The 144179-nt window shown below is 34.0% G+C and overlaps 1 protein-coding gene across 1 annotated transcript; it reads right to left on the reverse strand.

Annotated features, from left to right (window-relative positions):
• Window positions 1–49877: 49877 nt before the first annotated feature.
• On the reverse strand, window positions 49878–96264 carry LOC126749172 (uncharacterized). Its single transcript, XM_050458852.1, has 3 exons — window positions 96104–96264; window positions 50547–50722; window positions 49878–50212 (listed from the first exon to the last, which is right to left on the reverse strand). The coding sequence occupies exons 1-3, from the start codon at window positions 96262–96264 to the stop codon at window positions 49950–49952; spliced, it is 600 nt and encodes a 199-aa protein (XP_050314809.1). The 3' UTR covers window positions 49878–49949.
• Window positions 96265–144179: the final 47915 nt, after the last annotated feature.

Here is a 144179-nt window from a genome sequence, read left to right on the forward strand (position 1 = left end):
AATCAATAAGACCCTTGGCAATCCTAGCGTAACATCACCCTATTATTCCCTATATAAATTACTCTTAACCAGAACAAATAACTTATTCGATCAAATAAAATCGATTGAATTATTTATTGAACATTATACCACACCACAAACGAGATTTAAAAGAGGATTATTTAATAATATTGGTAAAGCTCAAAAGTTCTTGTTTGGAACTCTAGAAGATGATGATGCAGAACGTTATAATAAATATATTAAAACCCTGCAAGACAATCAAAATATCTTACACCATGATATTTCTTTAACCCAGACCATTGTTAAAAATTTAACCAAAGATATAGACTTACAGCTGAGTAATATTAAAAACAATCAACAAAAGTTAATGACCCAGGTCAATGATTTGAAACAGTTAACACAATCCGCTACCATAACATCTTATTTTATTCTCTCACTCGACAATGTAGAAAATAATATTCGCATATTATATGAGACGTACAACAATGTACAAACCGCGATAACCTTCGCTGAAATTAACATCATGCACCATAGCATTTTTAAATATCAGCAGTTAAATGACATCATTATGAAACTTGACCCAAAAACCAGAATTCCTTTTGATAATATTATCAAATACTATGAAGTCGCACATGCGGATGTAACCATAAAAAACGACCTAATTATATTTTACGTAGGGATCCCTTTAATATCTAATAATCCCTATATGTTTTATCACATTTATTCAATCCCCATTAATAGGCAAATAGTAAAAATTAACAACCCCTATCTATTAAGATCAAGTAATGATTTTTACAACGTGAAAGAAAGTTGTTATAAAATAGAAGACATGTTTTTATGCCAAAACTACCTATTGAGCCAGAATGAACCTTGTATCATTCAAACTATTAACTTGACAAGCCATTGCCCTATGATACCTGTTAAGTACACAGATACATCTGCTAACAATTAAGTGATAATTCTATCATAGTAATTCCAGCTCTAGAACAAAACATTTACCTTACATGTCCAAATCAACACAGCATTGAAACACTTAGTAAACCATCCCTTATTATTCCTTCGGAATGCAATGTAAAAATTAAAGACAAAGTTTATGATTCACAAGAACCAGAAACTATTAGTCTAAGACTTAAATTGCCTTCAATAACTATTAACGATCAATTAGTACAAAATATTGAACCTCTAGAACTTACAGAAATCAATCTTGAAAACATAAAAGAAGATTTAGAGAACGCTCAGCGATTATCTGTACACCCTCTGAGAAATTTCGATATTGTAAATTCAGGACTATCAATCACACTATTGATAATTATAATTATTATAATTATTCTTGTAGCATGTATGTATTATTACTATTGTAGGAAACATAGGAATAATGTAAAAATGGACATAGAATTGACATCCCTCGAAAACCAACCCCGGTTTTCTGAGACCTAAAGAGGGGAGGAGTCATATGGCCATTTATGCCTATGTATATTTTTATTCATTTTCTTTTGCTTCATCCAGCTTGTTCAGCATTTATTTTATATAAATACCAGTTGCTTCGCAGGCGCAAATTAGTCATTAAACGGTAGTCTTTAAGCAAACTTCATGTTAGTTTATAAGTTGCTTTAATTGTATTCTTCTTTTTAATTAAACAAATTGTTTTTAAAAAAGGAAGTTTTAATTAATAAAATAAAAGTCAATCAAAACAATATGACATAACCTTAAAATGTATAAAATGTATGTATTTTCATAAATTTCAGGATTATTCACTAAAAATTGGTCATTATGAAACTAAATAAAAAAAAAACTTTTGTATGTGTGTAAATTGTTATACTTTTAACTATTAGTAACTGTTATACATTTTATTTTCATATAGAAAAGTAAGAAAGATGTGGACACTTAAAAATAACTTCCAACATTTGTTTGGATTTTGGGCACTCCCGTTGCCGGTGGCGTTTATGCTTGTGGACCGGAAAGTGACATTGAAATGACAAGTGAAAGTGAGCCGTCTTCTTCTTTTTTTCTTCGATTTTTATGGCTTAAGCCCGATAGTAACCAACGTGAGCCAGAATTATGCAAAAACATGTTAAGGTGGCTTTACATAGAGAAATTAAGCTGTTTACCTTCCAAACAATACTGTTGTCAATTCGTTTTTATAGGCATAATTAACAATTAAATTGTAAATAATGGCTGAGAGTTAAACGGTACACTTAGTCATTTAAAGTAATATTTAAATGAAATTTATTTCTAATTATAATATATAATAAGACCTTGCCTTTTTTCTCTGTATTTACTATAGATGTTTATTTTTTCGAAGGACTTAAAAAAAGAAAAAAATGGGTAAAGCACCATGCCGAGGCTAAGGTTTGAACTCAGAGTCTTACGAGGATAAGGCAGGTCTCTTCGCGTCTATTTTATTATGTTATTTGAACTTAAAAACTATTGTCGGATAAATAAATATTGTCTGATAATATCTGCAAAAGTTGAAAGAATATTGTCTTTAAAACTTTTTGGATCACCAAATACTGGACAAAAAGATTCCAAACGCGTTCGAGGCATTTTACCAATAACCGTCACAACACGAAAATAACACAAATGAAATAAACGTATTGCAACACAGTTACAAGTAAACTGAAGCGAGCACCACAGAGCCAATATTCATCGCCGCACGCAATTTTTGGGGGATCGGAGTTGGTCCTACTCGGAATTTGTCCTACGTTTCCGAATCCGGCCGAACGGTTAAAAACAGTGTCGTCAGAACTCTAAAATATTCTTAGCAATGTGATCGAAATTCAGTATTCAGTTCAGGGAGGGGGATACTGTGTGAAATTGAATGTTATACCAACCATACAACAACTACAACGAATAAGGCCGTTCAACCTAGAACTTATTGTTGTGTGTGTGTGTGTTGCAAAGATGGAAGGATTTGGTAATCAAAGATTTTTTGATCAAGAATTTATTAATGAAGCCAGAAGGTATGAAACTCTTAATAACATTTAAATTTAAAATTAAATCAGTTTTATACTTATTCAAATTATTATAAAATAGACAATATAATTAATAAAGTTTTATGACCAATATGCTCTATTTTTTTTAAAATATACGAAACCTGATCCAACCTTGGGCCAACCTAACTCGCCCTAACTTTGTCTAATCAAATGATAACGACTGGACATCAATTTAAGCATTATTAAAATTAAATTAATTAGTGTAACATATACACTATACAGAATACCCCATATTTCCATATAACTTAATAATACAGTTGCCGCCCGCGTGCGCCATCTAGCTATTAACAGTTGCGACACAGACAATCCATCGCATCGGTCGCTATTTAGCTGCCGAAATTCGTAAATACGGCGTTGTCAAATATAAATACCTCCTATCCTTGCTTCTATATCGAAATACAAACCCAGGATTTTCGAGGAAAAGCCGAACCGTTCCGATCGACCGTAGGACAAAATCTGAGTAGGACTAATTCCGCCTTCTCCAATTTTTGGCTTCGGCGAATTTAGCCGAGTGCGTCCGATGTATCCGAATGATTTGTTTCGACAGTTTATTATAGTGCGGGGTCAAAAGGAAAAATGTAATTTTTTGTCAAAATTTGTTCTAAAATTAAAAATGCAAGGTCGTTTGGGCAGCGAAACGGCAACTACGATTTTAAATAAAATTTTGCACAAATAATACATTTGACCTAATGCAGCTATTCCATATATAGGCTACGTGAATTTAAAAAAAAGTTTTTTCACTCCACCCTAGCAGCCAAAGATGAAGTGTCAGGTAAAAAAAAAATTACCGCCTAATTCGTATCTATAGTGTGCAACTATTCCACACATAGGCACATATATTATTAAAAAAAAATATATTTATTGCATTTTCACTCCACCCTAATGGACATCCCGGTCAAACGACAGTTTTTTTAGTGCCACTGCACATTACATTGTAAAAGAAGAGAAGAAAACCTATCTGACTTCTAATTTATTAGGATGGGTACCCTATACAGAAAGACACACTGCTGAAAATATGAAAACGTTTCTTCAAGAAATAATAGCCATTGACATTTCTTGACTAAAATAGCGAATATGAAAGCAGCTGTACGCCTTGGTGGCTGGAGGCACTGGGGTTGTTTGGCTCATTCCTTGAACTTGGTTGCCCAATCAGGTTTAAGTGAAATTAAAGAGGTTGTGAATAAAAATAATTAAACATAAAATTTATTTGAGACGAAGTAGCCATGCATGTACTCAACCTAAACGTTAAAATTAAAAAACGATGTCGTGACGCGCTGGAATAGCACATATGATATGATGGAGAGATTTTTTAAGATGAAAAATGCAATTATATCTACACTAGCTACTTTAAATATTTATTCTCATCGAACTCAAAATAATGAATTTGAAACTATTACACTTTGGAAATCATGGATTAATTGGAAAATCATGAATGGAATTTAGCAGAACAAGCCGTAGCAGTATTTGAAATATTTAATTTAGTTACAATCGCTATAAGTGCAAAAAGAAATATTAGTGCATCTATTATAATATTTTATTACAAGCAGATATTAAAACATTTAAATAGCATTAAAATAAAAGCCACCCTACCTGCGATTGAAAACACAATTAAAAAATGCCAGCAAGAACTTAAAAAATCGGTTTCAAGATATAGAAGGTAATCATTTAATAGCTCAAGCCACCATTCTGGATCCCCGATTTAAGAAATTTGGGTTTATAAAGGAGATTAAGTATAGACAAGCAGTAGATATTTGATATGCTAAGGAAGCTAATACCAATTCATATGAAATTCCAGAAAATACAAGTGATACCAATAATATTACTGAAAATATAAGAAAACAAGGGACACATTTTGCATCTGGCAAGCAAAACGTTCTTGAAGGTTTGTGGCAGGATTTTGATATGGAAATACAACAACATCTAAAACCTAGTAACCCAAAAAGCATCTGCTATTATTGAAGTAGATAAGTACTTGGATCAACCCATTTTACCCCAAAAGGATAACACTATTAATACTACTTCTCGCCATTTTCGCACATTTTTATGTATCTTGTTTTTTGTTTATTGAGTTCCTATTTCTTACCAAATATTTTATGTTTTTTAAATAACATGTTTAAATTGAAACTGTAGTAATTACTAGTTTGAAACTGTCCTAATTATAAATTAGGAAATAAAATGGGAAAATAAACTTTGTTAATCCTTTTAAGTTTTTTTGTTTGATTTTTTACCTATTTTATACCAACATTTTCTATATCGCGTAATTGGTAGTTTGCAAATAGCAAAAGAGATTTTGACCAATAAAATTTTTACCAATCACGTACGTAGGTAATAGTAAAAATATGCACTCACAAAAACAAATCACGAATTACGGCAACGTCTCGCTACTTTGCTGCTCACGACTCGTCTTGGCATGTAGAAAGCCTACGACCCCCTATATTGCCACCGAAACCGGCGTTTCGACGCAGCACTGAACGCTTTACCATCTGACATGTTTTATAGCGACGCGTGTTTCCATCTCTGCCTTAAAACAGCTATAGGGTGTCGGTGTTGTCTGTTGTATCCTAATATTCAGGCACGGTATTTTAACACTTATGACACACAGAAAAGTGTCAACGCGAAAGTGCCATTCAGCGCAGTGTTACACACGACTACTTTCATAATGTTGGTCCCGTCTCTCGTTCTTATTTTTTATTCTTACTGAAATCGGTTGACTTTCGATCTCCGTTATTTCCTTAAATATCTAGTATTAATATAATTAGTAAACATTTTAAGTGAAAAAGTGTTTTATTGGTCCTTCATTGGGAAAAAATAAGATTTGACAGTTTGGGGCATTTGTATAAGGAAAAACTTAATAGTAACCAGATCCATCAATATATCGAAGGTGGATGCGCTGACAGCGACCATTCAAAATGTAAAAATCATTATTATAAAGTAAAAATTGACGAATCTAAATACAACATGGGTAAAATATATAAAGTAATAAATAAAGCAACAAATCAGCTTAATAACAGGCGTTCAAAAATACATTACATAAAAGACAAAAATCAACATTTCAATAATAATAAAGATCTCGCAAATTATTGCAATAACTATTTTACAAACGTTGGAATAAATATGCTAAAAAATCTAAAAAAAAACCCGAAAACAAATATAAAATAACGCAACAAAACGTATCATCAATGTTCCTAGACCCAACATGTAAAAATGAAATAAAACACATTTTCTCTCTAAAAAATAACTTTGCCCCAGGTATTGATAGCATTAGTTCTAGATTTGTAAAAACATTTTACAATCGTCTTATAAGTCCTTTAATCCATATTTTTAATTTAATATTTAGAACAGGCATAGTTCCTGGCTAGTCAAAACCTCTATAATATTACCCATTTACAAGGCGGGTAATAAAGCTGATATAGGTAATTATCGCCCTCATAAGTGTTGTCAATAGTTTTGCCAAGATATTTGAAAAGTGCTTAAAGGACAGACTCGTAAATTTCTTACAAACAAATAATTTACTATCGCAGCAACAATTCGTCTTTATTGGTTGTCTTAGTACTTCAGATGCTCTATATGAGTTGACTAGGGGTAGTAAAAATTTGGACAAACATGAAAAAATGCCTGGCAGTATTTTTAGATTTAGCAAAGGCTTTTGACACTGTACTACATGATCAGCTGTTGGAAATATTGAATTCCTGCGAAATTAGGGGTCCAGTGTTAAAGGTCTTTGAGTTATTTGCGCGACAGGACATACTTTAAAAGTTAATAATGCATTTAGTGATCCTGCTATTATAAAAATTGGAATTCCTCAAGGGACAGTAATTGGGCCAATTCTATTTATCATTTATATTAATTCACTAACATGAGTATGAGTGATGGTTCACTAGTATTATACACTGAGAACGTCGTTAAGCAAAAATAAAAGATTGGTTGGATTCTTGTAAGTTGGGTCTGAACAGCTAAAAAACTAATTATATAGCCTTCACCGCAACATCAGTTGATCGACCTCGATTTGACCATATTCATATGGTCCACATTCGTAAAAATTTAGGGCATAGATTTATAAGATTTTTAGCTCCAAAGTTCTATAATATTCTCCCAAATGACATACGACAAGTTCAGAATGTGGAAAAGTTTAGTAAGAGGTGTAGGAAGTATATATTCTTACATTTAGATAAATTTGGGTTTTTTAAGTGAATTGGTCATGTATAGCTTCAGTTACCAACTTCTTTTTATTTTATTTTTAAAAATGTATTAATATATTAATTTGATATTTAACTTGCTAATTGGACTTCTTTTATATTGCTAGTAATCCTATTTATTACGAATTATTAGTTTCACCGATGACATTATTATTATTGTAACTATTATTACTTTGTTTTTGTTTATATAATTCATTTTTCATAGTCTTAGGTATTACCTGCACAAACCGATGTTTATCCATCTAGGTGCATGTTCTAAATAATTTTGTTAAATTCATAATTCTTAATCAACATGAACCTTATAATATGAAATACTGTAAATGTTTGTCATAAATAAATAAATAAATACATTACAACAAATTGTATAACCTTGTGAGCATGTATAAAAATGAAATGTAATATATTATTATTATTTCATCAAGGCATGTAAGGATGATGTGAAGGTTTAAATAGCATACTATCGGGACGAAATGGAACGAGTAGATGTATGAAAATTAGGGATGTAGGCAACATCAGAGTAGATTAGACAATCTCTCGTAGGAAATGTAAAACACTTTATACTGTTAACAAGCAAAATTGTGCAAGTGTGCCAAAAAACCTTATGTGATATTTTCCGAATTACCCCCTGTCATCTTCAAGTTTTGCAAGATCACCTCAAATTTCAGAGAGCGTTGAAAGACGAATTGGAAACGAAATGAAATAAAGAGCCTCGTTAAAAACCATATTACCTCCTTACAAGAAAACCACCGTTTTCGAAACGTTAGCCTACCAAAAACTATGTTTGGATTCTAGCCTTAATATTAAAAAAATGTGGCAACTTTTCCGTGAATAATATCCTGAAATTAAATGCGAATTAAGTTTCTATCGAGACGTATTGAACGCTGATTTCAATATCAGGCTTGGCCTTCCGAGATCTGACTCTCCGTATTGTAATAGATTATTTATACAAATGCATTCAGCCACTAATGAAGCTGAGTTAAAATTATTAGAAGTTGGAAACCAAATGCACCATATGGGGGCAGATCTTGCTTACAAAACGCTGTAGTCACCAGATATACAGTGCATCCGCAAGTAGTGGATTAATTCAACAAAAATGAAATGGACTGTTTCTGATAAAAATACTCGCGTCTATATCCCAACACTAATGCGAGACATTGCGCATGCCTCTGGTCGTTCAATGTTAAATGTCACATTCTTTCCATCCCATCAGCTGTTGTTGTGTGGACTGATGCGGAGTGTGGTTTATTTGTTATTTTGCAAAGGCAAATCTGGCAAAGTTATTATGTGATTATCACTTGTTACTTGTTTTATATCACAATTGTGTTTTTGTGCTTCATTTCAAAAAATGGAGGAGCAGGTTAATGCCCAGTAAGTTATTATCATTATTGAGATTGTAAGAATATTAATTCCCATTTTTTGTAGAAAAATTGTGTATGTTTGCACGGAGTGTGGGACGAAATGTAGTACAAAATCAAATATTAACGTTCACATGAAAAGGAAACACAAAGATTTCGTGAAACCATCCACTGTGTTAAAGACCTTAAAATGCCCTTTATGCAGCACTTTGTTTTCTTTAATGACTGAACTGGATCAGCATTTTTCCAATGTGCATGACTTACCATTGAAGCAAGAAAACCTGGAATTTAATTCATTTGATGAGTTTAAGGAGTGGAAGCTTGAAATAGAGACAAATAATCAGTCATCATATGTTCTTTTAAATTCCAGAAGTCTCAATGATAAATCAAAAATAATAAAATATATTTGTCACCGATCTGGAAACTACACAGAAAATGTAAAAAATACAAAAAGAGAGCGGCAACCAAAAGTTAAGGGTTCAAATAAAATTGGGTCTATTTGTCCAGCAAGGATAACAACAAATATAAATTACAAAGGTAGGTACTATATTTTTAAGATTACTTTTATAGGAATAGTAGAAACATTTCTACTGAAATTGGCATGTTTCCTAATTTTGTCATTATTTTTTAAGGGAACATTATGGTCAAGTATATATCCACCCACATAGGACATAAGCTGGAAGTAGGAAGGCTGCGAATGACACAGTTTGAACGTGAACAATTAGCAGGAAAAATGTTTCAAGGAATTCCCCATTACAAAATTTTGAATGATTTGAGTAAAAATGTTAACCCTTCAGCCAGAATTAGCTATACAATAAAACATGACTTACATAATGTAAGTAAATTCTTTAAAATAAATTCAGACATGATTTTTGATGAAGACGACACTAAAAGTGTAACTATTTTAATTGAAAAATTGAAAAAGATGTCTAACTTGGATAATCCTATATTAATGTATAAACCTTATGGTGTAGAACATAGTACCATAGGAAAAAATAATTTTCTTTTAATTTTTATAAATGCAGCTCAAACAGAAATGCTTGCAAAATATGGGCATAACATTTTAATGATTGATTCAACCCATGGGACCAATCCGTACAAAATACAGCTTACAACAATTATGGTAGTCGATGAAGACTACGAAGGGTTTCCAGTAGCTTTTTTATGGTCAATTACCCAGACAGAAGTAATATATAAGATTTTTTTTTCTTGTCTAAAAGAAAAATTTCCAGAACTTAAGCCCAGAATTTTTATGTCGGACGATTGTAACATATTTTATAATGCCTTTGTGAAAGTTTATGAACATTCACCTAACAAAGTTTTATGTGACTGGCATGTAAAAAGAAATCTTAATGATAATCTCTCTAAAATAAATTCGGTTGAAAAACGCAAAGAAGTTGAAAGAACAGAAATGGCTTATTGCTTCATCTAAGAACACGAATAGTACTCCAGGTTTAGAATACTATACTGTTGAATGTATTAAAGATACTCATGAAGTATGCCAATGCAATTTTAATTGCAATGAATGTAAATGTTGCCTTCATACATATTCATGTACTTGCCACGATTATGCTATACAGTATAACATGTGTAAACATATACATATGGTTTGTACAAGGTACCCTCCTACTCCACGAGAAAATATTTTCTCCATGAATAATGAAGATTCTTCATTATATATTGATGAAAATAATATTGATGATGAACATCAGCTTATATCCTGCCAACTTAATCAAAACACTAGAGATACCGTTCAGTTAGAAAAAAAGTCAACTCTGGAAGAACTAAGCATTCTGACAAGCTTGATATCAAATAGCAATAATTTAGAAGAAATTACTTATGCAAAGAAAAACATCAAAACTATAATTTCTGCTATTAGTGCAATGAAAACAACTACAATAAGCCCTCTAGTTTCTAGTGAGTACTACCCTCATAACAAGAAATCTGAATTACAAAATCGTAGACAGCCATTACCAGTAACTACATCTTTGAAATCCCTAAAAAGGAAAAGAAAGAGAAAAGTTGAGGATGAAGAGTTTGATGATTATACTACTTTAATAAACTTTGTTTGTGATAATTAATTGATAGTGAAGTGATAATACACGATATTTTTTTATATTAAACGAAAAGAATAACATTATTTTTGTTTATTTCTTAAATACAATAATTTAAAACAAAATAAAAAAAAAATACAAATAAAATTTTGTACTATTTTTTGTACTATTTTTACGAGCAGAAAAAAATATGTCCTACTCAAAAAAAAATACAAAATGCTCTTAGATACATGGTTTTCCCATCTTCCAAATTTAAATGCGATATTATATTTTGCCTGACAAGCGCATTCTCCGCAATAGTGTTGGGATATAGACGCGAGCGATAAAAATGGCCGAACCCGTGGATTCTAATATTGGGTTAAGTGTTTTTCTACGTGGAAATTAAAGATACACGGTGACTCAAAAAAACATATGACGGCATCAATATGTTTTTAAATGGAAACCATTATTTTTTAATGCAGAATCAAAAAGAACGCATTTTTTTACAAATGATATGGTACAAATGAATAGTAGTTACATAAGCAATTTTGAACGAAAAATGATGATAAAATCTAAAATTAAAGATATACCCTCTAAATTTAATGTTGGTATTTTGGTTTTTTAATTATTGTCAGTGTCAAAAAGTGAATGTATTTTGGTGCAACTATTTGAAGTATTTTTACATTTGCAGGTGGTATTTATTCTTTTTGAGAGCCGAAAGTAGTGTCATCCTGCGTTTTATTAGTAATTACACTTTATTACGTACTCTTATTGAAAAAATTAATACGAAATATGAAAAAATTAACCAAACATGAAAAATCGAAATCTTGTGCATGATTGGTTTCGAAGATATGTCGCGTACTCAAAAGGACACTCAGGTGGTTCTGTTGTTTAATGAAACTCGTCCTGATCGGTCGCCTATTCGCCAAAGCATGGAAAGCAGTGTTGAAGCAAAGTCTCGTGAATTCGGGCATGTTCGGCATACTCAAAAAGCGGGTCGGGGTTCATTAACTGAAGAAGATGAGCTTAATGTTCTGTTAACGGTCCAAGATGATTCCAAAGCCACAATCATAGGCACGGCTTCTTCGCAGCTATCGCGATTTACTGTGCATAAAATATTGAAAAAAGGAAAGTTCCACCATTATAAAATATTCTTACTTCAAGAGCTATCGGAAGATGATTTCGATCGCCGAAATGAATTTTGAGGTCAAATGCAGCAATGTAATGATAACAATAATTTTGTAAAACGGATAATATTTTCTGACGAAGCAACGTTTACTCTAAACGGCCATGTGATATCTATCCGCGCTCTGATAACTTTGTATCCGGATTTAGAAGAACCCGACATGCACCAACGTGATCTTTTTGTTCAGCAAGATGGAGCCACACTATGCTTTTATTGCGGGTGTAATTATCTAGATGAAGTTTTTCCAAATCGTTGGATAGGTAGACGAGGGTTCATTGAATGGCCACCCAGATCGCCAGATAACTCCCCTCGATTACTTTTTATGGGGATACTTAAAAAGTAAAGTGTATGGCACTAAACCAGAAAGTTTAGAAGATTAAAAAAACAAATACGCCAGCAAATTAGAAATATTACTTCAGATGTTATTGACAATGTTCAAAAAGAATTTTTAAATCGCCTTGGTTATTGTCAGGTTGTTAACGGTGTTCGATTCGAACATTTAATTTAGATAGGTTTTTCTTTAATTTTACATTTTATCATAATTTTTCGTTCAAAAATGTAACCACTATTCATTTGTACCATATCCTTTGTAAAAAAATGCTTTCTTTCTGATTCTGCATTAAAAAATGGTGGTTTCCATTTAAAAAACACATTGATGACGTCAAATCTTTTTTTTTTTGAGTCACCCTGTATATTTAATTTCAACGTAGAAAAAACCGTAAACCAAATATTAAAATCGACGGGTTCGGCCATTTTTTTCAGAAATGGTCTATTTCATTTTTATTGAATTAATCCGCTACTTGACGGGCTTACTCGGCCACAATAACGTTTTCTGCCAAACGCAATTATCAATAGGGCTACTATGTTTTCCTAGGACGAAAGTATTGATAGGAGGGATTTTCTATTAGATAGGGGGCTACTATTGGTACTCTCACACTGTATTACAATGTATGATGGGAATCACAAACTTAGCGTATTCTTCATCTGGTACAGATGAAGAATGGACATTCTACATCAGCAACGCCGGTCTAGATAAGTCACCGCCTGGGAGACACGTTCTCCCGATGTCAGCATTTAATTTTAATATACACAGATTTATGTTTCCAATATATGTATAAACACTGTTGTAATTAATTCGTAATTGTAAGACGTCACTATGTCAGTTTGAAAATTGAATTTACGTGATAATAATTCTGTTTTAGAAAAGTAAAGTTAATGAATTGTGAGACAACATATATTAATGTGAATGCTGCCCGGGGCATCAGCATCACGCCTAAACTGTGCTTCGGAATAATGAGAAATGTTGTAGGCATAGTCTGAATATATGGATTCGTCGTCGATTTTGCAATAACATTACGCGAATAGAATCATATGATCGTTCTTCGCAGGGGCCTGTACTTTGCGGCTTCATTCGGTAATACTTCGATAATTCATTCCACTTTACCACGAGCGAAGCCGCTGGTTTTGGCTAGTTGACTATGAGGAGCTTATGCTCGGTGTATTGACTTTCAACCAAATTTCGTTCTATGATGATTATTTACAATTTAACTTTCATACGTCTTGCATTTTATTCTCGCCTTTGTAAAATATTATCCACACGAACACACTGTTTGGAACTTTAATACTAAGGTTTTGCAATTCGGAAGAAGTTACGTATATTCTTAAAATGGCAACGAACTTCAATTTTTAACGGCGTCAAAAATTTAAAATTATCTGGCGACAGAACGCAGGACGGCGTCCTAATAAGCATATCAGCCAATGTTATTTGGATCCCTACAGTCAGATATTATAGAATAAAATATACGGTAGTGTCATATATGCGCCAATTATCCCCTCCCAATCGCCCTAACCACCTGTTCTCAGTGGACGCCACTAAAAAGCACTTGATTTCCGCCGGTGATCGTGTATGTTCGGAGAAAAATTCGGTCATTTGACGTCATTGACGTGAATGACAAGAATAACGACACGAATTTTCCCGCCGGCTTGGACGGCCCTACTCAAAACCATCAGAATCAGGACCAAACGATCAACAAAAATATGTGCCACTTATGCAGTCAAATGTTTTCTTCCATTTTATCCAAAATCACACATTTTTTGTCCCTTATGCAAAAAAACTAAGTATTCTTGTGAGACTTCAAATCAAAAACTTGAAGCTCATTTACAGGTAAGTCATGATATCAAAATAGTCCTCAACTTTCCACTTTTCCAGCGAAGAAAGATTTGAGGAATGGTTAAGAGAGCATAAAATAAACACAAACTATGCACTTGTTCGCACTAGGTAAATTGAAGACATGATTGAAAAAGTATATTGTTGCAATCGAAGCGATTTTAGAGGTAAATTTGTAGCAATTTCAATTCTAGGAAAGTATTTATTACATACTGTACATATTCATTGTACTATTTAGTCAAAGATTGTTAAACATGTACTTAATATGTAGCTGTTTCTAGGATTTGAAAGCAAATGTATTAAGAGAACGATAAAATGTAGTGGTTCCATTAAAATGAATGGTGTATGTCCTTCTCGTTTAAATGTCAAGATTTATGTATTTATTTAAGATTTATTAATTTTGGTGCAGGTATTATTATATAGTCCTTTAGGGTATCCACACAACGGGCCTGGATGATCACCTTATTTTTGTATTGTCTTTATGGTGTGTGGCCTATTAGACTAAGTCAGCTATGCACCATAAAAACAATACAAAATAAAGCTTACAGCGTTGTTATTGGCGACCATCCAGGCCCATTATGTGGATACCATTAGCTCTGTTTAACTTTTATGGTATTGGTTATGGAAAAAAATATGTATTTGAAATTTATTTGATCAGTTTATTCTTAAATTATACTAAATAATTTCCTCTAACTATTTGAAATCGTGCGTTTTTGATACAATATACATATACATAAAAAAATAGTTGACTTATGCCTGTGTTCTTCCCTTGGGGTTCGTCCATGATCCTGTATACACTGTAGTCTAAAAGGCTTATTTTTGTGCACTAATATATGTTTTACATGTTTTTGTTATTGAAATTTGTTATTATAAGTATGAAAATCACAACATTTTTAAAGCTTTGCCACCAGTCCAATGCTGATGTAGGTATGTCTAATCGGTAAAGCATTATTAATCTTACTATTTTCTATAGGAAATGTTGCTTTGATATTTTACAAGTCACATGTTGGTCACAAAGAAGATGTGAAAACCCTGCACTTGTCACATGATGAAAAATCCCTGATTGTTGAAAAATTGCTTAGCGGAGTCAGTGCAGATCGAGTTCTTTTGGATGCCCGAAAAGTCTCTTCTAATAAACTGGAAAGGATTCATTTACTCAACGGAAAGGATATTAATAATTTGGCAAGAAAACACAACATTAATTGGAGGAAACATAACAATACTATGGTGGCGATAAAACTGAAAGTAGAGAAATGGAATTCTAATAACAAAAATTATTGTTTTTTCGTTAAACAACATGGTATGTAACTTAACACTTGAAATAATATTTCATAATAACTTGTTTCTACCTAGTAATTATTACCTCTTTATTTATTATTTAGTCTAATATTTAAAGTGTTCAATAGAAATAAGTAATTGTAATTCCCAAAAAATTAAAACTTGGTTAATATTTTTAAAAGATGTTCTATAGGCTCAATTTCAATTTGAGTAGAGTAATACATTATTTTTGCCAATATGCTTCTTTTAAGAAAACAAATTGCATACTTATAATTTTTTTTATCTCCCTAATTAAAATTTGGCACTTAGCAAAAGTTTTTCTTTAAAGTTTTCATTTGGTTTAATAATAATATATGTACATATAGTATTTAAATAATAGTAAAACAGCATTTGGTAAAAATAAACCAGTCAAATAAAAACATATGGAGAATATTGCAACATTCAAACCTAAATTAATATTCTAGGTAGATTCATCCTATCCTTCGAGTAGAAGATTTTTGTTTAGGTTTTATGAATGACATTATGGAGTCTAAATTAAAACAGTATTGAAGGATAATATGTATGGATGGGACTCACTGCACTAACCAAAAGGGAAGGGATTTGACAATTATGCTCGTTAAGGATGACAGAAATTGTGGTTTTCCAGCTGCGTTTTTTTTTTAAGTAATAGGTTAGATTAGGAGGTACAGGAATTATTTTTAGATACACTTTATGATAAAGTTGGATTAATCGAGCCACAATATTTTATGACCGATGATGCCGATTAAATATTATAATGCATGGGTAAAGGTGATGGGATCTGTACCAAGAAAACTTTTGTGTAGTTGGCACATTATGAAAAACTGGGTTATACAAGGAAGATCTAAGAGAGTTTTAGCAAAGTACCAAGCAAATATTCGACTGCCATAAAGTGTTATTTTTTACATTATAGATACAAAATGATACGCAACGCAATATTTTCCAAGAAATTCATCGGCGAGGCGATTCGGCTTGGATTTCCCCGTTGTTACGGGGAGAAGCACCCCTATAGAATTTAAGTAAAGGGCCACACAATACTTACTATAAAAACTACTGCATAAAATAAAGACTCAAGTATCTACGAATTATAAGTCCTGTAAAAGCTCTGCCTCTGGAAATTAGGGTCAAATAAAAGCTTTAAAATTTATTTTCAAATGACAGGTAAATTTAATTCAAATTTAGGTTGTTAATTATATAACTTTAATTGGGGGAAGAACCGTAAGGTTATGAAAATATCAACACTACTAAAAAAACGAGCTATTATACCATGGTATCACTTAATAAAGCTTATAAAAAAAATACAACGAAGATAAACCCACCTTATTGTGATCACAATTTGGTTTACACTTCTGCCAATATAAAAAATATAAAAAACTGTGTTATCACACCTTTTGTGTTGATAAGTAATATTTTAAGCACTACTTTTGAATAAAATAAATACTTGCAAAAATTACACTTTGGACACGGTAAGTAAAAATAGGTAAGTTTTCAATTTAGCCTTAATTTAAATTACAAAAAAATATATATTAATCTTTTGTTTTCAGCATTCAAACTGCACCAAATTTACAAAAAACGACTTATCTGGGAGCCTGGGACACCACAACAGACTCAAGGAATCGAGGATACCATCAAACAACTGGAAATATCTAGAACTTCATCATACCAAACTAACTTTCATCCAATCTGGAAACCGGAGACCAACGAGGAAGAATAGAACTGCTTTGGGTCTTTCTTTTCACCCTATCCTTCAACCCTAAAATACCCCAGTACCCATGTAACTTTTGTCATAAATTTAAGAATAAATATTTAATTTAGTACTTATTCAATTATTTAATTTGTTGTAATAAAATTTTAGAAGTAAGCTATTATGTAATAAAATTATTCTTTAGTGTCAATAAAATGTACAGTTTATATCAAAACTTCAAGATGAATAAAGAACTTATTTTAAATATTTTTGGCTTATTATTTATGGCTTAATATTAATAAAATTATTACAAAAAAAAGGTTTATCTTTTACTTACACAATGGAGGATTTTTGTGGCTTTTATATACTTTTTCTTTTTACACTTTCAAAGCAACAGAATTAATAAAATTGTTCTAGCTTTCGAGTTCTCCAATATAAATTGATTTATTTAAGCTAAAAATAAATTTAAACCTATTATAGTCACCCAAAAAAATCAATTAAGCTGGAATAATGTCTCAGAAACTTACCGAAAGATTTTCTATGCTACTATAAGACCAAAACCATTTATCCTGACCAAAGTCAGCAAATGAATTTCAAAAGAACTCCTACAGAGATATAATTCATTTAATTTGCTAATTTTGTAGCTATTGATCCACAAAGGAACGCAAAAATTACTAAAGCCAAATTATTAAATTACTAAATTACTAATTGCCACAAAACAGCGATTTTAGTCTGTACTAGTTGAACAGAAGTGGATCTTGGCAGAAAAATGACCGATGCTCGGCGGTTTACCGTGAGCGAAAAACCCAAAAAAAACGAAGAACGCGTACAAAGAATGCCAGACCAGGATTCTTTTCAAACGACTATTATTTATACAGGATGGCTGTAAATTAAATAGTAATATACAGTTCGATAATTTTTAATTGTTTGATTAAATAGTTAAGAAACTTTGTTTTTAAAGATTTAGATTAATATATAAAATGGTTTAAACAAAAATCAACCGTTACAAAATTCACTGAAGGTTAGAAAACAGAAGAAAATCACAGACTTTTTCAAAAAATAATTACATATTAAACTTACATACATATGTATATTTGTTGATGTAGCACCTCCATGTATGTAAATATGAAATTCATAACTATATAAAGAATATTTCTCCATTATTTTGTATTTATTATGTTCATATATATGTGTAATACTCTCTTCAATACATATACATATGTGCATAACATAGATAATGAACATAATATAATATGTATTATGTACACATATATAAGTACACTTCGGATTAACCGGCCCAAACGGCAACCGGTCAGGTATGCAGTCCCGAGGTGACCGGTTAAGAGGAACTCTACTGTATATAAAATGTATTTTCAGTATGTCAACAAGTATAAATTATCATTTAATGTTATCAAACAACAAACAGACTATATCAAAACTTTTAGGTCGTTTACTTATTTTGGACCAATTTCGTCACAACTATCCCGCTTTTTTTCTCCCTTTGGCATAACCCCAGCTTTAAAAACCAATAATACATTAAAAAGACATCTAATTAAAACTAAAGATAAACTACCCCCGCTATCTTCTCCCGGAGTTTATGCGATTAGGTGTAAAGAGTGCCCTGCAGTGTAAGGCGGCCGCAAACGTTCGATTTCCGAATTCGACAAACCGAATGCGCGAAATACCTTAAAAATAGTTCGTTTAACGCACCCGTTCGGTTCGTTTCCGAACGGAATATATTGGTAACGTTCGTTCCGAATGCCAATCTTTGCGTTCGGAATTCCGAATCTTCAAAAAATGGAATTCGGTTTTTCGAACGCAAGATTTCTATACGATTTGTACTTATCGGAGCACACGTTGCAAATTTTCCGTTCGATTTTTATAGTTTTCAGTCAAGTGCGAACTGTGTAGTAGAAAAAAACAACAATAACACAGACAATAATTATTTATTTTATATCTGGTTGCGTGATGGGCGACACTGAAGTACTCATATTTGCGGCAGAGAAAGTTCCCTGTCTGTGGGACATAAAAAGTGAGGAATATCATAATAGGGATGTAAAGGACTTAGCTTGGGAACAAGTATGTAAAGAAGTTATTGCAGATTGGGACAATACTAATGCCACGGAAAAACTAAACAAATGTAAGAGATTATGTATATTTATTACCAAAACATTTTTTATTTGTTAAGAATTCTTTCGTTATATTGAAAGGTTACTTCTCCTGCTGGTGTAATGAAGTACTCAGCAAAATTATCTCTAATATTTCTGCCTTGGTTGGTGGATCTATGTTGCGGGCTTCGAAACGGTAGATCCTCGAAGTAATGTGTTAATGTATCTTCAAATCTATAGCCATCTCTTCTTCGTACGACATTATGTAATACACACGCTGCCTTTGTCGCCAGTATTGCAAAATCTGGTGGAATGGTTATACTAGTATGGACAATTCGCCATTTACTTGCAAGAATGCCGAATGTACATTCTACTACTCGTCTGACTCTGCTAAGCCTGTAGTTAAATATTCTACGTTTATGGTCGTGATTGCTTCTTGGATATGGTTTTAAAAAATTGTTAGTCATAGGAAAGGCTTCATCGCCTAAAAATACGTATGGAAGCGGTGGGCCGATACTACCTGGTAGTGCCTTGCTTTCAGGTAAATGTAGATGATTTTGAGCAGGTTTTTTTCCAAAGGCCTAGTTATCGAAAATGGTACTCTCTCATTCCCTCTACCATATGAACCCACATCTATGGCTACAAACCGATAATCAGAATCAACTACTGCCAATAACACAATTGAAAAATAATGTTTGTAGTTGTAATAGTTCGAGCCACTGTGCAAAGGTGAAACCAATCGAATGTGTTTCCCATCAACAGCACCCACCGTATTTGGCAAATTTGTTCTTTGATAGAAGTTTTCAGCAATTTCCAGCCAGCGTTCGATGAGGGTGGTCTCATTTCTAAAGGTTGTAAAGTCTTCCATATAGCTTGACAAGTTTCTTTAACTATAGATGACACTGTTCTACTTCCCATGAGATAATCGAATTTTAGCGTTTCAAAATTTTTTCCAGTTGCAAGGAATCTGAAACAAATTTTCAAATTTATATTATGCATTTCAGGTGCTGATTTGAAAAAAAAATGGACCCATATAAGAGACTATTACCGAAAAGATCTTCAAAAATATAAAAACAATCCAACTGGATCTGCCGCAAAGAAGATTATCAAATAGTGGTGTTTGATCGAAGAAGGTAGACATTAAAAAATGTACCACAGATTTTAATATTTTTGATGTTTTTCTCAGTCAAACATAATAAATAACTTAGATCAGTTATATTTTATTTATCAGTTTATTTTCTGATAAGCAAAGTAGTATATACATTTTTTTTTTAGTTCACAAGGAAACTATGAAACGGAGGATTTAGGAGAACAATTGGAAACACAAGAACACTCTAATGAAGCAAAAAGCTACAAATGGAGTCACAAATGTAATAGAATCATCCATGACACCTCGAATGACACCTAGCGTTCCTACCAAAAAGACCAATAAAGACGTGCCCAGCCAAATTATAACTATCCTGCAAAAACGAGAACAAAAACAAATAGTTACTGTACCGAAAGATGAAGATAATGATACAAAATTTTTGCTTAGTCTTCGTGGTGAGATGAACAAAATGAACGATACTCAAAAACTTGATTTTAAAATAGGTATGCTTTAATTAGTAAAAAAAGTAACCCAATGTCGTAATGCACCTTCTTCCTGATCATCAACTTGCGATAAGTATAACTATTCGTCGATGTCAGGAACAGCTTTTAATTCCCCCACTGCCTGAATCGCAATATTCATATTATAATTCTCAAGCAATATTCCGACAGAATGCCCCTTCTTTCACCCCCCTTTCGTTACAAAGTCCATCTGGAATAAGCGATTACAGCTCGTCAAATTCTAGAATTATCGTGCAGTCAGTTAACCGATTGGCAGCTCTACAATCTACTGCTACAAAATATACAGAACAGTATGCTGAAGACAGTGCCGACGAACCAATTGAAACATACCTTAGATTAAAATAAAGATTACTGTTACTTATGTACCTATCTAAATATACAATAAAAAATGTTCTTACCTCAAAGTTACGGCCAATTTTTCTTCCACATCAATAGCTAGCCATGTATTCTGCTTCTTTATCTTGTGTTGGAAACAACTTTTTCTTATAAACTTTTTTTACATCATGCCTAGAAATACTACTTTACCTAGTGATAAAATTTTAAAAATGCTACGTACCAAAGCTTGATTTTTTAAAAATAAAAATATGCAAAATTTCCTTTTTTTAATCAAGCAGGGCTGGATGCCAAACGGTCAAATTTCAACTACAAATTTTTTCGTCATTTTTACGTATAAATTCGCTCATCTTGGGACACACTGTACAGCGTCTGTCCAATTAATTTATTATAATTTTTAAAGAAAGCTAATTTTCATTAAAAATTCTGTTTTTTTAGAATATACGTTTTACACAAGTTTTTTTATAAAATTCTTCGGGAACATGACGTTTGGACCCATTTTACAGGCGACCGTATTATATTTTAAAAAAAGCTGCTTACAAAGCAAAGTTGTACGGTAAAATAATTTAATATAAGTAGGCAATAATTTAAAATTCTCCTCGTCTAAATCTGCCAAGGTTGCATCGATGGGCGGGCCTATATTTCGCGCACATCATTTACTCCATCTGTTTGGTAATCCGACTATAGCAGCAAACATTGTTGTTTTGTTGGTTGACCGCCAATCCCGCCTTCACATAATATTTAATTATATTTCAGCCTCGTCTCGTAAATAAGCATAGATGTAGTATCTCCATTTGCCGTCAGTACTCACACATTTTTAAAGAAACAAAGAAACCACGCAGCCCCCGCCCAGATCCCCGATCCCTTCGCGCCATCCGATCATTCTTTATTTGTGTGTCGGTAAACTCACAGCTCGTGCTCTTAAATTTGTGTTTGTGTGGAAATTATACGGTTTTTTTTGTTATTACGCGGCTACAAAACAGGTGTAGAAATGCCTAAAAGGAACAGAGATGATAGACATCGCTCTTGTGATAGAGGTGATAAAAAACTTAGGAAAATAATTGTCAGTCTAGACAATAGGCTGAAAAATATTGAAAATAATAACCGACGTGCTAAAGTACGCCGGTTATCGAGTTCATCTTCGTCATCCACGTCACAAAGCAGCGATAACGTATCGATTTCTTCGCAATCTTCGTACGACGGTCCCAGTACGAGTAAAGCGAGAGGGAGAGAGAAAAGAAATAATATAAATATTCGGGCGGCAAGTGGTCGAATATCAACATCGCCTTTATCAGGCGGTGGCGACGAGTTTGAATTCTTAGAATCAGCAGGTAGGTTATTTTTATGTTATTTATTTTTTATAGCAATGAGACTATATTAAATGACATATTTATATTCTTTGTTTTTGTTCCTGGCTTGAATGCTAGCGAGATGTAATAAAACAAATAGTTGTGAATGCTCACGACTAAAGTCTATTTTTCTATTTTGGGCATATGCAAATTCCGGCCGGAATTTAAAATTGGCCCCTATTTTATTGGCGATGGTGCCAATTTTAATAGAGATTTAAATAAAATAACTCTTGAGTCTATACCATATGCAATGTCATATATTGGCTTGATTCCAGGCTTTAATGCTAGCCTGATGTGGGAAATTAGGAATTATTTTAACGGAATTACTAAAATGCTTTATTGATATTAATGAGAATATCTTTAATGTAGTGTTTCTCTTGTTGCAGAGAATATTATTGGGACAGGACTTTCCGAGGTAAATTTACCCGACCCATCATCTCTTAGTGAGGACATTATTCATATATTGGGTGAGAAAGAAAAATCTCCCGAGCCATGTGGTCCTAAAATACATAAAGATTTGGCTTCTCGTTGGGGCAAAATTTTAAAATCTGGTTTGGCTGATGAAGACAGAAAGAATCTTTTGTCTAAACTGGCCCCACCCGAGAATTTTAAAGTGGTGTCCCCCCCTGCACTCAATGCAGCAGTGCAAAAGGCGATTTCGCTCAGTAATTTGTTGAGGGATAAACGTCTTGCAAAATTATAAACGCAAGTGGCTGCAGGTCTTTCCGGCGTTGCCCAGGTATGCAGTTAAATTTTGTCAGAAGAGGGGGGAGGTAACAGGCAATATATTGAATTGCTGAGTACTACAGGGCGGTTATTAGCAGATTTATGGCACTCTCAGAATATGACAAGAAGGGAATTAATCTCGATGAATCTGTCAAAGGAATTTCAGGAGGCGAATAAAGAAATCCCTTTAGATACTTGCCTCTTCGGAGAAAACTTGGATGAAAGGATGAAGGCGACTAAATCGTCTGAGGAATATGGCAAGATTTTGAGAGCAAAACCTCCCAAAAATACGTCTTGAGCGCCTACTTATCAAGCTCCATCTTCAATCCGACGGACCCAACCCAACCCAAACCGTTCTTTAAACTATCAAGCTCCATCTCGTCATCAACAAGTGGGAACAATACGAGAGAGGAGCCAATCTTACAGACCAGTTCATGTTCCTCCACAACAACAGCAGTACAGGTACAAGCAACAGCTGAGGCAACGGGGGCGAGGGAGGACGTATCGTTAGGCCATGCACAGGTCAGGTAGATTAAAATATTTTCACAATGAGTGGGAAACGCTTTTTAGAGACAGTATTACATTGCGTTGGATTAAAGGTTTTAAAATACCATTTATTTCCAAACCGCGTCAACGGGCAATTAATAAAGTGCGTTGGTCAGTCAGTGACAAAGGTTTAATTAAAACATGTATCGACAAACTGCTTGCATCTGGGGCTGTCAAATTAGTGAAACCTTGTAAAAATCAATTTATTTCAAAAATTTTTATAAGACCGAAAAATGATGGGTCTAACAGGCTTATTTTAAATCTAAAGGATTTAAATAAATTTGTAAACTGTAAACACTTTAAACTGGAAGATCATTGCACTGTTACCAAACTAATTTCCAAAAATTGTTTTATGTGTACAATAGATATAAAAGATGCATATTTTCTTATACCTATATTTGAAGAACATAAGAAATTTTTAAGGTTTGAATTTGATGACCACATTTATGAATACACTTGTATGCCTTTTGGACTAAATGTAGCTCCCTGGGTATTTACCAAACTAATGAGGCCTATTATGACTCATCTTAGAGAGAGGCGGTTTTTCTCTGTAATCTTTTTAGATGATATTTTGCTCTTTGGTAATACATATCAAGAATGTTATGAAAATGGTTATTACACAAGCAAACTTCTAACTACACTTGGGTTCATTTTAAATCTTGAAAAAAGCAAATTAATTCCTGTTCAAAAAATTCAATACCTGGGTTTTCTTTATGATTCAGTTGACATGTGTGTTTCACTCCCAGAGGAAAAAATATTAAATATGATGAAGTTGGTTAAAAAGTTTTCTGCTATTGGCACCTGTTCTATTAGAGATTTTGCTATGTTTGTGGGTAAACTTGTTTCTCTATGTCCTGGGTTTAAATATGCCTGGTTATACACAAAATTGTTCGAAAGGCAAAAATTTTTAGCACTACGCTCTTCTGGGGGTAATTATGATGCAAGGATGCAAATCTCGTCCGAGTTAGCTACAGATTTTCAGTAATGGCTTAATAATTTACCAAAAGCCAAGAATGATATTAGGTCTGATGACTTTCATTTAGAAATTTTTTCGGACGCCTCAAAAACAGGATGGGGGGTTAACTGCAAAGACAAAAATACTCATGGGTTTTGGTCGGACCATGAAAAAGAGCAGCACATTAATTATCTTGAGCTTTTAGCGGCTTTCTTTGGTTTAAAGTGTTTTGCAAATTCCTTATCAAATTGTAATATTTTGTGCCGAATAGACAACACAACGGCTATTGCTTATATAAATAAAATGGGAAGTGTTCAACACCCAAAACTTAATAATCTTGCACGTTATATTTGGCAATGGTGCGAAGAAAGAAATTTATTTTTATATGCTTCCTATATAAGCTCTAGCGAAAATAAAGAGGCTGATAGAGAATCTCGTAATTTGCAAATGGAAACCGAGTGGTCTTTAAGCAAAACTGTTTTTGTCAAGATAGTTAGTCAATTTGGTAGACCTAATATAGACCTATTTGCATCTCGAAACAACAGAAAGTGTTTAAAATTTGTTTCATGGCTGAGAGATCCTGAGAGTTTCACAACTGATGCATTCACGATAAATTGGAACCAGTATTTTTTTTACGCATTCCCTCCTTTTTCATTGATTTTAAGAGTGTTACAAAAAATTATTTTAGATAAGGCCAGGGGTATTCTTGTGGTACCTCTCTGGAGCTCTCAGCCATGATATCCTGTTTTTGTTTCATTAATTGTAGGTAAACCGATAATTTTTCATCCTAACGAGAAATTACTATCATTCAACAGATCGACTCATCCACTATGGAAGAGCATTACCCTGGTGGCCGCAACTGTATCATCAAGGCCCTAAAACTTGGTTCCGTTCCAGAGGAATCGCTAAATGTTTGTTTGGCATCCATAACAGAATCAACTCTTGCACAATACAATGTTGGCTTGCGCTTGTGGTGGCAGTATTGTAAGGAGAAGAATATTAATATGTATACAGCTTCAATATCTTCGGTCTTAAGTTTCTTTACTTTTCAGTTCAATCCAGGTCGCTCTTTTAGTACTTTAAATTCATATAGGGCCGCAATTTGTCAAATTTTGGGTCCAAGCCTTTCGGAGGATTTTAGAGTAAAAAGGTTTTTTAAGGGCCTAAGCTCGTTGCGCCCACCTTTACCAAAGTATAATACTACTTGGGATCCTCAAGTGGTTTTAAATTATATAAAACAATTATCTCAAAATCCTATTAATTTGGAAAACTTAACTTATAAAACTGCCATGCTTTTAGCGCTGGCCACGGGTCAACGAATTCAGACGTTAGCAAGTATCAATATTAAGGACATTAATTATTTTCCAGATAAGCTGGAACTTACAATAAAAAAGAAGCTCAAGACTTCAAATATAAATAAAGTATTACCGGTTTTGATTATACCTTTTTATAGTGACATTAGCATCTGCCCAGCCAAATCTTTATTATTTTATTTGAAAAAGACTAAAACGATAAGGGGCCAAAATACCGAATTATTTATAACTTTTAAAAAACCACATAAACCGGCCTCTACACAGTCTATTGGTAGGTGGTTAAAAGTGGTTTTAAAAAGAAGTGGGATAGATATTAGCAAATTTGGTGCTCATAGTACACGGCACGCGTCTACGTCTGCTGCTGACAGAAAAGGGGTCAGTTATGTCAGTTATAAGGTCAGTTATACGGGCAGCAGCAGGCTGGACGGAGAAGTCGAGAACTTTTGCTGTATTTTATAAGAGGCCAGTATTATCTAATGAAGTAGGTTTTGCTAACGCGGTATTGAGTTCGTAGGAATGTCACTAACCTTTTATTTAAGGTACTAGACAGTTATACATAATTATAATTATTGTTACATTAGTTATTAAGTGAAATTATATTTACAATATTAATATAAGTAATCGTTAATTACACATAGGTTTACGTGGTGTTACAGGTTCATGTTTAGGCCTATTAAGAAATATTAAATATCGATATGTATGTCATAATACACCCATGATATTTTTTGTTGAATTAAATTTATTATTAAGGCAAATTTTCATATTAAACGGTTTTCTATGAAAATTATGTTATTATTTTTATTGTTGCAACTGGCTTTAAACAACTACATCTATGCTTATTTACGAGACGAGGCTGAAATATAATTTAACGATTAAACGAACTTACCTAAGTGAAGTTTAATCCTAATTATATGAAGCCTCGTCGAAGTAAATAAGCTCCCTACCCTATATTATGTTATACAAGGTTATAATATGCCCTTCCCAAATAAGTTGCAACAATGCTTTAAACTAGAATGATCGGATGGCGCGAAGGGATCGGGGATCTGGGCGGGGGCTGCGTGGTTTCTTTGTTTCTTTAAAAATGTGTGAGTACTGACGGCAAATGGAGATACTACATCTATGCTTATTTACTTCGACGAGGCTTCATATAATTAGGATTAAACTTCACTTAGGTAAGTTCGTTTAATCGTTAAAATATCCGATTGGGACAGTCGGAGATAGCCGAATGGTGACGGGAATCGGGAGCTTTTTAGTGGCGTCTGTTCTCAGTAAGCTTGGCCTTTGGCGCGCAGTACGCAGTACGGTGTCTCAGTGCCATTTGAAAAGCATTGCTAATCAGAGTAGTGTCTGTTTATAAAGAGAGTTTGTTTACAAAAAGTTTTTTTTGTCAGCGCAACAGAAAAAGTAAGTACCTACATAATATTATTCGTGATCTATTATGATTATGAATTCAATTCAATGTTCTTTAATTCATTTCTTTGCAAAATTCACAATAAATATGTTTTTGAGGCTGTGAAATAAACTTGTATTAGGCAATACAAAGCAAATGAGTACATGGGTGGCTTTTTTCAGGTTAGAATTTTGTGACATTTGTGTTTGGTGAAAAATTGCTATTTTTTTGTTGTTTGTATATGAAGATGGCGTCGGATGAAGATCCAACGTCCGACATAGCGAGTGTAAATAGCGATAATAGCGAAATGAATGTAGAGAAAAAATATAAGTGTTGTGTTAAAAAGGTTTGCAAAGTGTTCTTTTCTATAAACTATGATGAAATTTACCATGGAAGCTGTGCAAAGCGAAAAAACTCAAGTATATTAACAATTACTGTCAACAATGACGTATACAAAGATAAAATTGTTAAATTGATTACCGACAGGAATGATAAAAATGAAGTTCTAAAGGAAAATAATCGGTTATTAATTGAACGAATTTCGAAACAAAACAAATGACAAGAGAAGATGGAGTAGCACAAGGCATACATCAGACCATAAATCCCAAAGAAATGAACCAGGTGGTCACTTAAGTGGGTGAAGATTTCGCCGGCGAAGACAGACGTTTATGGATATATATCAATAGGGTAAAAAGGAGCGCCGATGCTGCGATGGTTGCCAAATACATAGGAAAGAAGACAGGGGGTAACTCAGAAACTATTGTAGTAAAAGAGACTCCATCACATTCTAACCAACTAAAAAGATCAATTAAAAGATTATATGTAACAACTGAAGAAGTTGTTACATATAATGATCACATGTCCAGGATAGATAGATGCGATCAAATGACTTTAACAAACATTTCTCCACGCAAGACGCTTAGATGGTACAAAAAAAATCTGTTCCATCTATTGGACCAGTCAAGTTGGAATGCCTCCTATCTTTACAGAAAGTATTTCAAAGGCGCTAATAGAAAATACTCTTATCTTTAATTCAGGGATAATTTGATCAAGTGCCTTCCCCAAAAACCTTCCCGAAAACATCAAGACAAAGAGCTTAGTAAGAAAAAACACACACAGTAACAGAAGATTTCAAAATTCTGTACCACAGGAAAACGTAGGTCACTGGTCCGAGAAAATTCCTGGTGTCCCAGGACCTAAATCTGGAAAGGAGTCGGTTTTTCTGAAGTGCAAACTATGTACTATGAAAAACACGCGTCGCGAAACCAGTTTCCGATGCAAGGGATGTGTTGGGAAGCCACCTTTGTGCCCTTCCTGTTTTGAGGAGTGGCATAACCAATAGATGTAACAATTTTGTTACAATAGTTTTTTTATTATGATTAAAAGCGCTTTTATTTTTTAATAAAGTTTTTCTTCAGGCTTTTTATTTGTTTTTAGTTATAACGCCGTTCAGCGTCATGCGAAGACAAATGCTGATATACTTCGACAGTGAGACAGGACGCTGATCGGCGTATATTGACTGTCAATAACGATATACGATGGTCTAGACATATTTTATCTTATATTTTTATTTATGTTAGTGTGAGTCAGTGTGTATTTAGATAGGTCTGATGATGCCCTAATGCGGCGAAACGCGTAACCTTTTAATAGACACTTGATTGCGTTGATGACGTTATGAGACTTTGAGTTTACTTTCTCTCTCCCACTTTGGTCATATATTTAAGTCTCCTTGAGAATAATGGATGATTATTTTGAATAACAAATAAACCAACCCTAATTTTGAATTATAACAGGACAAAGAGTGGCGTTGATATTGACCAAAAACGTGCCTCATATACAACCCACTTTACCCTATTTGACGGTACATCTCAAGAACCATAACTTCGATCCTATTTTAGATACCAAATATTTACATTTCTGCCATAAAAGTAATAAACTAGATTTACTAGAAATTTTAGATATAAATAGAGCCATAGAGAATAATGGTATTACATGTGTCAATGATCAAATAAATCATTCATCCACACACTTTTTTAATTCATAAAATTTTATTGCTAATTTGTAACGCCTTTTCATTCTCTCATATTAAAGAGTCAAAAACATTTATTTTATTTATAAGAATCATTTCCAGTACCGCCATCTGTAGCCAACATATTAAAATCTATTTTTGCAAATTACAGGTACCATACTTTTAAGTGAGGCACATGCTGTTTGAAAATATTTATGCTTCTTTTGTTCTTAGTTCTTGTTTACAAAACAATTATCATATTGTCGTAATGATGTAATTTTAAAGTTTTTGTAAAACCATATTTGGTCCCATTCTCATGTATCTTACTGTAATTTTTATGTCTTCAACGTCCAATTGAGGAGCGTTTTTTCAAAACTCAACAGAAGCAAAAATGGCCAAATATGAGTTACACATATTTATATATGGTCTTTGGGGTCGGCTATTGATTGGTGCACTGAAAATACAGCAAAACGCAACAAACACCGCGCTAAACTCAACATAAACCTATAGGTTTTACAAAACTCAACAAGATCAGACCTGCCTTCCCACAGTCGCATAAATAGATCGTTTAACGGCCTAATTTGTTAGTTCTTTAAGATCGATTATGGAGACCACACGTACTGAAAATGAAAACGCGGAATACGACAAACATGTCATAGTTACTGCAGGTGGGCGGAAGCATCGCAATAGTGATAAAAAACAGAAGAAAGAAACAAGATATTTTGTTGGACGAAATCACTTACCTATGTCCTAATATAAGTTTAGATAATAAAGGAAAAAAGAAATGTTTAGCAAAATCTATAAGTGCTGGAGATGTAGAACGTATGTATTTTGCATTTTTTCCCATTAATTTTTCAATCTATTGTTGCATTTGTTTTAGTTTTCCGTCATCATTCACAAGCTAATAAAATTGACCAGGATCGTTTTCTATTGAAATTCATGAATATGTCTATGCCTCGAAAAAGAACGGAATGCAGTAACCTGAAGCCAAAATCAGTAGTGACAAAATACACTGTACGATAAGAAAATTGTGAAATAGTTCCGGTCTGTGCAAAATATTTTATGAATATCACTGGTAAGTTTTTGTTTCACTACCACTATAAAATGTTTTTTAAACAAAATACGTATTTAGGTGTAACATCTAATCGATTAGCGATTGTGGCCCGATATTTTTTACATACTGGTGAAACGCCAAAAGAGCGACGAGGAGGGGATCGGTCAACAACACGAGATAGAGAAATTTGTGAGTTAATTAAAGCACACATAAAAGCATATAAATTTCGCGAAAGTCACTACTCTAGAAAAAAAAACGTGTAGGTCATATTTGCCACCAAATTTAAATATTAGTTTAATGTGGAAGCAGTATAGTGATACACACCCTAAGACACAATCATGTTCGCTTGCAAAATTTAAAAAAATATTTTATAATGATTTTAATTTGGGATTTGGCAATCCGCACACGGATACATGTTCCACTTGTAAAAAATTTAAAGTACTTATTAAACAAACCAAAGACCTCGACAAAAGGGGAGAATTAAGAACACAGTTAAAACTGCACAAACTGAGGGCCAAAAAGTTTTATCAACTTATGAAAGAAGAATCACCGAACGTCATCAAAATCGTATTTGATATGCAGCAGAATCAACCACTTCCTAAACTTTCTGTGGGTGAAGTGTTTTTTACTCGTCAAGTATGGCTGTACAATCTCACTGTGATGATTCATACATCAAAACAATAAAAAATATATATATCACACTATGTGCGGCTCGAAACTGAAAGCGGCAGAGGAGCTAATTTGATCGCAAGCTGTGTACAACATTTCTTAAAACGGATGACCGAAGTATCTTTAGTTACCCAATTCATCTTGAGTTTTATATATGATTAATAACACATCTTACAAAGTGCTTCTGAACAGAGACCTTACTCAATTCAGGTTCTTGCACTTTGAAAGCTGGTGTTTTGGCATTATATAAACTAATAAACAAAATATTACCTCTTTAGACACGAGACCTTATTCTATACTTTGAGGCTGATGTTCCTGGTTATTTTATATGATCCTGAAAAATATAAAATAATGTAAAATGGTTAATGACTGGTATTCATTTTACGAACAGTTTTCAATTTAGTTTTTTACACCGATAATGACCAAAAAAGAAAGTCATTTACATTGAGTTTTAGATATGAGCAATAACACATCTTCTTCTTCTTCTTCCTCAGATACAATGGACTCGCGTCGTATTTCGACGGCCGCACAATATTGTTGTTTATGGACCTACAGTTTAACGTGGGTTCCGAACCACAATGTTTTGTTTTTATAAGACAAACACAAACAACCGTACCCATGCCGGGATTCGAACCCGAGACCACACGATTGCATCGTGAACGCTTTGCCTACGGTGCTACCGGGGTCGGCAATACATCTTACGAAGTCCTTCTGAACAGAGACCTTACTCAATTCAGGTACTTGCACTTTGGAAGCTGGCGTTTTGGCATTGTCTAAACTAATAAACATAATATTACCTCTTTAGATACCAGACCTTATATATATTCTATACTTTCAAGGCTGATGCTCCTGGTTATTTTATATGATCTTGAAAAATATGAAATGGTTGATTAATGGTATTCAATTTACGAACAGTTTTCAATTTAGTTTTTTACACCGATAATGATCCAAAAAGAAAGTCATTTACATTGAGTTTTAGATATGAGTAATAATACATCTTACAAAGTCCATTTTGAACAGACACCTTACTCAGGTACTTGCACTTTGGAAGCTGGTGTTTTGGCATTGTATAAACTAATAAACATAATATTACCTCTTTAGACAGCAGACTCTTATTCAACACTTTTAAGCAGGTGTTCCGGGTTATTTTATACCTGGTGGATTATTTTATATTGTAGTTTTTTACACCGATAATGACCAAACAAGAAAGTCATTTATATTGTTTTAGATATGTTTAATAACACATCTTACAAAGTGCTTCTGAACAGAGACCTTACTCAATTCAGGTTCTTGCACTTGGGAAGCTGGTGTTTTGGCATTTTTAAAACTAATAAGCATAATGTTGTCCCTTAAACAGCAGACCTCATTGATAATCAGACTCATAATTTCGAGTTCGTTTGAATTTTAAAGGGTTCCATTTTAGATAGACAATCATTATTTTTTTTTTAAAACGCTCTTTTTATATTTGATATATTGATTATCCCCAAATACACCGGCTAAGCATTATACGAGGGTCCTTTGAAAAGTGTCCGTCCTTTCTAAGAAAAACACATAAGTCAAGCCGAACCTAAATGTATTTCTCGGCATTGTCTCCACACAAATTAATGCATTTGATCAAACGCTTTTCCCAACCGTTCAGGTCATCACAAAAATAATCTTTAGGTTAACCTGCAAAACATACAGGTTTACTTCGTCTTCTATCTCAGTATTTGACCCATACTTTCTTGGAAACAATTTTTGAAGCATTTGTTGTCCTGATACTTGCCCCTGACCCGCAGTACACCTACCCCAAAAATTTTTCATGGTCTTTATTTCTTTTATCATTTTTGTGTTCCTTATAAAATTCTACAAAAACTGCATTTTTTTCAAAATCGTGACTTAACCTCAAAAATGTGAAATGTAATTTAATATCTAATTTTAAAACGGATTGCATTCATCGCCTCATAGCACTTCGTTTAAAAATGTTTGCACCTCCTACAAATACTATACATTCCAAATTCTCCTCTATTTACATTTTCGTCTTCGATATCGGCACTACAAAACATAAATCAATTTAATTTTTTTGCCATTTTCGACAAAGCAATTTTTCGTTTTGCTTATGCCTGCTATTAAATGGTATCAATAAGTAGGTACTTAATCTTTATTTTCAGACACCTAGTGTTCATTATTTATTTCATGTTTTTCTATAATCAGTGAAAAAATCTGTGAAAGTTCATAAACAATTTTAATAGTTTTCAATTATTAGTATCGTTTCTTAAAATGGTTTACACTACTGTCGAACGCGTAGAAATGATTTTCATTTATGCAGTTCAAAATCATATTCAACAAAAGACATCGTAAAAGAAAACTTGGACACAAGTTCATCCGTGAGTTAGTAGCTAAATTTGAAGAAACAGATTCTGTTGAAAATAAGAAAAGGAATAAGCCAGGACTGCTCAATTAGAGGTTCTTGGTGAAGTTGCTATGACTCTGACTACGTCTCTTCGGAAAGTTGCTGATCAAACTGGACTGTGGCGTGAGTCAGTCAGGAAAGTATTGGAGCTTCACAAATTTCATCCATACAGGTTCCTAATTACTCAATAATTTGGGGATGATGACCCAGACTGACTGGACAAACCACTGCGTCGATGCCTTGGAGACAACGTGCCTATACAAACTGTGAGCAAACGTAATCCATCTTACAAAAATGTCCTTGAGAGTTTGGGTGCATTAGCTTTATAATAATTGGCTGTGGGTCCAATGATCTTGGCGCTGGCAATTACCTTAGTATACATCTGATTAATAGTTTTTTAAACAATGTTTAGATACCAATCTAATATTTTTATCTTGTTCCGTTTTAGCTCATAGGTTTTCAGATAGAGTAGCGTTTTTTAATTATAAGTTTAGTGGGTTTATAAATTATGTAGATATACTTATAAAAAGCCATATTGTACTAGTAGATATCTGTCATATAAAGAGCGCCAAGCTGTAAACTTTCAAAATTTCCCAATCCTTGTTGAGCATAATGAATAACTCAAAAATTAAAAAATCAAACTTGATTCACATAAATTGCATATATCTAAATAACAAAGAAAATGAATTTCTTCGTTATCACTTCGTTTCGTCTCACCAGGAAGTGAATTCGTCACTTGAACATTGAACAAAAGGTGACAAAGTGTCACAACTTATCCTTAGCTTCCCAAGTGATCTTGACATCTTAAGTAGTCAATAGTTATAATTAGTAGTCAGTAGTAATAATTCTTTTTTAGAGTAAACACCAATATGAAAATTCTCTTATTAAATATACAATCAATAAGATATAAAACAGCTGATCTAGAGCTTGTTTTGGGCCATCTTGTGTATCCAACATTATTATTAATTACAGAACATTGGTCAAAAGCTAATGAACCAATACATCTGTTAAATTATACTGAGTCCACTAAGTACTGTAGAAATAATTCTTCACATGGCGGTACCATGATATTTGCTGTGATATATGTAAGCAACAAATGGAAAATAGCATTATGTTGCAAATAGAAATCACCATCATAAAACCTATGTATTGCGCAGGTTAAGAAACGCGGAATTCTCAGATAAATGTCATCAATTTATTCATTACTCTCGACTGTAACGTTGAACCTAATAAATCATGTCAGTTAAATAAATCTAAATAGTTTCATTACTTGCCGAAGCCATCCAACCGTGCAATGCTTACAAGTATCTTGTAAAAGGACATTAAAAATGATTTACCAAAAAAACTAAGTTTCATGAAAGTAAATAAGTATAAGTATCTTTGTGAGGTGCTAAATTTTGAATGTTCTGTGATAGCTTGTGAATTATTGAACTTATTTGTTATTTGTATATATCGTTCTCAGAATTCTTGTTGTACTTCATTTCTTTTAAAATTAAAAACAGTCTTAAATTCTTTACCACCTCATTGAACTGTAATTATAGGAGGTGATTTTAATGTTAATTACGCATATAGGAGCAACAGATTAATGAAGTCACTTGAATATTTGAGAGATTCACATGGTTTGAGGAAGCATGTTAATGAATTTACCCGTGTCACAGAGAATTCAGCGTTTTAGAACATAACCTAACCTCACTGAGTTTGTTTATTTTTTGGCCTCTGATAATTTTTGTGAACTTTTAACTCTAAATCGTATATTAATTGTTAGTTTTGGTTTAGTGGTGTATGTTTTCGTCCCCTATTTCCGAGATCCTATTTTTGCGATTTATAAACCCTTGTCTTCTATTTATTAATTTAATTTACCAACGCGCCCTCGTATATACCATATTTTCCTATACTCTCTTCGCGATTCTTAAAATTCTATTTTTAGAATAGTTTTGTTTTCGTTTTGATGCCGCAATACGGAAGACGATCACTCTGATTAGTGCGATATAACGACACAACAGCCTTTCATCCCGATTGTACGTTGATACAAATCTAAACATTTAGGTAGTAATTAATGGCAATAAGTTAAAATTGTGTTTTTAAATCTAACCTCAAAATGAGTGGCACATGCACCAGATATCTTCATTCATGTATTTTTAAGGAACCAGCTAACAGTTCCACCGATATGTTTGGATATCCATGTGATTTGTGCAAGAATGTCTTGTGTAAATCTTGCTCCAGAATAAGTACTACGGAAATCAGAACACTTATTCTCTCCAGTCGAGGTATCACCCTGCATTGGATATTATCCCATTATTCCCAACCTAACAGCATTGCCATCTTCTACCTACATAATTAAGACCGCGTCTACCGAGATTTTAAACAGAGTTGGCCAAGGTTACGAGCGACCGCATTTATTTTCCATACTAGACCGCTTAATAATCCTGTGGGTGACTTACCGCTTACCATTCCGATTAATACCGACCGTTTCATGCTTTATTTTCCCTAGGCTGTATCTGATCCGTTTATTCACTGCCATAAATTACCGTACAGCTTTTACATCTTCCTTACCGAGATGGGTTCTCTTCATTGCACCCCTCCTCTTCCCGCACCTTACCGTATTGAATTTGGCCGTATGTAATGCTTATTGAGAAGTGTTGAATAAATGTGATTTTGTTATAATGTTGCCTATTGTTTTACTCACACAGAAGACCTGGATTACTTTCTCCACTGTCTAAATGCTACCCGATAGGCCGTGGTCCCTCATCCACATTAAACTTGAGGGTGGCGCCCGAAATAATGGTTGGATAACCAACTACAAACTTTATAAATAACCCAGAAGATCGAGAGGGGATAGAAAAAACTAGTAAGCGCCAGTAAATACCATTACAAGACTGGCGCCCGAACAGGAACATTCTCTTTTTTTCGAATACTGAAATGTGTACCTGCTTTTCATCCCTACCCAAACTAACATTGTCAGATCTTAATAGATACCGTTTACCAAGTGTGCACAGTAATATTGCTAAGAAAAGCAGAAGATCCGTTACCATCTTCAGAGATTAGTCAAGTTGAGTTAACGCGCCTGGAGACTGGACCGTTTTTTTCCGTCAACATGACCGTTTACATTGTTGAGGACCGTTTTTAACCCAGTTTGGCAGTTAACCTGAATGACCATTTCCGATCTAAGAGTACTGCGCATGTGCCGTAACAAAGTTTCAGACAGTCCGCCCCTGTAGTACCGTTTATGCACCGAAAGCATATGTTTAGAGTTGAAACTCCATATACAGGAAACATACTGTTTGGCTTACCGTCCTTAATATCTGCGCAGTTCAAACTCATTATTTTCTGCAAAAGCAATAATTTGATGTAGCCAAATCCGATGGATCGCCGTACGCACCTTTCAATAAGTCAATGATGAAGAGGAGAACATGCGCAAGAACGAATACTCCCCACCCGATTATTTTCCAAATTTTATCCTGTTGAAGAGAGCAAAGTGGGGAAGTCGCCTACAGACCTCGACACCGTTCACATCGAGGAAAGTCGACTACAGACCGTCGAATCGCTCACATCGGGAAAAGTCGACTACAGACCTTGGTACCGTTTACATCGGAAAGTCGACTACAGACCGTCGAACCGTTCACATCGAGAAGGAAGAGTCGCCTACAGACCTCGACACCGTTCACACCAAAAGAAGAGTCTATTACCGACATCGGTACTGTTTGCATCAAAAGCAGGATACCGCCGGCTTTGAGACCGCACGCACTGGAAAGAAGTATACGACCGACCTCAAGACCATTCAGATAAGAGGGTGTCTACTATCGAACTTTCTACCGTCCGCCTGAAAGACATCCTGCTATCTCGACAGATTAACCGAAGGCAGTTTTTACCGAACGGAATCCGTTCTTCGACTACCTAGCGACAACATGGAACCGACTACGTCCCAGAACACGACTTCAGCGACTACCGTATCGACCGGGAACATGACCACATCCGCAGCCGGCTCATCCGAATCTACCGACATACGCGTCAGCTGGGTATACCTCCTGAAGAAGGACGACTTAGTGAGTGAGCTAAGCAAATTCGGACTGGACACTTCTGGTACCGTAGACCTGCTAAGAAAACGATTGACTACTTTCATAAAATCTGGGAAAACTACTCCAGATCCGAACCATCAGGCTTTTATATTTCCGACCGTATATCCACCGACCTCCGTATTACCGCCACCGGTCACGGCAGCTACGACTGTTGGCCCCCTACCGTCCATAACGATGCATCCAGCAAGTCCGTTATCAGGCCCGATGCAACCACTTAAGGTTCACAAATGGAATGTATACTTCGACGGTCACACCGACCCTGTCACTTTCATAGAGAGACTACAAGAAATATGTGTATCTCAAGGGATCTTGATTGACCGGTTGCTTCCACATATGCCAGAGTTATTTAAGGGTGAAGTGGTGGCAGGAATCGAGCACCGTCCGTCGCAGCTGGGACCAGGATGAATCCGAACACGTCGCTTTATATTCAGAGGTCTACAAGGAACAACGGGATCAATACTATGCCCAACCGCCACCCAAATTCCAACCGTACGATAAACAACCATGACCAGCAGTGCTGGCGATGTGGGGAAGGCGGACATTTTAGAGTAGACTGCCGCGGACCTGCCCGGTTGTTTTGTTCCAGATGCGGAAAGACTGGAATAATGTCACGCCATTGCACTTGCTCCCGTCCATATTCGGGAAACTAGATCGGTGCTGTCCTAGAACGAGGTCATCACAGCGCCGCTATCGTAAAAGAACCTCGACTCAACCCACACAATCCCGAATACCTCCGCCAGACAATCCACCACTAATTTTAACCGACACCAGACCGCATATACGGATTTTTATAGACGACGCACCGTACCTGGCTTTGATAGATACTGGAGCCGCCCACTCGTTTATAGGAGACCGTGCTGTAGCAACCTGCCGCCTCAATAATTACCCAAAAATACTACCTATAGTTTCAACAGCGAAGGTTGCCAATGGAAAGATAGTTGCTGTTACCGAAGCATATAAGATTCCGATCATCGTTGGAGACCTGCCGTTCACTAAAACCTTCAGTTATTTTCCAAACCTGACTTCCAATATTGTCTTGGGAATGGACTTTCTAAACAGACATGACGTCAAATTACACCTCAGCACAGGCCAAACATATGTAGGAGACCGTTTGTTACCACCTTCAACCCCATGTAGCCCTATAGGCTCAGTGGATAGTGTTCAGCGCTTGAGCTTGACGTCTATGGAGCAGCAAGAGCTAGACCGATTCCTGGAAAATGAACTGAACAAATTCAAAACCATAAAGGGTACCACACCGTTAGTAGAACACGTCATTCGCCTACGGGATCCAGAACCGATAAAGCAAAGATATCGACCGCAGAACCCTAAGATGCAAGATATTATAAATACCGAAATTCGACAGATGCTAGAAGATGGAATCATTGAGCCTTCAGGTAGTCCATGGAGTTCACCAATCGTCATGGTGCGTAAAAAGGACGGCAAGTATCGTTTTTGTATTGACTTCCAAAAGGTCAACTCTGTTAGCCAAAAAGATGCATACCCATTGCTTTTTATTAATTCGATTTTGGACAAACTACGTAGGGCTCGATATATATCCAGTATTGATCTGAAACAGGGTTACTGGCAAATCCCACTTTCCGAAAGTAGCAAACCAATAACCGCATTTACCGTGCCTGGGATGGGGCTGTACCAGTTCAAAGTCATGCCATTTGGGTTACATATCTTGATGATATCATCATCCTTGGAGAGACCTGTGAAGAGCACCTTAACAACTTAAAAGAAGTATTCCACCGACTAAGGAAAGCTAATTTGCGAATAAATCCAGATAAGTGTGAATTTGGAAAGAAATCGTTGCGATATTTAGGCCATCTGGTAACGTCCGAGGGGATTCGAACCGACCCGGAAAAAGTAGCCGCCATCAAGGAATTACCACCCCCTACCAATTTACGGAGCCTCTGACGGTTTCTGGGAATAGCTTCCTGGTACCGACGCTTCGTACCGAATTTTTCACAGATAGCCAGCCCTCTTAACCGTCTACTCAAAAAGGGAAACCGTTGGGGCTGGACCGAAAGCGAACAAACGGCGTTCAATGAATTAAAAACTCGCTTAACCGAAGCACCTGTCTTGACATGTCCGGACTTCTCAAGGCCTTTTGTACTTCAAACCGACGCATCCGACCATGGGTTGGGAGCAGCCCTGATCCAGCACAGCTCCGATGGTGACCATGTTATTGCCTACGCCAGCCGCAGTCTTACTGCAGCCGAACAGAAGTACTCTGTTACAGAGAAGGAATGCCTGGCAATAGTATGGGGAGTTGAAAAATTGCGACCGTACCTAGAAGGATATCATTTTACCGTTGTGACCGATCATCAGAGTCTTAAATGGCTGCACTCCATGAAGAACCCGTCCGGCCGACTCGCTCGCTGGAGCGTATATCTCCAACAGTTTGATTTCGAGATCAAATACCGTAAGGGGGTACTGAATAAGGTTGCCGATGCCCTATCAAGGGACCCGCTTGAAGGTGCCATAGATAACTCCGAACCTGAACCGCTGTTAAGTCTGGGTGACTTTAATCCCTGTTCCTGGAAAAAAAAACCTGCAGTAGAAAGTAATCCCGCAGCTTTCCCCGATTTTTGCATCAAAAATGGACAGTTATACCGACATTTTTGGGATCTTTCCGACTTAACCGAGAGCGAAATGGCAGATCCATGGAAGCTTTGCATGCCGCAAGAAACTCGTGAGGCGGTACTCAAGGAGAACCATGATTCTCATGTGGCAGGACACCGTGGCATTGCCAAGCCTACTTCCCGAATATGTAGGAAATATTATTGGCCGGGAATGATGCGAGACATCGCTCGTTATGTCAGGAGTTGTCAGTCATGTCAAAGGTACAAGCCATCGCAGCAGAAAACACCAGGACTGATGCAGCCATCACGAAACGAACAACCGTGGGAGGTAGTCATGAGTGATTTAGTTGGACCGTTACCGAGATCTTTCAAAGGTAACAATTACCTGCTAGTATTTCAAGACCGTTTCACAAAATGGGTAGAGTGCCGACCGATTCAAAAAGCCACGTCCCGAGCTGTGGCCCAGGCCCTTTACGAGCGAATTGTCACGAAGTTTGGATGTCCAAAGACCGTACTAACCGATAATGGAACCCAATACATTGGTCGACCATTTAAGGAGCTCCTACAGGAAATGGGTATCACTCAGCGTTTTACCCCCGTCTATACCCCACAGGCCAATCCAGTAGAGCGCACCAACAAAACGATCAAGACAATGATTGCTCAATATTGCGAAGAAGATCACCGAAAATGGGACGTACACTTACCAGAGTTAGTATTTGCCCTAAACAGCTCCCGACAAGATGCTACCGGATTTTCTCAAGCATTTTTAAATTTTGGCAGAGAGATTGATCCTCCCAATGCCTTATACCGACAGCCCGAAGAGGAGACCGCTGACACAGGGGAAACCGGCAATGTTAGCTATCACACAGACCGTTTACAAAGATTAAGAGAAACTTTTGAACTGGTGAGAATTCATCTGAGCCGAGCTTTTACCAATCAGAGTCACCACTACAATCTGCGACGCCGTGCTTAGCGTTGTCACATAGGCGACAAAGTAATGAAAAAAGAAAATCCATTGTCTTCCGCCATAAGAGGTTTTGCTGCCAAGTTAGCACCGAAATATTCCGGACCGTATACTGTAACTAAAGTTATCTCTCCGGTAGTTTATGATCTAAAGAATGGTATCGGTAAAACACTCCACCGGATTCATATTAAAGACCTTAAACCGGCTTATATATAACCTTCAACTTCGTTCTTATAGTCCAATTAATAAGAAGAAATGGCCAAACGAACCCGACCGCTGCATCTACACACCCCTTACGAGGATGGCTTACAACGAAAACAGGCAGCAGCGGCCAGACAGGCCATGATTGTAGAAATGGTACAGGCCAACCGGAAAATCTGCCAGAGCCGCCCATCTACATCTCGCCGCCGTTCTGCCACAAACATCTCCGCAGTTACGGGACAAATTTCAACGCCGCCCGTCGCTACTACCACACCCATTGATACTGCCACACTCATACTCCTGTTGACAGAACAAGTCACCCGCCTGGATAACCAGGAGTATGTGAAACAGACGGAGTATTTAAACCTTCATTCAACCTTACACCGATGGTGGAAAGAGAAGGGGGTGATGAAGAACCGAGAGGAACGGATCGAATTGGAGTTACCAGTACCTCAGTTCAACCAAATTCCGCCGCCTGCCAGTCCTTCAGTACCTACCGCACCCACGTCCATTTTCGACCCCTTGTTGACCGAAAACGAACTGGCGGAGTGGGCCGAAAATAATAGAACTTGTACCGAGTGGCCACCTCTCTACAAAGAAGCGCTCCGGAAGCATCTACCTCTTAGACTCCGAAATGGAGCGAAATTCCGGAAATATCGACTGTGCTTAAAGCGAGACAATGGCCAGTGAGTTCATATCGCTATCCCCAAAGACTTTTAGGGCGACGATCCAGGTTATAATCATCAAAAAGATCATTCTCTTGGTTGTGAAAGAAGTTGGGTTAATTTTTTTTTGGATATCGATTTTTTTTTATTATTATTTTTCGATTTACGATATTACTGACTGACTCCCGATCCGTGTAAGGTAAAAGAAAAGGATTATAGTAATAAATGAGTAGACCATGTGATTTTTCTCTCCCTCTTCCCCCTCCGTACCCTTTGTCTCCTGCTACTCATGGATTTTATTAATTTCTTTTTGGTGTCTACACTCTTCGGTAGGGAATAAGCTCGAACATGCAAAGAAAGACCGACCATGATGACTCCAACCCGAGGTTGACACCGATCTTGGAACTGCATGAGTGTGACCTGGAAAAGGAGCTGGCTGATGCCTCCTCCGAAGTGCCAGCCCCAAAACTCGCAATGTTAACGTCCTCATCCACACAAACGGAACCGATCCCAGTGCCCAGGTCTCCTTTAAAACGACGTCCGAATGATGATATCTACCTGCCAGTGGGGAAAGACTTGTGCGGTTATCCGGAACACCGCCGGGATGTCTGCTCCGACCGACCGCTGCTTTTTTGTTCCCGCTGCGGACGAGTAGGATGGATGACAGTGGAATGTTGTGGGTCACAGGTATCGCCATCAAAGGGACACCCACCGACAACCTCAAGGGTTGTTCAAAAGCCGCCTTGCCGCTTATGTGGATGTCCTGGACATTATTAATGTCCTAATATAAGACCGTTCATACCGTTTCCTGGGGTGACAAACCCTTTGTAAATACGTTGGTGAGGATGCCAGCATCAAGACCGGCTAAGGTACCAACTTAGCAGGTTAAGAACAAACCGACCGACGACCAGACCTGAGGTCAGGTCTTCATGCCAGGAAGAGACCATTGCTCAATTGGACTTTTTCGACCCGATCCACGCCGCCTTCCAAGGGGCTACCGCTGAGGGACTTAGTGTATAAGTTAGGTTAGGTAGTTAAGTTCCGTGATATTTTGTATCTTGTATCGGACGAGTAGGATGGATGACAGTGGAATGTTGTGGGTCACAGGTATCGCCATCAAAGGGACACCCACCGACAACCTCAAGGGTTGTTCAAAAGCCGCCTTGCCGCTTATGTGGATGTCCTGGACATTATTAATGTCCTAATATAAGACCGTTCATACCGTTTCCTGGGGTGACAAACCCTTTGTAAATACGTTGGTGAGGATGCCAGCATCAAGACCGGCTGAGGTACCAACTTAGCAGGTTAAGAACAAACCGACCGACGACCAGACCTGAGGTCAGGTCTTCATGCCAGGAAGAGACCATTGCTCAATTGGACTTTTCCGACCCGATCCACGCCGCCTTCCAAGGGGCTACCGCTGAGGGACTTAGTGTATAAGTTAGGTTAGGTAGTTAAGTTCCGTGATATTTTGTATCTGTATCTTTTTAAGATTTAGAAAAAAAATGTAATTCCATTTTTTTTTACCGAAGAGAAGGGGGTGTGTAACGAAGTTACTAAATTTTCTGTAATTCTCTTATTTATCTATAAAATTACTCGGTTCTTTTTCCAACTGAAATTAATAATTTTCAAGATTCATATTGACTACTAAGATTTGCCCAGTAAAGTTAGGAAAGTTTCTATTTTGTTAATAACCGCGCGACGGCGTTAATTATTAATTTATCTCCCCGTTAATACCTCAGTACCGTTCGTGTCCGTATCACCACTACTGTTACCGCGTTTACTAAGTACCGCGCATGTCCATGCTCTATATAACGCGATGCACTGACCGGCAGTCTGTTGAGTCCGCTGAGCCCGCTGAGTCCCAGAGTAGCAGTCCGACTGAGAAGACCGACCGCAGCAACCGACCGAGGTAAGCCCCACAGTACCGTACATCGCTCCGCCGCCTCCAGCTCCTTCACTCCGCCGCTGTTGTCAGCATGTAAGTATAATAGGTAAGAAGGTAGGCAAATCCCTTTTCCTGTTCCTAGTGTCCACGGGGTTGCGTGCCGGACCGTTACGGGGTAACACTGTATATTCCTTTAAAAGTGCTAGGGGATTACGTGTCGGACCGTTACGAGGTATCACCCTGCATTGGATATTATCCCATTATTTCTAGTGTCTACAGGATACACGGGGTTGCGTGCCGGACCGTTACGGGGTAACACTGTGTATTCCTTAAAAAGTGCTAGGGGGCTACGTGTCGGACCGTTACGAGGTATCACCCTGCATTGGATATTATCCCATTATTACGAACCTAACAGCAATGCCATCTTCTACCTACATAATTAAGACCGCGTCTACCGACATTTTAAATCGAGTTGGCCAAGGTTACGAGCGACCGCATTTATTTTCCATACTAGACCGCTTAATAATCCTGTGGGTGACTTACCGCTTACCATTCCGATTAATACCGACCGTTTCATGCTTTATTTTCCCTGGGCTGTATCTGATCCGTTTATTCACTGCCATAAATTACCGTACAGCTTTTACATCTTGCTTACCGAGATGGGTTCTCTTCATTGCACCCCTCCTCTTCCCGCACCGTAGCGTATTGAATTTGGCCGTATGTAAGGCTTATTGAGAAGTGTTAGCAAAGAGATGACATGTTGGGTTTTAGGATGCATAAATGTGATTTTGTTATAATGTTGCCTATTGTTTTACTCACACAGAAGACCTGGATTACTTTCTCCACTGTCTAAAGGCTACCCGATAGGCCGTGGTCCCTCATCTACATTAAACTTGAGGGTGGCGCCCGAGATAATGGTTGGATAACCAACTACAAACTTTATAAATAACCCAGAAGATCGAGAGGGGATAGAAAAAATTAGTAAGCGCCAGTAAATACCATTACAGGATATCAAAAACAAAACAGATAAGTATTTAGAATTTGGCTCCATGATCAATGAAATTAAAGAAGAGGTAAAACTCTTAAATGTTGCTTTCTTATCATCGTTGAATGGCATCAGGAACGATATTAAATTATTACAACAGCTCAACCAACCAGCATGCCTAGTACTCCATCGGTAAGTGATAAATTCATACAGGAAATGTCCGAATGACAAAAAAAGCAAACAAACATCATGCTTTATAATTTTTCTGAAGATAATGATAATAGCACCAGCGCCAAAAAGTTACTGGATGGTATCACTGGATGTCCAACACAGATTCGTAGCGTGACCAGAGTTGGCCAGAAAAATAAGAATGGACATAGGTCTTTTAGAGTCAAATTAAGTAGCAACGAGGAAGTAAAAACTGAATGTGCCGCTTCCTCAGTGTCAATTGATGGTCTATTACCAAAACATGAGAGGTTTACGAACCAAGCTTGACCTGTTGCACCAGAATGTGTCGTGAATATATAAAAGGTGGAAAAAGGAAAAGATGTAAGGCAAATTATGTAAAGTAAAATAAGTTATTAGCAAAACGCGTATTTTTGAATGCATAAATATTAAATACAAGTAAAGAATTAAATTAAAGTTAAAGTATCACTAAGTATTGATTAAGAGAAAATTAAAGTTAATAATTATAATTACTACAAGCATGTGATGACGAAACACAGAGATTTCATGGATAGACTGCACTCTGCTAATAACTAACAGAAGGAAACATGGCGAATTGTTAAATCTCGATGAGACGTTAAGAAATCTAAAATGCATGAATCTAAGTTGGAAGCCAATAAAATAAACTCATTTTATTGCTCAGTTGCCTCTCAACTCGCTCTCGCATGGAAACGCTAAGAGAGGTTAAATCTAAATGTTCTTCAGGTTAAGACGGAATTTTAATAAAAGTTCTAGCAAATTTGCCTCCATCAGCACTATTATTATTGGCTAAATGCATTAATGCCTCTCTTTTCGATGGTGACTTTCCGGCTCTGTTAAAGCAAGCTATAGTTATTCCTATTTTCAAGCAAGGAAAGGATACCCCTGCTAACTTCAGACCTATATATCTACTTCCTTCACCCTCTAAAATTGCGCAAAAGCTGCTTAAAAATAGGATGAATGCATTCTTAGAAAAAAATTCTCTTAAATAAAGCTCAATTTGGTTTTCAGTGTTCCAAGAATATAAGTAATGCAGTTTTTCATATGTTGGAGAAACTTTATCTGCACCTCAATGATAGGGATGCAGCCGCAGTAATGTTCTGCGATCCCGCAAAGGTCTTTGACTGTGTGTCACATAACATACTGTTGCAAAAATTAGAAATGTATGGCTTTAGAGGTCCGATTTTGAAATGGTTAAAATCATTTTTATCTGACAGGTGTCAAAGGTTCGTTTTGCTGGTTCTGAATCAGAAAAGTTAAACATCACAGCAGGTGTGCCGCAGGGCTCTGTTATTGGTTCCCTACTATTTGATCTATATAAATGACTTACCATCTGCAGTAAAGCATGGCCAATGCACATCTTTTGCTGGTGATACTACTAATCTTGGGCATAATAAAGATTTAACTACCCTCCAAGGAATTGTGAACGAAAATCTAGCTGGTATTAAAAGATAGTGTGACAGCAACTTATTATCATTTAATGTTTCAAAAACCAATATTTTAAATTTTAAACGTATTTTAGATGTTTTTTTTTTTGGGTTCGCAAATCGTCACTATTAAGCTGAGCGTCCACTGGGTCGGGAACGCGGCGCGGCGCGGAGTAGGTCGGTGCCGAGCGGTTGAGGTTATATTCGTCCATTAGTTGCGAAAACGTGGAGCGGTGCATTTCGATTTTAGGTTACAATTTTTTAAACAGTAAATATGGCTGATAGTTCTGATGAGGAAATGTTTTTCTTGGCTACCGTGTTGGAAGCAGAGGAAGAAGAAATAAACGTAAAGCGTAAATGAAAAATGTGGGTACATGAAATAAATACGAAAAGACTTACCTTTGGAGAACACCATCACCTTTTCCCGGACCTATTGCAGGACAGAAAAAAGTTTTTGAAGTACTTTAGAATGTCTCAGGAAAAATTTTACGAGCTTCTAAACTCATAAGGCCAGATTTGCAAGTGTAGGGCTTTCTCACTTTAATTATACAAATCAAGGTGAGCATCGTAATCATAATTTTAACTATTTACTAATTTCGACCTTGCGAACTTATAGCAAACGTGAGCTTAAAATCCATCGCAAACACCTTGACCGGCTAATATAAACAATTTTATATAAATATGTATGAATATTTAAAACTACCAAAAAATGTAAAATATTTAAAAAATGTCGTTTAGACACTTAAAATAAATGTGTAATCAATACTTAAAGTTTGAACATCTACTCATTAATTTCAAACGAGCTTATGCGCGCGAGAACTGTTGTGACGTCACACCGTGTGTCGAGAACCAGATGAAGCGGCTGCAGCCAACGACTTACCCATCGCTGCTGTTGATTACGTTTAGATTGAGTTATAGCGCGTTCCCGAAGATAAGGATAAAAATCCCCGAAGAGAATGGCTAAAAGCTTGCCGAAGAGACATCAAAGACATTTCGGACAAAAATACCGCTCTTCACGTATGTGAAGATCATTTTAATGTAAGTACCTATTCCTATTACAAACAAAAAACATCATAGTAACTCTTTTCGTCTAAATAATGATAATTTTTAAAGGTAAAGATTAAGGATATACCTACCCACTACATACATTTTTTTGTAAATATGCTATTTTAATACTTGTTTTATTTCAGCTTGAAGAAGATATGGAAAACTATGTCAAGTTTAAACTGATGGGTGGAAAAAAGAAAATGAAACCAAATGTAGTTCCCTATATATTTAATTGCCAGCCCGACAGAAAAAGGTCATTTTTACACCCCCCTAGAGAAGCAGCTGTTAAAAGGGCTAAGCGAAGGCTTCTTGATGAAGCAGTATCTTATTTGGACAATCAACAAACAGTTGCTACTGCTAACCAAACCCAGGATCAGGCTTCAGATGTAACATATACAGAAACAACTAACTTTTCATTACCATGTAATGTGTTAAAAAAGGATCTTTCTGTACAAGTTCACCCGAAGGTTAGAAGCAAGTCGGTACAGTGTAACATGCATTCTGGTATTACAGTTGCATTATCACCTATAAAACTGAATAATCCAACAATACTTCTACCTAATATAGGCCTCTCATCTAGTGTTAGTGAATTCGCAGAAAATTATTCGAGTAGTACCTTGAGTTCCAGTGAAGAAAACTACAGTGAAAGTTCAAGCGAGTATTCTTTAAGAGGTAGTGAAGTAGAAGAACTTAATGAAGAACAACAAAAAGAATTTAAAAGTCTTTATTTAAAGTGCACCCTTAATAAATTGGAAAATAGACCTAGATTGTACATGGGATTGCCTAAATATTCATATTATGTGCTCCAGTTATTACTTTATACTGTTTATTTATTATGTATAATAATACCAGACACTTATTTAGTTAAATCGAATTTACTATTAGCTTTCAGGGCTCGTTACAGCAATATTTACTGTAATATAGACTGCTTAGAAATAGAAATAGAAAAACCATCAGATGCAATCAAACAATCCCTTACATGGTCGGAGTATAAAAAATGTAATACTCTTAAATATTTTATATATTGTACTCCTGACGGTATTATTAATTTTATTTCAAATGCCTTTGGAGGTCGAATATCTGATGCTGTTATTGTTGAAAATAGTGGTTTTTTAAATAGTTTACCTCAAAATGTATCAATTATGGCCGATAGAGGATTCAAGCACATTGAACATTTGCTGGTAAATAAAGGATATGTATTAGTTAGGCCACCTAGCGTGTCGGCAGATACAAAAGATGAAGTTTTTGAAACAAAAAAAATAGCTAGTTTAAGGATTCATGTCGAGAGGGTTATTCGTCGGATAAGAGAATTTGCATTTTTAGCTCCACATGCTTGTATCGACAATAAGTTATTACTTCATACAGATAATGTCATCAAAATAGTATGTGGCCTCATTAATTTGCAATCTGGAATAATTTCAGGGCATTAAATTATAATTACTGTTTTGTTTAGGGTTAATTGAAGATGATAAATAAATAAAAATGGTTTGTGTAACTGGTAAAATCCATTATATTTATAGAATTTGGTTTGAATTTTATACCTTTAAATTAAGGCACAGTTATGTATGTTTATAAAAGTGTTGTACAGCTATTTCAGGTTTTAATCTATATCAGTTTCAATTAGTGATATGAAAACGAGAATATACTTGTTCTCACTAATTTTAATCAATATATTTGTTATGTCTCTTAACATTCACCTGAATATGTTTTTTTATGTATAAGATACGAGTGGTTATAACATAATAAATGAAACACTAATGCTGTATTAAATCGCAGTTTTATTTATGCAGTACTGAATGCAGATTTATATACGTATGGGAATATATTATGGCGCCAAAAACAATCTGCTGCCTCCATTATCATTTCAACATATTAAAGACTCCACCCATATTAAAGAATATTTAAATTTTTATTCAAAATTTGGATCGGCCACACAGAATAAAGATTTTTTTTTTGTTATACAAGAACATCTGCAGTGGCACTTGGGCTTTATATTTTGAAGTTAATTCATTATACTTGGTTAAATAATTGTGCACAGTTTTTTCATAATAACGACACTTAATTTCAACCACATATTCTTCATATATGGCATCAGGTGATGCTCCAAATATAGGGTGTTTAGGACCCAATTGTAGACCGATGTGATTAAATTTAATTTTTAATTTTTTTTTAAAGAGTTTTACTACACTTTTTTCTAGTTTTTTTCCTCTAGACATTGCTTCTGTAGCATGAATTTTTGTTACGCCAAGAACTTGATTTTCAAAAGAACCATCACACTTCTTACAATGGGCTGCATCGTATATTTTGGAAGCGGTAATCCTTGCATATCGCAGATCAAACCACAAAGCAGAGTTGGACTGTGTTTCCGTCATTACTGCAGCCTGGGAACATAAATCTGTGGTTATTTCTGGTTTGCAAAATTCTAGAAAGCTTGTAACATCTGGTTGTTCACTAGATTTTCCCTTTGAAAACCTCAAAATAAGCTGATGCAACCCAAGATGATCTGTTATTTTGTCAGACGTAAAATATTTTAAAATCTGACTTTAGCTGTTATTTTCCAATCCTGTAGCTGTTAATTCGTTTAAGAAGTGTGCACTTTCTTCATCAGAACTTAACTCCTGTGTTTGGCCAAAGTCTTTTAGAGTCAAATATTTAACTGATGAGCCTACTCGTGAAAGCTTGCTTCTTGACCAGTAACAAGCCACGTCAGTGGGAGAAGGTTCTTCGCTTCTTCTATGAAGCCACACTAAAAAAGCAATGGCATGCTTACATCCACCTCGAATTACAAAAAGTACATTTACGTTATCAATATATTGTTTTTATATTTATTATTACTAATTCAAAATGCCCAGATAAAATGATACAAATAAATATCTTATACCAACCCGAAGAAGCAGCACAATCATGACATCCAACAGTTAAAATATTTTCCAATTCTTCTGTCGAGTGCGGCCCTGTAGCCCAAATCACCTCACGCGAGAGCGCTAGCAACGCCATCAACGGCGAGTGCCACTCCAAGTTGCGACGCAGCCAAGCAACACGTCAACCAATTCTTTTGATTAAAATTATATAAAATTAAGGCAATAAAAGTTTATTTAATTCTTTTAATATACATATTTGTATTAATACGAGTCAAGTGCATCTTTCCAACCAGTGATACAGTCCAACATCTTCATCCACAGTACAGGTAACGGCATATTGCTTTTTTCTCACACTATGCTCAGGTGTTATTTTAGCTTTAACTGTGCATATTTTATCACACCTTTTGACTTGGACCCATCCTATAGCGGAATCTCCGTAAGATTTTCTTCCAGATCTACAATAATTTTAATTTTAACAAACATTCATAAAAACTAAAATTTATTAGGTAACATTAAAAAAAAGTTGATGATAATAATTTATATACAAAATACCTATTGCTCCTTATAACGTTCATATTCACATTAAGTTGTACATTTGCATTATTTTCCGAGTTACTTTCTTATTTTGTTAGAAAATTTTTTACTTAGTTAAAAAACTTAGTTAGAATAATGTGAAATACAAGGTGTTCGGCACATAAACCATCATATTTTTTCAGATATTGTAGGCGTTATTTGCTACCTTTTCACTTTTAGAACCTAAGAGTCACCATTAACGAGATATGATTTTTAATTTCTTTTCTCAAATTACCCAAAATCTCGCCTTTATACCGTCACATTTTTTAAAATAAAGTGTAGCATACTTTAAAAAGGCCATAATCTAGAGAAATTCTTAAAACAAAATGAAGCTCGCAGTCTTCAGAAACTTAAAATTTACAGAATATAACAAAATGGCGCTATTACAAACATTATTACAAAATTTATAAGTATTTAAAGGCGGTATTTTGGGTAATTTGAGGAAAAGAAATTAACAAATCATATTTCGTTAACCGTGACTATTAAACGGACGCAAACGACCCCTACAATATCCTAAAAAATTTTGACAGTTCATGTGCCGAACACCCTGTATAAAAGTAATACTAATAGTTTTATAGTTAATGAATAATATATAAGTACTTGCTAGATTTGACACCGCGAACCTCTCCAAGAGAAAAATCCTTCTGCATTTTGTATGAAAGTTGCAACCATAAACATATCCACGGTGGGTAAATTGTCCAATTGTCCTTCATCAGTCATTTTCAATTAAAAAATTTAAAATTAACCCAAAAAACAAGAATTTAAAACACTCAGGAATACTGCGTAAGTACGCAACGAAGAAAAACTCAAATAAACAAAATGATATTCCTTTATTTACGGATGCCTTGGGTATCGTAAATCCTGGCGCCAAGTCCGACGCCCAGTGTGACGTCACAACCAATGGGAGAGCGTTTCGAGTCGAATTTGAATTACGCCGACTTTATAGGCCTGTATTTATTACTCCGCAGGTAGAATTGGCAGTTTTTCGGGTTTAGATGTATTTTTAAAATATTATCTAACGGTTTATAGTATTTTTATCCATATTTAATTTGTATGCAAGTTCCCTATTTGAGAGGACTTTAAGATTGTTAAACTCGGGTGAAATATCCACATTTTAGCATTACCTTGTCTCAGTTTAGGCATCAAACTAGAGAAATTATTAAATTTTTTTCAATTTCAATGTTTTTTAATATTTGTGATATTAGCTTTTAGTTTTTTAGTAGTTTAAAAATGTTATAGCGTAAGAAGATCTTGATTAATTTAATTAACGAAATGAAAAATGAAGTATCAAAACTTAAAATTAAAGTAAATGAACTCAGAAAGGAAATTAAGGAAAGTAAAACACTAAAATAGCTACATATTGTAACATTGTTAAAAGAGGCAAAAGCATCGAAAATAAACCTTCATCAAAAAAACAGCTTAGAGTCAAAGAACACCTGGCAATTATTGCAACAAAAAATTAACCCTAATGGTTTACAAATTGGCATTAAAAACATAAATAATACGAAAAATGGAAATGTTATTATTAAATGTGCCTCAAAAAGGAAATTAGTACACTACAAACAGCGGTAGAGACCGCATTAGGAAATTCGATTGACGCTGATATACCAAAAAAGAAAATGCCTCGCATAAACGTAGTGGGATATACAGGAGAGGGGACGATGGAAAGTATAGAAATAAAGATCAGACAACAAAATAATTGGATCAAAGAAGAAGGCGAACCTAAAGTGACTAAAGTGCTATAAATGTAGTTTTGCGAATCAACTATATAATTTAAAAATATTACGTCGAGCATACAGCCGTAGATAACAACTGTCTGTCAGCCAAATATTTCTTTGAAACTGTTAAGAAAAAAATAGATTATGGTGAATAAAAAAGATGACATAGTAACTAAGACCGTGAACCGTGATACATTACATAACAATATAAATGTAAAAAATAATATTTTTAACCTAATACAAATAACTTTAACTTAATAAAAATTTCGACAATATAATTCTAGGCCAAGATCAGGTACAATAAAAATGACGGTATTATTGTTCTTGTAAAATCAGAATTAGAACTTACCTTTTAAACAACAATACTTCCAAATTCACATACAAATTTAACTAGAATTTTATGCCATGTTAGGGATATTCATTTCGGTATAACTGCAGTGTATAAGCCACCTCCAATTTCAAAGGACGTTTTTATTCAGGACTTAGAGAGCTTTCTAGGTACAACTAACAACCAGCAAATAGAAATATTTGTTAAAGATGTTAACATAGACTTGTTGGATACCTTGGACGTTGATGTTATTAAGTATTGCACTATCATGTCTCAAATGGGCTATTTATCTTATATTAATGCAGTTACCAGACCAGATACTAACCCCAACATAGATCACATATTTTTAAAATGTAGAACTTGGAACTAAAATCATTTGATTTGGACAGCTATGTCACAGATTATTTTCCGGTACTGTTAAATATTAGCTTAAAATGCAGCCACAGAAATAACGCACACATACAACGTAGTACTGAAAAAAATATTATAAATAAAATATCGATTAATTATCAAAAACTAAAAAAACTATTACTGAGCAAGACTGGACAATGATTAAGAGCATTAATGACCCTGAAACAGCAATGACAACTTTCCCGGAAATTTTCACTAAACATGTGAACTGTTCAGAAAATAGTTCAAAAAGCACAAAAAAAAAATTGGATAACGAATGATATTATCTCTTCAATTAGACATAGGGACAAACTTATAATAAAACTGATCAATAATTACAATATAGAACTTGAAAATTAGTTTAAAAGATAAAGAAATCAATTAACTAAAGTAATAGAAAAACAAAAAAAGAAACTTTTATAAAACCGAAATTAAAAAATGTATGAAATTATTATGTAAAACCCATGTAGAAATTCTTGAACCCCTACTACACATATTAAACAAAATTTATGAAATAGGGAAAATACCATCTAGTTTTAAAACATCAGTTGTTATCCCTATTCACAAATCAGGACCTAAAAATGTTATAGGCAATTATCGTCCAATTAGTCAAATCACATGTTTTGCTAAAATTTTCGAGAAGAGTTTAAAAGATCGATTATTAGACTTCCTAAATAGGCATAAAATTATATCAGATAAACAATATGGGTTTTTACCAGGTTGTAGTACTACAGATGCTTTATGCGAACTTACTTCTGATATCACTATCATGACATATTTATAGTATAGAGGATTAGTTTTGGGTTTTCGGATTACTACTTATGATGCTTATCATGGATAACTTTAAGTTAGCTTGTAGAATGCTGTTATTATATTGTTAACTTATGTAATGGGGTATCCCGTCATTAATAAATAAATAAATGTTTTGCATAGTAGATTATAAATAACTGTTTCGTACACATACAATAGAAACGGTGTTCGGTAAATCAAACCTTAGCCACCGCACACACTTAGACACTGCACATGAAAGAGAGAGAGGGGAAGCGACCGTCATCTCCGAGAGGGGAATGTGCGGGTCTAAGCGGACATCATCAAGAACATATTACATCATCATCAAGAACAAGAACGTGAACGAACATAATTATATATCGAGTTCTAAATCATTTCTTTAATTTGTAAAAGTAATTAGTTTAAATAAAACAATATATATAAAAATTGAATGTGTTTCATAGCTGGATAAGTGGTTCTTCGAGAAAACAACTCAATATTATTAAATAACTATGTTAAGAGTCCTGAGGGCCTGGCCACTTTTAGAAATACACCGGCTCGCCACACTCAAAATCAAATGTTCTTGCATGTTTCGCACTGTAGAACATCTTTGCTCAGTCAGAATAGAATCTTGTCCACTGTTAACAAGTATAGTGCAGAGATTAATTTTTTAAATTCTATGGCACTGAATAAATTTAAATTAGCAGCTAAAAAAATTGTTCTTTCCTAGATTTAAATTTATTATTAATATAACTTAGATCTAAGCTTAACTTAGTAACATTTATCTTACGTTAATAATTAATAAAATAAATAAATTATTTTATTGTGATGCATCTAGATTTAATGAGTAAATTTTAATAATTTTTAAGTAATTTTTTTTATTGATCTATGTAAAATGTAAAACTGATGACATAAATAGATTATCTTGTATCAACCAAAATCCATATGTGTGAAGCTAGCGTCCGATCGATGTCCAGCAACATTATATTCAATCAATATAATGCCCGTGTCTCCTGAGATTCCCAAGGGATTTTAATAATTTTTTGTCCAGATATTAACAATGAATACCTAAATCAACTTACTTACGGTGATCTCAAACCTCTACAAACTAAGGTTGCATTGTGAAAATTAATTAAAAAGTCAATGTTAGAGAAATGAAAAAGTCAGTAGCTCGCAAAATTCCCAAAGCATTAGGATAAAAAATTTTTCTTTAAAAGATAATAAATATCGAAACCGATTTTAAATGGTTGCAAATCTCTAAAAACGAAAAGATTTTTGATAAAAAATTATTGAATTGATAGATCTACAAAAATATAAACGGCTTTAACTTCCAAAACTCCCAAAGGATTCGAATGAAACTTTTTTATGTAATTATCAATAAATATCTAAAGCGATTTTAGATGGTTGCAGACTTCTATAAACGAAAGTTATTTCGTAAACAATTATTGAATTGTTAGATGTACAAAAATATAAATGGCTATAACTTCCAAAACTGCCAAAGGATTATAATGAAACATTTTTATGTAACTAGTAATAAATATCTTAATCGATTTCAGATAGATGCAAATCTCTACAAACGAAAGTTTTTTCGTAAAAAATTATTGAATTGATGTACCAAAAATAATAATTATTTATTATTTAGCAGGTTGGGAAGGGCGGGAAGACTTTTCTCCACAAACGAAAATGCCAGTCTTTTGTCAAGAGTTATGCATTTCGATGAGTCCACTCATCATCATCAGACTCTAATACTACATAGCTGTGATGTTTACATGAAAAACAACTTTTATTATTATATTATACTATTTATTGTTTTACAAACATTTATCTTTTACGCTGCAAAAAAATCAAATCTACACCCCTTTTCTCTATATATAATTATACTATTTCTCTTAACTTTATTGTAGAAGTTTAAAAACAGATTTAATCCTTAAATATGGAAAAAATATATCGAGGGCAGAACTTCAATGTAAAAATTTGATTTTCGTTTCTGACTCTGTTGTTAACTTCCTTAACGTAAAAAAAACATACCTCACTCTTCACTGATATGGCTTTCGATTATATTAATAAATTAATTTAATCTAGGAAAAACGACATTGAATATAATCAGTTCTGGTTGCTCCTCAGTGAACAAAAAAACTGACACAAGAACAACATCAAAGAATGTAGGGCAAACATTTTTAATTTCTTAGAAGCTGGATATAGTTAGTGCCCACTCTGTCTGAGCGGATTTTAAAATGAGTAGAGGCTAGCTGCATCATTCAGGTAAATTGATTTTAACCAAAAATGCGGATTTATTTCTAGAGCGAAGTTTGGCGTATCCACTCTGAACAAGAATTGCGGTCAAGTCGGTAGTTGCGTCGACCAGCGAATAAACAGCGGCTATCTATTTCACTTAATAAGTAAAGCACGATTTTTCCAAAAATCAAAATATATACACATATGGGGTTATAAATACGCGGCAATTATGCATTTTACGGAATCTCAAAAACCTGGCATTGCCCAAAATCGCTTGCGGCCAAGAATTTTAAAATAATAAGATGCATGATCGCCTATATTTATACGAATTGCACCACCCAAATAACCAGATGTGCATAAAACTAGTTTAGCTTCTAGGAGTTAATAATTTAAACTAGGAGATGGGTAAATATCCGCGCCTATCTGAGATATTGTAGCGCGTATTCGGGCACACGTGGCCGGGAAAGAACACGGAGGGGTTTTGGCGAGTGGGTAGTGGTTCTACGGAGCCCCACACTGTCCTGGATTGCCTTGTGCGGCCCAGTTCGTGCGTAAATGCATTCCCCGTCGTGTAATAAAAGAAAATTTAAAAAAGGTACACCTAAGAGCGCAAAGAATTGTATTGCTGGGCAGTTCAGTGGGTAAAAACTTAACTGCTTCTAACAACATACACAAATTCCTGGGTGAAATTTTCCAAAAGGATCTTAACTGAGACCACGCACTGTTACGAACGAGGGCTATGTAAGTTCTCCTTAAATAAAATGAATGAAATCTCCTCGGATATACTCTTTAGGCATCCTGATAACAATCCAGCCAGTCGTAATAACGTAATTTCTGATTGGACCTTCCTGAAGAATATTGACTATTGTCTCCTGGAAGAGAGCGTGTTATAACTTTTTTTTTTCTAAATGAAATGAAAGGGGGAATCGATCAATGCCCAAGTTAATCAAAAGAAAAGAAGTACTAAAAATAGTGAATGGTTTATGGCCTTAAGAGTGTCGCCAAAAGTTGTTTGATGCCCGGAGGAACCTAACCCCTCTTACCTGAAACACCCAGAGAAGGAATCCTTCACAATGCTGCTAGCTCAAGCCGATGTGGGTTCTAGCTTCTTTCTCAACCAAATGAACCAAAATTTCTTAGGTAGTAACTACCCAAGAGTTACCCAAATAAATGTCAAAGTCAGTATGGCGCCACCAAGTTTTGGATTTTATATAATCCCAATGGACGCCCAATATTTAACAAAATTTATTTAGGCAAGTTCAAAACAAAACTTGGAAAACAAAATCAAGGTCAAGTCGGTATACACTATTGTTTCCAAATTAACTATGATATTCTAACCTACTCAACTCAAGTGAAACAAAATAACAACAGAAAATAACAATTTATTTAAGTCTTGATTATCACAGCGAATTATGTTATGTTATTTTATTTATCTTTAAGAGGAATAATTATTTAAGTTGGTAATAAGGAACCACAACGTTTAAGTTTCTAATTACAAGAAAAACAGAGTTGTCAACAGGTAACGTGCCATAAAATTAAATTTTCCAAAATGGCGCACATAACATTTTCCAAAATGTCATTCGTGACCATGCTTATAAGAAATATATCTATAAGAAAATACGCAATCAAAAGTGTGGTTGTCAAAATAAAATAAATTATGTTACACCCGAACCTTTTCGGCAATGAAGCTTCAATTCGAATTAAACTAACAATTTACGTGGCCCGGTATATCCCGCCACGGACATTGACCTAAGCAAAAAAAAAAAAAGAAAACCCTAACTGTTAAAGCTTCCCCAATCAAAATTACCCTTTTATTATTTTACTCTAATATTTACTAGCTAATCTAAGAAAATTTGACATCTTAGGAGTAGTCTGAAAATAAGTAATATAACCCAAGTATATACTCGTAGTACTACGAAGCCGGCTGCGTCTGACCTCACAGGAGTCACTTGTTACATATATGTGTACTCTTATCAGTAATATTCAATAATAAAATAGAATCGATTAAATAATGTCAATAAAATTTTAAATAAACTTTTGAGACAAAGTACAGTCGAACCTGGTGGGCCTTGGAATATCAAAATAATATAAATATATCCAGCCTTTGAATGAGAAAAATAATTACATCCCCTAACCACCACAATTCGGCTTCACCCCGCTCAGATTGTAAAGTCCTATATGTATGTATCTCAACTCAATAGATAAAAGTTGTGATAATAAAAATAAAATAAAATAAGTGAATAAAAAAAAAATGTTATGTTGTGTCACTTAGCTCCACACACAGCAGACTACTTCAGATTCAAGACTCTCCCAGACATCCAATTCCCAGTCGAAAAAAACTGCAGGCTTCCAAGCTTCACCTCTTCCACCTCACAATACGCCAAGCTCTGGTAGTGGTCCAGGTTAGACGTTAGCTCACAGTTGTTTAAGATCTCCTCTAGATTAGAGCCAGTAGAATATATAACCCCAAAATAAAAGTACCATGTGGCATGAAGAAATCAGGTCCGTACAAAAATAATCCGTCCAAAATCCATGTTATGTAGCTATGTTAATTAAATTATCCCCTGCCAATGCCAATCAGGACCGCCATTTTGCCGATGTTCGAGGGCACGTGAAAAATTATTGGGTTTTAAATCGCCATAAAGGCCAGTAAATTCAACAAAAAAAAAACTTACGCCCAAAAAGTTGATTTACTATCACCACATTTAGTCAATTATATCCCCATATGGGTAAAATTTACACGAATTTCAAAAAGAACTAAAGCACTCTTCACTTCATGATGGCGGTCTGGAAAAAGGAACGACCGCAGAGGTTAAACCCGTATTTAAGCAAACACGCACAAAATGTATTTCCAATCGAAAATAACTTAACTTTTTTTATAAGTACCATAAAACCCTTTATAAAAAAATAAATAACTAAATTTATGGCCCAAGGAAGTTGGCAATGAAAATATGTGTCACTATGACACTCAATTTCGATTTTCCCTAGACCAGTACCTTCTGGCAGAGAAAAACAAACCACCGAGAAGGGACAAAGCCTGGACCGATTTTTCTTGCGCATGTGCGAGCTTATTTGGTATACCTGTCTTGTTGCCGGTCCCCTGCCAGCCGTCGGTTAGTCCGGTAATATTCGACACGTAGTTCAGTGTAGTCAAGTGTTGCCTGAATTTTTCTCTGTGTTTATTTTTTGTGTGTGTTGTCATTGTGCTCTTTATTTTATTAAAAACTTTTATAATATGCCTTATACCTGTGCTTTTCGTGGATGTCATTCAAAGACAGGGTGTGGAAAACTATTAATTATGAACACCCTTGTGCACATTTTCCAAAAACCTTTATCATAAAATTATTTATAAGGTTGAAAATATTTTACACGAATAAAGATAAAAATGTTCGAAAACTAAAAATTTTGCGCAATGTATAAATGTACCGGTTTAATTTAAATATTGCCAATATATTTTTGTATTTCATTATACAATGGGCCAATATTATTTCCTCAAAAAATAAAAGTTTGTTTAGAAGATTTTTTGTTTTCCATTATTTATCCTAAATGGTAATTTTTATAGTTGGCACTATACCGGGTGACACAGGAAAAAGGGAACACGCAATAACTTTTTTATTTTTCAAGATAAACAAATCTATGTATTAATGTATTAATTGTCGTATTTCTTTCCGTGTACGGAACTATTAAATTGCCAAAACGATTTTTCTCCGTTACTTTATATGTAGCGCCAGTCATTTAAGCGCACCAAAATTGGACCCCAGAAAATCAACGGTAAATGCGGGTTTTGTCGCTTCTCGGTGGTTTGTTTTTCTCTGGTCACTCTCCATCCTCGGTTACCTGCTATCCGTCCGATCAGTCTTTGTTGGCATGCCGACGGTAGCACTGTGTCTCCGCGCTTCGAAAGAATTTCAGACATCGTCACATCGCGTCGCCCTCCGTCCGTCACTGACAAATATGAAAACAAAAAGCCATAAAAGGGATCGAAGCAGAAGTCGTTCTCACTCTCGTTATCATAAAAAAAGACGGAATAATGATAAGGATAGTGAACAAGGGTTAAAGGAAATATTGACAGACATACAGAAGCGCTTAAACAATTTAGAGAAACAAAATAGTTCCACACTACACGAGAGTAGTTCAAAGCGAGATTCGTTGGGTGATTTTTCAAATGATCAGGAGCTGTTGGAACATTCCGAAATATCTATGGAAGGTAGGTTTTAAATTTTCCTTTTATTTCCTTTTCTTTTATCTTAATGCAAAAACAATTTCCTGTGTGAGGGAAATTCATTTTCTGTGTGAGGAAAATACATTTTCTGTGTGAGGAAAATGCACTTTTGAATTTTTGGGAGGAAAATACATTTTCATAAATGGAATATAATTTTCATTAACCTAAACATTCCTTAAAAAATATTAATTTATTTATTTTTTCATCTTAGATAAACTCCAAGGAGATGAAAACGATGAATTACAACAAAATTCAATTCAGAGTACAAACTCTGGACAAGATAATGCCCCCTTATGTTCAAAAGTTAGTGAAAAAATATTAGACCTGTTTGGTGATAAAGATACGTCAGAAAAAATATATGGACCTCCTTTACACGCAGAGCTTGTTTCTCGTTGGAAAACCGTAACTTCAAATGGCCTCATTGAGGAAAAACGGAACAATCTTATCAATAAATATCCACCTCCAATAAATTTTAAAACTTTGTCACCACCTGAATTGAACAAAGAAGTGAAAGATGCAGTAAATGGTCCAGTTCTAAAAAGAGATGAAAAATTAGCACTACACCAGAGCCAACTAGATGAAGACCAATATTTGCTAGAACTGCTAGGGGATGCAGGTAAACTTTTGGGAAATCTGCATTACACAGACACAAAATCTCGAAGAGAATTAACAATAATCAATCTGGATCAACAATTGAAAGAGGCATTTATAACCGCTCCTGCTTCAACCCAATTATTTGGAGACAATCTTGATGAAAGAATAAATGCCGCAAAAAATTTGAAAAAATTTAGTCAAACTCTAAAGGCTCCATCAAAGCTTCAGGTTTTCGCCAACAGAAAACCAATGGTCCAGAAAAATTTAAACTTCAAAAGTATGCCCAGACCTGTTCAGGGCAACCGCCAGGGCAGACGTACCAACATTCAACCACAGGCCCAGAACCGTTTCAACTCACAACGCAGGTATGCAGGAAAACCACATCAGAAGAAAATGTAATATTGACGACCCGTAACATAGACAAAAGTCAGGTCAGTAATCTTGCTGGACATTTACAATATTTTTATAACTCGTGGCTTAAGTACACTACTGATAATTGAATAACTAAATTGTAAGTTAAAAATCATATTTTAACTTACAATTAACTGCTACAAAACATGTTTGGTCTTCAATAAAATTACTTAACCTAAAAAATAAACAAAATAGAAATAATATTCCTAAAAATCTTGAAAATGTTGAAAAAATTAACCAGTTTTTTATCAACTCTGTTCCAAAAATTAATTTAAATAAAAATACTCTAAATTATTATAAAAGTGTTAAAAATTACTTATTTCAAACGAGTTTTAGGTTTTTTGCCGTGTCGGAGTATGATATTGTAAAGGTTATTAATAACATTAAAACTACTGCCACGGGCATTGACGAAATTAATATACTTACCATCCGACAATGCCTGCCTTTTCTACTACCTTATATTGTCCATGTCATAAACTTCTGTCTCGAAAATTCTGTTTTTCCTTCAATGTGGAAAAAACCGAAAGTTAGCTCTTTACCCAAGACGTTAAATCCTCTTACATTAAGCGATCTGAGGCCAATAAGCATTCTTTCAACGCTACCAAAAATATTAGAAAAAGTAATGGAAATGCAGCTTCAGAAATATGTTAAAGACAACTCAATTTTACCAGTGATACAATCAGGGTTTAGATCAAACCACAGCTGTTGTACGGCATTGGCCTCTATAACTGATGATATTTTATCAGCATTTGATTCCAATAAACTAACATTACTGGTAATGCTTGACTATAGCAAGGCCTTTGATACTCTCAACCATGATCTTTTAATAAATATTTTGTCATTTGTTGGTTTAGGGGAGGAGGCATGCGCATTGATTGCTAATTATCTTAGAGATAGGTATCAAGCTGTTTCTTATAATGGCGTAGATTCTGGTTTTTTAGAGATTTCTTTTGGCGTGCCTCAGGGCTCCATCCTTGGGCCAATCCTTTTTTCAATGTATGGATCAAACATGGCAAAAATATTCATATCATCTAAGCAGCACTATTATGCTGATGATACTCAAATATATCTCTCATTTGAACCAGGTGAAAGTTCCCAAGCAGTGGCTGCCATTAATTATGACCTTGCCAGCATTTACGAGTTTTCTAAAAACCATTGCTTACAATTAAATTCTATGAAATCAGCATTTATGCTGTTTGGAGGCAAGGGTAGCCGTAAGAGTTTTTTACAGTATTATAGGGACCTAATTCATATCAATAACGAGCCCATAAAACACGTCGAGCACTGCAAGAGCTTGGGTTTGATTTTGGATAGTGACCTGCGATTCATGCAGCACGTAAATTCATGTGTTCAAAAAGGATTTTTAAACCTTAAAAATATTTATACACGTTTTAAATAGAAAAACAAAAATTCTACTGTGTGATTCGCTGGTCCTATCACAGCTTAATCATTGCGATGCAGTGTATGGTCCATGCTTAGAACTGCTGAAGAGAGTAGAATTCAGAAACTCCAAAATGCGTGCCTTAGATTAATATATGGCATAAGAAAGCGCAACCCCATAAAACACAAGCTTTAGGAAACCAGGTGGTTGACTATGCACAACAGAAGGATTTTTCACCCATCTTCAATGTTTTTTAAAATAATTAATTTAAGATCTCCACCTTACTTATATAATAAAATAAAATTTCGCACAGATGTTCACAATATTAATACCCGGTATAAAGGAAGGCTAACCCCTCCGCTTCACTCAACTGAAACTTATAAAAGATCATTTTCTTATCAAATTTCAAAAATTATAAATAGCTGCCAAACTAATCCCGAAAACATTTTTAGCTTATATTTAAAAAAAAAATACATTTTTAAGAAATTACTGCAGGAACAATAAAGTGGTTTTTTCGTTTCTTTTTTTTTTATTTTGTACTTTCTTTTCTCTATTCCGATGATGATAACAAAAACAATTAATGCAATAGACTATATATTATGATATACATACATATAACAGACTGTATCTTTTGCTTTGTGATGTGTTTTGTTTGTGAGGTTGAATTTGTTTCTTTTTCCTTGTATAGGCATATATGCTGTCACATTTTTTTTTTTGCTGGTTGATGTACTCTTTATAATTTATAGCGTTTATATTATTCCTATTTTGAAACTTAGTATAGTATAGATAATTAGGTTAGATGGAAGAACAGGCATTTAGATATCTGAATCTTTGTGCGCTGAATCTCGCCTTTAAACTATTAACCTTGTAATTATTGTATTTTTTTTTCTTAAATAAAAAGACCTTTATTATTATTATTATTATTATAAAGTAGTATTATCTTATATTAAAGGTATAAAACTACCACTTTTATGTAAACCACATCAAGCGTGGATTCCAAAGGAACAAGTGTGGTCAAAGGTAGACAGTAATAATATACAAAAATGTATAAATAAATTATTGGTCAGTGGTGCCATTTCTGAGGTAAACCCTTGTAAGGAACAATATATTTCAAAAAGTTTTTTAAGAACCAAACCAGATAATACTTATCGCCTAATTCTAAACCTAAAATCCTTTAATCAATATGTAAAAACTAATCACTTCAAATTAGAAGATCACAAAACAGTAATTAGGCTTATTCAACAACATTGGTTTATGTCCACTGTTGATTTAAAGGATGCCTATTTATTATTACCAATTTACCAAAAACATAAAAAATATTTAAGATTTACTTTTAAAGGAAAATTATTCGAATAAAATGCTTTACCCTTTAGGCTAAATTGTGCCCCTCTTGTATTCACTAAACTAATTAAACCTGTACTATCTCACCTTAGAGAAAAGGGATATATTTCTGTACTATATTTGGATGACTTTCTTTTATTGGGAAAAAACTATACAGAGTGTGAGAAAAACTGTTCAGCTACAATAAAAATTTTAGAATCCTTGGGTTTTGTAATAAATTTTTCTAAGCAGCCTAATACCAAGCCAAGAAATACAGTATTTAGGATTTATATACAACTCAGCTTCTATGACAGTTTCCATTCCCATCAATAAGAAAGAAAAAATATTAAAGCTTGTTAAAAAATTCTCTTTATTAAAATCTTGTAAAGTTAAAACATTCGCTATGTTTATTGGTAATTTAATTTCTATCTATCCAGCAATTAAATACAGCTATATGTATACAAAGAAATTTGAAAGAGCTAAATATATTGCACTTGAATATATTGAATGTCAAAGGGGAACTACAATTATATCATGCAATTATTATAACAGACCGTTGATATCTAATGAGGCACCTACTAACTTTACTAAAGCGGTATTTAGCGTTTAAATTATATTATATTTTGTTGGCTATCAGCTACCTTGTTTTTAGGATTAGAAAATTTTTCAAACTAAATATTTTTTTGCTTGTTTAGTTAAATTTAAATATTATTGAATAATCAAAATAAAATGTTTCAAAACTATTTCTAAAATTAAATATTTTGAATTATTTTCGCGTCTTGTTAAAATTGTTTTCTCTAAACATCTATACACTATACTTGTTTATTGAAACAAAGCTGCATATAATTAATGGATTAAACGAACTTACCTGAGTGAAGTTCAATCCTAATTATATGAAAGCTTTGTTGAAAATAAACAGGTCCAACCCAACCCTTTTATTAATCCCTTTCTTAAAATTTTAACAAAATATCTCTAAAGAAGCCTGATCGGACGGATAGCAGGTAACCGAGGATGGAGAGTGACGGAGGAAGGGAAAAAATTTCTATTTTGGGACCTTATGCATGCCGTTGGTATGTGGACAGAGCCACTATACACTATACTTGTTTATTTTCAACAAAGCTTTCATATAATTAGGATTGAACTTCACTCAGGTAAGTTCGTTTAATGCATTAATTATATATTATTAACCTGGTTCTGTGTGATATACCTATACATTATAAATTCAGTATTGTATTATGTAATTATTAGATACCTATACTAACTAATCCAGCTTTGGTGAAATTAATTTTTATTGTATTTCTTTCTAGAGAGAATATTTTATGTATATTTAAGTTGAAGTATTGTTTTGAATCATGAGTTATACACCCTTCACCCTATATATATTGATAATCATGCACTTTATTTTAGCTTTGTAATCACTTTTGCTTTAATTATTGTTTTAATTCGAATAGCCAGAGTTAGCAAGAGTTAAGTTCGGTATCGTTTGAGCAGTCATACGTGACGGTCGTGTTTAAGTTCGTAGGAGGCTACGCCGGTACTCAGTTTTGTTTCTTTTGTTTTGATTTGTTTTGATTTTTTTACAACCACATCGACGTGCTATATTTCCGTACAAGTGTTCCTAATTAACAGAACTTCAACCTTAGGACGACTTCAACCTAGAGTGTGTGTGTTTTACGCGTGTTCCTGGTGACGCTCAGGCTCAAGTTCCTGTTTGGCTAGCAATTCCTGTCTAACCGTATTTATATATTCCTTAATTTATTAAAATGAATCGTAATTTCAAATGCTGTCAAAAAAAGGAGTTTTAAAATTATTGCTGCATCTTTTATATGTCTATATTCCACCCAAGTTGTGTAGCGTTTAATTTTTCTATTTCTTATGTTCACTAACGCTCCATTGATATTTCATTAATTTCAATAATTATATTAATAATTTCAGTCAACTTCTTTTATCGATATTTCTTTAAATTCACACTGTCAAGGACACATTACTACTGTAACGCATCACTCTCCTGGTTTTATTATTCATGCTTTCTGTTGACGGTCCGTCACTCTTCTGGTTGGTCTTGATTGATGTTTTCTCTGATTGGATTGACATTGACAGCTCAGGCGAGAGGTGGGGTCGTAACTTATTTAGTCGGTACTGCATCCATTTTTCGAGGACTTGTTCCCGTGTCGCAGGTAGAAGCGCACGTAAAAGGCCAGTTTTTTATTTCCAAAATTTGTGAAGCAGGAAGTGGCCAATATGGTTTATAATTTATAGTCCTTAATCTTGTTCCTTTAGGGAACTGTTTATTTCATAATTCTGGTGCAGGATGCCCGAGATTTTGATGGATAGATAATGAAACTTAGCAAGGTGAGTGTGTCACATTTTGAACGCCATTCATTGTTATCGACAGTGAATACAATGGCAACCGTTGTTTTAGGGTTTTACTTTTCCGTTTTCCTCTTTATTCTTCTTCAATCGTTGATGGCTACAGGCTGTTGATTTCCCCGGGAAATTGCTGAAAGCGGTGGAGCTGGAGCCAGAGTTAGAGCTAGTATTAGAGATTCCCAGTCCGGATAGCTAAGCTACCAATGGCACACATTTACAGCCTTGATTTTGAAGGCTAACCGTTCAATTCTTGGAGGAATATACAGGCCAGTTTATTCTATTTATTTAAATATTACTAACCATAGATTTGTCTCACTTATTTAAATTTTTATTAATATACTTTTAATTTCAATTTATTGCTACAAATATTTAATCAATATCATAATTTAATATGTCAATTTCTTATCTATAATTTTAGTTATTTTTTGTTCAGTACTTTTCAGTACCTTTTTTGGTAGTTAAGTAGATATAACTCGGTTAAGGCTGATATGCTTTAGGTAAAAAGGTTCATGAATGTAAGAAAGTAGACTCGTCTCAGGTTTAGAATCGACTATATTGGTCAGATAGAAAATACATATACATTTCGTTAACAATAATATTAATTGGTCTTGATCTATTAACCTACATCAGTGTTGCGACCTAGATTTGACGTTGGGTTATATTTGTTGATACTAAATAGTTTACATAAAGGTAGCACCACATCTTTCCCCTTTTAAAAGAATGGCTTTTATTTTGGGCAAAGATAAAAGACATTCGTTTTAAATAAAATATTTGCCCGTATTTTGAGAAAGCTGTGTTGCTTTGTGAAATACCGTAATTATTAGTCTATCCTACCCCTTTTTTTTTTTTTTTACTATAAAGACTTACTCTTAAAATATTTACAAATTATTATCACTATTACCATAATTATCCTTACACTTATACGTCACACTACTACGATAAATACTTTTATAAAATAATGTTTGCGAATAAGTTATTTACAATGTGTGAGTATATGTCAACATATAATATTACTATACTAATTCTGTTTAATTTGTCGCGACATTAGATTTATATACATACATAATACGTCAATTTTCACTAGCACAGTATTTGTGTACTCTGTTTTTATGCACAGTAATTACTTTCCCTTTTTCACTTTTCACTGTACAATTTACCCCACTTGTACTTATAACTACAAAAGGGCCGTTAAACCAAGGATCAAACTTCGTCCGATTTTCTTTTTTAATGACTACAAAGTCACCTAGGTGTAGACTAAGGCTTTGAGAAGTTCTATCGTACTCTAACTTGCGCTTATCTTTCGCTCTGATTACAAAATCTCTCGCTCGCTGTAAAGAAATTTGAAGTTTATGACGAACTTCTTGATAAAAGGCATCAATATTGTAAATTGGGTCAATATTGTTTGTCAAGTCAGAAGTAAACTCAGGATTTCTTCCAAAAACTAGCTCAAAAGGCGTATAATCATGCAAAACTCCTGGGGTTGTATTAAAGCAAAATGAAAAATATTTAATATACTTGTCCCAATCTGTCCAAGAATCATTAATGTACGACCTTAAATAGTCATTTAGAATTCTATGATTTCGCTCACAACCTCCGATGCTTTGGTGGTGGTAGGCTGTCGAAAATTTGTGATTTATTTGTAGTAGATTGGTCACTTTTTCTAAAACCTCATTCTTAAATTCAGTCCCTAGGTCAGTACGAATCTCTTTCATCGGTCCATATACCAAAATAAAGTTATCTACTATTGCCTTGGCTACTGTTAATGCTTCTTTATTTTGTATAGGCGCGATGATAAGATATTTCGTTAATTCGCATTGCATGGTTACGGCATAAACATTATTGTTATCGCTTTTTGTAAACGGGCCAATAGTGTCTATGCATACAATATCGAAAGCTCGTTGCGGTGTTGGCGTAATGACCATGGGTTCCTGATGATTAATTTTGCTTTTGTTTACCTGGCATTTTTTACAAGTTTTTACATAGTTTGCAACATCACGTGACATCTTTTTCCAACGAAATTTGGTTCTTAGTTTTTTCAAAAGTCTCTTTTGACCGCAGTGACCGCCGCAAATTGGGTCATCATGATACTTCTGAATAAGTTTTTGTTTTTCATCCTTGTCTATTATAAGTTTTGGGTCGTGGTATAAAAATATTTTTAAATTGTGTAAATAGTCTTGTCCTAGTAATTTAAAATCTTCAAACGTGCACGTACTAAATATTTCATCATTTAATCTTAATTTTAATTTTTGCAAATTGTTTTCACTAGCCATTATTCGAAGCTGAGACAATATTTTCCCTAAAGAAAAATTGCCATTAGTGAAATTCATTTTGCTTTCAGCGCTGATTTTATTTTTACCGTGATTTTCCAAAATTATTCGTAAATAATCTGGCTTAATAATAAATTTTATACTAGGAATTTTAATTAAATCGTAGTTATCATTTGTTTGTATTATATTTAAGTCTTTACCTGATTCGAGAGAACGCGTTTTTGAATTATTTTGGGACACGAATGTTCCCTGTTGTTTTCTAGACATAGACCTAGTTATTGCCAAAATTTGCTTAGACTCTGACGTCATATTCTTAAGATCTTGCATATTAATTCTAGATAACGCGTCAGCTACGACGTTATCCTTACCTTTTATGTATTCGATTTCAAAATCATATTCCTCTAAATCTAATCTCATGCGCATTAGCTTTGAAGAAGGATTTTTCATTGCAAAAAGATAAACTAGGGGTCTATGATCTGATTTAACTAAAAAATGTGTGCCATATAAATAAGGTCTAAAGTGATTAATGCCCCAATGTATGGCTGCTAATTCCTTTTCTATGACAGATTTATTAGTTTCTCCTTTTGTGGAACTTCTTGACGCATATGCTATAGGCAGATCTTGACCATTTGATTTTTGAGATAGAACTGCACCGCAAGCCTCTTTTGACGCGTCGGTTGTCAAGATAAAAGGCTTTGAAAAATCTGGGTGTTGTAATATTTGCGGATCAATAAGCATATGCTTCAGCCTGTTAAACGAATCTTGGCATTCTTTGGTCCATACAAATGGTGCATTTTTTTTTGTTAGCTTAGTTAGTGGTTTAGCAATTTCTGCGAAATTTCGTATAAACCTTCTATAATAATTACAGAAACTAGTAAACCGCCTAACGTCATCGCCGTTTGTTGGAATTGGATATTTACGAATTGCCTCATATTTCGATTCGTCAGGTAAAATACCATCCGCGCGTATTTGATGACCAACGTAACAACAATTGTTTTGGAAAAATGCACATTTGTTTGGGTTTAATTTTAGATTAAATTTACGACAGGTACTAAACACACTTTTTAGATTTTCAAGGTGGTGACCTACTGAGCATCCAATAACAATTAGGTCGTCCATATATAAAAATGCCTTTTCGGGGGTTATTCCCGCAAAAGCGATACTCATCATTCGCTGAAAACTATTTGGACTAACTTTCAAACCGAATGGCAGCCTAGTAAATCTATAAGAACCTTGATTTGTGCTAAAAGTTGTTATATCCCTGGAATTTTCTTCCAAGGGTATTTGATGAAATCCCGATTTAAGATCTAATGTAGAAAAATATTTGGCTCTTCCCAATTGATCTAAAATTTCAGAAATTGACTTAATCGGAAATTTATCAGCACAAAGTTTTCTGTTAATCTGGCGAAAATCGACTACCAGACGCCATTTTTTCTCACCGTCTTTGGATTTTTTAGGAACCAATAATATTGGGCTATTATATTCGGCATACGATGGCTCAATAATATTGTCTTTAAGCATTTTATTTACCTGCGCATTAACTTCGTCTGTCTGTGAGTACGGTGTCCTGTAATTTTTTATGTAAACTGGAGAGCCATCAGTAAGTCTTAGTTTTTGTTCGTAAAAATTATTAGTTGTCAGTAAATCTGATTCTAGTGCAAAAATATCACAGTACTCTTGGCATAAATTAATCACATCATTTTGTAAATATTCCGCTATACCTTGTGTATTTAATTCTCTTAATAATAGATCGTTTCTGTTTTGCTGAGTTGTAATATTTTTGTTTTGAACACAAAGAATGTTGTAGTTGGTTAAATCTGAATGACTTATTTTGGGGTTTTTTAAGGTTACACTATCAAAATTTGTATTTAAAATCCTTATAAATGGGCTCTGACTGGACACTATAGATCCGGCGACAAAAACTCCTGAAGCGATCTCTTTATTTACAATGACTGCGTCGGTTTTAAGATTTTTTAGCGAGTTTAGTTTTCTTACCACTTCGCACCTAGGTGGTATTATTAAAACATCTTCCTCCGGACTATTTAAAATTGGTATGAAAATATCGCCTCTTCTGCTTTTTACCATCATGGTCCAATTACTATAGTCCAGTAGACATTGGTATTTTGTGATAAAATCTCGCCCTAAAATTCCGTCGGCTGGAATTGGAAAATCGTGGCTTACAATATGAAACATGCTGGTAAGTACAGTCTTGTATAAAAATATTTGTTTTTGTAGTTCCAATAGAGTTTGTGTAGCCTTCAGTCACGCCTTTTATTTTGCAAATGTTAGACCTATCAACGATTTGTTCAGGGTCTATTTTCGTTCTTTTGAAAATAGAAACGTCCGCTCCAGTATCAACCAGCAAGGTAACTGTTTGATATCCTGTCATTGCTGTTTGGACTGCTACAAAATTTGATAGTGCTAGGTCCATACTATAAATTTTTAGGAGTGCCCCAAAGGACCTTGTTGGGGTTCCTGTGAGTTTTCCTGATGGTCACTCCCCGTATCCATCGCTCTAATATACCTATTTGGCCGTCTAAAGTAGCTGGGTCGACTATTGTAGCCGCTATTACCCCTTCGTTGGTTGTAATGTCTCTCATACTGACTGTGTTGGTATGTATTGGGGTCGTTTCGCATGGTATTCGGCCTGTGTGGGGGTCTTTGATCGTAGTGGCCTCTTCTAGGAAAATTATTCCTTGATCTACCCCTAAAGTTTTGTCTGTTTGTGTAAAATACTGATGCGCCGGGGGATGCCGGGTTATCAGCGCTGCAATTCACAAATTTCGCCAGAGCTTCTTGCGTGGTTTGGAAGTTTCCGGCTTCCATGATAATTTTTACTTTTTCCGACGCTGCATTGGTGCTTAGAGCTTTGACCGTTGTATTGGTTGTATAAGTCTCTGCGACTTGCTCCGGAACTCCTTCGCCTATATACGCCCTTTTAAGCTTTTGAGCCAGTCCCTCTATTTCAGAGAGGTATTTCTCAGCGTTATGGCGTTGCTTTAACCCTAAAAGTTTTGATGACACGGACTGCGAACTTTCCAGTTTTATAGAATTTTTTATTTTCGCATGAATTAGATCCAATGTGTCGCTGTCCCCTACCAAATCTCTTGCCTTACCAATCAGTTTGGTTTTGACATCAGCCACAGCATTTACCTCATGCGTTTCAACATTTGCTTTAAGCAGTGTTAACGCATCAAGAAATGAGGTTAGCTTATCTCCCGAACCGTCAAATTCGCCAGGCAAGATTTTGCTAGCGAGATTAAAAAACTCCATCGTGTTCATAGGCATTTTAGTGATCAAATTTTGTGTCTTGTTCGTCACTGTATCTGTTTGTTGATTGTTAATGTCAGTAATTTCGTCTGTTAGATCTATTTCAACTAGCTCGTCCTTTATTTGGGGGTCTATTACCTTTACTATCGATATAGGGACCTTGTAATCAACAGCGAGAACTTGGTACGATCTAACAACTCTATCTCGGGAAGTGTTAAAAATAGGTTTAATAGAGTTATATTGATTTTCGTTTAAATTTGGATAAATTCCTGCTACTGTTTGTACAAATTCGTTATATAATGTTAATAAACTATCCCTGACCTGGTTTCTGACATTTCCTGATTTGGGCACCTGTGACTTTAATACTCTTTTTGTTTCCTTTATAATATCATCTTTCAAGTTTGATAGCTTGGCATAAACGTCCTCAAAACTTAATTTTACGGTTGACATAGACAAAATTTAATCTTAAATAATTCTGCTCTGTCTTATATTAAAAATTCATTCATTCGAATTAACCCATATGTTTAATTTAAATTAAATAAATAACTATATTGTTTCGTTAACATTAGCCTAAAATATGTTAATTTAATTAGTTACTCTATACGAAAATAAATAGCTACCTATTATTTACCATATCACTAACACTACTCGGTAGTAATAAGATCCTATCCCATAAAATAAATAGTATATTATCTCTTTGATGTTAATTTAAAAAAAATGCATATAAAATATGGTCGTTTGACGCCTGTAACGAAATACTACTCTAATCTAATATGTGCCTGTCTAAGAAAAAAAAACTGACCTCTGCTAAACTAAATAGTATACTTTAAAATGCTTTGCAATGTCATTTAAGTGAATGTCCTCATAGAATCTAACGTTTACACCTTTTTTGAAACTATTAAATTGTCCTTGTGTCAGCGACTTGGTAAAATACTACCGTTTATTATTTCTCGGAAGTAAATGGGAAACTGCGTGGAAACTGCCATAACAGTTTGTGCCCAGAAACCGAGATCCAAAAGGTTGACAAAACAAATATTGGTACACACCAGATATCGCCTGCTTATATTTTTTTAAATTCTCGTTCTTACACATCTGGCTGTAAGCTTTAGGCGTCCTCCGTAGACGTCCTTTGTCCCTGTGGTGCCCTCAGATATATGCTTCTGCCTATATCTCGTTTCAGACTCCTTCGGTACATTTTTCGCACATTGAGGACAGTCAGTATTATTACGCACACGGCTATGATGTACAGTACGATGCGGATGTCATTAGGGACGCTCATTTTATCTTCCTCAACGATAAAGTTCGAGTTAACCACTCCCGTACTTGTAACGTCACTTTCCTTCGAAACGGATTTTCCCATATTTACGAAGTTTAAAAAATAGGGATTCTCACTTTTCTACCGAAATAGCGCGTTACTTTTAGGTAAAGAAAAAAAAAATTAAATTTTTTTCATTTTACAGGACTGGCAGGATCGCCATGTAAGAAAGTAGACTCGTCTCAGGTTTAAAATCGACTATATTGATCAGATAGAAAATACATATACATTTCGTTAACAATAATATTAATTGGTCTTGATCTATTAACCTACATCAGTGTTGCGACCTAGATTTGACGTTGGGTTATATTTGTTGATACTAAATAGTTTACATAAAGGTAGCACCACACTTTCTCCTGCGTAATACAAATATGTACTAAAAACTTTAATAATTGCAATTTATTTTTCAAGTGCTGAAATCTACCTAGTAGCTTAATCATAATTTAAATGTTACTTTTGTCAAACTTATTTTATTTAATCATATCAACATTATTCATATTTTAATTCATAATAAATTATAAACATTTAACAGATTAGAAAATAAGGTGTATACATATCTTTGATGTAAATATAATTTGGTTGTATTGTTAAGATATTTTTTTTGCCTCTTTAAATCTACTTTATCCAGGGTCATTTAATTGTGAATTGAAACCTATATACCAAGTCTTTTTTCTTAGTTTTCTCACATTTATAAAAAAAAAAAAAACTAAGTGGCGCCCTCTTATTTAATAGTTATAATCAAGTTTAGATTTTTTATTAGCCAGTCATAAGTGAACCTTCGAACAATCCCAAGCCTCCAATAATTCTGAGCTACCGTCTGCAAACTCTTGGCAAAATAGTAACACTGTAAAGTGAACGCCGCAGAAAATGACGCCCATAAACGTGGGACCCAGATTGGCTATTTTTATTGATCTATTTTAATAATCTTTAAATTTTTTCAAAATATTGATAATACCTTGGATGAGTGGAGTTTTAGAGTGCTTTGAATCTCAAGTAATGCTTATTGTTTTTGACTAAAGCAAATATCAAATTTGGTTATAATTTATTGGCCATAAATTTATTAGTAATTATTGGTATACAGAGTGTATACAATTTGAAGGAAAACCCTTGCTAGGAAAGTGTTTATATATGATATTTTTAATATTTATTGTTTTTCGAGGTATCCTTGGTAAGGACTATGATTTGACAATCTGCGACAATATAATGTGTTTAGTATATGCTGGGTGTATAAAAAGTATGTACTTACTTGCATAGTGTTCAGGGACATTAAGAGGATTTTAATAGTTTTTTAGGGACAAGATATCTTTAATGTTCGAATTGTATTGGATCACAATTAGAAAAGTAAAATATTTATTATTAATATCTTTAAATTAAACTTTGAGAAGTTTATACTTGTAAACATTTCACTTCCTTTATTATTCTGGATTCCGGAAGTATTGCTGAGTAAATTTAAAATTTTTTGGATAGTTGTGGAAATTCACATTTTAATTATACATGGTGTCACCACTTCATTTAGGTTTCTATATGGCAAATGTATTTGGGATTTGAAATACTATTCTGACTTATAGTTTTTGGAAGGAACATAATTTATGAGTAACATATGCATGTGTTATACAAGGTGAAACAGATTAATAAATTGTTTTAAAACTATTATTTTTCAATTTTGATATACCCAAAACTAATGAGTGCTATTACATACAGTAACATTTAATACTGCAATTTTTCAAATCTACAGGGTAGAACCAACCCAGACTATTTACATTTGTGTTTATTTTGAACAATTAAGCAACTCCATATTTAGAAAAAACATTAGTTTTGGCTCACTAAGAGTTTAAATTTTTCTGTACAAAATGTTTTTAAAGTCATTCCTTAAACAAAAGTTTATGCATCATTGTGCCACCGACATTGTTTTAATTCTACAATTTTGAGAGATATATTGTGGTCTCATATTGTTTTGTCATATAAAATCAACCTGGATCAATTTCATTTCATGCCATCAAGTTTCTTAGGTGAGGTCATTTCAGACATTTAAATTTTTTTGGGATTTAAATTTTGAATTTATTCTTGAATTCTTTGGAACAATTTTTTTTTGACACCATGGATTTATATAATTTCCAACCTAATCATTTGTTAGAACATGAACTAGATTATGAATTGAAAATTCGTTTAGTTGCTACTGTTTGGAACGTTGCTGACAAAAGAAGGATCTTATTGAGAATTCTAAAAAAGGAACAAACTTCTCCGGGATCTAGCATAACTTTACAGGAGGTTAAATTAGATTATGATGGGAAAAGAGCTGACATTAAAAGGAGTTTAGATTCCATTGCAAGTGTCATTGAAGAATTTGAGGGTGTAGCTTCTGATTCAACTGTTGCTCGAATGAAATCTCGTTTGTCTCATGTAGCTGGTAGGGCTAAAAGAATTCCTATGTTTGAAGAAGAAGCTGAAGAAATTCAAGCTTATAGTCAGGAAATTACAGCCACTTGTCTAGCTCTTGAAGCTGATCTTTTTGACAAAATTTTTCCCAATGCTGATTCAGAACCAGTAACTCATTCCTCTGCTCCAGTTGTAAATGTAGCTGCTCCAATAGTCCATTGTGCTAATCGAAATGTTCCTATTAGTGAATGGCAAGTTAAGTTTAATAGAGATTCTCGTAAACTTTATAATTTTTTGGAAACCGTAACTGAATTGGCTCAGGCTCGAGATGTATCTGAGGATACATTATTACAGTCTGCAGCAGAATTTTTTGTTGGTGATGCATTTGTGTGGTATAGGAGTGTCAAGTCAACTGTTGGTGATTGGTGTTCCCTAGTAAATAAATTAAAAAGAGATTTTTTACATGATGATATAGATGATGAAATTTGGGATCAAATTAAGAAAAGAAAGCAAAAGAAGGGAGAAAATACTGTAGTTTTCATTGCTCATTTGGAGGTTCTTTTTGCTAGGCTTTCTCGTGTGCCAGCAGAATGTACTAAGATTAAGTTTGTTAAAAATAATTTGTTGCCTGACTTCATTGATAGATTGGCTTTAATAGAAATTAATTCCATTTCTCAACTTTCTGAGCTTTGTAGGAAACTTGAAGAATCTGATTATTTAAAGAACAAAAATAAAATTTAAATGTGGAAAACCAAATGTCAAAGTTAAAGATTGTAAAAAATGTAAATTAAACACATCTTTTAAAAACTTAAATTTTAAACCTAACTATTTTAACAAATTGAGCTGGGAACATTGGCTTGCTAAGGTTTCTGATTTCATGAAAACTACTATTATAAAAAATAAAGTTTACCCTCAAGAACAAATTTCACCACTATTCATCAATAAACCTTTAGATAATAGACCATATATACATGTAAAGTTGTTTGATGTGCCCATTACATTGCGAGATTGTGAATGCTTTAGTTGTACCTTCTCTGTCCCAAGCATTTATTTTTGGTTGTGATTTTGCAACAGTTTGGAATTTTAGTAGACTTTCATGATAGCTTGTGGCATATTAGACGTGATTTTTGAGTCTCATATTAATCTCTTATGTGAAATTAAGCAAAAATTACAAGAGGCTGGACTTCTGGTCAATTTAGAAAAATATGATTTCTTTAAAACCTCTTTAAAATTCCTAGGTTATATCGTGGGTTCGAATTCTCTTAGGACTGATACAGATAAGGTCTCCGCTATGGTCAATTATCCTCGCCCAAAGACGACTACGGAAATTAAGCGTTTTGTAGGACTTTGCTCCTGGTATCGCCGTTTTATCAAAGATTTTTCTACTTTGATGTCTCCTATTAGTGATCTACTTAAAGGACGGAAAAAGGGTCAATCAATTATATGGATTGATGCCGCAGAGGCTTAATTTATCAAAATAAAGCAGTTGTTAGTTTCGTCTCCAATCCATTCACAACCAGATTTTTCAAAAAGATTTGTTATTCAGAGTGATGCCAGTGATACAGGCTTAGGGTGAGTATTGACTCAGATGATAGATGGGGAAGAAAAGGTTATTGCTTATGCAAGCAGGTCTTTCACTAAAACTGAGAGAAATTATTCTGTTGTTGAGCGAGAGTGCTTGGCTGTCCTTCTTAATATTGAAAAGTTTCGTCCATATATTGAAGGAGTCGAATTTCACCCCTTCATTTTTAGTTTATGGGAGGCATATTCCTTTATCAGGAAATTATTATAAGAATGTTAATTTGGATATTCAAATTGATCAGGAAGTTTGCCAAGGAGATAGGAATACTACTTATGCTGAGAACCTGAAAGGTTTGAAAGAGATATTTACAGAGGTAAAAAATAAACTTCATACTGCCTATGAGAGAAACTCTAAAGCTTACAACTTGCGTAAGAGAGATGTCTCACTTAATGTAGGTGATCATGTTTGGCGTAAGAATAAAGTTTTATCTAGCGCTGTTGATAAGTTTACTTCTAAACTAGTTCCCAAGTATGTACACAGTATTGTCCGCAAAAAGTTGTCAAATCTGGTTTATATTTTGTCTAATGAAGATGGTTCTAATGCCGGTAAATGGCATATTAAAGACTTAAAGCCTTTTAATAATGGCCTTGATGATGATTCCGATTCTTTGGAATAGTTGTATTTGGAAATTATGTATATATTATTATCTTCACTTAGATTCCTGCTTCTAGTATTGACATCATTCTGGAATTTCTACCATTTGTTATTTTTTTCATGTTATAATCTGGTCATTTGGGCCATATTTTATTTTTTGGGTACAACCTGTTAGTGGTTATGTACAGTATGTCATAAACTTGACATTTTAATTTTTATAGCCGAGGGCTATGTTTTGGTGGCTATTATAAACTGTATATGGTTATACACCATACGTTATTTAGAAGGCCACCAATTGATGGTTGTCATACTCCATAAATGAGTATACACTTTATGTCAGTTTTGACTATTTTTTCTTGGCCGTATTTTGTGGCTTGTTATAACCTAGTGGTGGTTATAAACCCAGTGTCAACTTGACTGTTTGAGGTTATATTTTTGGCCTAATTTTTTTGTCGGGATCGGTGAACCTGACAGAGGATGAACGTTACTGTTCAGTTTGTTCATTATTGGATTTTGTCCACTTTTTTTATCACAGAATGCTGTGATGAAAAACCAATAGTAGATTTGTTTTTTTGTTGGTGTGGTCTCGACCATGGTCGGATTATAAGAGGACTATACGAAGGTATTCTTCCTCACCTCAAATTAATTTGGATATTTATGTGGGTGAGTCAATTGAAAAACAAATTCTATCGAAGCTTTAGATTATGGCTGTATATGCTGTAAGATATATTCTAGTGCCGTTCAGAAATGGATTTGGGGGCACACGGAATTTTGTAGTGGGTAATTAATGTGGCAATCGATATTGCTGTTATGAATTTTGCCCATGTGTTTATTATCTGGTGCTTGAGTTATCTCAGCCAGTTTTCTTTCTAGTTGCTGGAATCCGCCATCTAAAAAGGGTAGTTTTTTTTGTTACACACAACACCATCTCTTGGTGAGAAGTTGATCGCAACTTCCATGAGTGTTCCCCTAGGTTGGAGTTCTATAGTAACTGATTTCTATGGTAGAATTAAATGTCATGAGTGTATATAATTTTAGCTTAAGTTTTGATTTATGTATAAGTTAGGTTAGTTTTATAGTACTTCTGTATTCTCAAGATCACTATTGTCTTACCAACTTGTGTCCTTCCTCGATATTATAACATAATTGTTTGTTATTTAGTAAGGGATAATAATTATCCGGGAATTTTTCTTTGGTATTATTAGTTATTGGTAACTAGTATAGTTTAAACTATTTTGTTAAAAGGCTTTTGATGTTAAAAAAAAAAAAATCAACTATTTCATAGCTAATTTTTTCTTCAAGGAAGGGGGTAAATGTAGCGTTTTATTTTTCTATTTCTTATGTTCACTAACGCTCCATTGATATTTCATTAATTTCAATAATTATATTAATAATTTCAGTCAACTTCTTTTATCGATATTTCTTTAAATTCACACTGTCAATGACACATTACTACTGTAACGCATCACTCTCCTGGTTTTATTATTCATGCTTTCTGTTGACGGTCCGTCACTCTTCTGGTTGGTCTTGATTGATGTTTTCTCTGATTGGATTGACATTGACAGCTCAGGCGAGAGGTGGGGTCGTAACTTATTTAGTCGGTACTGCATCCATTTTTCGAGGACTTGTTCCCGTGTCGCAGGTAGAAGCGCACGTAAAAGGCCAGTTTTTTATTTCCGAAATTTGTGAAGCAGGAAGTGGCCAATATGGTTTATAATTTATAGTCCTTAATCTTGTTCCTTTAGGGAACTGTTTATTTCATAATTCTGGTGCAGGATGCCCGAGATTTTGATGGATAGATAATGAAACTTAGCAAGGTGAGTGTGTCACATTTTGAACGCCATTCATTGTTATCGACAGTGAATACAATGGCAACCGTTGTTTTAGGGTTTTACTTTTCCGTTTTCCTCTTTATTCTTCTTCAATCGTTGATGGCTACAGGCTGTTGATTTCCCCGGGAAATTGCTGAAAGCGGTGGAGCTGGAGCCAGAGTTAGAGCTAGTATTAGAGATTCCCAGTCCGGATAGCTAAGCTACCAATGGCACACATTTACAGCCTTGATTTTGAAGGCTAACCGTTCAATTCTTGGAGGAATATACAGGCCAGTTTATTCCATTTATTTAAATATTACTAACCATAGATTTGTCTCACTTATTTAAATTTTTATTAATATACTTTTAATTTCAATTTATTGCTACAAATATTTAATCAATATCATAATTTAATATGTCAATTTCTTATCTATAATTTTAGTTATTTTTTGTTCAGTACTTTTCAGTACCTTTTTTGGTAGTTAAGTAGATATAACTCGGTTAAGGCTGATATGCCTTAGGTAAAAAGGTTCATGAACTTTCCCCTGCGTAATACAAATATGTACTAAAAACTTTAATAATTGCAATTTATTTTTCAAGTGCTGAAATCTACCTCGTAGCTTAATCATAATTTAAATGTTACTTTTGCCAAACTTATTTTATTTAATCATATCAACATTATTCATATTTTAATTCATAATAAATTATAAACATTTAACAGATTAGAAAATAAGGTGACATACATATCTTTGATGTAAATATAATTTGGTTGTATTGTTAAGATATTTTTTTTGCCTCTTTAAATCTACTTTATCCAGGGTCATTTAATTGTTAATTGAAACCTATATACCAAGTCTTTTTTCTTAGTTTTCTCACATTTGTAAAAAAAAAAAAACTAAGTGGCGCCCTCTTATTTAATAGTTATAATCAAGTTTAGATTTTTTAATAGCCAGTCATAAGTGAACCTTCGAACAATCCCAAGCCTCCAATAATTCTGAGCTACCGTCTGCAAACTCTTGGCAAAATAGTAACACTGTAAAGTGAACGCCGCAGTTGTTTGAATAGAAATTCTGATGCCATAAAAATGGGAGGCTACAAAATTTTATGCTCAGAAAAATGTCAAATACATTTGAATGAAAATGAGAATGAAAAGAAGTCTTACGAGCAGAAGATTCATGAGTTGTTGATTGAACTAAAAGAAAAGGATAGGCATATAAAAAGAATGAGAAGAAACAGTTTGGTATTTGAAGATGAAGTGTCAGAGGCCGAAAAGAAGTTTTCCTCCTCCCTAGATAATCTACACAAACTTAATGATGAACTTAAAATTGAATTAACAAATTTAAAAACTAAAGAATGTGAGTTACTGTCACTATTAAAAGTATGAATAAATTAATTTCAATATAGAAATCAATGATTTAAATACCTTAAATAAAAATTTAATTGTAACAATAAAAACATTAGAAAATGAATCTGTAATATATAAGACGCAAATAAATATGTTAGGAAGGAAGTTAATGATTTAACTAAGATGAATAAGAATATGATCCAGTCTATAAAGGTGTTGGAAGTTGAAAAAGATACTTGCTATTCCGATATTTGTGCATTAAAGGAACAGCAAAACTTATCTAAATTTATTAATATAAATTGTCCAACACAGTTACCATGTAGGCCAAATTCACCCATTGATAATCGACTTAGTGCCCTTTTACCGGCATCAACAATTTTTAATTTACCACTTAGAAGGCTTTAAATTTTATTTATTTCAATTTCACAACAGTTTTAACGGACTTTTAGGTGTAGACAATCTAAAATCTTTAGAAGCTAATCTAGATTTTAAACAAGGATATCTAGTCACCCCCTACTCAAAAATTAAACTTAAGTATCACCAAACGAAACAACAACTTAACTGTATAACAGTTAAACCTCGTTCTGAGCAAGTAATAAAAATAGAATCCACTATTAAAAATGGCGAAATTATCATTCCGCATCAAAAATTTCATCATTGTGAAATTCCAGAATGTCTTACTATCGCAAAAAATAGTTTAGCAATGACCACTATCTTAAACAATACTTGCAACCCTGTAACACTCGACTTTTCTCAACCAATCGATGTAGAGAAATTTGACAGAAAATTTATTGAAACCACAGACCTTAACAACTTTGATGAGACTCCTAAAACAAAGCTAGACCCCACTAAACTTAGAATCGATCATCTGAATTCAGAAGAACGGAATTCAATTTTAACCCTGTGTAAAGAATTCTCAGATATATTTTATCAAGAGAATACACCCTTGACTTTCACCAGTAAAATCAAGCATAACATCAGAACAACAGATTAGATCCCAGTTTACACAAAAACGTACAGGTACCCATTTATTCATAAAAATGAAGTTCAGTCCCAAATAAAAAAGATGTTAAATCAAAAAATAATTAGACCCTCAAATTCTCTTTGGTCTGCACCCATTTGGGTAGTACCGAAAAAACTAGACGCATCAAACAAACAAAAATAGCGTTTAGTTGTCGATTTTAGAAAACTAGATTAGATAAATTAGGCAAATGTCAATACTTCACGACATTAGACTTAGCCTTAGAACACATCGAAAGCCTAAAATCGGTTTTCAAAAGACTCAGAGATTCCAATTTTAAAATCCAAATGGACAAAAGCGAATTTTTAAGACGCGAAGTCGCTTATATAGGACATATTGTGACCCCCGAAGGTGTTAAACCAAACCCTGATAAAATCATAGCCATAAAAAAATTCCCTATACCGAAAACTACGAAACAAATAAAAGGTTTCTTTGGACTTTTAGGTTATTATAGGCGATTTATTAATAATTTTGCCAAATTAACCAAACCCCTAACGAAATGTTTGAAAAAAGGCGCGAAGATTGAACATAATGAGGAATTCAAAACATGCTTCGAGACCAGCAAAAATCTTCTAATCAATGGGCCCATTTTACAATACCCTGACTTTTCTAAGCCGTTTAATTTAACCACAGATCCGAGTAACGTCGCTCTTGGTGCTGTTCTTTCTCAAGGACCCATTGGTCAAGATTTACCCATAGCGTACGCCTTACGAACCCTTAACGATTCTGAGCAAAACTACTCCCTTATTGAAAAAGCTTTGCCTCGTATGGGCAACTAAATATTTTAGACCTTATCTCTTCGGTCGTAAATTCAATATCATTACAGATCACAAACCATTACAGTGGTTATTTTCGTTAAAAGATCCTTCTTCGAAGCTTTTAGCCTGGTGGATCAAACTAGAGCAATTCGATTATACCATCATTTATAAAAAAGGTAAACTAAATACGAATGCAGACGCCTTATCAAGAATCGAAATCCACACGAAAGAGACCCCTGGGCTAACGGACTTAAAAAACTATATTGAAGAATTTAATAAACGTTTAGGTCAAGAACAGTCTGGTTCTTCCAGCCAAAACAATGAAAATAATACTGTAAACCCTGACCTAGATCAAGCATCCATTATCGCACAACCAGACGACGAATTACCCATATTCCTGTGTCCCCTATAAGAACGCTGACCAAGATCCTATAATCCCCATTATTGAATCAGCAGTTAATTACGGAGCTAACCAAATATTCATACAAAATGTTTTGCATTCACCTGCCAAACCAATAATCAAAATACTGTTCAATAAAAAACGAATAATATTAGTTCAAATTTCAAATAATAACTTCGAATAAGATATTCTCACTTTTATGAAAGAAATAGTTGTCCCTGATAAGCAATATCATCTCTATTTTATTGACCCAGATATGTATGAACCCTTTTCTGAAGTAATACGAAAACACTTTAGATGGCCCTCGATCAAATTTAAACGTTGTTTAACAAAACTAGTCGACGTCACAGATAAAAATGACATCAAATAAATAATAAAGAATTACCACGAAAGCAAATCCAACCACCACGGTATTGATGAGACAATAAAAGGTTTACGAGAAAAATATTACTGGCCCAATCTTAAAAGCTCTGTACAAACCTTTATCAATGAATGTGAAATTTGTGCTCTTGACCATAATAGATAGTTTCTCTAAATATGCTTAAGAATACCCTCTAAAATCACTAGCCGCAAGCGAAATCGTAAATAACTTATTAAACTACTTCTCTCACCACGGTATCCCTAAACAAATTATCGTAGATAACCGGACCGAATTTAAAAATACGATTGTCACCGAACTACTTACATTACAGTACATATATATAAGTACATTTTTGTTCGCCACATCATCCCCAATCAAATGGCGCTATTGAACGTCTACATTCAACACTGTCGGAACATATAAGATTACTTAATAATCAATCGTTCTCGAGTACCCCGATTAGTCGAAAGATGATTTATGCAATATTAGCATATAATCACATCATCCATTCTGTTACTAAAATTAGGCCTATTGACGTAATCAAAGGTCACATTATAACAAACGATGTTTTTGACATGAAAATAGACCAAATACTTTTAAGTGAGTATGTAAACAATCACAAAGAGCAAAGTAAACTACTCATCGATGGTATCGATGAGTAGTTTACTTCGTATAATGAAATGTTAGATAATAATGGAAAAGATATGTTAATTAAATATGTTTTAGAAGTTAAACTATCTCAAAATACCAAACTAAGATTAAAATGACAATACGCAACATTAAACGAGTTAGATAGGGACATTAAGATTCATTTACTTATTAAGCAGTCGGCTATTGCTCTAACAACTTTAGTTAATACAAAGCAAGAAAATAAGACTATACAGGAATATGGCAAAACAATTGAACAGCTTATGCTAGATCTTACTTTATCTCAGGCAGTTGATGAAAATTCTGTACCCATTCTAAAGCAAGTTAATGAAAAGACCGCTTTTAACTCTTTTACAAACGGCTTAAGAAATCGCGATTTAAGAACCATAGTTAAGGCCCGAAATTATGCAACTTTAAGGGATGCAATAGATGGTGCATTAAACGAAGATATAATAAACTCTCGAGGGAAAGGTTTTCAAAATTTCTATAATGGTAGACCTAATAGTCACGCAAATTTTAATAGATACAATAACAAGAATTTTAGAAGCAATAACAACTTTACATATAATAATACCAATAATAATGAGACTCGAGGTCGAGGATCTTTTGCAAATCGCCGACCCTTGCGAAATTCTTATTATAGGCGTCACCGGGCACCGTCAGGTAATGGATATATCGCTGAAAATGCACCAGATTCCGCCGGTAGTAGTAATAGTACTAATAGTGATAGTACGAACGTAAATAATGGGTTCAAGGAAAATAAAAAAAAGACGTTTTTTCGATTATAATAATAATGTAAATAGTATGAATGGCTTAAATTACATTAGTGTAAAATATGGTATGAAAGAAATTTTTTTTATGTGTGATACGGGTGCGAGTGTAAGTTGCTTATTTTCTAGATATCTTGCAAAAATCGATATTTTAAAGAGTTCAAAAAAAATGCGAATAAAAGGAATCTCTGGGTTTACGTTTTCTCAAGGATCAGCGGAAATTTTATTAAATGTGAATAATGAAAATATAAGTCACGAGTTCACTATAATAGAAGCTTTTGATGACACTATACATGGTGTGCTAGGATCAGATTTTTTTTACAAAATTGAATGCTATTATTAATTATAAAGATTTTATCATTTCATTTTGGCACAATGAAAAACAACATACCTTACCATTGCAATCTAAAAATAACCATTGCTATACAATTATTCCACGAAGATGTGAAATAATAAAATATTGTTTGTTTTACAAGTATGAAATTTGAATGTTTAATTTTAAATGAAGAAGTATGCGCTGGAGTAATTGTAGCAAGTGATATTGTAAAACCAGAAGATAATAAAATTCCAGTACGGTTTTTAAATGTTAATGAAAAAAAAAATTAAAAAATGTTCACCCTACAGTTCAGAGTTTAGAGAATTACAATATAATTAAATTTAAAACTCAATCTATTTCGGTTGAAAGGGTTGAAAAAATTTTAAACTTAATTGATAGAAAATCATTAAATTCAAAGGAAAAATTATCAATAGATAAAATTTGTGCTAAGTATGCAGACGTATTTCATCTTGAAAATTAACCTCTATCTGTTACAAACCAACAAAAAATATATTTACAAAAAAGGCGCCTCTGCAGTTTTTGTAAAGCCATATCGGCTTCCTCACGCTCAAAAACAAGAAATAAAACTTCACGTTGATAAGATGTTACGAGATGGAATCATCGAAGAAGCTTGTTTCGAGTGGAACTCGCCACTTCTTTTAGTTCCAAAAAAGCAAGATAAAAACGGAAATAAAAAGTTTAGGGTTGTCATAGACTACCGACTTCTAAATAAACAAATTAAGGACGAAAAATTTCCACTGCCAAATATAATGCGAACTTTTAAAAAAACAAAATTTTGTATTTAGGTCACATTATATCAGCGGAAGGTATTTTGCCTGACCCTGAGAAAACAAAAGTAATTTCAAGTTACCCAACACCTACCACCGCTGGTGAGTGTAAAAGGTTTGTGGCTTTTGAAAATTACTATAGAAAGTTTATTAAGAATTTTGCTTATATCGCACAACCACTAAATAAATTAACAAAAAAGGTTGTAGATTTTAAATGGACTAGAGAATGTAATGAGTCGTTTGAAAAGCTAAAAACCATGCTCGTGCAACCACCACTGCTACAGTACCCTGATTTTTCCCCAGAAAACGAATTTATTTTAATAACGGATACTAGTGGAGTGGCTTTAGGATGTGTGTTATCAAATTCGAATGATAAACCAGTAGCATATGCTTCTAGAGCCCTAAATAAGGCTGAAAAATATTACGCGACTATAGAAAAAGAATTATTGGCCATTGTATGAGCCGTCAAACACTTCAGATGAGCTTAAAGAAATGAGTAATAAAGTACATGAAAAAATGTATATAATGACAAGAGCACAGTCAAAAAATGTAGGAAATCTTGATTTTAAAGACAATATTTCTTCGGACAATGTGGCGTTAACTTTACAGTGTTACGATTTTGCCAAGAGTTTAAGACGGTAGCTCAGAATTATTGGAGTCTTGGGATTGTTCGAAGGTTCACTTATGACTGGCTATTAAAAAATGTAAACTTAAATATTACTTAAATATTACTTAAAATTGTACAGTATTGTTACAAAGTTAGTGTTTGTGCCCTAAGTCACAAGTGACTTGTCGGGACACAGTATTTCAGAATACAATAATAATTTAATAATAAATTTGAGAGCTTGTTATAAAAACCAAATTAAATTAACTTAGATTAAATTTGTAAAAGTAATATTTAAATTAATTCATTCTTTTATTCTATCATTAAATAATATTTGCAAATATACCTGTAATTATAACATTTTTTTACATTAGAAAAGGTAGCTTTAATAAAATATTTTCATAGTTACACCTGATCCATTCGGTTATGCGTATATTAAATAGTTTTTTTCTTATAGCCTTAAAAGCGTGTGGTATGAAATTAAAGATTCTTGGCCCCACATAAGATATATGACGTTGACAAATTGTAAAATCTACTTTAGTCAAATAAACATGTTCTCTCGTGACAGATCTAGTAATATTAAGGCGTTGGGGTAGAATCTTATAAATGTTTTTATTCTTCATAAAGTTAAGGGTGCTCTTCAGGTAAAGTTCTCTTACAGTAAGAGCACCACTTTCCAAAAACAAATTAACTGTTGGGTATCTTTTTGGTTTTTTATTTATTATTTTTAGTATATATTTTTGAGTGATAACCAGGTTTGTTAACATTGTGCTACACGCACTACCCCAAATTCTTATACCATAATTTAGAATGGATTCAACCAGAGCCTGATAGACCATCTCCAATAACTCACGAGGCATAAATTCGCGTAGTTGATATAACTTATAAATTGTTTTCCTTATCTTTTTAGTTATGTAATCAATGTGCATATTGTATCTTAAATTTCTATCAATATAGACGCCGAGGTATTTTGTGTACGAAACTGAAGAAATCCTAGAGTCGCAAGTACAATTTTCCATCTGATTTGCAAAACAAGGATAAGTATGTATAGTTAGTTCCACAGGTTCTTCTTGTTGATTAGTGTTATAAATCGAGAAATTTATAAAGTGGGTTTTATTACTATTTAGAGTTAGAAGATGCTGATCCGTCCAAAGTTTAATTAATGTGATATATTTTTCAGCTAGCTTTTGCACTTCTGACCATGATTTTGCTTTTACTAGAATTACTGTATCATCAGCGTAACAAATAATAGAACAATTTATTTCAGGTAAAATTCTTGTAAGGTTGTTTATATAGATCAAAAATAAGAGTGGCCCCAGGACTGTACCCTGTGGCACACCACATTTAACTGTACCCATCTCTCCAACAAGATTATTAATTTTTACTTGTTGTGTTCGATCACTAAGATATGATTCAAAGAGTGCTAACTCAGTACCTCTTAAACCTACGTCACCCAGTATTTGCAAGAGAATGTGATGTGCCACAGTGTCAAAGGCTCTTGCGAGATCAATAAAAATGCCTAAGGTCTTATAACCCTCATTAAAACCATTCAATATTCGCTCTGTTAATTGTTGAATTGCATCTTCAGTACTCATTTTACTTCGAAAGCCAAATTGAGAATCTGATAATAATTTATTATTTTCTAAATGTTTTTCCAATTTAATTTTAATGCACTTTTCAAGTAATTTATTCAGGGTACTCGTTATTGCAATAGGCCGATAGTTTTCAATGCACTGGCTGTCACCAGACTTAAATATGGGAGTTATTATGGAGTTTTTCAGAATATTTGGGTAAATGCCTGTTTTTAGTACTAGATTTATCATGTGTAGTAAGGGCTTCATTAACGCTATATGATTGTCTTTAATTATCAATGCAGAAATACCATCGTTTGTACATGAAACCTTGCTTTTAAGAGAATTTATTTCCATTATCAATTCATTTACCGTGATTTCCGAGAAACTCGCTGGATTACAAGGAGTAGGCTTACTAAACACATATTTATTTTTAGGTATTTTTTCACTAAGGTTTTTCCCGATATTACAGTAATAGTTCAGAAATTTTCGAGATATTTTGTCCTTTTCAGTTACTTCATTACCATTTTCAATTATAGAGTTTATAATTACATTTTTATTTACGGTTTCGTTGGTTACTTCCCTGATGGTTTCCCATATTCTTTTTGTATCGTTTATGTTTGTATTTAATTTGTTTTTAAAAAATAAATACTTAGCTCTTTTAATTAATTTAGTGAGGACATTTCTGTAGAGTCTGTAAGTTTTTTGTGTTTGAAAATTTAAAGGATGTTTCAGGGTCAGCCTCCTTAGTTTATCGCGATTTTTAATGGAATTAATGATCCCAGAGGTAATCCATCCTTTTTTTTTTTTTTTTTTTTTTTTTTTTTTTTTTTTTTTTTGAACTTGATTATAACTATGAAATAAGAGGGCGCCACTTAGTTTTTTTTATAAATCCTTTAAATTTTTTTAAATTTGAAAGAAAACTAAGAAAAAGACTTGGTATATAGGTTTCAATTAACAATTAAATGACCCTGGATAAAGTAGATTTAAAGAGGCAAAAAAGTCTCAACAATACAACCAAATTATATTTACTTCAAAGATATGTACACACCTCATGTTCTAATCTGATAAATGTTAATAATTTGTTATGAATTAAAATATTTCACTACTACATAGATTTTAGCACTTGAAAAATAAATTGCAATTATTAAAGTTTTTAGTATGAATTTATATTACACAGGGGAAAGTTCATGAACCTTTTTACCTAAGGCATATCAGCCTTAACCGTGGTATATCTACTTAACTACCAAAAAAGGTACTGAAAAATACTGAACAAAAAATAATTAATATTATAGATAAGAAATTGACGTATTAAATTATGACATTAATTAAATATTTCTAACGTTAAATTAAAATAAAAGGTAAATTAATAAAAATTTAAATAAGTGAAACAAATCTATGGTTAGTAATATTTAAATACATGGAATAAACTGGCCTGTATATTCCTCCAAGAAATGAACGGCTAGCCTTCGAAACCGAGGCTGTGAAGGTATGCCATTTGTAGCTCAGCTATCCGGACTGGGTATCTCTAATATTAGCTCTAACTCTGGCTCCAGCTCCACCGCTTCCAGCAATTTCCCGGGGAAATCAAAAGCCTGCAGCCATCAACAATTGAAGAAAAATAAAGAGGAAAACGGAAAAGTAAAACCCTAAAACAACGGTTGCCATTGTATTCACTGTCGATAAAAAATGAATGGCGTTAAAAATGTGACACACTCACCCTGCTAAGTTTCATTATTTATCCATCAAAATCTTGGGCATCCTGCACCAGAATTATGAAATAAACGGTTTCCTAAAAGAACAAGATTAAGGACCATAAATTATAAACCATATTGGCCACTTCCTGTTTCACAAACTTCGGAAATAAAAAAAACTGGCCTTTTACGTGCGCTCCTATCTGCAACACGGGAACAAGTCCTCGAAAATGGACGCAGTACCGACTAAATCAATGACGACCCCACCTGTCGCCTGAGCTGTCAATATCAGCCAATCAGAGAAAATATTAATTATGAACAATCCGAGAAGTGACGGACCGTCAATAGATAGCATGGATAATTAAACCAGGAGAGTAATGCGTTACAGTAGTAATGTGTCGTTGACAGTGTGAATTTAAAGAAATATAAATAAAAGAAGTTGAAATAAGAAGAAAGAAACAAAATTAAAAATGATTTAATTGATATTTCTATAAAAAATTATGTTTTAAGATATACAAAAAGTTGAAAGTCCCGAATTAAGACAAATTATATGAAATGACTATCATACCCTGTCAACGAGCAGACATGCGTGAATGAAGCGCATGTATAAAAATGTTAAGAACAGTTACTTTTGGCCAGGGATGCAAAAGGATGTTGAAAGTTTTGTAAAAAGGTGCGATAAGTGTCAGAGATATAAGTACCCAAAGCCCAATAAAGCAGCTATGACGATAACCACGACAGCCTCAGCAGCCTTTGAAACAGTATTTCTTGATTTAGTAGGGCCTTTACCAATAGATAACCAAAATAAGAAGTATATCTTAACCCTGCAGTGTGAATGGACGAAATTTGTTAAATATTATTCCATTTCAGATAAAGAAGCAGAAACGGTAGCCAGAGCGTTTGTAAATACTTTTATTTTAAGATACGGAATTCCCTAAAATGTAGTTACAGATAAAGGAACAGAATTTTTATCAAATGTCTTTAGAGAATTTTGTAAATTGTTAAACATTAGACACTTAAATTCTACTGCGCATCATCTCGAAACACTAGGTGAACTAGAAAATTCTCATAAAAATTTGAGTGCATATTTACGATTACAAATATCTAAGGGTTCATCTAAATGGAGTTCATGGGTACCGTATTGGTGTTTTGCATATAACAATACTGTACATAGCGCTACTCAATATACGCCGTTTGAGTTAGTTTTTGGAAAACAAGCCTTAATGCCTTCGAATATTGACCGTCCAACGGAATATACTACTATAACCAATATATAATTTTGATGAATATAAGAACGAAATAAAGAACTTAAATTTAGGTTACAAACAGCATGGGATGATGCGAAAAATAACTTAATTCAAACAAAAACAATTGGTAATCAAATTTTTGATAAATCAGCAAAACAGATTACTTACAGTGTAGGAGATCAAGTACTGTTGCAAGATGACAACAAAACTAATAAAATGGAAGAATTGTTTAAAGGTCCTTATGTAGTTTTAGAAGAAGAAAAGTCCTTATGTAGGGGATGTAATGTATTTTAAAAATTAGGAAACAGTTAGAGGTACATAAAAATAAAATTAAAAAATATTTTAAATAAAATAACTATGTATTAGTTTAAAGGTTTAGCATAGGGTTTTATTATATGTATATTGTAATTTTATCGATTTTTTTAAGAAAAGCAAAAATTGTTCATACCATAAAAATTTTTACTTTTTCATCGGGGGAGGTGTATTGGACACTTATGTTTAATAATTAAGCTTAGCAATTGCGACAAATTCATTGTTATAATATAAGAGGCCATTGTACGGTTCAAGGTACTTAAATTATTGATGACCATGACTATTTCAGCGACTGTATTTTTTCATGAACGTTAATTGAATATATTCCGAGCTATGAACAGAACAAGTTGTGTCTAATTAATAAGGGCATGTAGTGCTACCCCGAACCTGTCCTGATGGGAATAACCCAACATTACATTTTTTAGGTAAAATTCCACAACATGCCGCCAAAAGAATCAGCTAAAAAATCAGAAATTTGGAACTTCTTTGAACTGAAACCTAAATCTGACAGAATTGCCATTTGCAATATATGTAAAGTCGATTTGAGTTATAAATCCCCCTCCAAAAATTTAAGAAAACATATGCAAAGGAAGCACCGTCTAGTTAGATTGAATTCAAGTGAAAATGAGAGCAGGCCAGTAATAATTAGTTCGGCCTCTGAAGCAGATATTAATGTGCAACCAATGGAAGTTGATACCAAGAAACATGACGAGGCTCCATCAACTTCAGGCATCATATCTAGTAATAAACTTACCTAAACTTAACTAAACTTAACTTAAAGACATATATGTTGTCACGTTGACAACAGGTTGCTGGACATCATCTACCACCGACATTTTTTGGGAGTTACCGCTCATTTTCTAGATAATAACTTTAAACTAAAACATAGGGTATTAGGATGCGAATCATTTAGCGAGAGGCACACACGCGCCAATCTAGCTAGTGCCATTAGAAATATTCTTGTCGAATTGGACCCAAAGTTTTAATATTTATTTTCGACAATGCTGCTAATATTAAAAAAGCTATAAAAGAGGATCTTCGGCAGAAACATTTTAGTTGCTATGCCCATACAAATAATTTAATTGCACAAAATTCATTACAACAAGCTTCCGGAACTTTAAATAAAATTAAAATGATAGTGGCCTATTTTAGAAGGAGCTCCGCAGCTATGGCTAAGTTTTTTGAACAACAAGGACTCTTAAAAATCGATCCTACCAAGAGACTCGTCCAGGATATAGTTACTCGGTGGAATGCGACATTTTCCATGGTTGAAAGATTTGTAGAGCTTGAAGAGCCCATTCGTACAACCATAGCTCTAATAGAACATGACTTAACAGTTATTGCGCTCGAGGAATGGCAATTTATGAGAGAGCTTGTGGAAATACTTAGGCCTTTGGAGGATGTCACTAAAGTTATGAGTAGACAAAACTGTGTCTCTGCATCATCTGTGATCATTTTGACTGATGGACTCTTAGATATTTACAAAGAAATTCAAAATGAAGACTTCAGCGCAATTTCAAAAGCTGTGATATTTTCAATTTTAGATGGAATTAATTCTAGATTAGGTGACCTGGAAAGTAGCAACTTATTAATAATAACAACATTTTTTGACCCAAGGTGTAACGGAAAGAGCTAGAAAACTTATTACATCACTTATAACAAGCAACATTAGAAACAAAACTGGTTTATTGGAACAAGCCCAACAAGAGGAAGAGCTTGTCCAAGTGGAGAACACAAAGACCGAGACCTCAATATGGCGGAACTTTGACAAAAAAATATCCATACTTATGCCACAAGGTTCAGCTCAATCAAGAGCTATCATAGGGTTTCAGCGCTATGTAGAAGAGCCACCAATATCTAGAAATGAGGATCCGTTAAAGTGGTGGAAAAACAATTCTCATAATTTCCCTCATTTAAGTGATGTGGTAAAAAAAATTATGGTTGTACCTCTGTTCCATGCGAACGGTTATTTTCCAAGTCAGGCATAGTTTTATCAGATCGGCGAAATAGATTGAGCGCAACCAAAGTAAAAAAAATATTATTTTTAAACTGTAACCAAGACTGAGCTAAGCCAATGATAATTAGTTATAATTTGTTGTTTTGTATACTTTTATAACTATTAGTTATGTGAATTTATTATTATTTTTAGTTATTAATATATTTTTAGTTATTTATTTTTTTCTTTATTTTTTTTTATAAGAATATCTTTTATTTTATCATTTTTTGTGCGTTTCGAAGTACTTAAGAATAAAAAAACTGACTTAGATTTTTTAATTTATTTTTTTTCGATAATAAAATTTTTCTTAGAATATATGTATTAATTTGTTTTTAAGAGTTATTAAAAACGTGTCTTAATTTTTTTATTTTTAGAAAACGTGTGAATTTTCATTGCATAATTTAGAAATTTGGTTTTGATTTGAATTTGATAAATAGCTTCATCTTTTTATTATCATTAAATTGCATAGAATTAATTTATTTATTTTCCTGTGAAATTTAGCAGCAGTAAACCTCCGCCTATGTAATATATTCCCTTATGGCGAACGCAGAAGCGATTTTTACGATCCATCCTGAGAAACTAACGCGTAGATCCTAACACTGCCCGTCAAGCAGTCGGTCTGATTCTATTAGGTACGTTCTAAACGAGCCAAGAACAAGTTTATTAATTAACGAGACAGTCGCCGGTCCGTGACAGCGCCGCCGTGAGCCGTCTCTCCATACGGGAAATATCGGTTACTAAATCGTGGTATTTTTTTGGAATTGTCGCTACAGGAACCGCGACAAAATGTGAACCGGTATTCCCATCTCTATAGCGGACTGCGGACTCAACGGACAGCCCACTGCCGGTCAGTGCATCGCGTTATATAGAAAACGGACATGCGCGGTACTCTAACAGTACTGGTGGTATGGACACAAAGGATGCTGAGGTAGTAAACGCAATGATAAATTAACAATTTACGCGGTCGCGCGTTTATTAACAAAATAGAAACTTTCCTAAATTTACTGGGCAAAGCTTAGTTGTCAATATGAATGTTGAAGTAATTCTATAGATAAATAGGAGAATTACAGATAATTTAGTAACTTCGTAAGTTAGTAACAGACCTCCTTCCCTTTGGTAAAAAATGGAATTATTTTTTTTTCTAAAGCTAAAAAAAAGATACAGATCACGGCACTTTACTACCACGACAAAATATCACGGCACTTAACTAGATAACCTAAATTATACACTAACTCCCCCAGCGGTAGTCCTTTGGAAGGCGGCCTGGATCGGGTAGGAGAAATCCAGTTTAGCAGTGGTCTCTTCCTGGCATAAAGACCTGCCCTCAGGTCTGGTCATGGGTCGGTTTACTCTTAAGGTCGGTGATGCTACGATGATTGCTGGTACCTCAGCCGTTCTTAATGCTGGCATCCTCACCAAAGTATTTGCAAAGGATTTGTCACGGAAGAAACGGTATCAACGGTCTTATACTCGGTCATTAATAACGTCCAGTACATCTACATAAGCTTTTGACTAACCCATGAAGTTGTCGGTGTGTGTCCATTTGATGGCGGTACCTGTAAACCACAACCGTCATCCATCCCACTCGTCCGCAGCAGGGACAGAAAAGCAGCGGTCCGTCGAAGCAGACATCCCGGTGGTGTTCCGGATAACCGCACCTCCAGCACCAGTCTTTTTCTACTGGAAGGTAGATATCATCATTTGGATGCCGTTTTAAAGAGGACTTGGGAACTGTGATCAATTCCGTTTGTGTGGATTTCGGAGAGAGCCAGTTCCTTCTCCAGGTCACACTCATACAATTCCAAGATGGGTGTCAACCTCAGGTTGGTGTCATCATGGTCAGTGTTTTTTTGCATGTTCGTGCTTATTTCCTACCGGCAAGTGTAGGCACCAAAAAAAAATAAAAAAAAATAAAATGAGTAGCCAAAGACAAAGGGGGAGGAAAAATTAGATTCTGTCAGAGCTTCTTTCGGCACAACCAACGGAATGATCTCTTTGACGATTATAACTCGGATCATCGTCCTAAAAGTCTTTGCGGATAACAATATGAACTCGCTGGCCATTGTCTCGTTTTAAACACATTCGATACTTCCGGTATTTCACCCCATCTCGGATCCTGGGAGGTAGACGCTTCCGAAGCGCCTCTTTGTAGAGAGGTGGCCACTGTACAAGCCCTATTATTTTCGGCTCACTCCACCAGCTCGTTCTCTGTTGGCAAGGGGTCGAAAATGAACGTGGGTGCGGTCTGTCGTGAAGGACTGACAGGCGGCGGAATTTGGTGGAACTAAGGCACTGGTAACTCCATTTCGGTTCTTAATCATCCCTTTCTCTTTCCACCATTGGTGTAAGTCTGGGTGAAGGTTCAAATACTCCGTCTGTTTAACATACTCCTGATTATCGCGGCAGGTAACCTGTTCAGTCAACAGGAGTACTGTGGTAGTATCTGCAATAGGCGGAGCTGAAATTTGCCTCGTAATTGCCGAAACGTTTTTGGCGGAACCGCGGATAGGTGGGCGGCTCCGACAGATTTTCGGTTGGCATGCACCATTTCTAAAATCCTGGCCAGCCTGGCCGCTTGTTTTCGTTGCAAGCCATGCTCGTAAGGGGTGTGTAGTTGCAGCGGTCGGTTTAGTTTGGCCATTTCTCCTTATTGATTTGACTATAAGAACAAAGTCGACGGTTATACATAAGCGGGCTTAAGGTCTTTAATATGAATCCGGAGGAGTGTTTTACCGGTATCATTCTTTAAATCATAAACTACTTGAACAGTTTTTATTTATATAATTAATTGTGTTACGCCACTGTTCTGTTTGATCGTCAACTATCGTAGATAGACATGGACATTTCGTAGCTTACGACGGCTTGGTACTCGAAGGGAGAAGCGCTCGTCGTCACGTCAACAATCTCCACGCGCTCTATGTGCAAGAGTGAAAGAAAAAATAATGTTGCGTTGTTCACGCGTTCAGCTCAACGGAGCCGTTGCGATTTGGATGGGTTTCAAGCTTTCGATTTCTCTCTATTACAGTTTAAATTTTAGTTTTTATCCGTTTAAATACGTGTTCTCGAGTACTTGAAGCTACCTTACAGCATACAAGCGTACATTAGCGCCCATGGAGTGAAGTTTTGTATTGCACACCTCCTGCAATGTTAGGTCAGTCCTTTCCAAATCATTTTATACTAATAAATCCTATGAAATTTTAATGCTGCTGTCACTTGAACAATTCCGGTGATATTTAATGATATTTCAAACCTTTATTAGCGTTTTTTTTAACCAATATTCTATATATTTTTCTTTATTATACCGATTGTTCAGCATTGAAAACATTAATTTATGAGTGGCTAATAGTAAAATCACACAGTAAATTACTGCATGTTCTATTTTATTGCTATTTTGGTGTGATTTTTATGCATTTTTATGCAAATACTAACCAATTTTGTCATTTTAACACCGTATATTTAAAATAAAAAACTGCCCTTGTGTGTGTTATTTGATTTTATTTATGCTTTAAATCCTATACGACTCCTTCAAAATGCCCAAACGAAACACTAAGCAGGTAAACGCTAACTCTAGTGAAAATGATTCCGAACAAGCCGAGCTCAAACGTCAAGTCGATCTTTATAATAATCTAGTGGCTCGCCGTGATGCCATAACTAACCAAATTAACCGTTTTCACAGTTTTTTGGAAACCAAGTGCTTAACCCTAAATGACCCACGTCTAAAAATTGACCTAAACGCTCGACTTAACAGAATTGAATCTTTAAATACCGATTTTAAATCTATGATGCCTTAAAAATCAGTTTGACGAAGCGAATGAGCAGGGCCAGGAAAGAGAGGAATTTTAAAATGTCTATTTTGACAACATTTCTCAAGGTAAATTAATTCTAGAGAAAATTATTGCCGCGCAAACACCAAATTCGGACGAATACGCGAATTCTAGTTCCCCTGCGCATTCACCATATTTTCTATCTGGTACCCAGTATGGCCTACCCCTACCTCCTATCCCTTTACCAAAATTTAGTGGTTCATACGAAACGTGGAACAACTTTAAGGACATTACTATTTACAATCGAGTTTGCAGGGCGAGGCTGCTCAACCGATTAACTCTTTAGCTACCACCGAAAGTAATTACAACACCGCCTGGTCTCTATTAAAAGAGTGCTTTGAAAATAAAAAGGCTATAATACATTCACATATTAAATGCATCTTTGATCTTAACCAAGTAAGGGACGAATCTCACGTAAGTCTTAGAAAACTCTTAGATGGATTTCAAAGCAATTACAAATCCTTACAAAACTTGGGAGAACCTGTTGACCAGTGGTGTAGCCTAATAATGTATTTACTTACCATGAAACTAGACTTAAATAGCCGTAAGGAATGGGAATTATTTTCACGTAGTATTGACAAACTTAAAACTAGTGATTTTATAAACTTTTTATCGCAACGTTGCCGATTTCTCGAATCTTTTGATTTTAAATTAAGCAATAAAAAACTCCAAAAACCTGAAAAATATGAATCTAAATACGAACGTAAAACTTTACTTACCTCAAATAATTACCCTACTTGTGTCTTATGTAAAGAAAATCATTTTATATACTCCTGTCAAAAATTTTATGACTTACCAGTAGCCAATAGATTTTCGGAAGCTAAGCGTGCTAACCTGTGCACCAACTGTCTACGTCCTGGACACCGTCAAGGTGACTGTAAGTCTTCATTCTTGTCGAGTATGCAAAGGTAAGCACCATTCATTGCTACACATGCAAACTAAACTCACACATTCTCAAGACACACAACCTACTGCTCAATGCAATACTCAACGTCAGTCTAATACTCAACCTAACACCGCCTACTCAAGACCTTCTACTTCTACAAATACCGCATTTATCCAGCCAATTGACGATGATCATATCGATTTAACTAATCCATCTATTACCACAAATAACTCTCAAAATCTTTATTGTTCAAATGCAGGCAAAAACTCATTTATTCTTCTTTCTACATCCCTCGTAGAAGTTTTCGATAGAAACAACCAACCTATAAAATGCAAGGCTATCCTAGATAATGGAAGTCAATCCAATTTATTAACCCAAAACCTATTTAATAAACTAAACTTACCTTATTATCCTATTAACATGTCCGTCACTGGAATAAGCCAAAACCAAACCACTATTTCTAAACGAACCCAAATTAAAATAAAGGCTCTTCCTAATAATTTTACTTTCAAGGTATCTGCCTTAGTTATACCTAAAATAACCCAACCAATCCCTCAATTATCAATCAATGCTTCCAACCTAAATATCCCAAGTGATCTTATTCTTGCTGATCAAGAATTTTTAAATTCTGCCTCTATACTCGGTTACATATATTTGTAACCGAGTATTTGAAGTCCAGAAAACTACTGATATAGATGATTGGCATCACATCACATCGAATCAAAACCCTGCTGACATAATATCAAGAGGTATGAGTCCTCAAGAGCTTAAATCTTGTACTTTGTGGTGGCAAGGTCCATCATTTTTATGTCAACCCGCAGAATATTGGCCCATTTTCGACAATGACACCCTCGAAATGAATCCAATCATACTTGCTTCAACTGTGCCGAAAGTTTCTATTTTTGAACTATTTTCGAATTATAATAAACTTATAAATGTAGTCGCTTATTGCCTTAGATTTTATCAGAATCTAAGGTTACCTAAACCTACACGTCAGATAGGACAATTAACGTTATTTGAACGTAATTATGCCTTAACCATTTTAGTAATCATAACTCAAGAAAAAGCATTTGCATCTGACCTACGAGATTTAAAGAATAAAATTCATTTGCGTTCTCAAAGTAAATTAAAAGCTTTAAATCCATTTATTGATAAAAACGGAATACTGAGAGTAGAAGGACGGCTTAAATACTCTTCTCTCAACTATGAGTCCAAACATCCTATACTCTTACCAAAAAGACACCCATTTACTTGTTTAATCATTCTTCATACTCATGAGAAAAATTTCCATGCTGGTACACAGGCCACATTGTCTTTCGTGAGACAAACATTGGGCCAAAATGTTGTTTCAAGGAAAATCTGCAAATGTGAAAACTGTAATTCACAAATGCATTACTTGAAAGAAGTCGTCCATATTCTCAAAAAGACCCTAATATAAATAAATCAAAGGAGAACAACACAAAGTCTCGGTCTCAAAAATTCTTTAATTTGTTAGAATGGTGACACGTGTTTCGCTCCTAAGAGCATCATCAGACCTAAAAAATAATGTAAACAAAACCAAACAATATTACAAAAAGACCTTAAAGTAAAACAAAAAAGTATACCTCAAGAAGGTTAAAAACCTCCTTTCTTTCCAAGCTATCGCATGAACGGTGTGGCCTAGCGGTCAACGCAGCAAACAGTAATAGTCTTGCTGCAAGGTTGTAGGTTCAAATCTCGACAGTTCCTTTTTTATTATTTTCTTGTATTTCAGTTCTATGTTATTGTTTTTTTATATATTTGTGACGTCAGTTTTTTAAACTTATATTTTACCGTTCAGTGTGTGTGTATATTTGACCCAGTCGGGCGTGTTTTTAACCTTCTTGAGGTATACTTTTTTGTTTTACTTTAAGGTCTTTTTGTAATATTGTTTGGTTTTGTTTACATTATTTTTTAGGTCTGATGATGCTCTTAGGAGCGAAACACGTGTCACCATTCTAACAAATTAAAGAATTTTTGAGACCGATACTTTGTGTTGTTCTCCTTTGATTTAATGCATTACTTGTTATAAACAAAATCCTAAACCTTTAAGTTCTTTGCTGGGAGATCTACCTAAACCTCGAGTAACTCGTTCTAGACCGTTCACGCATACCGGTATGGATTATGCTGGGTATTTCATGATAAAAGATTCAAAACTTCGAAACCGAAAATTTATAAAAGCCTACTTATGTATATTTGTTTGTTTAGCCACCAAGTCTGTCTAGTCCACCTAGAGTTGGTGTCAGATTTGACTACTCGCGGTTTTATGGCCATGCTCAGGCGTTTTGTTTCTCGCCGTGGCTTATGTCAGCACCTGTATTGTGACAATGGCACAAATTTCGTTGGGGCTAATGGTGAGTTACAGGAAATTTATAACCTTAATCAAAGTTGTAAAATTGAATTTTTTGTGTTTTAATCCACCCGCAAGTAGAAAGATCCTGCCAAGCTTATTTGGAACAAAGGGAATTTTGCATTTTCACTACTGGAGAGATAACTTTAATCACAGTATACGGTCCGGAATATTTCGGTGCTAACTTGGCAGCAAAACCACTACGGCGACAACAGTTTTCCTTTTTTCATTACTTTGTCGCCTATGTGACAACACCAAGCAAGGCGTCGCAGATTGTAGTGGTGACTCTGACAGGGTAAAAGCTCGACTTTCGAGATTAATTCTCACCAGTTCAAAAGTTTCCTTTAGTCTTTGTAAACGGTCTGTATGATAGCTAACCATGCTGGTTTCCTCTGTGTCAGCTATCTTCTCTTCGGGCTGTCAGTATAAGGCATTGGGAGGATCAATCTCTTTGTCAACATTTAAAAATGCTGAAGAAAATCCGGTAGCATCTTTTTAGGAGCTGTTTAGGGCAATTACTAACTCTGGTTAGTACACGTTCCATTTTCGGTGATCTTCACAATATTGAGCAATCATTGTCTCGATCGTCTTGTTGGTGGGCTCTACTGAATATCCATTTTCTGTAGGAACTCCTTAAATGGTCGACCAGTGTATTGGGTTCCATTATCGGTCAGTCTTTGGACATCTAAACTTAGAGACAATTTGCTCGTAAAGGGCCTGTGCCACAGATCGGGACGTGGCTTTTCGGATCGGTCGGCACTCTATCCGTTTCGTGAAACGGTCTTAAAATACCAGCAGGTAATTGTTACCTTTGGAAGATCTCGGTAACGGCCCAACTAAATCTCTCCTGACTATATTCCAGTAGTCTTGGCAATGCCACGGTGTCCTGCCACAGGAAAATCACGGTTTTGCTTCAGTACCGCCTCATGAGTTTCTTGTGGCATGCAAAGCTTCCATGGATCTGCCATTTCGGTCTCGTTTAAGTCGGAAAGATCCCAAAAATTTCGGTACAACTGTCCTTATTTAATGCAAAAAGCGGGGTAAGCAGCGGGTTTATTTTCTTCTGCGGCTTTTTTTGGTCAATCAGTACCCCTACGGTATTTGATCTCGAAGTCAAACTGTTGGAGGTATACGCTCCAGCGAGCGAGCCGGCCGGACGGGTTCTTCATGGAGTGCAGCCATTTAAGACTCTGATGATCGGTCACAACGGTAAAATAATATCCATCTAAGTACGGTCGCAATTTTTCAACTCCCTACTATTGCCAGGCAATGTATGGGGAAAGGGCCGGTTGAAAGGGCTGGCTATCTGTGAAAAATTCGGTACGAAGCGTCGGTACTCGGAAGCTATTCCCAGAAAGCGTCGGAGGATCCGTAAGTTGTTAGGAGGTGGTAATTCTTTGATGGCGGCTACTTTTTCTGAGTCAGTTCGAATCCCCTTGGACGTGACCAAATGCCCTAAATATCGCAACGCTTTTTTTCCAAATTTACACTTCTGGATTTATTCGCAAATTAGCTTTTCTTAGCCGATGGAATACTTTTTCTAAGTTGTTAAGATGCTCCTCAAAGGTCTCTTCAAGGATGATGATATCATCAAGATATGCGAAGCAAAAGTTGTCCAGGTCTGGTCCTATAATTCTGTCCATTAATCGCTGGAATGTGGCCGGTGCGGAATGTAACCCAAAGGGCGTTACTTTAAACTGGTACAGCCCCATCCCAGGCATGGTAAATGGGGTTATAGGTTTACTACTCTCGGAAAGTAAGATTTGTCATGCCTGTTCCAGATCAATACTTGATATATATCGAGCCCTACGTAGTTTGTCCAAAATAGAATTAATAAAAGGCAGATATGCATCCTTTTGGCTAACAGAGTTGATCTTTTGGAAGTCAATACAAAACAGTATTTGCCGTCCGCACCATGACGATTGTTGAACTCCAGGGACTACCTGAAGACTTAATGATTGCATCTTCTAGCATTTGTCAAATTTCGGTATTTATAATATCTTGGATCTTAGGGCTCTAAAGTCGATATCTTTGCTTTATCGGATACAAGTCTCGTAGCAAAACTCCTTATGGTTTTGAACTTGTTTAGTTCAATTTCCTTGCCATTGTCAACCTTGGTATTTGGAACTATAGATAGTATTTTTGGGTAATTCTTGAGGGGGCAGGTAGCTACAGCAAGGTCTCCTATAAACGAATGGCCGGCTCCAGTATCTATCAGAGCCAGGTACGGTGCGTCGTCTATAAGAATCCGTATATGCGGTCTGGTGTCGGATGAAGTTAGTGGTGGATTTTCTGACGGAGGTAATCAGGATCGAGTTGTTCCTTGTTGACCTCTGAATATAAGTCGAGGTGTTCGGATTCATACTGGTCCCAGCTGCATCGGCCGGTGCTCGATTCCTGCCACTGGATTCAGTTTATAATTCTGCTAGCAAATCTTCGGTTTCTTGGATAAGAGTCGACAAACCGGCCACGTCAGTAACATCAGTCTTTCTGATAATTCTGGGAGCAAGTTTCGATATAGCCATTGAATTTCCTGTTCGGCGGTAAGATTTTCACGCCTTCGAATCAGTGTTTGTAGATCGGTAATACATTGATGGCTTTGTTCTTCATGGCGCTGCAACCGGCGACTAATTTCAATTTCCATAGTTGACTGGGAAGTAGAAACTACGAAAGACTCTCAGGAACTTGCCCCAACTTCTCCAACGCGTGCGGTTATTTCGGTACCATAAAGAAGCTTCCCCACTAAATAATTCTGGCATATGTGGAAGTAACCAATCAATCAATATCCCTTGAGATACACATATTTCTTGTAGCCTCAAAGCTAGGCGGACTAAAACTAATACTAATAAAATGTACAAAAACACAATACTAATAAAGTCCAGTTCAGAGATCTGTTAGAATCTTGCGAATAGTCCGTTCGAATGTTTGAATCGCAAAATATTATGTGGAAAGAGTCACAAAGTAATATTCTAAGCGATATTAATTCATTCCATTAATTGTTATGGTTATAGTACATAACAGTTAATGTTATGGATATATTCCATTGTTAAAAATTAAATGCGGTTCAAAAACATTATTCATTTATCACGACTTGGATTGCACGTAAGTTTAGCGCTTGCCTACAAACCCGATGGCCGCTGGTTTATTTCTCGACCAAGTCATATTTCACTTATTGTTTTTAATTTTAATTTTTGCTTTATTTCCGTTCTCCCGTTCAACTTAACCTTATTCTGCATGTTTTGTTTACTTTTATTTTATTTAGTTTTGAAACCGGATTTAATGTGAACGTCAGCATTATTTTTTATGTATTTATTTTTTGTTTTAACTTAAATGTTTGTGGTGTTAAACGAATAGCTTTACCGGTAAGTAATATTTCAACATTGTAATTCGTGTCTCAGAGGCGGCTCGCCCCCCACCGCTAAGGAGGGGGGGGGGCGAAGGGTTGATCGCCCAGAGCCGAAGTTTTTTTTTTCATTCAAACAATGAATAAGGAAAAATTTTTTTCACTGCTGTTTGTCACACTGATCAAGAAACATTGCGTCAGGTTTATTGTTTTTAATGTAAGAAATCACGAAAGAATTATATTTCAAGGGGACCTTTTACCAAAATCTAATAATGCAATATTTTTATCACATACATTAGTGCGATCAAAAAAAAATTATGTTTTATCCTTTTGTTTTGTAACACAATCTTTGAGTAATTTACACGAGAATTTCAGTTTGTATATATAGATTTTCTTCACAATACTGCATTGTGCATTCTTAGATCGTAATTTGGATATTTAATGTCAGACGTATTTTCTTTTTGTACTTTAGGACGTTTTATACCTCAATTTTCGTTCTACGACGATCACTATTATGAATAAACGTATTCTGATTAATACATAAATTTGCATTGACATAATCATAATGATAAGCTCCATGGAATTTCTCGGTCCCAGTCACAATGAATCCGAATAACGAGTGTTCATATGAATGGGTCTTACACATACAGTAGCGGCCAAATGTAGAGAAACTTTTAATTTTTTAAAAAATTAATTAATAGGTTAAATAAAAAGTTTTAATTTCATCACTAAATCATTGGGTACCTTAAGTTACTTATAATGATATAAAAATAAACACATTCTTTAACACATGACGAAAATACCAAAATATTTTTCATTTTTTTGCGGCCATAAGTAGAGAAACTTTTTTTCCGATCATTCCTAAACAAACAGTTTTTGAATAAAGAGAATAATATTTTAGTCGTGTGTTAGTATTAGTCGAGTAAGATGCCACGAGGTATTCATTTGTCAGTTCAGTTAAAAGAACTAATTATAAAAAAATATCAAGATGGATTGAAACAAAATCAAATTGCAATTGATTTAAAGCTTAATAAAAGTGTTATATCTAAACAAATCAAGATGTACAAAGAACGTGGAGGTTCTTTAATTAAACCTAAGACCGAAAGGCCGCGAAAGACTACTCCTTCAGATGATAAAGTAATAAGAAGATGTTCCCAAAAAAATCCTTTCTTTACTGCCGTGGATATTAAGAAAGGAAACCCTTCCATTTCACTATCCATCCGTTCCATAAGAAGACGCTTAGGCGAAGGAAACCTCCAAGCCAGACGACCGGCAAAGAAACCATTCATTTCCAAGAAAAATCGGCATGCTCGTTTAAAATTTGCTAGAGAACATTCCACTTGGACTTATAACCAATGGAAAAACATACTTTGGTCCGATGAAAGTAAATTTAATTTATTTGGGTCGGATGGAATAAAGTATGTAAGGCGTCCCCCACATCAAAGATTCAATCCTAAATACACTAGGCCAACCATAAAACATGGTGGAGGTAATGTCATGGTATGGGGTTCTTTTTCTGGGCATGGACTAGGTCCGCTAATAAAAGTTGAGGGTATTATGGACAGATATCAATATTTACAGATCCTCAAGAATCATATGATACCTTACGCCGAAGAAAACCTTCCACTAATTTGGAAATTTCAACAGGATAATGATCCTAAACATACAGCTAAAATTGTTAAAGATTTTTTTGCGGAGGAACAGCTCAACGTTTTAGCCTGGCCTCCACAAAGCCCCGACTTAAATCCTATTGAAAACCTATGGGAACAATTGGAGTTAGATGTTAGGCGTAAATATCCCGAAAAATTTAAAAACAAAGAAGAACTGTTTTGCGCATTATCGCAGGCCTGGCAGGAAATACCAGAAGAAAAAATTGTAAAATTGTTGGAGTCGATGCCCAGAAGATGTGCAGAAGCTATTAAAAACAAAGGTTTTGCTACCAAATATTAGGTTTATTTTAAATATTTGTAATATTTTGCTTAAGTTTCTCTACTTTTGACCGCTTAAAAAATAAAAAAAAAATTTTTTGTGGGTTTATAAATAATTTTCTTATACACTAGTTATTTATTTTTTATGTTGTATTTGTGTTCCACCTAAAACAATAAAATATATTTTTAAAAAGTAATCTATCAATATTTTTTTAAAAATAATCAAAAGTTTCTCTACTTTTGGCCGCTACTGTAGAAACGTTTGATTTGAGCAGTCGACTGCATACTCATTGGAACCTAGCTTTACGGCAGCGTGTTTCTTCGCTGCTTGCATTTTTCGGGCACGTTCTGCCGTCGTTCTTGCCGTAATCGCGCTCGTTGTTTATATGATTTTACTGCAAAGCGAATGTACAAACTATTGTTGTTTGCAACGCCTGCGACTGTGAAATTCTTTGTATCGAGTGATTGGAGCAATATTAGACCCCAACTTCTTCATAATTACCATACAGTGGCAGCTGAGACTGTGACTCAAAGGACTTCAAAATGGTACGTACTTAATTGCTCGTTTCCTGGAATTTGACTTTTTGTGCCTTTTATTTACAGAGCACATTTTTTCTCAAATCCCACCTCCGTTTCTAGGAAGATTTCTGCGGAAACGTTTCAGTGAAAAAATGAGAAACAAATATTTTCTTCAACTTTTCATTCAAAGTCCAATCAAATGTCTCGAACTCTCGAATTCAAAGATGATTAAAGTAATGTTAAGGGGATCTCAATTAAAAAAAAAATTGAAGGAATCTCGAGTATAGAAATAAACATTTATCATTTATCAATATTATACGGTTGACAATTTATCCTGATTTATCATATCTCAAATTTTATATGCGCATCAAGTCGAGTATGTAAAAAAAACCTCCGACCGTGACGCCTCGATGGCCACGAGGCACGAGCGTTACATGCCGTGTTGATAACTCGCGGAGCGCGGGATCGATTCCCAAGACTAGTATTTTTTTTTTCTTTCTTTCTTTCTTTTTGTTCAGATTTTTTTCACTCTTCCTCATTATCTTCATATTTTAAACATTCTACCTTGAATAAAAAATTGAAGGAAAGATCTCTTTTCTATTTTTTTGCTAAAATTTTTCCGACCGGGAATCGTTCAGTTCAAGAAGCTATTAAAAAGATTAGTACAAGCACAGCACTCCTAAGTCATGTATTGATAGCGCGGATGCCTTTTAATTATCTTGTCACGATGTGATACTTTCTTTTTCTTTCTTGATCAGGTTTTTTTTTCAAAATAAAGAAAAAAAAATTTATGCTATCAATTAAACATTCGCGATTATGCAAATATATCACATTTTGCAGTGAATACGTTCCATAATCAAGTTATAAGTTTTTATACATTAATGCATACTAGACTAAAAGTAACGATAGTTTCTATTTTCAACCCTTGTTTACTGTCGGCATTTTTTGTTGAATAAGAACTTAACATATAGAAGTTCTATCTATATTGAGTTTTAATAAACATAATTCACTTCCATTTTCTTAGATTTTAAGTATTTATCTCGAGTTTACCTATATTCATTGAACAACTTTGTACTTATTTCCAAAAGAAGCTTCATTTTAGTATAATACTATTAAACATTGACTGTATACAGCTTTTCTTGCAAGTTAAAATATGAAGCACTTTTTCCTTTCTCGAATTTGTTTAATCTGTTTATAATAATTAGCAAAATAATACAATAGCTTCAGAAATATAAAATACAAAATCGTATTTTGTGAAGCTACCTAAATTGCAAGCAGCGGCTACTGATGATATTGACATCGTTACAGCAGACACCATTCCACTCTCATCGCAATCCAATCACAATGCTGAAACTTTTTCATCAAGTAACCCGAATTTGAAAACCTTTTTAACGGAATGCGCTTTAAGTTCATCGAACTCTACTACTATAACTTCGCGGATTCCAATCATTTCCGACTATAAATATGATATTGGCGCTTATGTCGACAGAAAAAATGAACTAGATGATTTTACTAAGTATAAATTGCTGAAAGAGCCTTGGGTACCGCCAAATGATTATATGTTCCCTCACTCTAAACATTATTATGTTTAGAGTGAGTTAGAAAGGGAAAGTCGAAAATAGATACTTTAAACATCACTATTTGACAGCGAATGAGTGGCTCGTTTATTCTCATGTACAAAAAGGATGTTTTTGCAAATATTGTTTTCTCTTTGCAAGCGAAACAGGTAACCCAAAGTCTAATGTTCCTTTAAAAACATTAGTAAAAGTTCCTCTCATATCGTTTGCAAAGTTATCTGGCAAAGATGGTGTCTTAGAAATTCACGCTTCGAACAAATATCACTCAAAATCCGTAATAATTGCTGGAGAGTAAATGAATACCTATGAAAATCCAAACAAAGAGATTAGAAATTTACTCTTCCCTCATGGTATGGTCCAAGTTGAAAAAAATAGACGAATGTTGAACCTCATTATCAAAACCATTATTCTTTGCGGACGTCAAAACATAGCTTTAAGAGGTCATAGGGATGATGGTAAGCTTGGAATTCAGGATATTCTAATAAAAAGGGTAAAAAAAGCTAAATTTTATGCTATAGGTTTTGACGAAACCACAGACTCTTGTCATATAGCACAATTGATTATTTGTTTACGGTATTTGCATGATGGGAATATAAAGGAAGATTTCTTGAATTTTGTTGATGCATATTAGTCGATTCGGGAAGAAGATGTTGAGAACGAAAAAAAAAGAATAACTGGAATTGCATTAGCTCACATGGTAGAAGAGATTCTTGATAAACTCGAGCTTCGTTACGAAGATTGCGTTGGTATAGGAACAGATGGATGTTCTGTCATGGTATCGGAAGTTAAAGGAGCTGTGCAGGAACTTATGAAACGATGTACGAATGCTAGTCATTGTTCATGCTTCAACCATGCTCTAAATAACTCACTTGCTAAAACATCGAAAGTTCCTCAAACAAGAGATTGTATTGCTCTTATGAAAATATAACAAATTCATCTTCTAAAAGGTTCAAAGTTTTCAAAAAATATCTTGAAGGATCGTTGATAGGTTTATGTGAAATACGGTGGTGTGAAAAGCATGATGGCGTAATACAGTTTGAAGATAATATATTGAAAATTGTAGAAATTTTAAAAGAATTGACAACCTGGCAAGATTCTAATACATCATCTGAAGCTAATTCTATTTTGAAATCTATTTGGGACACCGAGTTCGTGATTTCGATGATTTGCCTACGCAAAATATTGTCAGTAACACGTCCTTTAAGTTTACTCCTCCAATCTACATCAATTGATCTTAATCAGGCTTCAGATGCATTAAATAATACATTGAGCGTTCTTCGAAATTACAGAACAGAGGCGGAAGATGTATTTTCTGAACTATTCGCAAAAACTGAAATTTTAGCAGAAAAATTAGAATTTGATATTGCTGTTCCTCGACTCGCGAAAAAACAAATTCATAGAGCGAATTATGCTGCATCCGATGCTGAAGAGTACTATCGGAGAGCTATTTTTATCCCTTTGCTTGATCATCTCATTCTTGATCGAGAAGAACGTCTGCCTCAAGATGTATTGGACATTTTTAATCTGAACGTATTACTACTTGTAAAATCTTGTAAGAAAACAAGAACTTGTAAAATCTCTTGGAGGGCGGTATATATCATTTATAAAAGGAAGTACCGATAATTTAGAAGGAGAATACGAAGTGTGGTTGGAATTGTGGTCTAATCAGCAGTCTAAAAAATCGATTCCACAACCTGCTGCAAAAGTTTTGGATAATTGTAATGAATACGCTTTTCCATCAATTAATGCGCTTATTTAAATTCTGGCCACGTTTCCAATTAGTAATGCGACTGCTGAAATAAGTTTTTCTACTCTTCGTTGATTGAAAACTTGGTTGCGTCAAAGTTTACTGAATAAAATACAAGTTGCTTTACTCGGCGAAAAACCTTTTATATTTCGATCTTAAAGCAGGCCGCCGAGCTTCTCGCAGACTGGGAACTAGTGTAGCATTTTTTTTTGTTCCCTTAGCATCATCTTAAAAAAATACTACATACTTTCTTTTTATTTAGTTTACTTTCATTTGGAAAGAATATTGTTTATTAATTATTCTAATTTATTTATGTTAATCTCGGCAACATTGCTTTCGGAGGTATCCGTAATTTAAACAAAGTATGTACTGTGTGTTGCCTAAAAGCTCAAGGGACTTTTAAATAATTAAATGGACTCTTGAAGTACTTTTAATTTATTTCGACATCATTAAACCTGTTTTTTATATTGTGTTACATATTTTATTATTAACAACACAGTTTACGTTTGTATTTAAGTATTTTATTATCAAAAAATGCATAAACAAAATCCAGTCTAACTTGACCTTGCTTTAAACAATCAGCGCATATCGATCTTCGGGTTAAGGTTCAGAGTTGCCATATTGTGCTGGAACGGAAAAGCGGCTGATCTTATTATTTTCAATATTCAAAATGAATTAAAATCATTATCATTATTGATTGAGAATCATATCATTATTGAAGGATTTTGATAGGTCCTGGTTTATGTTCTTCAGTCGTACATAATTATTTATGTAGATTTCCTAGCAGCTCTATTCCTTTTCCTGGTAAAAGGTACGTTGGCAACAACGGCAATGGTTCGGTGGTGAGAGGTCACCAAGCACCAAGGTGAACCTTGATGCCCATCCATCTTTCTTTTTGGCGTGCGACCGAAGATCTGACAAGTCGTTCTAATTTTGCCTAGAAAAAAGGGCGAATCAAGTAAAGTTTTCCATTTCGGGATGTGTTAATATTTTAAACTTACTTATTTTTCGCATTGCATCTACCGATGTAGTTTTCCTTTTGCTGACGGGCGTGGTTTATCTGATTTTGTGATTTTTGAGTTGTAAGTGTCTTTAAATCAGGTATTCCTTTCTTTATTCAGAGATTCCTTCGTCCTGCGTTGCTGCCCAATCAACTTTAACGAAGGTTGATAATTCTACGCCACAAAATATCTTTGATTAATATTTTTGGGGGGGTCCTTCTTACTTATTGCTTAGTCCTTAGTCCTTATGTCATTTTGTCTACTTTTACCTGCCCCAACCACGTGATTGATGCCATACTGCCTGACGCCAATTTCGACGCCGAGCCCTGTCTTCAATCTTTGCTGATACTGCTTGACGCCATTTTCAACGCCGAGCCCTGCCTTCAATCCTTGCTGATAGCTGTCATACAGTTGACGGTGTCATACATCACGCTCAAGGCCGAGTCAACGCCTTGACGCCATTTTCAACGCCGAGCCCTGCCTTCAACCCTTGCTGCTTCCAGACTGCTGACCTTCATCCTCATCCACCTAAGGCCATGCCTTCAGGACTTAATCACTGGATAATGCTTCCCTAGCATTCCTACGCAGTAACGCTGAGCAGGAAGTGTTTAAGCTGCGTGGCGGAGTTGGTAAAATTTCATCATACTTATATGAACTTGGTTTAATGATTTATTTATTCTATTTTGATTGATTGTGGTATTTATTTTTGTTGGTACACATATTTTGATTTATAAGTAGCCCTGTGCGTACTGTCTATTTAATCCTTTTTTCCTGCGCAGAGAATTCATGAATTTTCCCCAGGTTTAACGTCATATAATTAATGTCATATTCCCGTTTTAATTTAATATAAACCCATAGAGCTACACGTTCTCTTTGTGATATTTGAGTGTTACTATCAATATTTTCAGAATCTTTTTTATCCACTTTTTTTATCACTATCACACCACCATATGTAAATAGTTGTAAGTATTTTATTGACCGCACGGAATGTAATGTTTCAGTTGACATCTAGGGTATAAAATAAATTTTGTTAAAAAATTAAAATAAACCGTTTCACTTGAAGTTGATACCAGTCCAGACTATTGCTTTAAAAAAAAAACATAATTAAGTTTCTTGATTTACTTAATTATAAACAACATCTTTAATTATAAAATTTAAATAAACTTTAATTAAATTAAGTGGCGTCCAAAGATGAAATCAGTAAGTATAAAAAGGGAGGGATGATCTGCCCACCACCACGCTCACCAGACTAAAAGCTGCCGTGCATTTATGAGGCAAAAAAAAATATCCATAGGGTAGAAAAATTGCCACACTAGCAAAAAATGTAAAGGGCATTCTGGTAAAAAATAGCTATTATTTTACGAGTTTCGTCTAATTCGAACTATAGGGGAAGACGGAGCACAATTTTATAATAACTTTATTATCTGGCATAAAATTATTATTTAATGTACCTACTTGGGAAAAATATGTAAATTGATAATACTATAAATTATTTGTTTTTATAGCCACCAAACTAAATAAATTTTACATTATCAAAGTTTACGTAATTCAAGAACTAAATGGTTAAATTTTTTTTGTTAATAATTAGGTACTTAGGTATGTTATTAAATGTTGTTTTGGTACGACTGGTTTCATTAGGATTTATTTTTAAATCAAAGTCAAAAGTTTGTGTGAAAAAATGCATATATTACTGTTACTAAACTTAACAACTAAAGAAAGACATAACTACTAACATAGAATAACCAGACAAATAGAAAAATACTTCAATGCATTGTAAATGGCACCTATTTGGACACCCAACTCGATCAGCTGGGACGGTAGTTGGGCGGCCAAGGAATTTCGCTCGAAGCGATGCGAGCTGCTGAGGTGCCAAATTTCTTTTCTAGCGTGTCGCGCGAGTTATACACCCTTCACCCTATATATATACAGTGCGAACGTAAAGGTTGGAATAAATTCATTTAAAATTCAGGAGTATGTTCAAAAAAAAAACGCTCGGACATGTCGATTTTTATTTTTAACTGCGGGTTTTCTTACTATAATTTTATGTATACAGGCTTCCATTTCACAGACTTCCATCTGAGTGCGCATCCTGTTTCCATAACCAATCATCATCAAAATCTCTATTCGCTCTCGCTCACTAAGACGTACCATTTTTTGAAATTTTAATTTTATCTTTTGATAAACTTAACACAAGCAAAACTTTGCTTAGGCATCTAAATCAAACTAAATTCACTCAAAATTATTTGATGTCAACAAATTGTGACAAGTTAACAATCAAAAACACCAACCACAAATGTAAATAACCAAATAATAACTGATAGGTTGCTTGATATAAATAACTCTTCCAAAAATAGCCTTTTATTGTGTTCAATCGTCAACGGTCGAGTTTAGGTATAGGACATGGTACATGAAATGTACTTAGAATTTTATGTAGAACCTAAATTTAAAATAAAAAATAGGTGTTTACATTTAAAAAAATTACGTTGATGACCGTAACTTATTTTTGGGCCACCCTGTATACATAAAATTATAGTAAGAAAACCCGCAGTTAAAAATAAAAATCGACATGTCCGAGCGTTTTTTTTTTAACATACCCCTGAATTTTAAATGAATTTATTCCAACCTTTACGTTCGCACTGTATATATATTATATTGATAACCATGCACTTTATTTTAGCTTTGTAATCACTTTTGCTTCGCCTTATATTTTAATTATTGTTTTATTCGAGTCAGTCAGAGTTAGCAAGAGTTAAGATAAACTTCGCTTAAGCTTTTGTATTTTTATATTTTTTATATACGTAAACTTACATGTTGGCTGTATGCCTAATAAATTGTTTTTTAAAAACAGAAAATCGAATACCCGGTTTTTAATTGGCGCAGTCGGTAGGATTGCCAAGGATCAGTATAATCGCTATATTGATTTTTCGTTTCGTCGATTTATTGGCAATCGAATCGGTCGAGAGTGTTTCGAATGGACATCGATATACTCGCTTTAGACCAAAGTTAAGTGCGAGCGGTTTGACTAAGGACATCGCGACCTGTGTTTGAACTATTTCGCATAAATCGGTGATTGATACCACATAGACCAGTTTCGCGAGGAGTTGGACCTTGGAATTGGAGAACATAGCCACCCTAGAGTCTTTTCCTTCATAGTATGGCAGTAACAGTCATCGCATTCATGTAAGTCAATTTTTGTTTAGTGCAACTTTTGTTTTTGCTAATGTCTATTAATGAATTAAGCAACGCATCTGAGAATTTATCGATTGAACCTTTAACTAGCTCTGATTCCGCTTCTTCAAATCACGAAGTGTTAAATATTAATTTAGGTATTAGTAAAGAAGAAAATACTCTAAATATTGATATAGATTTATTGAAAGAAAACTTTTCAAATATAAGTGAAATTCAAAAATTGATTTTTAAAGATTTAGAATACAAAGATTCAAATAAATCTTGTTAAGAAAAAATGGCACAATTTAAGCCTGAATATTTAAATTGCGTGCCTAATTTCGATGGAAATCCATCAGAATTAAATAGATACCTAGCAATTTGCAAATCTATTATAGATACTTTTTATGACGCTAATAATGCCGCTAATTTTCAAAATATTTATATTGTAAATAGTTTAATAGGTAAGCTTTCAGGAAATGCTAGACTTGTAGTTAATGTACAAAATGTCTCCACTTGGGATGATCTTAAAAATACCCTATATAGAAACTTCGCTGATCGTAGAGATGAAACTTGTTTAAATAGAGACTTAGTTATGCTTAGGCAAAATGGAAACGAATCTCCGCAAGGTTTCTATGATAGAGTGTTAGAGATTTCAAATTTGTTATGCAGCTACGTTGATTCCCATGAAATAGCTGAAGCAGCCCCTATAAAGCGCGAAATGTATAAAAAATTAGCTTTAACAACATTTATATGATATTTACGAGAACCTCTAGGCAACACAATACGTTGTATACGGCCTGTCGATTTGGCCGAAGCGATTCAATTTGTTTTACAAGAAAGTAACACGAAATACTTTCAAAATAACCATAATAATTTTTCACAAATACAACATAAACAAAAATTTCAAAACCCACAGAAATTTAACCCTCAACATCACAGAGATGTAAACCCTAACAGACATCACTATCAAAATAATAATTCTAATAATAAACCTTTTCCTACTGGCCCTGTAGATATAAGGCCAAACCCATTTTACAAACAACCACGTTTACCCTCAAACTCTGAAGTTTTTGGTAAGCAACAAAATGTATTTAAACCCAATCCAAATAGGCATTTACCTAAGCCTACACCTATGTCAATTTGTACAAATACAAATCGCCCTTCTACCTCGAATAATTTTAGAAACAATAGCTACCAAAACTATCAACAAAATAGACCCAAACCTATATCAGAAGAAGTGTATAACACACAACTTGACCCCACAGACAATGGGGATGTAACCCATTCATACAATAATGAAGAGTATTATGAAACTCAGTACGAAACTGAACCCCAAAATGAACACTACCAAACTTATGACGAATCAAATGACTATGACCCAAATTTTCAGGATGCCGATTCCGACAATCCCGAAACTTAGCCCCACCAGTTTTGTCATTTAATACTAACAGCGTAAGTGAATTACCATATATCACTTTCCCTGAACATAATATAAAAATACTTGATTCTGGATCGACCAAATCTTTTATAGATCCACAACTTGCTTTTCATTTTTACCCTGATTGTATCATAGATGACCCATTCATTGTGAGCACTGTTTTCCAAAAATCAGCTCATAAATTTAGTGCCCTTTTACCGGCATCAACAATTTTTAATTTACCGCAACAAGAAGGCTAGAAATTTTATTTATTTAAATTTCACAATACTTTTAACGGACTTTTAGGTCTAGACAATCTAAAATCTTTAGAAGCTAATCTAGATTTTAAACAAGGATATCTAGTCACCCCCTACTCAAAAATTAATTTTAAGTACCACCAAACGAAACAACAACTTAACTGTATAACAGTTAAACCTCGTTCTGAGCAAGTAATAAAAATAAAAACCACTATTAAAAATGGCGAAATTATCATTCCGCATCAAAAATTTCATAATTGTGAAATTCCAGAATGTCTTACTATCGCAAAAAATGGTTTAGCAATGACCACCATCTTAAACAATACTTGCAACCCTGTAACACTCGACTTTTCTCAACCAATCGATGTAGAGAAATTTGACAGAAAATTTATTGAAACCATAGACCTTAACAACTTTGATGAGACTCCTAAAACAAAGTTAGAGCTCACTAAACTTAGAATCGATCATCTGAATTCAGAAGAACGGAATTCAATTTTAACTCTATGTAAAGAATTCTCAGATATATTTTATCAAGAGAATACGCCCTTGACTTTCACCAGTAAAATCAAGCATAACATCAGAACAACAGATGAGATCCCCGTTTACACAAAAACGTACAGGTACCCATTTATTCATAAAAAAGAAGTTCAATCCCAAATAAAAAAGATGTTAAATCAAAAAATAATTAGACCCTCAAATTCTCCTTGGTCTGCACCCATTTGGGTAGTACCGAAAAAACTAGACGCATCAAACACACAAAAATGGCGTGTAGTTGTCGATTTTAGGAAACTAAACGAGAAAACTATTGACGATAAATATCCCTTGCCCAATATATCCGATTTATTAGATAAATTAGGCAAAAGTCAATACTTCACGACATTAGACTTAGCCTCAGGTTTTCACCAGATTGAGATGAGTAAAGACGATATTCCTAAAACTGCTTTCAGTACCGAAAACGGTCATTTTGAGTTTACCCGTATGCCCTTTGGACTGAAAAATGCCCCGGCAACCTTTCAAAGAGTCATGGATTCCATATTACGAGGAATTCCAAATGAAAAATGTCTGGTATATCTCGATGATATCATTATTTTCTCGACTTCACTCCACGAACACATCGAAAGCCTAAAATCGGTTTTCAAAAGACTCAGAGATTCCAATTTTAAAATCCAAATCGACAAAAGCGAATTTTTAAGACGCGAAGTCGCTTATCTAGGACATCTCGTGACCCCCGAAGGTGTTAAACCAAATCCTGATAAAATCATAGCCATAAAAAAATTCCCTATACCGAAAACTACGAAACAAATAAAAGGTTTCTTAGGACTTTTAGGTTATTATAGGCGATTTATTAATAATTTTGCCAAATTAATCAAACCCCTAACGAAATGTTTAAAAAAAGGCGCGAAGATTGAACATAATGAGGAATTCAAAACATGCTTCGAGACCTGCAAAAATCTTCTAATCAATGAGCCCATTTTACAATACCCTGACTTTTCTAAGCCGTTTAATTTAACCACAGATGCGAGTAACGTCGCTCTTGGTGCTGTTCTTTCTCAAGGACCCATTGGTCAAGATTTACCCATAGCGTACGCCTCACGAACCCTTAACGATTCTGAGCAAAACTACTCCACTATTGAAAAAAAATGTCTTTGCCTCGTATGGGCAACTAAATATTTTAGACCTTATCTCTTCGGTCGTAAATTTAATATCATTACAGATCACAAACCATTACAGTGGTTATGCTTGTTAAAAGATCCTTCTTTAAAGCTTTTACGCTGGCGGATCAAACTAGAGGAATTCGATTATACCATCATTTATAAAAAAGGCAAACTCAATACGAATGCAGACGCCTTATCAAGAATCGAAATCCACACGAAAGAAACCCCTGGACTAACGAACTTAAAAAACTATATGGAAGAATTTAATAAACATTTAGGTCAAGAACAGTCTGGCTCTTCCAGCCAAAACAATGAAAATAATACTGTAAACCCTGACCTAGATCAAGCATTCATTATCGCACAACCAGACGACGAATTACCCATATTCCCAGACAACGCGACGATTCACACGAACGCTGACCAAGATCCTATAGTCGGAATCCCCATTATTGAATCAGCAGTTAATTACGGAGCTAACCAAATATTTATACAAAGTCTTTTGCATTCACCTGCCAAACCAATAATCAAAATACTGTTCAATAAAAAACGAAGAATATTAGTTCAAATTTCAAATAATAACTTCGAAGAAGATATTCTCAGTTTTATGAAAGAACTAATTGTCCCTGATAAGCAATATCAACTCTATTTTATTGACCCAGATATGTATGAACCCTTTTCTGAAGTAATACGAAAATACTTTAGATGGCCCTCGATCAAATTTAAACGTTGTTTAACAAAACTAGTCGACGTCACAGATAAAAATGACATCAAAGAAATAATAAAGAACTACCACGAAAGCAAATCCTACCACCGCGGTATTGACGAGACAATAAAACGTTTACGAGAAAAATATTACTGGCCCGATCTTAAAAGCTCTGTACAAACATTTATCAATGAATGTGAAATTTGTGCTCTTAGTAAATACGAACGCAACCCCGTAAAAATCCCGATTAACGTTACCGCTACAGCAACGAAACCATTTGAGATTGTACATCTAGACACTTACACTCTAGAACAAACCAAATTCCTGACCATAATAGATAGTTTCATAGATCGTAGATAATGGGACCGAATTTAAAAATACGATTGTCACCAAACTACTTACATTACATAAAGTAAAAGTACATTTTTGTTCGCCACATCATCCCCAATCAAATGGCACTATTGAACGTCTACATTCAACACTATCGGAACATATAAGATTACTTAATAATCAATCATTCTCGAGTACCCCGATTAGTCAAAAGATGATTTATGCAATATTAGCATATAATCACACCATCCATTCTGTCACAAAATTTAAGCCTATTGACGTAATCAAAGGTCACATTACAACAAACGATGTTTTTGACATAAAATTAGACCAAATACTTTTAAGTGAGCATGTAAACAATCACAAAGAGCGAAGTAAACTACTTTACTCCCAAATAAACAACAAATTAATAAGTCAAAAAGAAAATCTTGCCGAAAAAATTAATGTAAATAAAGATAATCCCGAGATTTTCCAAGAAAACCAACTTATTTATCCTAAAAAACACATACGGCAAAAAACCGCAAACAAATTTGACCCACCTACTAAAATAATTAGTACCAATTATGAAAAGAAAACAGCTAAAACCAATAACCAAGAGAAAATACATTTGTCAAATATCAAACGTCCTTTAAAGACAAAATACAGTTTTTGACTAACTCCTAACTTTTATCCTTTCAGATTTCTCCAAGTAACGTGCGCACTTGAAAATAAAATCTCTATTGAAAAATTAACTGACAACCCCGGACTAATGCCACTAAAATTAGGGCAAGCTAAAATCCAAGAATACACACACACGCTTATACACTATTATGACATTAACCCAATTATAACGGAAGTAAACAAACTCCATATTAAGGTGAATAACATTTCAACAACCATTAACCTTAATGTCGACCACCAAAAAGAAGTCACTGACTATTTAAAAATCTTAACTATAACACAGGACAGAGTCGAAACAAAAATAAAAGAAATTGTTCCACACCCACGCAGATTGAAGCGCGGATTAATTAATGGCATAGTAATCTAGTAATTAACATTTACTAGAAGAAAAATTACATCTAGTAGAGCTGGCTGTACAAACAACGAACTTTCTACAAAGTTCAAATTATATAAAACATACGCTTAATCAAATAATTAATTTATATGAGATTATTGACTCAATTTTGCAGGACATAGAAAATGCATTGACATTTTCGAAATTAAAAATATTGTATCCTAGTATAATCAAAACTGAAGATTTGTATTCTGAATTAAAATCAATTCAAAAGATTGTAGGTGCAAAGCGCATGCCGTTAGAAGTTACTTTAGAAAATACTTGGTTATATGAACAAATCACAACGTTAGAAAGTTTTATTAATAAAACTTTTTTTATTTATATTTATTTATTTTTTTATTTCTTCTAGTAAATGTTCATTGTGATTTATTTTTTGAATAGTTGAATTAAACTTCTTAAGTAAGCTAAGGGAAATCGAGTTTTCTTTTAAAATATTGGCTGATAAAGTATTTTGATTGTCTTGTAATTGTTTAATTAGTCTTTCATAACGTTCCCCATCTGAGGCGTCTAAATTACCTGTAATACTTTTAAAGATTGAGCCTATGCCATTAATTAATCCGCGCTTCAATCTGCGTGGGTGTGGAACAATTTCTTTTATTTTTGTTTCGACTCTGTCCTGTGTTATAGTTAAGATTTTTAAATAGTCAGTGACTTCTTTTTGGTGGTCGACATTAAGGTTAATGGTTGTTGAAATGTTATTCACCTTAATATGGAGTTTGTTTACTTCCGTTATAATTGGGTTAATGTCATAATAGTGTATAAGCGTGTGTGTGTATTCTTGGATTTTAGCTTGCCCTAATTTTAGTGGCATTAGTCCGGGGTTGTCAGTTAATTTTTCAATAGAGATTTTATTTTCAAGTGCGCATGTTACTTGGAGAAATCTGAAAGGATAAAAGTTAGGAGTTAGTCAAAAACTGTATTTTGTCTTTAAAGGACGTTTGATATTTGACAAATGTATTTTCTCTTGGTTATTGGTTTTAGCTGTTTTCTTTTCATAATTGGTACTAATTATTTTAGTAGGTGGGTCAAATTTGTTTGCGGTTTTTTGCCGTATGTGTTTTTTAGGATAAATAAGTTGGTTTTCTTGGAAAATCTCGGGATTATCTTTATTTACATTAATTTTTTCGGCAAGATTTTCTTTTTGACTTATTAATTTGTTGTTTATTTGGGAGTAAAGTAGTTTACTTCGCTCTTTGTGATTGTTTACATGCTCACTTAAAAGTATTTGGTCTAATTTTATGTCAAAAACATCGTTTGTTGTAATGTGACCTTTGATTACGTCAATAGGCTTAAATTTTGTGACAGAATGGATGGTGTGATTATATGCTAATATTGCATAAATCATCTTTTGACTAATCGGGGTACTCGAGAATGATTGATTATTAAGTAATCTTATATGTTCCGATAGTGTTGAATGTAGACGTTCAATAGTGCCATTTGATTGGGGATGATGTGGCGAACAAAAATGTACTTTTACTTTATGTAATGTAAGTAGTTCGGTGACAATCGTATTTTTAAATTCGGTCCCATTATCTACGATCTATGAAACTATCTATTATGGTCAGGAGTTTGGTTTGTTCTAGAGTGTAAGTGTCTAGATGTACAATCTCAAATGGTTTCGTTGCTGTAGCGGTAACGTTAATCGGGATTTTTACGGGGTTGCGTTCGTATTTACTAAGAGCACAAATTTCACATTCATTGCTAAAGGTTTGTACAGAGCTTTTAAGATTGGGCCAGTAATATTTTTCTTGTAAACGTTTTATTGTCTCGTCAATACCGCGGTGGTAGGATTTGCTTTCGTGGTAGTTCTTTATTATTTCTTTGATGTCATTTTTATCTGTGACGTCGACTAGTTTTGTTAAACAACGTTTAAATTTGATCGAGGGCCATCTAAAGTATTTTCGTATTACTTCAGAAAAGGGTTCATACATATCTGGGTCAATAAAATAGAGATGATATTGCTTATCAGGGACAATTAGTTCTTTCATAAAACTGAAAATATCTTCTTCGAAGTTATTATTTGCAATTTGAACTAATATTCTTCGTTTTTTATTGAACAGTATTTTGATTATTGGTTTGGCAGGTGAATGCAAAAGACTTTGTATAAATATTTGGCTAGCTCCGTAATTAACTGCTGATTCAATAATGGGGATTCGGACTATAGGATCTTGGTCAGCGTTCGTGTGAATCGTCGCGTTGTCTGGGAATATGGGTAATTCGTCGTCTGGTTGTGCGATAATGGATGCTTGTTATCAATATAATATATATATATATATATATATATTATATTGATAACCATGCACTTTATTTTACCTTTGTAATCAGTTTTGCTTCGCCTTATATTTTAATTATTGTTTTATTCAAGTCTGTCAGAGTTAGCAAGAGTTAAGATAAACTTCGCTTAAGCTTTTGTATTTTTATATTTTTTATATACGTAAACTTACATGTTGGCTGTATGCCTAATAAATTGTTTTTTAAAAACAAAAAATCGAATACCCGGTTTTTAATTCGCGTGTCGATCTTGATTTGTCTGGTTATTCTATGATCATATTGAGTTGGGCAGCTCGACGGCTCACCGGCCGGCCTTGTGTGATTATTTTGTTTTTGGCTTGCTTGACTTGCATATCATATTATTGCCATGTGATAAAGCCCGCAATTTTTTTCGTAAACATTGGCCTAAAGGGCGTAGTTTACTTTTTTTAGCGTTGTTAATTTTTGAAACAAAACAAAAATGTCTAGTCTTACGCGTTTTACGGGTGGCGATAAATGTTATTATTTAAATTGCGACAACCTTAGGCGGAAATGCAGTTGAAAATGTTTAAGTTTCCCATTAAAAGACCAAATATTTATCACGATTGGGTTTTTAACTGTGGTAAGTTCATCAAAACAATAAGTTACATGTTATTGATATAAGTTACATGACCCAATAAGTTAAATGTTATTGTAGTTGGTTACTGGTTAGTGAAAAAAAAGTGGTTGATTTTTGTAGATATTTTATTTAGATATTTTATTTAGATATTAGAATTATATACCTATATAATTTATTTTTTATCATTAGGAATTATTATTATTTTTAAGAACTTCCATACCACCTCAATGGCAGGGGGGAAAAGAAAAAACGACATAATTTTCATTAAAAAGTTGTACTCTTATTACTCTTATTAAATAGTTGTACTCTCTAATAACTAATTTGACGTGTATTGTAAAAAGTAAAAAAAAAGAAAAAAAATATTTAAATTGGACAGCCTTGTATTTTATTCTTATTATAGGTTAGGTACAAATTTTATCTTACAATTTTTTTATACAAGGTGGTCCAAAAAAGTTAAATCAGATAAGTAAATATAAAAAAATAAATCTGTACCATGTAACTAATGGTTAATTAAACTGCTCCTTAAACAAGCATTTTTTATAATTTTTAATCTTTTTAAAACATAGTTTTTGGTCGATTGGTAACTTTATTTTAGGGTTGCCTTCCTTTTAATAATTAAAGTGGTTTATTACAAATAATTTTAAATAAAAGTTTAGTTAGAAACAAAACTAATATAAATTGATTAATTAAACATCAAACTCTTTCTTTCAAAAAAAAATTATATAAATTTTAAGCAAAATTCTGACGTACTTGGCAGATGTCAAAAAAGATACACCAACAAATTTCTTTTTTGACGAGCTTTTACAGAAGATGTTACGTGTTACAAGTGGCAGTAAGTGTCAAAAATAGCCTGTAAAAATATTATGGTAATTAACCTAAATTTTCAACTTTTTTTTATGTGATGACTCTTAAGAATTTTAGAAATGAAGTAACCTGGTATTCTTTTAAATGCAACGATATGTAGGTATATATTTTATTTAATCAATTTTGCTAACAGTTAAAAAATATCTGAAGTGATGAAGAGAAACTTTTTATTTGCAGTTTTATTTGAAAGATCATACTTCTTGCTTTGTTTAGATCTATTTTTTTTTTTAGGTAATTCACAACTAGTCGGTCTAACCGAAGACTTGTTAAAAAACAAGCATATTTGCGCAAATCATTTTACTGACCATGACTTTAAAACTTAAAAAAAACATAGGTTAAAAGATAATGCGGTCCCTGTCCATTATAAGTCTTTATTAAATAATGATGGCACTTTACACGTTTTGATTCCTAAAAAGACTTATGTACGGAAGACTTATGTACGTTACGTAAGGAATTATGATGGACCGACAATAACATCAAATAGTCCTTGCGCTACTCCGTGCAATAGCCCTATCATATTTGAACATGAGGAATCTGATTTTATAGATGAAAATATCGACCTTCCATCTAGTAAAACTTCTCCCATTACCTTGAAGCTTAAAAAAAAATATCATGTCAAAAGAGAGAAATTTATAATATGCGGCGAAAATTGAGACGTTCACAAGAAAAAGTACGCCAGTCAAAATTCACAGTTTTTACTCTTTTACCTTTTTTATCATTTTTATCTGTTACTGCCAAAACATTTGTAGTTATGCAAATAAGAGGTAAACGACGCAATCTATATTCTCAATCCGAAAAACAGTTGGCAATATCTCTATACTATAAATCGCCATCTTGTTATACATTTTTGAGAAAAAAAGGCGTCATATTACCATCTACGTCAACAATTCAAAAATGGATTGGACAAAATACATTCAAGACTGGTGTTGATGACAATATAAAAACCTGTCTTAAACTAAAATGCGATGGCATGGATAAAAAAGAAAAAAAATCTGGTTGCTTTTGATGAAATGTCAATTAAAAAATGCCTCGAATATAATAAAAAACTTGACGTTGTTGAAGGTTTCGAAGACTTAGGTCATTTGGGTCGTCGTAGCCAAAAGAGGCTTCACATGTTTTAGTTTTTTCAATTCGAGTTATATATTCATCTTGGAAGTATCCCCTGGCCAACTTTTTCTCTCATTCAGCGACAACTGGCAAAAATCTACAGCGTTTAATTTTGTATATTCTTAAAACATTAACTGAAATTGGATTTATACGAAAAGCGTTAGTCTGTGACCAAGGTACTCCGAACAGGGCAGCATATAAATTATTGAAGGTTACGAAAGAACAACCCTATTTCCATTTTAATGATTCTAAAATTTTTGCTTTGTTTGATGCCCCACATCTTTTTAAAAGCGTAAGAAATAATTTGCTATCAGGGACTTTTAAATTGCCATCACAAAAAAGCATAGCTTTTAACGTAATTAGAAAAACGTACGAAATTGACAAATGTTCCCTGACTGATTTTTTTTTTGATTCCCTGAACACTTCCCAAAATTACGGACAGGCATATAAACCCCAATGCTTTCGAGAAAATGTCTTGCTCATTGGCTCTACAAGTATTTTCCGAAACTATGGCGGCTGCCATAAAAACTTGCGTGGATAAAGGATTGATACCTAAAAAAGTAGGCCTTCATACAGCGAAGTTTGTAGAGTTAATGAACAATTTATTTGACGCATTGAACAGCAAGCGCCCTTTTACAAAGAATCCTTACAGTTGCGCCCTAAATGAGCATAGCACATATGTAAACCTTATTTTACAACAAGGGAAATCTGTTTTTGGTTCTTTATCTAAATTGGGCCGTAAAAAGGGTAAGTGCGGCATTTTTGAAACAAGGCCTCCATGTTTCGATGGTATGGTACAGACTATTAATGCAATAGACTAACTTTTTAATAGCGAAAAGCGGGATAAGATCCAGTTTATACTCACGAATAGACTAAATCAAGACTTTTTAGAAAATTTATTTTCCATGGCTAGACAACGGGGAAGGTGGAATTTAAACCCAACTGCTAAATCTTTTAGATAATTTTTTAGAATCAAAAGTATAACAGGTTTATTAGCACCCTCTACTTTATCCAATTGCGAAGAAGACACAGGCACAGACCTTTTATTAACGGAGTTGACAAGAACCACAAATTTGTCTAAAAACACTAATATTGACACCTCTAACCCTAACGAGACTAACATACACATGGATGAGGATAATTCCAATGATGATATGTCCAATGAATCAATGGAGGTTGCCAAAATAGGAGAAACTGTAACATCAAAAATTAGTTTAGAACAATCTGCAAATCATTATTATGCTGGATATTTAGTAAGACGTGTTATAGAACAATTTAAGTGTTCAAAATGCAAACTAAATTTCCAGACTAATATAAATTTGTGAGAGCCTTCACAATCATTTCTCCTTAATAAGAGCTTCACTGGGCAAGAACTCGAGCAAGTTATTATCAGATCAATGGCCACATTTAACATTTATTACAATAAATATAAGCATCAAGAACTAGTAGCTACAAAAATTAAAAATAAAGTAATTTCGAAAAACATGATTTGGTTGGGTCTTAACAGCGATGAGTGTTATCCTCATAAGCTATTTTAATTAATAAATTGGTTCAGATAAGCCTATTTAAATTTTGCAAATGGTCAAGAATCAGATCGAAAAATAGCAAGCAAAAAATTGCAAATTTACAAAATTTGTAAAGAACCAAAATATTAATTATAAAGAGATTAGGGGGCCATTTTAGCCATTTATTTATTATGTAAAGTAAAACTATTTCTTGTTGTTAATGTTTTTATGTAAAACACCTAGAAAAAGTGAATTTTGAGTTTCTAGTAAATTACAGTCCGAAGTAAGAAGAATTTTATTACTTTTAGTTTCTATTTCTTTAGATTTTTTTTATAGAATTCTATATATTTTCTAAATAGAATAATTTAATTATAGAATGAAAATTTGCTTTGTTTAAATTATTTTGGATTATTTCATCACAGTTGGGGTATTAAATACGCACTAGTATTATATTTATCCCATCGGCATTTTTGCAGTGTGGTTCTATTTTATTGATCTTGATATTTATAATTTTTAACAAATGAGTTTATGTTCGAATTGGTTGAATGAAGCAATTTCATAAACTAATTTTTATTATAGCAGTGCCTCAGAATTTAAAGAGAGTCGCTCAGAAATTATTATTAAAAAGAATATTTCATTTATTTTAAATTTTTAAATAGTCGAACTTAATTTGGGGACTAGGCCTCTAGGGGAAACCACCTAAAAAAAACGCGCCGAGTTATATACCCTGTATAACGTATATTCCTTGTATAATATTGCTTACTGTTAATTCCCGTAATTGCATAGTCAGTATATTAATATCTTATAAATATGGGTGAAACCAATTATATGCAGCTCATTTGTTGGTAGTACTTGCTGTCAATCTGAATAAAAGTTTTTTAAAAATATCGTTTCCTTTTTTGAGAAGAAAACTGGCGCAGTCGGTAGGATACACCAAGCGGGTTGATTAAAAAGTTTCATCGCGAAAATTTACAATTCGCTTTCGTTTCAACGATTAATGGTGTATACCCAAAAACAAAATTCGAGATTCGGTAGTGCATTGGCAAAGGGCTCACGACCAAGGAAGAAACTGTCCTATTGGTGCGAGGTGAAGAACAGACATCGTCCGACCCTCATAACTAACCTCCAGGGAAGAGACAAGCATCGCTCGTCCTATTGGAATGAAGATAATTCTATTGCTGTCGTAAGCACATTGATTTTTGTTTATTTGTTATTTTGACAAGGAAGATTTCATATTTTATAGTATTGAAAGATTTACTTGATTTATTTCATTTGATCGATTTATTGATTTGATTTATTTGTAGAATTCAAGTAGAATTCAATTTTATTTCTTTGTCGTATTTGAACGTCTTTACGTAAATTATTTTATTTTTGTGTTACCATTAAAATAGCAAAATGCCAGAACCAAATTATGCGTTAATTAGGTTCCAAGTCGATAACATCCCCCCATTCGATGGTAACCCCAGGCAAATTAACCGCTTTATTTCCGCCTGTGAAAATTTTATTAAAAACCATCAAGACACAACAAATGTTAATGCAACTATTAATTCTTGCTTATTCGATACCATTCTAACAAAATTGACTGGTAGAGCTGCTGATTTGGTAGCATCCCGAGTAGAATTAACTACATGGGAACATGTTAAACAATCCATAATTAATACGTTTGCAGACCAACGATCGATAGATTGTATAGTCCAAGATATTATTTCTTGTAAACCACGAAAAGAAGAGTCACCCCAACAGTTTGGTATAAGGCTCCAGGATATACGTAGCTTACTATTCTCGAAAATTAACGTTAGTAATGACGAAAACAACCTTAAAGTTCTTAAAATTAAAGAGTATTCTAACTTAGTTTTAAAAAGTTTCATTAATGGTCTTAACTACCATATGCAACTAGTAGTACGCCTAAAAGACCCCAAAACACTCGAAGAAGCTATGTGCTTAGCTCAAGAAGAAGAAAACTTCATGAGTTATTCAAAAAGAAATTCTGAGTATAAACCCTCTCAACAACCCAAGCCATTTCATCCTGGTTATCCAGTAAGGCCGCCTCAACCCCAATACTACACAAATCATAATCCTAATTTTAACCGCAGTTATAATAATAACTTTAACCAAAACAATAAACGCCCTTCAACATCCTCAGTTGTCAGGTCTTACACCCAAAGAGTTGAGCCGATGGACACATCGTCCGGCAACACCGTTATTCATGCTCACCCTATTCAAACCCAACAGAAATCTAAATATCAAATTGAAGATGTTCATCCCAATGTTCGTAACCAATCACACGAACCACAATTTAAGCAACCTCAAATTATGCTAGAAAATCCTAATAATAATCAGTTCAACTACCCTTCAAGTTCTAGTCAATCTAATAACTACGACCCCGATCAAGGTTATGATGAAGTCGACTATTACCCGCAAGGAAATAGTAATTATGATAATTATTATTATGATCAATCTTTGAACGGACCCGAAGAATCTCTGTTGTACGATGATAGTTACAACCCCATAAATAATTTCCCCTCAGACGGAAATTTTCAAGAGGTTCAAAATCCCAACGACATGACGTAATTCCCCTAAATACATACCCTAATACCGACTTACCCATTATATATCTACCGGAAATTAATGCAAAATTTCTTACAGATACTGGTAGTGGTAAAAGCTTCATTAACCCCGCATTAGCTTATAAAATTTACCCTGACTATATAGCTTATGAACCATTTTCTGTAAAAACAGCCCACGCAACATCCAACCATAATGAAACCCTAAACATACCTATATTCGCCTCATTTAACTCAAACGAAAAGCATAAATTTTATCTTTTTGACTTTTCCTCGAGATTTGACGGATTATTAGGTATAGATTTTCTCACACAAATAAAAGCTAACATAAACTTAAAAGACTCTACATTACAATCTCAGAATGTAACTTTACCCTTATATTTAACAGACTGTCCACCGTGCAAATTAATAATTCCCGCGAGAACATCTCAACGTGTAAAAATTCCAGTGAATTACACTACTGGAGTAGGCATTATTAATTACAAAAATTTTGGCCCGGCCGAAATGCCTCAAGCCTTAGTAAGCATAACTGATTCTTATGCATTTACTACTGTTACAAATTCTTCTGAGAATGACATTAAATTAACATTGTTTAAACGCGTAGAAGTTGAAATCTTAGATGAACCAGATTTTCATTTTATTAAAAAAATGGAAACTGATTGTGAATTAACCGAGCATATGGATAATTTACAAAAACAAAACTTAAAAAACTTAAGGCTTAGCCATTGTAACTCTAAAGAGTACAAAGCCATTAGAACCTTATGTCACGAGTACAGAGATATTTTCTACTGTGAAAATACTCCCTTGATATTCACCAACCAAATCAAACACACAATTAACTTAAAAGAAGATTCTCCTATTTTCACCAAAACTTACAGATACCCCCATGTACATAAAGCTGAAGTCAACTCCCAAATTTCTAAAATGTTAAAAAACGGAATTATTCAAGAATCCTTCTCCCCATGGAGTAGTCCAATTTGGATAGTCCCAAAAAAAATGGATGCGTCCGGCAAACGTAAATGGCGTATAGTCATCGACTATAGACGACTTAACGAAAAGACTATCGACGAAAAATTCCCGTTACCTAACATATCCGACATTTTAGACAAACTCGGAAAATCACAATACTTCACGACTTTAGACCTTGCCAACGGATTCCACAAAATTGAGATGGATCCAAACGACATCCAAAAAACCGCCTTTTCAACAGACACAGGACATTACGAATTTAAACGAATGCCCTTCGGTTTAAAAAACGCACCCTCGACCTTTCAACGCGTAATGAATAACGTCCTTCGCGGATTCCAGAACGAAATATGCCTTGTATATCTTGATGATATCATCATTTTTTCTACATCCCTACAAGAGCATATCGACAGATTAAAATCTGTTTTTGAAAGACTAAGACTTGTTAACTTCAAAATTCAATTAGACAAAAGCGAATTTTTGTGCAAAGAAGTTGCATACCTTGGACATCAAATTACTAGTGACGGAATTAAACCTAACCCCGACAAAATAAACGCAGTCAAAAATTTCCCCTTGCCCAAAACATCAAAAGACATTAAGTCATTTTTAGGTCTAGCCGGATACTATAGACGCTTTATTAAAGACTTTGCGAAAATCTGTAAACCCCTGACCGCCTGTCTAAAGAAAAATGCAAAAGTAAAACATTCGCCAAACTTCATAAACTCGTTTAACCATCTAAAAGAGCTGTTAATAAATGCACCCATTCTAAGATACCCAGACTTTACAAAACTGTTTATCTTGACTACAGCCGCCTCTAACGTAGCTTTAGGCGCCGTACTATCACAAGGAATTGTACCCCAAGACCTTCCAGTCGGATACGCGTCGAGAACTTTAAACGAAACCGAACAACGTTACAGTACCATCGAGAAAGAACTCCTAGGTATAGTATGGGCTTGTAAATATTTTCGACCTTATTTATACGGTCAAAAGTTTACCATATATACAGACCATAGACCTTTAGTTTGGTTAGCAAATCTCAGAGAGCCTAACAGTAAATGAATTCGTTGGAAATGTAAACTAGACGAATACAATTTCGACATAATTTATAAAAAAGGACTCTTAAACACAAACGCGGATGCACTCTCTCGCATACAGGTAAACGCAATTGAAACTGAGTCTATAATAAATAGCCCAGGCGACATAGACTTTGACATTGCACAATTCTTCGACAACATCAACAACTTCTTCAACAAATCAATTTGACCCAAACTCACTGGACCCTGAATACTATATATAGTACAGAGTACTATAACTAATTTAGAAAAGCCAAAATCACCCAAAATCAAGATTTTGTCTAACATTTAAATTCGTCCACCAAATCCCATAACTACTGACCTAACACAACAACAAAACAATGACCCACTATTGCAACCTGATACCCAAGATAATTTAATTGCGAATGACGAAACGATACATACCGTACACACGACAAATTCGGACCAGAATTATACGACAATGACCTTATTGGATGAGATTATTAATAATAAATTAAATCAATTTATTGTTAAACAATCTCCCTATCCAACTTACATTAAAATTGACCATGAAATATTTGATGGAAACAAAATTGTACATGCAACTCTTCCAACAAATATGACACAGATTGTTAATTTCTTAAAAGAACATTTAAATCACTCTCCTTCCTATATATATTTCTACTCTAAAGAGTTAAGAAAATATTTCCACCAAGCCTTAGTTAACCATTTCCGAAACTTTAGGTTAATAGAATGCACTAAGTTGGTTAACAATGTAAAAGAGGACGAAAGAACCCTCATGATTAAATATAGGCACGAAGGAAAGACCAATCACAGAGGAATCGACGAAACACTTAAATTTTTAAAAGCCAATTACTATTGGAAATCACAAAAGAAAGACGTCATCAACTATATCAATCGATGTGTATATTGCCAAAAAGCAAAATATAATCGAAAACCCCCAGATCAACCATTAGTCTTAACTGAAACACCAAGTAAACCCTTTGAAATTGTCCATGTAGATACATTTATCATAGGGAATACTAAGTTTCTCACCTTTATAGATAAATTTTCTAAATTCGCACAAGCTCTTCCATACAATGGAAACGCAATATCCTGCTGCGAACAACTTGTTAAAATATTCTCTTTTCTAGGTGTACCGAAACTTATAGTATCAGACAATGGATCTGAATTTAAGAACGAAGTTGTTAAAGAACTTCTTAAAGCCCATAACATCGGAATTCACTTTACAACCCCTAGTCATCACGAATCTAATTCACCTATTGAGCGCTTACACTCCACGCTAATCGAACATATTCGTTTATTACGTCAAGCTGATCCTAACGCCGATGTTGTAAAACTAATGCCTTACGCGATTATAGCTTATAATAGTACAATCCATTCGAGTACTAACTTCACCCCTTTTGAGCTAGTTCACGGTCATACCGATAACAGAGCCCCTACGAATTTAATAGCATCGCATGTATATACAGAATATATACATAATCATAAAAATAAAACGCAGATTTTATACGACGAAATCGCAAAAGAATCTACCGCGCTCAAACAACGAATTATCGATAGAGTTAATCAATCGAAAACTACAAAAGTCCCCAAAATAGGTTCTATAATCTATAAGAAATCAGATGAAAGATCTGGTAAAATCAAAGATAGGTACTTAGGCCCCTTTACAGTTACTCAAATTTTAGAAAATAGCAAATTAGAGATAGAAAACCCTAGAAATAACAAGAAGGAAATAATCCATGTCAATGAGACTAAATCAGTCTCTCTTCTTCCAGATGGACCTGGACCGTCTACGGAACCATCAACGTCAAGTTCCACGACTTAAACGGAAATCCAGGAATGTTGCCTTTCAAATTAGGAACGGCACAGTTAGTTACAAATCATTGGTCATTTGTACAAACTATAGATTTACAACCAATAATCAATGAATTCCTATCTCTTAAAAACCACACTAAAACCCTATCATTTAACTTAAAAAACAGTACTACTTATCACGCCGAGTACTTTAATTCATTAACACCCCTTCATGCTATGGAAAGAAATATTGATATTTTAATAAATCAAATATTTCCTTATGTTTCTCCTAATAATAGACGGAAAAGAGGTTTGTTTAACCCCTTGGGTTCTTTTATTAAAAGTATCACTGGAAACTTAGACCAAACTGATGCTGAGAACATATATCAAAGTATAAGATTATTACAATCAAAAAAAATAAACTAAAAGTTGATGCGATTAACCGTATTTCGCTCCTAGACAAAACTATTGAGAATTTCAAGCATATCATCGCTAACATTACTCATAACGAATATATACTAAAATCTAGGATCCTTCAAATAGAGGAATCAATTAAGCAACACGATATTCATAATGTTCAACTGCATGAATATTTAAGAATATTCGTCATAACTAGTCAAATCACATCAATCTACCAATCAATTTACAACACCCTAAACAAAATCGAAGTTGCCTTGACATTTTCGAAAACAAACATCTTGTTTAATTCGATTATTAATCCAGATGAATTGCTACTTAAAATTAAGGAATTAAATAAACACCTTAAATGAAAATGATAACCTACCCCTTAGTGATAACGTATAAAATATATTGACCTTAGAAAAACTAATCCAAGTCAAAAGCCTCGCTAAAGACTTTCAAATAACTTTCATTCTTGAGCTTCCACTGGTTAGTGAAATTACATTTCAATACTATAAGTTATTAGCGTTACCAGTGCCAAGTAATGAGTCTTTTCTTGTCAATTTACCATTTAAACAATATCTTGCGCTGAGCAGCACGAGTTATTTCTACCAAGACGAGAAATGTCCAGAAGTCCAAGATAACCAATTTCTATGCCAGAACACCCATAGCAGAGTTATTGAGGACCACCCGCCATGTGCCGTTGAGCTCCTTACCCTAAGGTCAACCACTACCACCTGCCATCCATTTGCGATTCACCTGCACGATGTACATGCCGTACAAATCGTTAACGGTAATTAGGCAATTACCACCCCTACGAGCACAGTCGCCCAAGTCAAATGTGGCAACTCCGAGTCAAGCCAACTCCTCCAAGGTTCCTACTTGATGGAAATCCCGCAAAACTGCATGGTTCAAATAAAGTCAATGGTTTTTGAATCATACGAGCCAACAGAATTAGTCTACGAGAAACTTAGTCTTCCTACCTTCAACTGGACTAAAGATGTACAAGAAAAGCCGCCTGTATTCAATCCACCTTCTATTGATTTGAAACTAGTAAATCTTAAAGCCACCGATGAAATCCATCAAGAACTAAGAAGCCAAGCTAGAAGCCTTAAAGACATTACGTCACCCATTTCCTTAACTAGGACTAGTGTATGGACTATTTTCATTTACATTCTCATTGTACTAGTTATTTTATATCTAACAGTGAAAAAGTTTCGTTCAGTGCGTAAATTAAGACCTATCGAGAAAACTAGTACCCCAAAAGACACTATTTTTGAAAGTGTTATGGTCTAGTTATACTTAGTTTATATTTTATATCCTTTTATATTTTTATATTGGTTTGTTTTACCCTATTTTTAGATTTTAAGATTAATGTTTTATTTTACGTTTTATGTTTAGACCTTTAAGTATTTTTACTGTACCCTATTTTACGAAAACATACCCTTTAAGATATGCTTTCGTCTAGCATGGGAGGAGTTATATACCCTGTATAACGTATATTCCTTGTATAATATTGCTTACTGTTAATTCCCGTAATTGCATAGTCAGTATATTAATATCTTATAAATATGGGTAAAACCAATTGTATGCAGCTCATTTGTTGGTAGTACTTGCTGTCAATCTGAATAAAAGTTTTTTAAAAATATCGTTTCCTTTTTTTGAGAAGAAAACTGCCGTGAACTCTACCTCAGGGGTGGTGTGGAAAAGAGTATACCAAAATTGTAAAAACAGAGGTAGAATTTCATGACTCTGATCAACCACCCTGAAGGATTTCAACACGTCATAATGAGGGCACCAAACAATTTCATAACCTTGGTTTCATTATTAAAGATTAAATCCCCCAGAATGGTTAATCAGACTTGGTTAACCAAAATATTATTGTTTATCCACTGGCGTCTATTTGTTTATTAGTAGACACATACCTATGCCTAATAAAACATTATTCGATTGGTTAAACTGTTCTATTATGTTATTCTTATTTTTTATGTAAAAAAATAAAAAGCAAAAATTTTGAATGTTCCTCGCCGAATAAAATAGTTTTTTTTTGCAATATATAACCGCTCAAAATTTACCCTATCTTTTTTTTATTTAAACGTTTTACCCATAAAGCCAAGAATTACCTAATGGCCAATAAAAAGTATCAATAATAATAGCAAAATTACTAAAATCAAGGGTTTAAATCACTTAGGTTTTAAGTTTGCTAAACATATGTACATATATTTAAATAAGTGTGCAATGAGGAAGTTGCATGAAAAACAAAATCGGTTTTTCAGTATTAAAAACCGAAGAACAAAGTAAAATAATCAATACGTATTTTATTTTGCTTAAATCCGATTCTTTCAAAAGATATTCGAGTTTTTACTTTTGTATATATAGATATACAAAGCATGGAGTGACGACATTAAACTATCGTCTTATGACGTCACAGGCACATTTCAAACCGCTGTAACTCTGTCAATTTTGGAACTATGAAAAAAAGAAAAAACACGTGTTTATTTATTTTTCACACCCTATTAAAATCAAAAAAAAAATTGATGAAACTTCCTCATTCCATCTTTCTTCTTTCTAAACATTCTTTGAAAGTGTGAGATATTTGTAGGAATTTGATAATTTCTTATTAACCATTTTTTAGAAGGCGCAATACTACGCAATAAAATAATTTTCTGTAAAACATGAATTCGCCTCAACAATTTAGATTTTATTTAATAAAATTTAGTATCTAAATATCTTAAAAACCTTAATACCTAAACTATATGATTTCCATTATAAACGTAAATAAAAAATAAAAACTAATCAAATAATCTACTCTACAAAAAAAAATACGCGCTAATACAGATAAAAATATCTTACTGGGCGAATTTCTGATCATTCATCTGTAGCAGTAGTTTAATTTTGTTAAATTTAGCACAACCCGCTTCATCGCTCCGTCGAAACAAACCCGATTTTAAAAATTTCCAATTTAATAAGGCCGGCCGACGACAGCGCCAAGTGAGGCGTGCGCCACGTCCCTTGGTAAGATTACGCGTCTATTCTCTCGTTAGCCTATGCTACTAAGTAATGACATGTTTGAATTTTAAATGATTGATTACTACACTTTTTGACGTTTTTGTTATTTTGTCAGACTAATAATAGCATTACCAAAGATATTATAAGTAATAAACGTAATGTTTCATTCATAACCAGCCCAAAAATGTGGAATTTTATTGTTTTAAAATTAGTAGTGAGAGAGAAAAGGATGGAGAAAGTGTCGATAGTACCCCTTGGCAACAATGCATATTTTCAATTAATTTTTGTTTGGTTTGTCGCCAGTGGGGTAGAGCTTATGCACTAGTGCAAATAATATTATAATAATCGACAAATTTGTAATTTTCATTTCCCCTCCCTTACAAATCGGGTTAAGATTGTGTACTGTACAAATAATTTTCTATATCTATATGTGTTGTTTTCGTCGCTCTAGTGCAATTTTAAATAGAGGCGAAAAATGTCATTACATATTTAATTAACCTTAATATTTTTCATGTGACGACGCTGGTGGTAAAAATACAAAAGTCTTTTGCTGTTTAAACGTAAACAAATAAACTTACCGATGAAACGTTAAATTTTGATTTTAATGCTCTACTCTCTTTACTACACAAGAATGCACCATGATCGTTTATTTAGGCATTAATTTTCTCCAAAAAAGTACGAAAACAACAAAAACCTGATAAAACACAAAATACGCCCTTAGACTCAATAATTTAAAGCGTTTATTTGTTTTAATTCCTTAGCAACATAGCTCCGGATTCATTCATTCATAATTTTTGACAGAACTCGAAAAATAGTAAAACGTGCGTAAGACTGTAGCGCAACATTGCCGAAGTGACTAAATTTTTTAATGCTCCAAGATATTTTTGTTTTGACTGCTGCTTTTATTAATATTTTTGCTTTTAAATTAAGTCGATTCTTCTATGAATTTTATTAATTTTCGATTAGTTTTTTTTCATTATAAGCTCAGTTATGTTTCCGACTCAAATAACCTTTAAAAGGTATTACATTTTTTAATACTTAAAAAGCGGATAAATAGCTCTGGCAAAAGTGCAATATTGTAAAAGAAGGACAAAAGATTGAGAGGAAAATATATTTTGCCATTTTAAAATGTAAACAATGTAGTCTCTTAAGCTGGATTTATACAGACAAATAAAGTAAAATAAGAAATAAAATAAAAATAAAATAAGAGTTAAATGTAAAAAAGTTCCATAACGCATTTATATAGCAAAATAATATAAGAATAAAATAAGAAGTTGACCAAAATCCAACTTTCATATTTTATTTTATGTGAAAACGAAACTGCGCACGTTATTTTGGTCACAACACACCCTCTCAAGACAGAGAGGTACTATAGCCTGGCATGTAATTGGTTACCCCTATTTCTTATTTGTTATTTTATTATATATATAAATATATATTTTATTATATATTTTATATATATATTTTCATTTTTCGGACATCTAAAAAACATTAAACCACTTTCACGCTTTGTAAAACAACTGTCTACCGAACAATAAGTCGACATTTTAACCCTTTCAAGACGGCCACCTTTTCGGCTCGACTTACCCCACAGACGGGAGTTTTTGCAGTGCCTTGTGGCCAGCTGTCGTGTATACACCTCATATACATCAACTCATTTTTAGTGGAATAAAGTTTTTTTTGAGACATTTTAAATATTTATTTATTCAAAAAATGTTACATATTCACTTAAAATACATGGAAGTGTTATTAAAGTAAGTAAAATATAGTAAAAACGTAACTGCTAAATTTATTTTAACAAAACACTTCACTCTCACTGCCCGACGAAGGTATATATTCGCTTCCGCTGTCCACGAAAGGATCTTCACTACTACTAATGTACACATCATCCGGTTCTACACTTTTAAGAATGTCTTTCACTTCACTTAACGTTAATATTGTCACTGCATCACCGAAATTACGATTATTATTGTCTTTTTTTGCGCCTTTTCGGCTCTCCGGAAGGACCAGCATGCTCTTCCCCCGACATCTTGAAGAATACTGGCGCGAGTCACGCCAGAACCACAGCTTAACTACAGAACTAACTAACGGAACTAACATTTAACTACTTCCGTAGTTAAGCTATGCCAGAACGCAGTTTTAATCCAAGTGCTAAACTCGGCTTGCCTTGTAGCCGGTTGTCGGCTATTTCTGTCACTGCCGTCCAATTACGGCATCAGTCCGTCCGGCAAGTATAGAAACGACGGATATTTAAACTCTACTCACTGTGTAACCCAACAGATTCGATTGTTGGAGCGTCGCCCGGCAAAAGTGAGGGGCGGTGAACAGGTAATTCGGCGCGTGGACTGTGGAGCCCAGTGACACAGATTAGGGTACAAACATAGTGGAGCGGCAAGCCTCGAGTCTAGCCGCGATTCTAGCGGCGAGACAAATTTTAAGCAATTATATTCAAACAGAGGCGCATATAGTGAAGCGACGAGTATCTCGTTGTAGCATGGAGTCAAAGAAAGCGCCGAGCCTAGATTTAAAATTTTATTTCTTTATTGCGCGATATGCAGCGATACTACACGTTACTACAGGTCAAGTGTACGTTTGTTGGCCGTGAAGAATAGCCCGAAAATGAGTATAAATGAAAATATTATAATTTGTGTTTATAATCTAAAACCGCTTTGGGATCAATCACATCCAGATCATCATAATAGATATGTTTTAGACCGGTTATGGGCCGACGTAGCCAAGGAATGTAAAATATCAGGTAAGTCAAATATTAATATGTTTTATTAAAATAAAAGCAAAGTATATTATTTAAAATTAAATATTTATGTATACTGGATAGGAAAGGAGTTGACATACATTTGAAAAGTGTCTCGCGTAAACTGAGCTTCATTAGTAGCTCGTCCTCTTGGTCTGTTCACAACATTTTGAAGAACTCTGTCAGTTACCAATTTTAAATGTTTTTCAAAGCCTTCTTTATGGATGATGGTGTTATGCAAAATACATATTGCTTTAATTATATGATCAGCAGTTTCTTCATTTGTTTCAATTGCTTTTGAAAATATGCGCCATTTTGAATACAGAATGCCAAATGCGCATTCAATTTGCGCACTCTTGAAAGACGCATATAGAAATTCATATTTTCTGGGGTCAAGTTTCGCCTACTATATGGTTTTAATAAATGCGTCATAAGTGGATAGGCTTCATCAGCAATAAAGACGAAAGGCGTTTTAATATTTGTTTTAGGAAGAAAGCTATCTATGGGAATTTTCAATTTTTGTTGTTTAAGTAACTTATACATATTAGAACTTTAAAAAGTGCCGGAATTGGGAAAATTCCACAGTCGCATATAATCATCACTTATTTGAAGAAAAGCTTGTGTTGAAGGTGCTGGCATATGTTGAGGTTGCAAAACTTCCCATAATACCTTGACTGTTTCTTTTACAATTTGGCTTACCGTTGCAGCTCCCATTCGAAATGTAAATGACAGACTCTTGTAGGATTCTCCGGTTGCCAAATATCTAGAAAAGAAAGAAAAATTTTATTGTAATATTACCTTCATTATAAACTGATCTTAAAACTTATGTCATAAAACATGAATTTGATCGTGCAAGAACACCGGGTTCTCTCAAAAGTGTAAAAAATAATTATTATCAATGCACGATTCGCATTCTGTTTTTCTTCATCAAATTTTATTTATTCCAGCAACAGAAGCACAAGCAAAATGGAAAAGTCTCAGTGACTATTTTAGACGAGAACTTAAAAAAATACCCCCTTGTAATGTAGTATGAAGTAATTTTAATATAAATAAAATCATCCGGTATATTATTAGAATTAATTAATATGCTAAGGTAATTGTTATCGTTATAGTTTTATGCAATTCTGCAAAGTAAGCAAGTGCGATGTCCGGTCAATATACGACCCATATTGTGATTAGAATAGTTCAATAAACTATGTAGAAAGGTTGAATTTTGACTATTATTAATGGCCTCTAAAAACGAACCTAAGACCTGAGTTATTACATGGCGATCCTGCTTAAAAGGCCAAATTACTACAATATTTTAAATTAAAATACCTACTGAAGAATAATTAGTAAAGAAGATGGGAAAATCACAGTCGAAAGTTGATGAGACAGTTGTAATTGCCCAATCCGCATCTGGTGATGCCACTACTAAAAACTCGAGCCAGGCATTCTCTTTGACAGACACCTTATTAATCGTACTTGTTGCTGTAGCTCTAACAGTACTGTTGTATTTTATTATTAAAAAGTACAAGAAAAATATGAGAAGAACCATCAGAAGAGAAATTGCAAAAGAAGAATTGAGACGCTCAAGAAATAATATTATGGAAGAGGACCAATAATTTTTTTGTTTTAGGTTTTTTTTTAGGTTATTGCTGGTTAAAAATTGTATAAAAAGGACAAAAAATTGTGGATAAACTGATGTGACTAGAAGTTAAAAGTATAATAATAAGGTCGTAAAAATATATACATACATATAAATATGAAGAATAAGCGCTGTAAGTAACTGTTTAAATTTATATTTTTATTGTTTGTTTTGTTAGTTGCTTTAAGTCTACTTTATACTAGGAAGATATGGACCCTTAAACCAAGAACTAGGTATCATTTAAAAATTATTTTATATGATAAATTTACAACTTCCTATTTTTGGGGTAATACTTAATGGGGGATAATAAGTTACAGGAACACTTAAATGCCTTAGAAACAATTAGAGGGTATATTGTGAAATTAAATTATGAGCGACGAAAAACTCCAATTCTAGACCAAAAGATTAATGAGGCTGATGTAGTTTATACACAAGTGAAAAGTGAAATATCTTTAATAAATGAAAAAATAAAAAGTAAAGAATTAGACGACTCTGAAATTTTTATTGTTAAAGAACTTAATTCTAAAATAAACAAAATATATAACGAGATTCGAAGTTTTCAAAATAAAGACACAAATAAAACGAATACCAATATGGCTTCCTTTGACCTTAAAGTTGCTGTAAGTTTGCTACCTATATTGGATGAAACCGAAGGTACCACGTTAAAATTAATCGATGCCATTGAACTCTATGATTCTATGTTAAATGCAGAGGGTAAATCCTTGTTAATAACATTTGTAATTAAAACTAGGTTGTCAAATAGCGCAAAACTAAGACTCAATACCAGTTATAACTCCATAAGGGATCTAATATCTGACATTAAATTGAATTTTTTAACAGTAAAATCTGACAGTGCTTTACAAATGAAGCTTTTTAATTCTAAACAAGGCGATAAGTTCATTGAAGATTTTGAAAAAGAATTGGAAGACCTTTTTGTTAATTTAACAATATCGCAGGCTAGAAGTGATGAAAATGCTTACGCTGTTTTAAAGCCAATTAACGAAAGATTAGCTATAAAACGCTTCACAGACGGGTTGCGTAATCCAAGATTAGGTACAATATTAGCTTCTCGAAATTTTTCTAAGTTAAAAGGTGCTATTAGAGTAGCTCAAGACGAAGAAACGACTTTTTTTAGAGGTAATCCCCAAATCTTTAACGCCTTTAGAGGAAGAGGAAGATTTTTAAGAAGTTCTTCTCACAATAGGGGTTCTCGATTAAACAATAATTATTATAGAAACAACAATTTTTCAAGTCAAAATAATAATTATCATAACAATAATTATCATCATAATAGTAATTCCAACAACAGAAATTTTCAAAACAATCAGCGGTTTCAGCGGAATTCTCGCGGACGGTTTAATAACCGAGGAAACCATGGTTCGCGTTTTTCGCCGTCAGGTAGACACCATAATATTAACACTTTTCATCAGAGTAACTTAGGTCAAGAAAATGTGCAACCTTGCTCTACTAGTAAATTAGAATCAGCACCGACAAATAATTTTTTTCGTTCCTAATACGGAAAATGATGAAATATTTACTTATTCTAATTCATATACAAACATCGTTAATTTTACAATATTTAATAAAAACGTAAACTTTTTAATCGATTCAGGCGCGACATTGTGTGCCATAAAATCGGAGGTTTTAAATTCACAATTACACTTACATAGCGATAGTATAGAAATTAAAGGAGTTGGTGGAACAATTACGTCAACAGGCTATGTTTATCTTAAATTACATGCAGGCGGTATTACATTCGAAGAAAAATTTTACGTTTTTGATTCTCTTACTTGCTCTAGTGATGCAATTATAGGAGAAAATTTTCTAAGAAAATATAAGAGTATTTTAGACTACGAAAAGAATACATTAACTTTAACAAAATATAATACTAACGTTGTCTTACCCTTCAAGTCTACGTGTTATGATAATGTTTTGACTCTGTCTCCACGATGTGAAACAATTTCTTATGTATCTGTTGGTTTTACAGAAGAATATGTGGTTTTACCTGGAGAATTGTGTCAAGGTGTTTTTATAGCGGGCATGATTGTAAAACCTAAAGATGGAAAAATACCTGTAAAAATTTTAAACACTAGGGAAACTGAGGTTTCTCTAAAAAATTGTGTTCCTAGAGTAAAAAAGTTAAGCAACTATGAATTTTGCAAATTTTCAACAGATGACATATCGGTGAATCGTGTGAAAAAACTGTTCGACTTGCTAAAATTAAGTTATTTAGATCCAAATGATCAAAATGCAATAGAAAGTATTTGTGCTAAATATGCAGATATTTTTCACATGCCAGGCGATAAGTTAACTGTCACAAATGTTTATAAAGAATCGATTCACTTAAAAAATAATGCCACACCTTCTTATGTTAAACCATATAGATTACCTTTTTCACAAAAAGATGAAATACATAAAAAAGTAACTAAAATGTGCCAAGATGGTATAGTTGAAAGGGCACAAAGTGAATGGAATTCTCCAGTTTTATTGGTTCCAAAAAAAGGGTTAAATAAAGATATAACTAGGCTAGTTGTAGACTATAGGTTAGTAAATCAGCAAATTCAAGACCAAAAACATCCCCTTCCAAATATTACTGACATTTTTGATTCATTAGGAGGAGCTGTTTATTTTTTCCACTTGGATCTTAGTCAAGGTTACTACCAGGTAAAGTTAGATAAGAAAAGTAGGAAATATACAGCTTTTACTACTGATCGGGGGCAATGGCAGATGAAAAGATTACCGATGGGATTAAAAATTAGTCCAAGCGTATTTTCAAGACTCATGACAGTTGCTATGTCAGGTTTGAATTATGAAAGCTGTTTTATCTATTTAGATGACCTAATAGTTTTTGGGAGAAATCTTGTAGATCATAATAAAAATCTAATTGCTGTGTTTAATAGGCTTCGTAAAACTAATTTAAAACTTAATCCCTTAAAATGTGAATTCCTAAAAAAAAGAAATTCTATACCTTGGACATATTATTTCTGAAAAAGGAATTTTACCTGATAATGATAAATTTAAAGCTCTTAAAGAATATCCCAGACCCACTAATACAAATGAAGTTAAAAGATTTGTAGCTTTCGCAAATTATTATAGAAAATTTATTCCGCATTTTGCTGAAAAAACAATACCTTTAAATAAAATGTGTAGAAAATACGCTACTTTTGACTGGTCTAATGAATGTGAGAAATCATTTTTGTTTCTCAAGGACGCTCTTAGCTGTCCGCCAGTTTTAGACTATCCGGATTTTTCAGGAAACAGCGAGTTTATACTTCGAACCGATGCTTCTAATATAGCAATAGGAGCAACTCTTTCAAATGTAAATAATAAACCGGTTGCATATGCCAGTAGAAGTTTAAATAAGGCTGAACTGAATTATCCTACGATAGAAAAAGAAGTGCTAGCTTTACTGGGCTATAAAATATTTTAGACCGTATTTATTTGGTCGACGTTTTAAAATTTTAACAGATCATAGACCCTTAGTATATCTTTTTAATATGACTGATCCCTCGAGCCGTTTAACAAAGTTTAGATTGGGATTAGAAGAATATAATTTTTATATAGAGTATGTTAAAGGCGCAGAAAACGTTACGGCTGACGCTTTGTCAAGAATAATTTTAACTTCTGAAGATTTAAAAAATATGAATGAAAAGGTCATTTCTGTTATAACGAGAGCACAATGCGCAAGAGCAAATTCAAATTCCCATAATTTCAATACTAATGAATTAGATACGACTACAAATAATTGGCCTGATCAACCAGATATTGTAGGAGTTTTAAAAAGACCTGAAAATAGTATTGAATTAATACCGACGTCCTTACAAAATATAAATCAGCTTAGAAATCATATAACACTAAGCTCAGGGGAATTTTATTTTGTTCCTACGCACGGTGCTATTTATCTTAATCAAAATACTCGATCGACATTTGCGCGAGACAAAATGTTGAGAGATTTGATTAAAATTAGTAATAAGTCAGATATTCGCGAATTAGTTATAATAAAGAATAAAAATAATGCGCTTATAATAGAAGACATACTAAAGAAAGTAAAAGATAAAAGTTGGACCGGTCCCCGTATATATGTAATTCGAGGCGTAAGAAAAATTGTCGACAATGATGAAAAACGAATAATACTAAATGACTTTCATTTACTTCCCACGAGCGGTCATGCAGGTATTAATAGAATGGTAAATAATTTAAAAAGATACTACTACTGGTCAGGTATGTATAAAGATGTTCAAACTTTTGTAAAAAGATGCGATAGT

This window comes from Anthonomus grandis, chromosome 22 (assembly GCF_022605725.1).
Source record: "Anthonomus grandis grandis chromosome 22, icAntGran1.3, whole genome shotgun sequence".
In the NCBI taxonomy this organism is placed as follows: Eukaryota; Metazoa; Arthropoda; class Insecta; order Coleoptera; family Curculionidae; genus Anthonomus; species Anthonomus grandis.

Excerpts from the sequence above, each read along its gene's own strand:
- LOC126749172 (XM_050458852.1), bottom strand. The coding sequence starts at position 96,264 with ATGGCCAAACTAAACCGACCGCTGCAACTACACACCCCTTACGAGCAT. Across the intron at positions 50,723-96,103 it reads GTTCCGCCAAAAACGTTTCG|ATCTGGAAGAAAATCTTACG; the intron begins GCAATTACGAGG and ends AAATTATTGTAG. Across the intron at positions 50,213-50,546 it reads GTATCACTGGTTGGAAAGAT|ATAACGTAAATGTACTTTTT; the intron begins GCACTTGACTCG and ends AACAATATATTG.